The sequence below is a fragment of the Melospiza georgiana genome, chromosome 21 (assembly GCF_028018845.1).
Source record: "Melospiza georgiana isolate bMelGeo1 chromosome 21, bMelGeo1.pri, whole genome shotgun sequence".
In the NCBI taxonomy this organism is placed as follows: domain Eukaryota; kingdom Metazoa; phylum Chordata; class Aves; order Passeriformes; family Passerellidae; genus Melospiza; species Melospiza georgiana.
Window position 1 is genome coordinate 8,773,260 of NC_080450.1, and position 137,604 is coordinate 8,910,863.

Consider the following 137,604-nt stretch of genomic DNA (forward strand, 5'->3'; position numbering starts at 1 on the left):
GCTCTCTCTCCAGTATATTTTAAAATGGTCACAAACATTCAAAGAACTCACCAGCACAAGATTTCTTGTTTCTCATAACTGTACCACAGAAGGGTTTCTGCTAAGATAGGGACCTTGGTCAAGGATTTTTGGGGGTTCTGGTTGTTTGGGATTTTTTTATACCCCTTAAGAGTTTGGCAGTATCTGCACAAAATTATAGATTTGAATTATTTTTTTAAAATTATTTTATAAATGGTTCTCTTATTTATCTCAACTTGCTAACATGGATTGTACCTAATTAAATCAACACAAAAGTAATTAAATTACACAAGAGTAAAACCACATCATTAATTAGGAAGGAAGTCCACAGTTCTGGAGATTCTCAGTCCATGCAGCCATGTATCAAAATGAAAACCAACTGGCAAGACAAAATACAGGTATGTTTATATGAGATTCATTGAAGGCTAATTTGTAGCAGTTTATTTGGCACTCAGTTGTCAAGAAGAGCAGTTTTCATTTCCTGTTTAGCATTTGTTTGAAAAACATGAGGATGTGATATTAAATCAAGATCTTAAACCTTAGTAACACCCTAAAAGAATGAGGGGAAAAAAATGAAAGAGGACTTTTTAATAAACCAAAGCAACTTCATGTATAATTTTGCTTATAAAGATGAAATCTATAATATAAACCAAACCCACAGACAAAGCAAAATCCTTCTTTATTTAACAGTGAGCTCCCAATTCAGATTAACATGAAATTGTGCAAAGGCCACTGAGGTGAAATGAAGGGGCTGCAGCCTCATGGTTGGTAAATGCTGATTAACAGATTAAGAGATGGAATCATAAATGGATGTCAGTGTTACTGCTCTTTATATTGCTATACCAAAAATTTCAACCAAATGAACAGCTGTGTACATTAGAGAGGATCTTTCAGCTCTTGGCATGTTAAAGAAATATGAATAAATGAAAAGCAATCATATGTCATCAGCAGCCTGAATAACCGAGGCCTCTCTCTTCAGATCAAATGTCAAAAGCAATACTTATATAGTTAATTGTAAAAAAGAATAGCTATCCATGATGCAGCTTGGAGAGTGCCATGATTTCTTGTAAATCTTGTCACAGAGCAATAATACTTCCCTTTAATGACCCTATAAATAGTTCTGAGCAGCTTTCTAAGATTATCTGATACTGAGTCAGACCAGAAGAGAGCAAAATAAAAAAGTAAAGCATCAGATTCACAGAGGTACTGAAAACCCACAAGTCCTTGTTCATTAGTGTCCCTCTGAATTGGTTTCAAAATGCTTTTTGAAAGTACATAAACTTAGCACTTTAAATTTGTAATAAAATAGTTCATATAATTCTTATATGGCAAATGAACATCACAGAAGTTCATAATTAAAAGAGGTAAATTTAAAAAGCAACCTCATGAGAGCCATAACCTACTTACAATAAAATGACATTGTTTAAAAAGCACTTTTAAGTTACTCATCACCACAAGATCCAAAAATCATTTTTCCCCCAAACTGCTCCTTGTGAACTTTCAAGTCTTTCTGCTCTCATTAAGGTGATGGGGAGAACAGGGTTTGGAGGAAAAAAAATCAGTAATTTGCTATTTGAGAAAAAAAAAAAAAAAGCTCTTTATCCCTTTTGGTACTCTGGAGAAAATGCAAATGTGTAGCAACAAGAGAATTTTAATCAGTGGCAGCACCCTTTAATCCACACATTTGTAGTGCTCAGTATATAAAAATCATATGCTGCAAATTGCAGGATAACAGGAGTGGGAGAGAGAGGGGCTTTGCAGTGCTGCTGGTCCCATTAATCACATATTGATTGAGCACTGAATGCTTTTTCAGGCTGCCTGACAGATTGGAATGGCTCTGGTAACCCCTCACTCAAATCCATGTTCTGCCTCATTCTCTTTTACATCATTCATTAAATCTCCTGGGAATACACAGAAACCTCTCTCTGCTGCTTGTCCTCGCAGATTTCTCAGCTTGCTGGATGTTCAGGTGCCCTCCAATCCCCCCCATTAACACCTTGCTGATCTCACAGCAAGAACCTGCTGTGAATTTAAAAATCCCTTTCTCTATCCCTGGGAATTTAAAAATCCCTTTCTCCATCCCTGTAAAAAGATGCCCCTGGGCTGTTTGGCTGTGCTGCACTTGTGACACTGCTCCTGGAGAGCAGAAGTGACAGCAAATGTCACAGGAGATGCCACCCTCCCTCCCCAGGGTTAACCTTGGCAGCTCCCACAGGGTTACAACACGTGGGAGCTACTGACATGTGAAACAGTCTTTTTAAAATTGTCTTTAAAGACAAGGCATTAATATTCTGACTGGGCATAAAAGAAGGTTGGTGAATTGTACTTTTCAAAAAATAGCTCCATGGAGTGTCTAAAAACACCTCCTGAGTGTTCCATGCCTGCTCTCTGCCCACCAAACACAACTGCAGAGTTTTATGTAGGCAGATGAAGTCAGGGTGAGCTGCAGTCACTGCCTGTTACATCACCTACAACAGTTCTGGATTAAAATTCAGTTACTGTGCCTGTAACCTTGCTTTCCTATTTGGTGGAGTAATATTACACTTCAATTACACTTCAATTTTCCCAAAACAGACTGAGTAAAACAACTTAGGACAAGTGTTTCAGGTAATGCAGTAGAATAAACACTGCAATATTGTTCTGACAGTTCACATTCTGGGACTATTTCTATTTTTAAAAATTGTCTTAGTGCTCCCATCACAGATTTCCATCATTGATGAAAATGCTACTGAACTCAAAAGAATTATCTGAGATTCTGAGAGGGAAGCTCTGGATTATGATCCTTCATAAAGCAATACCCTGAGGAAGGCTCAGCACCTTTCCCAACACAGCTCAATTCTGAGATGCTGAGCCAGAAGCTGTTTTCCACCATCAATATCCCAGCCTTAAGATGGCCAAGGGTGATTTCTTCAAATTCTTGTAAAAATCTATCATGTCACACTATAACCTGATTGACTTCTTTACAGAAAAAAAAAATTAAAAACAGCAAACCCAAAAAAGCCCACAACAGAAAAAAAACCAACCAAACAAAAAAACCCCATGGACCTGACAACTTAAGCACATGAAATAGATTAACAAACAAATGGTTGGGAAACAAGGAGCTGAGGGATACAGAATAAGGCAACATTTCCCACAGAAATACTTCCTCACATCTAATTGTTGAAAAATTCAATGCCAAATTGATTTCTCAGCTGTGCAGACACGATCTGCAATATAATCTACCTTATAAAAATATCACTCATTCAATACAGGAATTCAAATGTCTGCAGAACTAGAATATAGGAAAAATAATTTAAGGGACAAAACCCCAAACGAATTCTGTAGTGCATGGTAGAGTGAAATTAGGCAATTACATTCTGAAAGGGACATCTCAGAAGAGAATTGTTCAATACATGGTTCCCTACCTTTCCTTCCATTCCCAACAGCAGATTTTTAACAACACAATACCACGCTCAGATGGCCAAAGCAAGGAATAAAAGCCTTTCAAATGTGGCATGATTTTCCCCTCCTATTTCACATTCAGCTGCACTGAAGCAGCAGCTTCCTCCAGCTCAACCTCTGCAGCAACTTTTCACCTTTTTGACACTTCCCCAGCCCCATGTGCTGTTCCTCCTGGCACAGGGATCAGATGCTGCTGTAGTCAGAGCCACGGGCAGCCAGGGCTGCTGCTGCTCCCCACTCCACGGTGAAGAAGGTGATTGTTCCAAAGAAACCCACCAGCACCATGATCAGGAGCTGCCACTGCAGCAGGAAATAGTTGCTGTAGAAATAGGCAACTGCAGCACAGATGGACTGAGAGGAAAAACAAAGGGAAAAGATTATCAGTGGGGATTTCCAGGCTGGTGCTGCTACAGAAGGATTATCAAAGTGACACAGAGACAGTTTAATATGAAGCTCTCAGAATGCTTTTGTAGTAGATAGAGAATCTTAAGGCTTCATTATACCTCAACATATGTCTCAGCATGTCCCACAACAGATTTAGTTTTTACTTGTTATTTAAACAGCATCCAACTGTAGAAAATGATCACCAAACTCCAAAGTGTTTGTGGCATTGCAAGCTGGTATATCAAATGGTAAAACCACTACCAAAATCTCTGGTATTTCAAACCACTTTGTCTAGAAACAACACAGACAAAGCTTTAAGAAACTGTTTCCAGCTTCACAAAACTATTTTCACCAAAATTTAGCATGAAATAATGTGCAGAGACATTTTTCTCAGCTGATTAAAAAGCCCAACCCAGTAATTCAGTAGCATCCCAACAATCCTGCTTCCAAAAAGCTGTGTTAGGCAATACCTGGACAAACTTAAAGATGGCAAAGGCAGGAGCACTGTCCTCTGAATACAGGAATCCCAAAATGCTGAGGAGCTGGGTGTTGAAGCAGCTGTCCCCCAGCCCCAGCAGGAAGCTGCAGAGCATGGCCACCTCTTTGCTGAAGGAGAAAGTAATTCCAATTTAAAAGCCATTCCTTCAAACAGCTCACACATCTATAAAGTGTTTCTGGCAGGCTTATTTGGAAAGTGGGAATGGAAGAAAGTTATCACACTTTTAATTTCCCCAGAAAAGAGCTGGGAATGCCTGACTTGGCAAAAGGAGTGATTTCAGCAGCTTTAATTTCTTGAATGCCAAGACTTCTGTTACTGTTACCTGCAGTCAATTCTGCACTGAATTAGAATCACTAAAATAAGGTTTCAGTGCTTGGAGCCACAAAACCCACACAGCAGTGATTAAAAGCTGAGGCACATGGTGAGTTCAAAAATCTGCAGGAATGTTAGAGAAATACCAATTCATTTGGCAGAAAAATATTCCAGCTAAGAGCAGTCACCTGCACAGGCACAAATGCTTAGAATGCAAGTTAGCAGCTGGGTCTGCAAAACAGACAGCACAGGATTTTCACACAAACTGGTCAAAATACAGCCCAAAAGAAAGTTGTAATGATGAGATAAGAAAGCTTTCTATATTCTTCCCCCAAACACTGAGTGCTGTAAGGGACAGGCTGCAGTCACATCAAGTGGAATTTGACAAAAAGCACTGGAAGATTTTAAAAACCAGAGCAACAGGGCAAGGCTGGTGCTCCCTGATGTAAAACTGAGCCCAAGACTGTTTTAAAATAAACTGAATTCTTAACACTCACTACAATAGATGCTGGTCTTGCTATTGTGCTACATGTCAGAAACATCAGTTGCCAAGTGACACAACTGCTATTATTCATCCCCAGGCTTTTTATTCTTATGCCATTCAAGTTCCTAAATTGGGTGCACACTGGTGGAATATCTACCTTGAACAAAAACAGAATTCCTGAAAGCTTCTTCCAGGGAGTTAGTCACTACACAGAAAAAAAAAAAAAAAAAAAAACTTCAAGAAATTTTCTGCACAGAAACAATCTGTTTTATGCACCTCCTGAGTTAGCAAAGGCAAAAAAAAAAAAAAAATCCCACATACCTTGGAATCATATAAGCAACTTGATCTGTTCCTTCCATAGGAGCAATGGGGGCATCATTTGGCATGTTGAAAAAAATCAAATAAAAGGCAATGAAGTGGACAAGGATGCCCAGCATCACCACTGGGTTCCTGCCAGAGCGACTCCTCTTGCTCAGCAAGCCAAAGATTCCTCCCCCTGCAGGGGCAGAAAAAAGGAGAGAATTCCATCAGAAGTGGAGATTTAAATACTGACAATTTAAATTATAAACGTTCCCACATCGGATAACAAAGATTGACTGACGTGCAAACAGCCCCAAGGAGTTTGCCAGGGAAATGGGGCAGGAGATTGATCAGATGGGGGCTGATGAACATATTTCAGCTTTTGGCAAGTATTTAACCAGCAGCTCAGTATTGCAACATCACTAAGTGGAAATAGACAGCCTGTGCTCAGCTCTTAATTGAAAAACATGCAACTCAATGGATCTGAGCTGCTAATGAACAGTGGTTTTTTGCTAAACACCTCAGTGCTTGAGTCTACAGAAAAAAAGAAATATTTACTTAATGAATATTACCTGTAGCCAGATTTATTCAAATATCACATCTCATTTAACACAAGCAAACTTTTTAAAGGAAGAAATCCTTAGTGTAAGCATTTATTCAAAAATTTTAAAATTATGTCATTCAAGAAGTAATAAAAATGCAAACATAATACTATTTAAAATAGCAAAATGGTTTCAATTCCCTAATAACACTGCAGCCCAGTGTTTCTCACGTTTGAAGTCTCTCTATTCCTCCACAGAGGAATGCAGAATATTAGAATTGGTTTACATCCACTTCACACAGTGTAAGGTATAATTCACAGCGCAGTGAGGAACCACAGTGCCAATTCTATTGCTGCTATTGCATTTTATGTTCACATAATTATTGCTGGAAGCTCCAAACACACCAAAAACAAAACACAAAACACAAAAAAATTAAAATAAATGTAATAACTGCATCAGCCTAATCCTTTTTGTTGTCAAAAGGCAGCAAGTTTAGACTCACCCAAGATTTCTCCAACACCAATAAAAATACCAGAGAGACCAATCAGGCTTTTCTCTTCACTGCCAAACCTGTTCACAGCACCAATGCAGGTTCCATACACTCCAGAAAAGAATGTTAACACCAAACCTTGGAAGAAAACCAGACAGAACTGATAGATGCACTCTCATAAAAGTCATGAAATAATCTTTATGTTTAAAGGCTGTTTTGCCCTCAGGTATCTTTCAAATCAAATATTTAAATTAGATGTGGGTAATAAAAGCAAAGAGGGAATTTTAAATGATGTAATTATTATATTCTTCTATACCAGTTCCTAAAAGCCACATTAGCAAAGTGACACTAATTGGTGTCACAGGCACCCAGGTTCAGAGCTGCTACTCTTGACCCAACACCTAAAATATTTATATTCAACAATATATAAAATATAGGTTTATAATAAATATATATGTTTATATTTTGTTATGTTAAACAAATATAAATCTACAGTTTGTATTTCTACTTCTACAAAACCTCTGGAATTTTATCAAATAAAAAATGCCATGTGAAATAACACAAATTAACTGAAATTATTATTAACATTTATTTACATTATATATTACATTTATTAACATTATTATTAACATTTAACAAACTATTATTATTAACAAAATTAACTGAAAAAATAAGGCACAATTTCATTTAAGGATTTCCCCCCCTTCAAGTTATGGCATTCCCAAAAGTCCCTGCAGGCTCAAATACCAATAAGGAGCTAAGAATCCTAAAATTAACTTTTTTATACATACATAATGAATTTAAGCTGAGAAAGAACAACTGCCCTAAATTCTCTGTTTTAAACTGTTTTAAAACAGTTTTAAATTCTGAACAACTGTTTTAAATTCTCTTTCCTCCTTTCTATTGCCATTAGTGTGAGGAAAGGTGACACCACTGCCTCAGGTAACATTACCATGAGCAACCATTAATTTAAAAATCTAAACTCAATAAAAAAGTGTATTTAAAACAACACAAAATGTTACTCCTAAACAAAGAAAAACAGCTTCAAATGAAACTTTCTAATTTGTATCCTCTGCTTTTTGGCTACAGCCAAATGCTGGTATAGCTCACCCTGCCCTGCCTGGATGAACTGCATGGCTTCAATAACAAGGGTGCACTTGGAGCATCTTAATTCCAGTAATTTTGGAATAAAAACCCTCGTTGGCCTCAGGGAATTTTCTGTTTTCCTACAGAAAGTAGCAACACCAACCCAGATCCAGAAGATGGCAGCAGATATTTTTTTCCCCAGTCTGGACTGAGTTATTTTTATGCCACCTGTAAAGCCAAATTTCAGGATATTCAGGCAAAACCTGACTCCCTTCCCTTGTTATCTTGCTCCACATTCCCATCCCCAGAGGAATTCATGTGAATTAATCTGGGTTAACACAACACTGGAGATGCTGTGAAGTCATTTGTAACTCAGATTAGTGGCTGGAGCAACCCAACTCCAGAGTTACTCCTGCTATTTCTCTACCAGGAGCTGCTGCAAACTGCAATGTTGATATTTTGATCGCATTTACATTTTTCTTTTCACATAACAATAATTTTTCCTAACAGTGACTCAGAGCTTGGGTTCTGAAAGTACATCTATTTTATAAAAAAACCTAATTTGAGCATGAAAAAAACTATATCTGAAGCCAAATAAGGAGCAAGAAATGCCCCAAAAAAAAACCTTAAGGATTTTATAGGGGTTTTTAGGTGGAAGAATCACTTATATTGCAAAAATACATTTTTATTTTACAACTCATACATTGGTCCAAGGATGGCAGACCAAGTTTAACTGAAAGTTGCTAAAAAGGGTGAGAACTCTTGCCACAGCAAATCCTATTGATAAAAACAGCTGGAAATTACTAAACTGATTCCAAATTGAACCAAGACTAAAATGAAGAGCATTGGGAATCTCTTAATGAAGGGATGATGTACAAACATTCTTTTAATTCAAATGCAATACAGCTGCATTAAACAAACAATCTCCAATCTATTGATAGTGCAATATCAAATCCCATAAAAGCCAGCTCTGTAAATTTTGCCTCTCACTCTGGGACCCAGAACTTTACTGAACCAGCACCTGCAGGTTTGGATGCACCCCTGCTCCTTCCCAGGACACAAAAATGTCATGAGTAACCCAAAAATAATTAAAATATCCAAATAATGTGTTCAGAGATATGGATTAAAATTCCAGTCTGTTGTTAAAATTCCAAACAATGCCCTGCCAGTGCTCCATGGTGAAATTCTGCTGGCTTCATACCTGTGTAGGCTGTGGTAACACTGAGAAGCAGCATCTCTTTGGTGAAGCTCAGTGTAATAGATTTCTCTGGAAGGAAACAATAAAGAAAATTAATAAAACTTCTGAGGATACTACTAAAATAATCTTCAGTTACTTTTGCTCTTTGCTTAAAGCAAGAATTGGTTATTATACAAACTGTGTATTAAAGTTTAATTTACTGTTTATTACAGCAGAGTGTCAAATAAACCAACTCAAATCTGCCATCTAGAAGAAATGTGCCATCCAAAAATTGTATTTTGTAAGAAATGCAGTGGGGGAAATATTAAAGAGGAGATACACAGTTTTCAATTATCAGACAATTTTCTGCTCTCTGTGTTTTTGTACTCTCAGTTCATGGCAACTGTCTCCTAAAAGGATAAATAGATTTTCAGTGAAGATCTCCACATCCTCACAACAAACTTAACAGTCTCAGGCAGAACACATCAAGCTTCAAAGGGAACTGCAGATGCTTCAGTTCTAAACTGTTAACTGGTGACAAAATCAAACAACCTATTTGACTTCTTTTTATCTTCATATGTTTGCTGGTTTTTATTTTTCAGTCTCACTGCCTCTCCCAAGGAGTAACCTGCTCCTTTTGTGCTCACTGTTGTAAAGCAGTTTGGATCTGAGTCACATCAAAGGAGGAACACTCCAAATCTCTCCTGGACCACTCAGGTATGTGATTGAAGTGGTTTGTACATGATCACATCATCAGCACAAACACAGAGAGCTGGCAAGGAGATGCCAGGTTCTGCTGAAGCAACTCTGATGTGAAATTGTACTTACTGAAGGCAGCCACTGCTCTCATCATTTTGTTTCGTGCAGACCTGGGTAAACAAATTATTTGGTCAAAATGGAAGAGAATAATCACTTTAGTGCTGTGCTGGAAGGCACCTTCATTTTTCAAACTTTCTGTACATTTTCTACTGGAATATGCCAACGTATTTTTTAAAGTTTCTGAGATCTAAAGTAACCACAAAATCTATTTGCTGCCTGCACTGGTGAATGCTTGCTTAATAGAATCTTTCTTTTGAACATTTTTAGCTTTCAACATTTTTTCCACAGGCATGCTCACTGATGTTTTTCTAACATCTTCATTGTTCTTTAAATAAAGCAAAAATATTTAAGCTGACGCCTTAGGCAAAATTGCGCTGAATCTGTGTAACTGTGCATTTCTAATGTATTTATCAGGGTGGAATATATACTTAGAGAAGACAGGAAAAAAACATGTTCCAGTTTGTAAAACACCCTATAAAAAAGGAGTATTTTCTGTTTATTCCAGCTTTTCAAATGGGCTGATGAGGGCAAGATAAATAATAATCAGTGGAGAAGAGGTGAAGTTTATCTTTTGCAAGGCACTTGCTTATCAAAGGAAAAAACTTCATGTGCAGTACTGAACTTCACCCTTGAGAATATGCCTTACCAATAACATTATTTCTCATATATTCTCATTGTTAAAACACAGACACTTTTGTGTTAAATCTGTGAATCCACCAGATTGCTGATAAGATTCCTGTTCCCAGCACAGAGGGGAAGTGAATGCACAGTGTTCCTCTGGAGCTGTGACAACATTTATTGCCATCAACACTTACGAGCTCTCCCCCAGGATTTCATTAGTGGAATCATCATCCCCTGGAGCTTTTGTGTCCTCTTGTTTCCTAATCAGAAAGAACAGAACTGTGCCCACAAGACTGATAACAGTCAGAGCAATGAAGACAGTTCTGCGATCGCTCTCTGTGGAAAAACAAACAAGAGCCATAACCAGATGTGCAGAAGAGATCCAAACCAATCCAGCTACCTTCCAACAACTAACACACACATGCTACAGTGTTGAACACACACTAATTTTCTAGCTTACCTTCCACATGGAGCTGCTGGCAAACTCCTGTCTCAGTTTTATGGTGCTAATAAAATATCAGCAAATTAAAGAGGTCCCTCGCATTCTCTGCCATGCAAAGGCAATGACCAAGGAGCAGCCAATTAAAGGAAGTGCATAAATTATTAGCAGAAGAAAGTACATTTTTGAATATTTCTGTAATTCAGACTGGACACAAACTGCCCCAAACCCCTTCAGATACCTAAGAGAATCTCTTGACCAGCATCAGAACCATGACATGATAAACTGTAGGCACTAAAACCACCAAAACCTCAGTAACTGTCACAGCAGCTGGAGGGGACAATTCTGCTAAAAAGTTGGTTACTGCAGCACAGTCAAAGTCACATTTAATGCAAAAGCCACCCCAGTTACCAGCATTAAGCAGGGAAAAAAGCCAATAACAGCCAAGAGTTGTGACTGAACTAATGCATGATCCTGAAGATATTATCTATGCTTGTATTTACTTCCCCCTTGCAAACTTGTCCTAAAAATAACTTTTGGGTATGATCACAGATCCAAAAAGAGAAGGTGTGCTACACAGCTTGAAATGACTCTGCTATTTTTATATAGGTAGTAAAATAAGATTTGATTTTTAAATGTGATTTGATTTTTAAACGCTGTTAGGATTTCATATAAAATTTTCCAATAAAGAGGAATCTCAAGACATTTAAGATGGAGGGATGTGTAAGAGCAGAACTGCCTCATAGTTAATTGCTCTATTCTGTGGTTAGCAGAGCAGTGAAGTTTGGAATGCACAGAATTTGAGACCCTTCCCCAGGTTCAAAGTGTCTCCAGTATTTCCAGCAACACTTAAACCTTTGATTTACAGGTGAGAGAATGCAGAAAATGACCTTTAAATTTAGCCAGTGTGTCATTACCAAACCTGTATCTGTGGAGAACCTGAAAAGATGGAGCTAACAGAAACAAGAAGTGAATTGTTCTCTCTGTTCTGTTATTTCTGAAACCTGATAATTATCATTTAAAAGTCAACATCTTATTCCTGATTGACTTAAGCAGAATTCAATCATCTGTTAAAAGAACTGACCATTCAAATAGATATTCAACATTAGGACTAAATAAGGAAAATTATCAGCAATTATAGAACAGGAGAATCAAACTTACCTGTTTACAGAGCACTGCCTTCCAAGCAGCACTCATTTTTGATTATTAAAATTTATTTTCACCACTTTTCTTAGTGAATTTCCACCCCTCTACTTTCCTTGGCCTGAACAGTTGACAGAAATCTTTGGTTTAAAACCCGATTATTGACATTGTGTGGCTCAAGAACATGAATAAAGTCTACTGTTACTCAGTTCCTGCTCTTTGCCAGTCAAGCACAACATCAAATGGAAAAAAATACAGCATTAATTACAATCCCATCAGGAAGTTCATCTCATAAACTCTGCCAAGAAAGAAAGAGAGTTCTTTCTCCACTCTCCCAGCAGTGCTGCCTCATCTCTGCCCCCAACAGTGCTTTGTGCCAGCACATTTAATGCAGACATGAAGTAAAAACTGAGATGGTTTTCCTTTATTTTCCTTTATTTCATAGCTTTATCAATCTCCAGTATGATTATTGAACCCTCCACACCAGGAGCTTACTTTGGAATAGCACAGTGTGTACATTATTACACATACAGCCAGAACACTTTCCCCAGGTGAATTTTGGCACAAATGTGTCTGCACAGGGAAAATCCCACAGTAGCTGCTGTGGGAAATCTCCAAGAAGAGACTACCTACAATAAACTGGGAGGAAAAACAAAAAAAGTCTGCTTTTGTATAAGCTTCCTGCCACTTTGGAGTTCATTATTTCATCTGTTAATCCATGCTACTGTGTTTAAAGGTTGGCCACATAAACAAGCAGTACCCACCTGATATGTGAGTTTTTCCTTGCCAAGCCAAGTATATGTACAGATTTCCAAAAATCAAGCTGAAAACAAAAAGAATAAAGGTCAACAATACATTCCATGAAAATATTAGGGTACTAACACCACATTAGTACTATTTTATACAACAACAACATCTCAAAGCTGTGCAATCGTGAAAGAAATAAAGACATGAGTCACTCTCCATGTCAACTGCTTCTATATAAAACTCTAACAAATTTGAGGATTCTGCCCCAAAATGCTGGCTATTCGTTTTTATCAATCAAGACACAAGGTGGTGGCAAAAATGAAGAAATCTGCATCTAAGCTGCTTCTAATTTTGGAAGCATGTAGGTTAGAAAGCTGACATATTTCTGGAGGTGATTTTGTAATACTTCCTCTGCAGGGTCATGTGTTTTGTCTGAAGGATTGTTCAGCTCAAGGAAATTCTGTGTCCCTAACTACCATTTCCCAAAACACAGTCATTCTAAAAAAATGATTTTGAACAGTTTTAAAGCTAATTTTCCTCTTTTTAACTCATGTATTTTACTCACTGTAAAACCCACAATCAGGTGGGTTTGTGAATTTGGTACTCTGATAACATACTGAGGGGTTAATTCTGGAACTGAAAACTTTAGAAACACAAAGTTTGACAAATGCATGCTGCTTCAGGCTGATGTTCTCCCAACCCTGGATCCCATCCCCACAGCAGCATGAGCAATGCAGGCTCAGCACCCTCAGCATTTCTGCAGTTCATTCCCCTGGTTATCCCCCAGATATATATTCTGGGAGAATATTCAGAACTGCTGCATTAGAGGTGGTAAAAGAATCTCTCTTCAGGAACTATGTGTGCACCTGTCTCCCATGAATTTTGATTCCTTTTCAATCCTGCTCACACCATCCAACTCTACACACTCCCAGGGCTGCAAGCTCCAAAAATGTAATCACCCACTGTAAAAAGCACTTTATCTGTCTCAAACCAGCCCCTCCCTACTCTCACCCAGTGACCCCAGCTCAGCACAGCAGCATTTGGTGAGCAATAGTTCCACACTCAGCTCCCCTGCTGCCCACATTCTGGGGATAATCATCCTCAGCTGCTCTTCCTCCACAGGAAAGAGTCCCAACCTTTTCAGTTTCTCCTCAAGCCATCAGCTCTATCTTCTTGTATAATTTCAATTTTTTTTTTTATGTCCTAATTGTATTACACTCCCACGAGAGGCATTAACTATCTCTGCACAAAACACTTAATGGCCACAACACAGCATTCCCTGCCTTGTTCTCACTGCCCTTCTTGATGCTGAGCTTTTTGCTGATTTTTTTAGTTGAGCAGCACTCAAAGTTTAATATCAGAAAGCCACCAAAAACAAGATTTCTCTTCTGGCTTCTGACTGCCAGGTCCAACTTTAGTATCTTCACCTTGGCAGTGAGAACCAGCTTTTCCCTCATTAAAGGACACAAATTGGAACAGCCCTCCACAACCAAAATTGCTGTTACATCCCTCAAATGCTCCCCTAACAGAAATATATATTTTTAGCAGCTGAGATTGCAATACTCAGCTTTCTTTCATTCCCTGTTCTGTAATGCACAGCACCAATAAAAACATTGCTTCCATCTCTCCTTCCCACTGACTGCAAGGTCCCAGGGGAGTCATTTTCAATGCAAAATGTGTAAAAAGGCAGAATGTGTGCACAACCAAAATAAATTAATTAACAAATAAAGTTTACCTGAACTGTAGGAGTGCCCAAAATATTCCACTGTTCCTTCCAATTGTGTTTTCATCAGAATTTTCAGTCAAGCAATTTCCCTGGGCTGTCCAGAGGACTGAAACAGACAGAATATATTGTTCAGGAAATAAAAATATTTTAAAGGCATATTCAAATCTCATTAAAAAAAACAGTCAGCAGAGTAAGAACAATGCTTACCAGCAGCTGCAATGCCAATAAGCACAGAGGCAGTGTAGAAAGCCCATGTGGCTGGCTGGATGAAGACTGCAATGTACAGGCTGGAACAGAAGAGATCAGGGCATTGAACACTGACCCAAAGGGGACAATGCTCTTTAACAATCAGATTAAAGCACTTAGGTGCTTCTAAATCAGCTACTCTCTCCTAAGGAACGTTGAAAAACAGGTTGTACGTGAAAAATCTTTTCACCCTTCTAAGCACATAGAATTTTTAAAATATTGTTATTAATCTGAGAGCATAACCTCAATTCCACAGTCAGCAAAGTCTGGAAATGCTGTGGAAAAAAAATGTGCTGTTTCCAGTACTCTGCAGTTAAACACCTGGAGTATCTCTGTGAGAGGCTTTGCTTAGCCAGTACAATTTCATATATGGCACAGGAGCCTTAGATGTGAAATTTAAAAATATTTCTAAGGAAGCAGGAAAAAACTCAAAATCAATACTTACCTATAAAACACACCACTAATAACCATAGAGAATTGAGGTCCCACTATTGCAACCAGGGAAGGTGATATAAGATTTGATGCAGACAATACTCCATAAATAATGGACATGCTACAAAAATTAAAAAAAAAAAAGAGTGTTAAATACTTAAAATAAAATATAGGCTAAAATATGACTTAAGAGTGATCAGTGGATTTCAAAATATCAAGTTAAGTACATACATAACTTAACAGCAAAACTTCAATGGTTCATTTCCCTACTTTCTTCTGTTCCCTTCACCCATGTGGGAATTCAGGAGTGAACAATATTCCCTGGATTGCTGAGTAGAGTCCCAAACTACTGCAGGCAATGACATCTTGGAACTTACAGCAGGCATTTGTCAAACTGCCTGAACAGCAGTTATTGTATTTTGTACCTGTAAGTCTAGAGGAGAATGTTCTAGAACCTCATTTATCTGCCAGTGAGGTTTTCATCTTCTGCCAGATACACCACAGAAATTTTACAAACATATTTTGTGCCAGCGGCATTTTTAGTTTAAATTAAGACAGTAAACCCTTCAAAGGAGCACTGAGGTTTTCCTACAGGACAGATTAATTTGGAATGCAAAAGGTCCCTGATCATGCCTGACAAGTTTGACTCAATGAGAATGGTTTTTTGTGGCTTTGCTTGTCTTTCTGACTGCTCCTTTCACATTTGAGCTGTATTTCCTGAGAGCTGATCCACACCACCTGTCCTACACAAACACCACGTACAAAAGCAAACAACCAAGGCCTGAGTTGGCAGTTTTATTTATTTTTAAACTTCCACCTTCTTCACCTCCTAAGGCAAATGCTGAGAATGTGATGACAGTGGTTTTTCACCCTACAAAGAAAACATGCAAACCAGATATGTAGTTCAACTGGAAATAATTCAGAGCAGAGCTGTGAGAAGCCTGTTTTAAACTGCTTTAAGTGTGTCAATAAATTATGAAGTCAGCAGAACTCTGCAATCTCTTGAGAGTGTCTCTCTGCTGTAACTAAGTTCACCCTGCAAGGAGCAAAGTAAGAAGAAAATCTGTGTAATTACCTCGTGTAGCCACTGCCATGGAAGTCTGTGTTGTTTAAATTTGTGATAACAGTTTGCTGTGAGGAGAAGATCATACATTGCAATATGTCAGAATCTATCTTGTATTTTGAAAAACACCTGCATTGGTTTGAAGTCAGTATCAAACATTAGAATTATTCATTAATAGACACTACAAAGAATTTAAAATGTTAATTACAACTCACACCATCTCCACAACAAAGATGCAGGAGATACTTGGCAAGGAAACATCTGTGTTTGAAGAAGAAATTAGTACTTTATTACTAAATCATAATTTTATAAGTTAGTTAAAATACTTCACAAAACTTCTGTTTCATTTAAGACCTTTCTTATGTAGATAGGTATGACTATCTTAATTATAAAAGTGGGGAAAAAAGGAGAAGCTTCAGAATAATCTTGACTTAACTATGAATCTCTGCTAAGAGTTTCCACTCTTTTCAGCTTCCCATTATTTCCCTATTCCTTTTTTTCCCCTTGAATCAGCTTTAGTGATCATGAGACCATGCAGTTAGTTGGCCTGCCAGGCATTTCTGATTGAAAGTCACTTGTACAGACTTTTATGACGATGAATTACATGATTGCATGATCACAAAGTCCAATTCAGTGAGGTCCTGAATTCATTGCAGAATTTCTGAGATCATTGGGCTGCCCTTGAGAGCTCACAGAAAGTATCACACTGCACTGGAACTTACAAAAACTACCCCAAGTAGTTATTTATGTAATATTTCTGTCTTATTCTGTAATACACTGTCTAAATATTTCTGTAATTTTCTGTAATGCAGTGAAGGACATTTATCTATCTGAACCCAGCAAGGATCCTTCTTGCATGCAAGAAAAGAGCTGTAAGCCCTGTGGGCTCAAAGGGGATGTTGAAATCTAACTGCCCTGCAGGAGCAGAACTAACAGTAGAGCTCAGGAAGTTAAAGGGCTAAACCTGGCAGTAACACACGTCTACAAATTTAAATAGTAACAGCAAATTTGGATTATGCTGTGCTCCATTTTTGCTCTGCAAAGAGATACTAAAGAGCAGCAAGTACCTCCTTCAGCTGGAAGGTGACTTGGCAGTTTAGTAATTGTAGAAATCTGTTTGTCAGGTGTTATCCTCATACTCCCCCTCAATATCTAGTTTGTTAGATTATGAAAATCCCGTTAATAATAGCATGGTTAATAATAACTTAGGCAAATATTTTGAAAGGGACAATACAGAGTATGCAAGGCTCGGTGTAATTCAATTGTCTAACATCACAAGTGTTAAAGCAGACATTATTTTAAACCTCAAACATTTTATAAGAGTATTTTTCTACTTTCCAAGCAATCAGGCTGAGTTTTATATGTAGCTATGCTATCATAAAAAGATAACCTGCTGAATTATTTGGTTAAACACATTAATCTACTTCAAACTAAACCAAAAGAAGATAAATGTCAAAGTATTGTGCACATTAGGAAATCCCAAATAAAGCAACATTAGAGCACACAAAAGACAAGCCAGGATAAATAACTGAGACAGAAACGTGGCACGAATTGAAAGTGACACCTACCGCGATATTTCCACAGGATTGGAAAGCAGTGAATATAAACATAAACGAGACTCCCAAAATAATGATGTTGAAAAGCTTTTTTCCTTCCGGAGACATTTTGTGTATTTTTCCCAAGTCCTCAGCTTCAGTCTGGAAAAACTCTTTTTTCTTTTAAAAGTTTCCTCTTAACCTCTGTTAAAAAAAAAAAAAAAGGCATAAAAGAAAGCAAGCTTCAAAAATAATGATTACTTAGGGTTACTTATTAGCTACCAGAAAATATCAATTAATCAAGAATCCTGGACACCTTTTAAACAATATGCAACAGAACTTGAAAAATAAGAAGGTGTGGTAGAAAAGGTGAAGCCCAGGATTCTCTCTACCTGTTCCCATGAGGTTTTAGGGCTGATAATGATTACTTAGGGCTACTTATTAGCTACCAGAAAATATCAATTAATCAAGAATCCTGGAAACCTGTTAAATAATATGCAACAAAACTTGAAAAATAAGAAGGTGTGGTACAAAAGGTGAAGTCCAGGATTCTCTCTACCTGTTCCCATGAGGTTTTGGGGCTGACTGCAGGCTGTTACTCCATGGCATCCCTTTCCCAATATCGAGCAGGTGAATGGGCTCAGCTTCTCGGCATTGCTGAAATCAGAATTGCGCTCCCCGGCCTCTCAATCACCTGACGAAGGGAGGATGAGCCGCTCGTACATTTCCATGTCCTGCACAGGAAATAAAGAACATTTCAGTGCCTGGATCAGCTGACCCAGCCCGATGTGAGAGCCCTTGTGCACTATGGGAAATGCAGTTTTGGCAAAGCAACCTTTTCCTGTTTAAAGCGGTGGAAATCTCCCAGCCCTTAAAATAAAGTAATTTGTACCAGTTTTTCAGATTTGTAATTTCTCGGCACTAGATAACACCTGGCAAAAAATAATAATAATAATTTTTAAAAAATTAAAAACACACACAAAAAACCCCCAAAACCTTACAAACCAAACCAAAAAATAAAAACCCCACTCAACGACAGAATCATGGAATCACAGACTGGTGAAATTTTTGATGGAAAGGGACCTTAAAGTCCATCTCATCCCACCCCTGCCATGGGCAGGGACACCTTCTCCAGGACCAGGATGCTCCAAGCCCACTCCAACCTGGCCTTGAACACCTCCAGGGATGGAAGTGATACTATTAATCTTTTACTTCACAGTATTTCTAAATAATCAATTTAAGATTAATTGATCTTCGAGTCATGAAGATCTCTGTTAAAACATCAGCAAAACTGAGAGAGGATCAAATGGCCACTTTTTCCTGTTACCATCCTTTGTCTGTTCTGTTGAGCATCTGGGATTTGAGAATTCAACTAAATCAGTTCTACTTTAATGCTGGCCAAAAGGACAGAAAAGGAAATGCAGAACTGATTGATGTAAATGACAAATCACATTTTACCTCTGCTGTCTACAGTAAAGGGTTTAAAGAAACAGAGGTCTCAAAGGGAGAAAAGGATATTGGCCCAGGAGTTAGAAGGGCTTGTTGAGAGAGTTCAAACTAGATCTGAAGTGGGATAAGGTTTGCTTGACAAACCTGATCACCTTCTGTAATGAAACAACTGCATGGACGCATGAGGGAGGGCAGTGGATACAATCCATCTTGACTCCAGCAAAGTTTTCAACACTGTGTTTCACAACACCCTCCTGGAGAAGCTCAGCATGGGATGAGTGGGCAGTGAGATGATTGAGCACTGGCCGAATGGAAAATCCCACTCATAATCAGTGGCACTGGGTGCGTTTGCAAATCTCCCACAGCACGAACCTGCACAGCCGGCCGGTGTGAGGATGATTTTAGCATTTCCCTGCTCGGCTCACACAGGCACCGAGGAGCCGGCGGGGAGCGGATCCACCGCGGCACATCCAGAGCGGCCGGGGCCTCGGAGGCTTCCCCGGGCACCGCAGCGATGAAGGAGAGCCCGCGGAGAGCCCGCTCCGGGCTGCCCGGCCCCTCACAGCCGCCACAGGCACGCAGCGGAGTGTGGGCAGGAAAGGCACGGAGCTCGCACAGCAGCCGCACCGGGAGAACCGCTGTGGCAGACCCCAGCCCTATTCCCCTCACGGCTCTCCCCTCCACGTCCGCCATTTTAAACCGTCCCCGCCCGCCCGCGCCACAAGTGATTCACTTCACCATCGTTTTTTTTCCCTCGGCGGGGTTTTGTCGCCTCTCTCCCTCTCCCACACACACTGCTGTGCCCTAATTTTTTATTGTTGCTGCTATTTTGGGGTGTTTTTTTTACGGTTTTCAACACACATTGTTCAAAAATTTCCCCGCCTCCACCGAGCTCTTCCGGGTCACGGCGGCGGCGTTTTAACAACCACTTTCCAACTGCCGGACGAATTATTAATTTACAGGGGGATTCTCCACGCTCCCTCTGGGACCACCTCGGGGAAAAGGAGGAAAAAGGGATCGGGGGTCGCTCCCGCGGCGCTGCGGGCGGGGCGGTGCCGCGTTTCCTTCCGGGGCGCCGCCGGCCATTTTGTGGCGTTAAGCCGCGCGCGCGGGCGGTTCCCTCTCATTTCCTCGTCGCGGCGGGACGGGGCGGCCGCTCCTGGCGCTTCGCTCCGGCCTCGGGCCGCCCCTCGGACCCTGAGGTGGGTGCTGCTCCCTGCGGACCCCGCGGCTTTCCCCTATGCGCTGTAGCTCTCTTCCTTTTTGGACTCGCCCCGTGGCGTGAGGCGCGTCGCCCTCAGGGCCGCGCCGGCTGCTGACCCCCTTGAAACCCCTCAGGTTTATTCTCTTCGTCCGCCGCCGCCCCTCAGGGGCTCCTGCCCACCATGAGCTACGGCCGCCCGCCGCCCGATGTGGAGGGCATGACGTCCCTCAAGGTGGACAACCTGACCTACCGCACCTCCCCGGACACCCTCCGGAGGGTCTTTGAGAAATACGGCCGCGTGGGCGACGTCTACATCCCACGGGACCGCTACACCAAGGAGAGCCGCGGCTTCGCCTTCGTGCGCTTCCACGACAAGCGGGACGCGGAGGACGCGATGGACGCGATGGACGGGGCGGTGCTGGACGGCCGGGAGCTCCGCGTGCAAATGGCCCGCTACGGCCGCCCGCCCGACTCGCACCACAGCCGCCGCGGGCCGCCGCCCCGCCGGTACAGCAGCAGCGGCTACGGCCGCCGCAGCCGCAGGTGAGCGCCGCGGAACGGGCAGCAGAGTTTGGGCACTAAAGGAGATGAGCCTTAGCTGTGCGCCTGTGCAGTGGGAGCCGTTTGTTTTCATGTTGGTTGCCTAGAGAGGTAGCGAGGTCTCCGTCACTGAATGGTAGGGACGCAGAGTTGAGCCATGCGCTCTAGGCCGATCCTGCTTAAGCAGGAAGGTTGGACCGGGTGACCCGCTGTTGCCCCTTCTAAGCGGACCGATCCTGGGATCCTGTGTCCTTTTCCCAGTGAGTTTCGCGGTGGGGCTGGGAAGAGGAAGTGGGGGGTTACTAGAGGTTTGCTAGCACAGGCACGTGGGGTTCCCTCGCAGTGGAAGAGTTTCGCCCTGTAGTAAGTTTAGCCCCCGGCCACTCACTCTGAACAATGGCGCCCTCGTAACACTCATTTTCTTGCCCACGTGCGTCCTGTTCCGCCTTCCCTGTCCCGCAGCACTCCCTCCAGTCCGTGCGTCACCTCTGAGCAACTTCTAACGCGCCCTTTTTTTTTTCTTTTCTCCTGGTGTGTTTTAGCCCTAGAAGACGCCGTCGCAGCCGATCTAGAAGCAGGAGCCGCTCTAGGTCCCGCAGTCGGTCCCGCTACAGTCGATCCAAATCCCGGTCTCGCACACGCTCTCGGTCTCGCTCCACCTCCAAGTCCAGATCTGCCAGGAGATCCAAGTCAAAGTCCTCATCTGTCTCCAGATCCCGATCCAGGTCAAGATCCCGGTCTAGATCTAGAAGCCCTCCCCCTGCCTCAAAGAGGGAATCCAACTCTAGATCCAGGTCTAAGAGCCCTCCTAAGTCTCCGGAAGAAGAAGGAGCTGTATCCTCCTAGGAACATGGTAATGTACCTCGGGGTCAGCACAGGATGCATGTTACTTTATTAGATCGCTTAGATGGGGTGTTGGGTAGTTCTTGGAGCATTAATAGCCTGAACCAAGTGAATCCTAGTGGGGCACATTGTTGTTGGTTTTGGTTTTTTTTTTCTTGAGCAGTGATTTTTTTGGTTATTGATTTAGGGAAATAATTACTGAAGGGTTTTCTACGGAGAAATTTTTTTTTTTAACAGAGAAAATGTTTTATTGCAAGATTAATGCCTTGGTTTTAATAAAATATTGTATGAGACGCAACCTATGATGAAAATGACTATTTCTTACTGTATTTATCCAACATCTGCATTTTCCCCTTTAAAGCTGCGGTCTCCTGTTTGCTAAAAGAATATTGGCCAGTATTGCAGATTTTAACTGATTTGGCTGATCCTCCAGGGACCAGTTTCTGTGGGCGTGTGTTGGAGCAGGTTTGTCTTACACTGTTAAAGATACACTATCCTTTTAGAACGGAAGATCGGTTCAGTGGCCGTTGTACTGACTGGAGGTAATAACTGTCCTAGAAAAGTGGTAAAATTCCTTGCAAAGAGAAAACCACGGAAACTAGTTTTTCCTCAAGTCGACATCTTGAAGAGGCATCTAAGGATACACTGGGTGGGGAAAGGATAGTGTGTCTTTAACCCTTCAAACTGTTTGGTCCTATTTTTTAAAAGGAAAGGGCCTGAGCTAGCTCTGGAGTTAGATAATTGTAGCAAAATTAGTCACATTTTCGGTTTTGACTGCTAATTAGAGCTTAGTTAAGTCTTTATGAAGAAGTATTAGTTTTATAACTTTTATAGAACTCTGAATAATTGAGTGGTGAACAGGCTGAATTGAAGTTAATGGTGGCTTGATCCACAGCCTGGTGCTTATTCTCCTTTGTAACTAAATATTTTAACCAAACCTTACATTTGGCCTCTGAAGTAAAGCAACACACGGGGGGGAGGTGGAACACTGTGGAAATTCCTAAAACTTAATTAAATTAGTCAAAGCCAGTTGAAACACAACTAGAAGTATCCCTGAAGTCATCCACACCCAAAATGGACAAGGTAGAAACCTGGCTGAATTTTTCTCTCTTCAAACCTAGATGCTTCAGCTAAATGAGAGCCCAGATAAAGGACGCCTTTGGGGGGAAAAGATCGCTTGAGTCTTCAGCCCATTGGAGAGACCCTGGCCGAGCAACCAGCTGTTGAAAAGGTTATTTTGTAACATTTTGTCTAACTTTTTACTTGTTTAAGTTGCGCCTCAAGTGGCAGATTTTACATTTTATGTGCCATTTTGTTGCTGTTATTCAAATTTCTTGTAATTTAGTGAAGTGAACGACTACCGATTTCAATATTGGCTTGGATATTTGAGGTAAAACTTCATTTTTGTTTATATAGTGCTGACTTCTATTGGAAATTAAAATCGATGGTAACTTGCTGCCTCCAGTTTCATACTGAGGAATCATGCAGCCATTATATGCTGATAGCTAACTGTCAAAAAGTACTCTCAATTTTATTTTGAATCCTTAAATAAGTCCACAAAACTTCAACTTGAAACTTACTGTAAATGCTTTTTTTTTTTTTTATAAGAAAGAAAAACTTTGACTTAAAATAGCATCTTCAAATTCAAATTGATAGAAATCTTTTCAGGTGACAGTTGATATTTGCAAGGATTGTTTTACCAGACTCAATTCTAATCTCTTCTCTTATGTATTTTTGTGCACTAGGCGCAGTTGTGTAGCAGTTGAGTAATGCTGGTTAGCTGTTAAGGTGGCGTGTTGCAGTGCAGAGTGCTTGGCTGTTTCCTGTTGTCTCCTGATTGCTCCTGTGTATGATGCCTTGTCGTGCAGAAACAAATGGCTGTCCAGTTAATTAAAATGCCTGACAACTGCACTTCCAGTCACCCGGGCCTTGCGTAAAATAATGGAGCATACAGTGAGCACATCTAGCTGATGATATACACACCTTATTTTTTCCAGAATGGTAAAACTTACCAACCTACATATATGAACTTACATATGAGAATTGTAATGTTAAGCAAAAAAATGGTTCATTCCTCTGTAAGTACTGATTGGTGTATCTTTTGCTTAAGACATTCTGTACTATACCCACTGTCTCTGTAGTTAATATTAAACATTTTTTTTCTGTGTTAACTTTTCTCAACTTAATGTCTTGGGTCAGCTTATTTTTAGCTTGAAAAGATTTCTGCAATTATACTGTCAATGTTTAACTTCTATATAGTAACTAAATGCATTCTACTGCTTATAAATTTTATCCACTGGGGTTGCTTTGAAATTACCATGGGCAAACTTTAATTAGTATTGTTACTAACCCAATGCTGTGTGGCAGGTGGCAACACACCAGGCCACAAACACAGACCCAGCCTGGGATGGTGTTTGGGAGGTCCACACTGAGCAGTACTAATAATTGCATTGCTGTGTGCTTGCCCTGGCTCACCAGGCTGCTGCTTGACAGGGGCTGATCTTTACAGTGATGATTTCTCTTGATTTGGTACCAAATGACTTGTAACTTCAAACATCCTGTGTCAAGGGTTATTGTAATGCCTTGTTTTATCTTATGCATGTATGTTCAATGGGAATGGAAACATCTGAACACTGGCAGTATGGCTTTGTTGAGGATTAAAAGTACTTTTCTACAAACTGAGGAGTTTGTATGTTCTAGGTTAGCGCAGTCTCCACACACTCATTTACCAACAGAGGGGCTGGATTTTGGATGTGGGACTTTGGGAAGGATTCTCAGTCCTGGGAAAAGGATCTTATGGGAATGGGTTTTTTATTTTAAGAGTGCAGTTACCTTTTCATAGCTGAAGCTGTGGATTTAGGCTGGATCTTGTGGATTTCCAGGTTAAACTCTGTTTTGTAGTGACTCACATGATGGAATTGAGGCTCTGAACTATTTCATGGACTTGGGGGAGGAACACAAATTTCTCAAAAGCCATAGCTTGAAAACCAAACAACTTTATTTTTACAATGCATGTTTTAAGAATTGCTGCTTCCCCAAAATATCCATGAGGTTTGCTGTAAAATCAGGACTGTTCTCTGCAGCTCTGTGCTGCAGTGAACAGCTGAGTATCACCTTGTACTGCAATCTGAAGTGGAATAAAGAGAAGTGCCCTCTGACTGTGCTAGTGAGATGATCATCATTTCAATTGTGTGTCTTCCTGGCATGGAGGAGCTGGCCAAGTGCTCTTTGTCTGCACCAAAGGAGTGCAGGGGAACGTGGCTGCTCCTCAGGTTCCATTTGTGGAGCAGAGCCTCGATAGACCAGTCAGCACTGAGGGGAGGAAAAGGGGTGAAAACTTCACCCAGGGTTATCACTGCTGCAGTCACTCCAGCAGGCTCTCACCAAACTAGTGCAGCACAGAGGGGTTTGTAGCAGTTTTCTACTTAACACCAAATTGGGGGTTCTTGGATTATTTTCAGATTTTGTTACCTCCAGGGTTTACTGGGCAAATAGCAGCCTGACTCACGGTAAAGAGCTTTTCTGAGTCAGAGTGGTGCTGCCACACTCAATGTTCATCCACAGCTGAGACAGGGGTTAAAATTTGAGTTTTAAATATGTAAAAATTTACCTTCGGACTTGGTATGTTGTCCAGAATTGAGCATGTGGGTTCTTCTCCAACAAGAAGTAAATTGTAGTTAAAATATCTTCAAAGTCTGTAGTTTGGGGAGATAAAGCAGTCTGGGTTAGTCTCAATTCCAGGTGTGGATAAATCTGCTATGAAATGGTAATCATAAATCAATGCAAGTACGGTGTTTCTGTGTATGAGAGACACAAGCAGGGCATGAAGGGACTCAGTTATTTACCTAATCTTCTACTCCCACACCCTCAGCTGGATTTATGACATCTCTGAACTAGAATTAGCCCAGAGGAACAGGGTCAGTAGCACAGCGTCACCTGATCCACTGACACCGTTCCCAGCAGTACTTGGGACATGAACTCCTCGCAGTCACAAACCAAAGATACCGAAGAGCATTAACCGTACCTTTGGGGTCAAAAAAGACATCCGAGCCCAAAATAACGTCTATGGGTGCAAGAGAGAGCAGCTCAGGCGACACGCGGCCCCAGGTGAGGCCGAGGACGGGCACGTGTGGCAGGCGGTTCATGAGGCAGCTGCTGCGGCAGCTCTGCAGGCACTGCGGCAGCTCCTCGCTGTCCGACAGGATCACCTGGGCACCGCACCTGGCGGCCACCACGCCGGGGAGGCTCACACCGGCACCGATCTGAAACCACAGCGCGTTCGTGGGGACCGCGGGCGGAGCCTGACCCGCGGGTCACGGCAGGGGGAACCGGGCGGGGAGCGGGCTGTACCTCCAGCACTCGCTTGCCGGGCAGGCTCCGCCTGTGCGCCCACAGGTATTGGGCCAGGACCACGGCGCAGGGCCACACGTACGTGCCGTACTGCGAGTCCAGCACCTGCAAGACACGGGCCGAGGCGCTGTGCCGGGATCCGGGAGCTGCCGCGTTCCCGCGGTGTCCCGGCTGCCCCCGGTACCTCGGGCACGCGCACGGCCAGCGCCGCCGGACCCTCCTGGAAGCGGTACCGCCGCGCGCGCTGCCGCCGCGCCGCCGCCATGGGCCAATCGCGGGCAGACACGTATGAGCGCCAGGCCGCGCCAACCAATCCGCGCCTCCTCCCGGCGCGACGTCACGCGGAGCGCCGCCGCGGGCGCTGATGGCGATGAGGCGCTCGCCCAGCCGCGGCCTCCCCCCGGGACCGCGGTTATGCCGGACCGCTCCTGCCCGCACCGCTACCCCGGCGGGGCGGGGCTGGCGCCTCCGCGGGCCGCTTCCCGGAGAAGGGAGGAAACCGGGTGACACGCGGTCGGCCCGCCACTGTCCGGGGAGCAGCAAGCGCGGAGCGCCGGCCCACCGCGGGAAGGGCAGCGGCGGCGGGGGGTGCCCGGTGTGGCCGCGGGACTCCGCCGCTAAGGGCGCCCGGCGCCCGCGCTGCCTCCGTGCCGCCCGCGCTGCCCTTCCTCAATATGGCGGCGCGGGGGCGCCGCTTCCCCAGCCTGGGCCAATCAGCGCCGAGGCGTGGCGGAAGCCGGGGCGCAGCCGGCCAATGGGAGTGCGGCGGGGGCGGGGCCGCGGCGACAGCGGCGGCACGGGGTGAAATTTCTGGAAGGTGCGGCCAGAGCGGGGCCGGGATCGGGATCAGGGTCGGGATCGGCAGCAGGGTCGGGCCGGGGGCCGCGGGCGGTGACGGCCCCCAGCGCCGCCGCCATGAACCACAAGAGCAAGAAGCGGATCCGTGAGGCGAAGCGCAGCGCCCGGCCCGAGCTGAAGGACTCGCTGGACTGGACCCGTCACAACTACTGCGAGACCTTCCCCCTCAGCCCCACCGCCTGCAAGGTGCGCCGGGCGGAGGGGAGAGAGCGGGATCAGGAATGAAAGGCTGGGAATGGGGAATGGAGAATGGAGGGGGGAAATTGGGAATGGAGGGGGCCGCGACTGAGCGAGTCTTGCGGGTAAGGGGAGAGACCTGAGGGGAACGGAGGGGGCTGGGGAAGCGGCGTGGGGGCACGGCTGGGGACGGGGATGGAGAGGGCGACTGAGGGGATCGGGAGCGCCTGAGGTGAAGGAGGAGCTGCGGGACGGCTGATGGGAGGCGGGAAGGGCCCTTGCCCGAGGCTGGGCTTGCCTCAGAGCTGGCGGCACCGAGAGGTTGGGTGAGGGACGGGACTTTCTTCCCTCCACGTGGCGAGGCTGTGGGAAGGTCAGGCCCGCCGGGGTGGAACGGGCACCCGCACAACTCCCAGGAGCGCTTCTCGGTGTCCCTGTCCCGAGGGAGCGACACGCAGCAGGGATGTGTCGCCAAAGGGCAGGGTGGCCTCTCCGCCCCGGAGCTGCCTCGATGCGGAGCTGTGCCAAAGGCTCCAGGCGGCGGCTGTCACTGATGTGTGCAGGGAGCGGGCCAGCACAAACGGGGCTGCAGCCTCGGGGAGCTTAAAATAACCCAGAGGCAGCTCCACAGCCGCGTGGTGCGTGGAGCAAAGGATACGTGTGAAGCACCCCCACAAGCCAGCACAGCCCTAGGACGTCGGTCTGTCCTAATATCTGTCCTGCTTTCCTCCCTTGGTCTCACAGGATAACGTGGAGAGGGCCGATGCACTCCAGTTAACAGTGGAGGAGTTTGTTGAGCGCTATGAGAAGCCTTACAAGCCCGTGGTGCTGCTGAACGCTCAGGTGGGCTGGTCTGCCCAGGAGAAGTGGACGCTGGAGCGGCTCAAACGCAAGTACAGGAACCAGAAGTTCAAATGTGGGGAGGACAATGATGGTTACTCCGTGAAGATGAAGATGAAATATTACATCGAGTACATGGAAACCACACGTGATGACAGCCCCCTGTACATCTTTGACAGCAGCTATGGAGAGCATCCCAAGCGAAGGAAACTCCTGGAGGACTACAAGGTCCCCAAATTCTTCACTGATGATTTGTTTCAGTATGCAGGGGAGAAACGAAGGCCACCCTACAGGTAGAGTGACAGCAAGACAAAGCTGGGTATTTTCCAGCTCGTTGGTTGTTCCTAAATAGCTGGGATTGTCTCATGTAAAAAAGGGATATTTTTACATCATCTCTGAAATTAATATACCTCTGTAATCCTGCAGGAGAAAAGGGTAGATTTTTAATTTTAATAATTTTTTTAATTTAAATTATTTATATCATAATTTCTCCTTTTGCCACCAGTGTTGCTACAGCTTTATGGTTTAGGGTTTTTTTTTTCATTCTATTAAGTCAGCTTACATCACTTCTTAGATTTTTTCAAAAATTACATAGTTACTGAGAGCTGTAAAGATCAGTTTCTTGCTATGTATGCATTCTAGTGTTCTAATTTTAAATACCTCAGGAACAGCTCCTGGGTTTTGCACCAGTGGCTTATGTACAGTGTGGAATTTTGTTTAATTATGAGTCACTCCTTTTAAGGTAAAGGTCTTAAGTTAGATTAGGATCTAATATGGGCACCAGTTCTTAGCTCCCCTTCAGATGGTTTTGAGAGAGAATATTTCACATCTATGGGGTCTTTTCAGCTCTTTATTTTTGCTTCAGCTTGAAAGAGAGTGAAATGACATTTCATTCATAAATTCAAATGCAGCAACCTTGTGTTTGGGCTGCTAGGTAAAAAGCCATTTTTATCTATGTTACTGTGACACTTCATAGCACTGTGAGCTTAAGTTGAACCCTCCCAAGTAATTAAAGTCTTTCCAGTGCCTTTATAATTGTCAGACAATGCCTGTTGCTCTTTGAGTGCCATGAGGCTGTGATGTGGTTTATTTAAATAAAATTGAGCAAGAGCTCATCAGTAATGGCACTTTGCACTCTCTCACGTGTCTGTAGTTCAGCTGTGCTTTTGCAGGAGTGAAGCAAGAACCTGATTCCATTTGAGATCACTGAAGGAGCTGTTTTTACAGTGCTTTTCATAATTCTCTTCTGAGAACATACAACGCTGTGGTCAAACACAAAACCACACTGGGTGTGGTAGAACTGGATACACTTAATGACCTGGAGATCATTTACCCAAGTTAGAGGTGAATGAGAGAATCTGGTTGTGACTCTTTTATTTTGTTGTGTCCCCCCACACCCTCCTCACCTCAGAGCATTCTGAGCTCCTTGCTCTTTATCTTGGTATCAAACTTCTTGTATTTTCTGAAAAACGTGGGTGTTTTTCAGGCTTTTTTGAGAGCTGAGTGATACACAAGAGCACAGTGATGTCTCCTGGAGTTAGAGGGTTCATCTAGGTACAGAAATGAGTGTGCAATACTTCTAGAGCATAATTGAAAATCTGACAAGAAGTGCTGCTCATCATATGAGGAGGATACGACCTCTACAGGTTGATCTCTGGGTTGAGAGGTGTGTGATAGTGTGGAGACCTTAAAAGAACAATTGGTGCTGTTTGGACATTTTTATTGGCATTGTTCCTCTTTAAAATTCAGACAGTAATTTCTGGAAGCCATTTGCTGAAGGAGCTATTTTAATTTGAGGAAGGCAGCTGGGGTTTGCTTTCAGATTGAGTTTAGGAGTTGTGAAGTTTTTAATGGTAAGTTTGATGTCTTGGGGCAAACTGTGTTTTGTTCATTGTCAATTAAGTGCTGGTAAATGACAGTGTTGCTAAATAAGGAGTTTAAAACCTGTGTGTAGATTCAGGTTATTGTCAGAAAAAGGATGGTGAACAGTGCTTCTGTCTGTGCCCTCAGACAGACCTTCATGTGTATAATTTCTTCTGATTTCTTAACAAAAGCCTTGACTGTTCTATCTGTAGTTTAATCAGCTTTCTAAGCATATGATGAATCTAAAGAGTGAATTGGCAATAGAAATGACCAACACCTGCTTATTTACAGCTCCTTTGTGAAACAGGAAGAAATCATCTTGATAATCAAACTTTACAGTCCTACAATTCATGCTGACAAACGATCCTTCAAAACCAGTTTGATTTACACCTGCACTGGAAAGGGGACATGGAGAACTTGCTGGTTTTGCATTCCTCTTGCTGGGCATCACCCTCCTGTCACTACACCATGGAGGATTGTGTTGGTTTCTGCACTCTCTGCTGCCAGTTAAACAATTATTGCTTTTTTTTCTCTCTTGGTGCCTGGTATGAAGTCACCTCACATTGCTTTTTCTGGTCTTACTGCTCTGTTGCAGGGAAAATGAGCAGTTGAAGGTGCTGCTGCAGTTAAACATGTACAGTAGATAAAGTTCTCCACTGGGAGAAATAAACCTTGTTAATGGGCAGTGGGAATATAAACCTCAAATCCTGAGTGGGCACTGGAGAATAAGCTCCATGTAGTTAAGTGTTGGAATGAAAAGCCTCTTGTGAGTGAACAGAAGGGGAAGAAGGAGGCCAGGGTTGTGTAACTTGCTCTGTTCCTTGTTGTTGCTTTTTGTTCCTCATTGTTCTGCAGTTCTGGTCTGTTTGAGCAGCAAATTCTAGAAAACCATTGGAGAATCCCCCTGCCTAGGAAGAATCCCAGCACAGGCAGTTGGGGCTTAATCATGCTCATAAACTTTGAAATCACGATTTTATTGAATGATTTTATTAATGATTTTATTTATTAGGAAGAATCCCAATGCAGGTAGTTGGGACTTAATCATGCTCATCAACTTTGAAATCACGATTTTATTGAATGATTTTATTAATGATTTTATTTATTAGGAAAAATCCCAATGCAGGTAGTTGGGACTTAATCATGCTCATCAACTTTGAAATAGTGATTTTATTGAATGATTTTATTAATGATTTTATTTATTAGGAAGAATCCCAATGCAGGTAGTTGGGACTTAATCATGCTCATCAACTTTGAAATAATGATTTTATTGAAGAACTGTTTAAAACAAAATACAGCTATGACACATAAAAAGTCATTTTCACTTACTTATCCCACAGTCATACCTGTCCCAATTCATATTGGTTTTTAGGCTAAACTCATGTTGTGTCCTTTTGCTGCAGTGTGAACTTCACAAAATCAAGAATGTAAATTCATACTGGTTTTTAGGTTAAACTCCTGTTATATCCTTTTGCTGCAGTGTGAACTTCACAAAATCAAGAATATAAATGTAACTGTAGTTACTTTAATTCCTAACTGAATGTGCAGTGAGCTGCTGTAATTGTCTGTCCAACATGAAGAAAGGGACCTGCCTGCTCTATGACTAAAGCATTTTTCTCACTATGCAGATGGTTTGTGATGGGCCCACCTCGTTCTGGAACAGGAATTCACATTGATCCCTTGGGCACCAGTGCCTGGAATGCCTTAGTGCAGGGCCACAAGCGTTGGTGCCTGTTCCCAACCAGCACCCCCAGAGAGCTGATCAAGGTGACACGGGAGGAGGGGGGCAACCAGCAGGACGAGGCCATCACCTGGTTCAATGTCATCTATCCTCGGACACAGCTTCCCACCTGGCCCCCCGAGTTCAAACCCCTGGAAGTCTTACAGAAACCAGGAGAGACAGTCTTTGTGCCAGGTATGTGCAAATCTCTCCAGGAAGGAAATCTAGGAGAAAAAAAAACCCATGTTTGTAACATTCCTGTGTCATGGAGATGAACGTTTCAGCTTTCCATTTCAGCTTTTTCCATTTCTTACAAAACAAACTGAGCTCATTTTGGGACTGTTCAGTTACTCCTGAATGTCACAAAACCTGTATGACCTGTGGCATAGGATTGCATGTGATACAGATGGCAAAACAAATGGGATTTAAATTGCAGCATCACAGGACTGTAGTCTGAACTAAATCGCAGTAATAGAAAGCTGTCAGGGCATAAAATAATAAAAGTGTGTGAGCCTCACTAAGTCTTAGACAAAAATGTTTGAGTTTATACATGCTGGAGCAAATTCATGATTGAGTTTTGCATGTGAATTTTTCTTAGCTGTGGGAAATGAACTACTTAAATGCACTGACACCTTCCACCCACCTCTCTGTGGTTATGCTTCATCTTGCATTTGAAATCAAAAGCTAAATAAAGCTTTGCTGAAGATGCCCTTCCCTCTGAGTGGCTGCACACTGTGTGCCCATTGTAAGTGGGGGTGAGGTGAGTTCAGTAGCAGATTCTAACCTCTGAATCTTGCATCATTTATGTGCAGCACAGCCCATAGTTTGTGTCCACATTGCTTGTGTCTAACATCCAGCTGACTTGGTGTGTGAAGGGTGCCTTGTGATTGTCTTGGCACTTATTAGTGACTCCTGAGTGTACCTTCTGTTAAGAGTTTGTAGCTGTCAGGTTCCATTAAACTGTTCCCTCAGTCTTTTCTGGGCCTCTTAAGTGGGTTGTAAGAACTCCACTATTTTTATCCCACGTGGAAAAACAATTTTGCATCTATGTTTAAATGAAAGGTTAGTCTGTAGTCATAAGAACCTTGCAAAATCAGCGTGGAAAGTGCTCCCAGCTGAACAGAAAGGGCTCTGTGCAGTCTGGGTTACAATGGCTGCTGCTGTTAAATAAACTGTCAGCAGCCAGTGTGGTGCTGTCAGGTCACATCTTAGTCCTGGCTGTGAGCTGGGTAATTTGGTCAGGGCATGGAGAACCTGTCAGGCACTGTGGTGAAAGCTGAAATAAGACAGGAAATATAACGGGTTGGAAAACTCACCTGGGTTTGGGAGATAAGCTCCAGTTCCAGCTGCACTGTGGGAAAGGTGTTCTTGGCTGTTCTTGAACTTGCTCTCTGCCAGGCAGCCACCAATGGTCACTGGTGTTGTGTTTTAGGTGGCTGGTGGCATGTAGTCCTCAACCTTGACACAACTATTGCCATCACACAAAACTTTGCCAGCTGTACCAACTTCCCAGTGGTGTGGCACAAGACAGTGAGAGGGAGACCCAAACTGTCACGGAAATGGTACAGGTAAGAGATTCAGTGCCTTTCTTTGTATGTTCTCCATTGAAAACAAAACCTAAAATATTCATTCATGTGCAGTGTTACAATTCAAAGGCTAACCCTGAAATTTGAACTGTATTTAGGATCCTAAAGCAGGAGCATCCTGAATTGGCAGCCTTGGCTGATTCAGTTGACCTGCAGGAATCTACTGGTATTGCTTCTGACAGTTCTAGTGATTCTTCCAGTTCATCAAGTTCCAGCTCCTCAGACTCTGATTCAGAGGTAATGCTTTTTGCTGCAATAGATGATCCATATTTTGCATTTACATTGTTTTAACATGCCTTCATTCTTATATTCATGCCATATGGAATAAATTAATAGAAAGCAGCTAAATCCATCTACATGGTGGAGGAGCCTGTGATTTTAGCAGCTTCTGTTTGGTGTAGCCTCTGTTCACATTGCTAAATGGATTCAATCTGTTTGATCTATGTCTGTATTATATGTGAATCTATCACTCATTTAGCTTGTGGAAAATAGCTGCAAAGTGAATGTACTGAAAATTGGGAGAGGGGAAAAAATGCAAAACAGGTCAGTTATGACATGGGACTCTTGTCAACACCTAAATCCTTCAGAAGCCAAAGTCTTCTCTTGGAAGATGAGGTCTGTGACAGTGTTCACAGGGGTCTTAGGATGAGGGAAGAGACGAGGATCTGACTCCATGTTTCAGAAGGCTTGATTTATTATTTTATGATATATATTACATTAAAACTATACTGAAAGAATAGAAGAAAGGATTTCATCAGAAGGCTAGCTAAGAATAGAAAAGGAAAGAATTAATAACAAAAGTTTGTGTCTTGGACAGAGAGTCTGAGCCAGCTGACTGATTGGCCATTTATTAGAAACAACCACATGAGACCAATCACAGATGCACCTGTTGCATTCCACAGCAGCAGATAATCATTGTTTACATTTTGTTCCTGAGGTCTCTCAGCTTCTCAGGAGAAAAAATCCTAAGGAAAGGATTTTTCAGAGAATGTGCCTGTGACAGAGGTCCTTCTAGGGACCAAAAGGAGCACATTAATTGTCTTGCCTCAAGCCAGCTTCAACCAGTGACGAAATCTAAAAACATTTCTGTTCCTGACTTTTAAACGCGTAATTTAAAATTTCCTTGATGTGTCCGGCCTAAAACAGCACGTTACGGGTTGCTGAGCTCAAAGAACTTGTGGTGAATTGCACAGCACAGACAGTTGCTGAGGTTCCTCTGAGTTGTGGTTTCATTTTTCCATGCTGCAGTGTGACTCTGGCTCTGAGACCGAGGGGATGATGCACCGCAGGAAGAAGCGGAGGACGTGTGGGATGATGGGGAACGGGGACACCACTTCCCAGGACGACTGCGTGAGCAAAGAGCGCAGCTCCTCCAGGTGACCCAGGGCAGCTGTTGGGTTTAAACAAGCACAGGACATACAAGGGAAAGCTGGCACACTTCACATAGGGGATTCCTTTTTCCTTACAGTGTATTCCCACTGCCCATTTACAAGGTGGTATTGTCCCTCCATGAATTATTTTAATTGTTCCAAACAGAAAACTAAGATTATTGATGTTTTCTTTTTAAAAATCAGGGGTTTTATTTAATAAACAGTCTTATTGCTTTTCCTAGTTGTCTCTTTTAATAGATGAGAGGATTTGATTTTATCTTTGTTTAATGAGAGAGGTGGGATGTTACAAACTGCTCTTCAGAGAGCACAAATGAGTAGTGAACAGTTAAAGATGAAGAATGATCAGGCAGCACTCAGGTTTCAATGTCTTGTTCAAACAGAAAACCTTCAAGTAGTTGTATGATTTCTCTTACTGCTGCTTGAACTATTTCAATTTATTCCACTGCTTTAATCTGTTAAAGACAACATTCATCCTAAATTCCAAATGTCTGCGTTTACATTTTAAATAAATAAATAAATAAATACATAAATATTGAGCAAGTTTCAGTCAGTGTGGAAGGAGACAACATTAATATTGCAAAATCAAGGATAGTTATGCTTATGGTAAAGTTGCTGAGGAAAGCAGTTCTCTGGACAGGCGAGGTTAAAAAGAGTGGAACACTGGGAATCTGGGAGTATACTGCAGGGAAGAACTTAAACATTCTTTGCTAAATGAAGCATTTTTCTCATATAGCAGAGGCTTGCCAAAATTCTTAAACAAATTCCTTGCAGCTTGGTTAACCAGTGCTGCTGGGTTGGCTGCCTGCCTGCATTAGAGTGCTGGCCAGCTCTTGAGCTCTTGGGTGCTCCAGATTTGGCATGGAGGCAAGTGCTGTGGTGGCTTAGTGTGTGGCTTGCTAAAGAAGGTGTGCAGCAGTAATTTACCTGAGGAAGTCCAAATTCCAGCATGATTCCAGCCTGACTTCCCAGTGTGGGACTGCCTGGAGGCCTGTGTGCTCCTGTAGATTGCTCTCTTGTTCCCTGCAGTTGCTCATAACTGAATACAATTGGATTACAAGTACAGAGCATCATTAAAAGTTGGGGAGAACTGTACTGACTGCTTATTTTGCCCTGGAGGTTTCTACACTTTGCTTGTTATGACATTGTCAAATGCCATTTTGGCAGCCAGTGTGACTTCAGGGAATGAGCAGCAGGAGAGAACAAACCTTTAATGCAGACCCTGGTTTAAAATGAAAGCTGTAAAAATGCAGATCACAATGCAGATCTGTTCTTCTGAAAAACTCATGCACTTTTAAATTATTTGCCATTCAAATTTTGAAATGAATACCCTAAATATTGAAAATTAGCACCTTGCTTAGAACATTTGCTTTCTGTGTTTCACTGTTCTGCCTCCCATATGTTGATTGTGTCACTCTGTGAGGGTGGGTGGGCGTTCTGTTCCAGCTGTGTGATGGCTTAGTTGCTAGAAATGCTTCCAAACATGAAATCTTAACCTTGCTCATGCAATGCTGGAGGCAGAATAAGCCTGAGATGAATCTGCATGCTGGGATCTTGTGCCCTGATCCAAGGGGAATGCTTAAAGGCAGTTGTACCTTTTTTTGACAGGATTAGGGAATCTTGTGGAGGCCGCAGCTACCCCTGAGGGATAACACCACCTACCCAGAGGCAGCTGCTGATGGAAGCTCTGTTAGCAGCCAGCCAGCTCTGTCCTACTCCCTCCTGCTTCTGTTTCTCACACTCCTTAAGTTTTTATTACTCTTCCTCGATCCAGACATCTTCGTTTCGTGCTGTCCAAGGTTGGCTCCTGAATAACCTGTAGGGGAGCACCCCAACTGTGTCCTTTGTGCAATGCTTTGTCCCCTCTGACCCCTGCACTACAACCCAGCTGTGGGTAAGGACATGCCAAGTATTTCATGGGTCACAGAACTGGCAAGGAAGGCAACGGTCAGTTTTTAAAGAACTCTTTTTAAAACCAGCAGGTAAATGGAAAAAAACCTGCCTTGCTTTGACACTGTCATATGTTTACATGTTGTCCTGTACACTTGAGGAAAGGAACACCAGCCCTTTTGGCCTATTGGAATGATTGGTGGATCTCACACCAGAATTTTGGGAAGAACAAGGAGGAAATGAGCTTCTGCAAGAACTGAGCTGTGGAAAATGAGTCCTTGGCTCTTACTCTGCTGCAGGAGAACGTTGCTGTCAGGGCTGTGTGTGTCTCCTAAAATCCTGGAATTTGGGAACCTGGAAAGAACCCATCAGGATCCTTGAGTTCAACTCCTGGCCCTGCACAGAAACCAAGAACCCCACCCTGTGCCCAAGAGCATTGTCCAGACACTTCATGAGCTCACACAGGCTCAGTGCTGTGACCATTGCCCTGGGGAGCCTGTTCCAGTGCCCAACCACCCTCGGGGTGAAAACCATTTTTGTGATATCCAACCTAAACCTGCCCTCACTCAGCTCCAGCCGTTTCCTTGAGCTCTGCCACTGGTCACAAGAGTGAAGAGATTGGTACCTGCCCCTCTGCTGTCCCTCATGAGGATGCTGAAGACCCAAATGAGGTCTGACCTCAGTCTCCTCCAGGCTGAACAGACCAAGTGACCTCAGCCACTCCTCATACAGTTCCCCTCCAGACCCTTCACCATCCTCATGGCCTCCTTTGGGTGCTCTCCAATGGCTTAATGTCTGTTAGATGTTGTGGTTCCCAAAACTCCAGGACAATCCCCTTGCTTTCCTGTCTGGTGATGCTGGGCCTGGTGCCCCCAGGACATGGTTTGCCCTCTGGGTGTCAGGGCACTGCTAACTCAGATCCAGCTTGCCACCAAGCAGGAGTTCCTAGACCCCAGTGCAGAATGTTTTAACTCCTCGTGGTTGGTGATTGCCCATCTCTAATTTGTTGAGGCCTCTCTACCCTTGAGGGATATGACAGCTCCTCCCAATTTAGTGTTTTTTGCAAACTTAAAATTCTTCCAGTCCTGTGTCCAAGTCATTCATGAGGATGTTGAAGAGCACAGGGGTGAGGGTGGAGCCCTGCAGAACCCACCAGTGAGCAGTGCCAACCTGGTGTCACCCCAGTCACTGTCACCCTTTGTGTCCAGCCTGTGAGCCAGTAGCTCACCCATCATGGAACACCATTAACCAGCTGTGGACTGGACAGTTTGTCCAGAAGGTCACTGGGAGAGACAATACCCAAAGTTTTGCTGAAATCCATGAGATGACATCCACTGCCTTTCTTAGATCAGTGAGGTGGGTCACCCTGTCACTGAAGGAGATCAGATTCAACAAGCAGGACTTTCCTTCCTGAAGCTGTGCTGGCTGTGAGTGATGCCTGCACTGTCCTCCAGGTGTTTCTCAGTACTTCCCAGAGTCATCTCTTCCATGATTTGGCCAGGCACTGAAGTGGGAGTGACAGGCCTGTGGTTTCCAGGGTCCTCCTCTTTGATATTGAAAACTGGGACATTTGCCAGCTTCCAATCAGCTGGAACCCCCTCTGGATTCCCAAAACTGCTCAAAAATCACGGAGAGATTTTGCAATGACATCAGCAGCATCTTGAGGATTCTCAGATGAGTGCCATGAGCTCCCATGGATTTGCAGGCACCCATGTGGAGCAGCAGATCCTGCTGCTTTGGGGTCAGCTGGAAGTTGGACATTTTCACAGTCACAGTCCTCCAGCTCAGGGCACTGAGACCCCTTTGGTCCATCATCTGTGCTGAAGACAGGCAAAGAAACATTAAACACTCTGCCATGTCCATGTCCCTGTTTGTGAGGAGACCATCCTCATCCTGGAATGGGCCAGTGTTATTTCTAATTTGCTTTTTGCCATTAATATATTGGAAAAAACTCTTTTTTTATTTCCCTCACGATTCTGGCCAGTTTTGTCTCCAGTTGAGCTTTGGCCATGTGAATTTTCTCCCTACAGTGGCAGCAGCATTTCTGTATTCTTCCCATGCCACCTGACCTTGCTTCCACTGGGCAAACACCTTCCTTTTTCATCTTATTTCCAAGAGAAGATCCCTGTTCAGCCAAGGAAGGGAAGGTGAATGCCCCAAGCACTGAAGCAATCTCAGCAGAGGTGACCACCAGCCTGAAGCATCTTTTGTGGTCTGGATCTGTGTGCTCCATGCACACACCTGAGGTGCAACACCTGAACCAGCAGCAGTCCTTCTGCTTCCACCCTGTCAGGGTGACAAAGCTGCTCTAGCACCTTGTGATGGGAAGCTCAGTGGAGCAGGAGGATCCTGGAGTTTCTTGCACAGCAAAAACTGTGGCAGGAAAAAGCATTTGCCAGTGCTTGCAATCCTGCAGGTGTGATGTTTAGCACAAGGCAACTGCTGACAAAGTCTGGCTCTGGCAGGATCACATGTGTGGGCTTGGAGCACCAAACACTTCTGGGGCTGTGGGCTCACTCAGGCCAGTGCAGTCCACATCCCCCAATGGCTTCTCTTTGGGGTTGTACATCCAGACCTTTCTGAAAGATGCAGTGCCAATTTTAAAGGACTGAGGAGGGGGACATGTTGTTGTTTTATGCTTTTTAAAAATGCAATGTGTTGTTTAAGTCTGTGTGGATGCATTTGTATTATGCCAGGTAAAGCTCTTGTCCCCAAGGGATCTTTTGGAGCTGCTGGTTTGTTCTGTTAACAGGGGCTTGTGCTGGTGGTGTCTCTGTGTGGCTGAAGGTGCTGCCAGGAAATCTGAATTTTCCATGGGCTGCTTCAGGGGGTACTCTTTGAGCCCTTTGAGGTGGGTACAGAACTCACTTCAGCTGTTCTTTGAGAGAGAAAACTTGTCAGCAGAAGTGCTGTGCATGTAGGAAACACACAGCAATGCCCAGGCACTGATGAAAGAGCAAATTAAAGAGAGATTAAAGCCTCAACTGTGACTTTCTTAAACGTGTTGGGTTTGGTGGAACCTGGAGTGTTGCTTTTCTGGGCTCTCTGATCCATTTTTAACCTTGTCTGTTCCTATTTAAACACTCCTGGACCATATCCTTTTGTATAAAGGAATCCTAAATATGTTGTTTTGGGATCTCTGTTTTTGAGTCTTTTGTGCCAGTAAGAGCAGTGTGGTGGTGGGGAAAGGGAAGTTTTATTGATATATTTTTGAGCTGTCCAGACTCCCAAATTTCCTGTGCTAGATAGCCAGGCATTAGCAAGCACACTTGCTCTGTAGCCACTGCAGATTCTTCCACAAGATCACTTTAAAAAAATCCTCCAACTTCTCCAACTCCTGGCATTTCTGGCCAAGGCTGAACAGCCTGGGAGCCTGCACAGACTGTGTGTGTCCTCTCAGAGCTGCTGCTGCCTTTTGGGATCATGTGGGGCCTGCAGAGGTGAAGGCTCACAATGCTCAGCTCTGTCACAGTCCTTGCAGAGCTGTCCCTTCCTCTCTCTGGTGGCTGGGCAGCCCTCAGTGAGCTGCAGCTGCATTTGACACAGTTTGCACAGTCTGAAATCCAATGTGAAAGCTTGATGGCTGTGCTGGGAGAGCCACACCTCTGCCTCTAGAAGCACAGGGGGAGGATGCAGTGTGCAGAGCATTCTGCCATGCCTGTCAGCTCTTCCATAGTGTGAAATAAAGCAATCCCAGGGGAAGCCTGTGGTGGTGTGACACCCCTCACAGAAAAGCAGCATGTTTGCAGCAGACATCAGGATACCAGCAGCCCTCTGCTGACTGCTCCACAGGGCACTCCCTGCTGTGAAACAGTGTCTGTGCAGGCTTACCTGGCAGTCAGGACTCTGGGATCTCCAGTTCTTCCACTTCTGGCTTTTACCTGAGCCACTTTGGTGAATCTTTGAGCAGTGAGGAAAATCCCTACCTCACAGGGCTGTTGTGAGGCTGAACTGCAGTTGCTGTGTAAGATGCTTTGAAGCCATCCACCCACAAAAATGTTCCATTCATCCTGAGCAACCTGAGCCTTCTGAGCCTGGTGGGAGCTTTTTGTAGCAGAAAACATTGGGGATGTTGTTCAACACTCTTGGCCACGTGGTGTTCTGTGGTGGCCCTTCCAGAATTGCTGTGTGGTCCATAAATTGTAGCAGAACAAGACTTGCTGTTTTCACCAGGGTTGAGCTGTTGCTGTTCCATGGCCTGCTCTAAACAGGGGGTGCTGCTAGAGCAGGATCTGGTTGTAAATGGGAGGAGATGCAATTTTCTCATCAGGGAGTCAGCTTCTCTGGCCTTACAGGAGTGGGGAGAGCTGGTGCTTCCCAGGCTGGCTGAGGGAGGAACAGTTAAAAACTGTGCTCCCTTTGTGCCTCACTCTGTGGGAAGCTGGCTGGGGACAGTGGGCTCTGTGCTCTCATTTCTCCAGGCTTGTGCTTCCTGGGACATCCTTGTCTCTTGTTCCAACCCTGCTGCTTTTGTACTCTGGAGGCTCTGGATGCAGCTGGTGCAGCACCCTGTGCACCCCTCATTTCCTTGAGGAGATTTCCTCTTTTCCTGGAGCCCCAGAGCAGCAGCACAGCTCTGCCTCACTGCTCTGTTCCCCAGGGCTGGCAGAGAGCCTCGGGCTGGGTGTCATTGTCACAGTGCCTGCTCCAGGAAAGGTGATGGGATTTGGGAGCTCTGCCTGTGCTTCAGAGCCTGGTGACAGCCCCAGGCTGGGAGAGTTCAGGAGGAAATGATCCCACACTCCATCAGAGCCACAAATGTGGGCAAGAGGCAGCAGTGCCAGCAGCTGTTCCTGCACAAGTGCTGTGGGAGCAGGTGACACCCAGGAGCCTCTGGCAGAGCTTCCTCCCCTCTCAAGCTGTGTGCTGGCTCCAGTTTGTCTTCTCAGTTACATCAAACCTCTCCAAATGCTTCAAGGAAGGACAGCAGCCTCTTTCATAGTTAACCTCTGCTCTCCTTGAGTCCCCAGCCACTGTGGGCTGGGAAATGAGACTGTTGGCTGAATCCAGTCTGGAATGGCTCTGTGGGCACATTGTAACTGGGAGGTTTTTGGCATCCCCCTTGCTGAGGGGGAAGGAAAGTGTTACCCATCGGTGTGACAGTCCCACTGTCAGCTCCAAACCCTGCCACTGCCCTTAGCTGCTTTTATCACCCATCCAGCAGAGCTGGGATACTTGTCTTGTTCGGATGATTGTGGTTTTGCTTTTTATTTTAAATAAAATCAATTATTTTGCATTATCCTGTCACTTTCTTTCATACTGTGATGATGTGAAAAAACCTTACAGGTGTGCACCTCTGTTAATTGTGCTGGGAACAGCTCTGGGGATGCTTGAGGGTTTGCCCATCTGTGCTGGGCTGGGGTTTGGAAGCTTTGGGGTTGTCCTGGCTCTGGGAGGTGAATTTAGGTTTGTTACCAGACTGTCCCACTGCCCTTTGGCCCTGCCCTGGCCTCCCCAGTCTGTGTCACAAGAGGTTTCTGTGTTGTGTTTCTGGTGCCAGGAAGGGGTTTCACCTTCCAGGTGTCTGCTTTGGGATGCCCACCGTGGTAATCAGAGGGCTGGAGCACTTCTGCCATGAGGAAAGGCTGAGAGAAATGGGATTGTCCAGCCTGAAGAAGTCTCCAGGGGAAGGAACCTACCACAAAGATGGAGAGAGACATTTTACAAGGGCCTGCAGTGCCAGGACAAGGGCAGTGGCTTCAAACTGACAGGGAGTAGGTTTAGCTTGATATTAGGATGAAATTCTTCCCTGTGAGGGTGGTGAGGCCCTGGCACAGGTTGGCCAGAGAAGCTGTGGCTGCCTCATTCCTGGAGATGTCCCAGGCCAGGGTGGAAGGGGCTTGGAGCAGCCTGGGATCATGGAAAGTGTCCCTGCCCATGGCAGGGGTAGAACTGGAGGAGCTTTAAGGTCTCTTCCAACCCAACCCATTCTGTGATTCCATGATTCTAAATAAGCCCCACAGTGCTGAGGGGCTCTGTGCAAGGGCTGCACTCCCAGCAGAGGGGTTTGGGGCAGAGCTGCCTCAGGAGCCTGGCTGTGAGGTGGAACAAGGGCTGGGGAGATGGGAGAACTTGTATATTTTGTCAGTGAGAGTTGTTGAAAGCAGTAACTGTAGGTAAATAAGCTGGAACAGAGTGTGGGACAAACAGCCCTGAGGCTTTTGAAATATTTATAGCAATATATTGTAGAATGAAACACATTGAAGAGTAAATGCAGACAGGCAATTCACCCATTTCCACATAAACCTCTGTCCTCCCCTTCCCAGAACTGCTGGAAACATTCTTCTTCTTTAGTGTCACATATAAAGCATTTTTTTTTCTCCTTTCCAGTTGCCCTTCAGCAGCTCTCCCCATGCCCAGCTCAATGCACAATTAGCAGATGAGCCCCTCCTCTCCTTGTGGATGCTCTGGGTATGTCCATGCCTGGCATTTAACAAGCCCCAATTCCAGAAAATGCTGCAAGTTAATGGTGGCTAAAAACTGTACAGCCACTGTAGAAATGCTTTTATAATTGATCTCTCTTGATTTTCAGTCTGGAGAGGCAATTTAGAGACAACTTCACCATTCTTCCTCATTTGTAGGTATTGTTGGTGCCTCCTGCAGTCCCTCTGTGGCCTTGCACTCAGGACTTGATTTATTTTTATTCCTCTTGATTTATCTACACATCTTTCTCTTTGTGACAGCTGCAATTTCATTTCACCAAGGAGGATGACACACTGATACTTTCATTCCTGCTGGGGAGCCTGTGCTGCACCTTTGCCAATATTCCTGCTCCTTCCCTCCAGCCTGATGCAGAAGCAAATAACTCCAGCCTTTTATTTTGTGGCAGCTGGAGAGAGCAAGTCATGGAGCAGGGCTGTGTCCTCCTGCAGTGCCAGGCGTGGCACTGAGCTGCTGCATGTTTCAAGACTGGTTTGGAGTTGAATGAACAGGCTTGCAGCACATTTTTTTACTTCAAGGCACACAAAGACTCCTGTGTGGGGCTTCACCTCCTGTGGTTCTGGAGAAGTGTGGATCAAGGCAGGTAGAGCTGGTTGGGAATGTGTTCAGAGGGAAATAATCATTCCATGTCCCTTCTGTGTGTGATGCCTGTGACTGTGTCCTGTCCTGGAACAAATCCTGGTCCAGATCCTGCAGCCTGCCCAGGGCAGGAGGAGCTGGAGCAGCAGCAGCAGCAGTGTCCTGCCTGTCCCAGCTGTGCTGACAGGGAGAGCTGCACTGGGCTTTTCTCTGCAGCACTGCCGTGTTCAGACCCAAGGCTGTGTCACTGCTCAGCTGCTGCACTGCAGCTGGGGCTGGAATGGCTGCCAGGATCCAGGAGCTTTTGGAATATCAGCTTGTGTCACTGTGCTGTCAAGGGCAAGGCCAGTTGTACTGCTTGAAGACTTTGAAGACCCTCAAAACCAACTCAGAGCCTGCCTTGGGTCAGGGATTAGATTGTAAAATGAATGGAGTTGTTGGAAAAGCTGCATGGGTGAGAGCAGAGGGGGAAGTGACAGGAGCTTAGGGAGAAGGTCTAAAACAAATACTTCCAGGAGAGCTCTTGGGTTGGATCATTGAAGCAAGATACAGCCATCCCCACCCCTGGGCTGAGCTCTGCTATTTGTGAATTGAACCCAAATATCCCTGAGCTAGAACACAGCCAGATGTACAAAAAGCAAATGAGAAGCCAGCCAGGTAGGGGAGTGACCTGCAAGCCAGAAGAACAGCAAGTACAGCGGCATTTCTTGGGATAGCTTCTCATTTCTGGCATGAGAATGGAGAGGGATGTGTTCTTGGCAAGGAAAAAGTGGTATCTATGACTGGGAGCCTGACTGAGGCTTTCAGAAATAATCCAAGTTTGGAGCAGTTATAACACTGGTCTGTGTTCAAACTTTATGTGAGGGGAAATGGGTTCTGGGAGGATCTGGGAACATAAAATGCTGAATTTTCCTCTCGGAAACCAGCATGTATCTGCACACCTCACTGCACGGGGGCTTGTGGAGCCAACTCGGGTTGTGGCTGGGATGCAGAGGCGGGTATGGGAACTCAGTGACCTCCTGGCTTTGGTGGGAGGGACACAGAGGAGCTCAGAACAGCACCTGCCTGTGCAGCTCCCGGTGTACAGGACACTGAGAACGTGTGCTGTGTTAGATCTTTTTTTGTGCCTGTAGAGGCTCTCCCGATGTCCCACAGCCCATTCCTGCATCCTGGGGGGGTGGCTGTGGTCCCGCAATGCCCGGGCAGCAGGAGCCAGCCCGGCTCAGCCCGGCTCAGCCCGTCCCCAGGCGGATTCGCAGCATTCCCGTGCCGGGGCTGTTCCCGGAGCAGTTGTCACCGCGGTTCTCCTGAATCCCCCTTTGTTGGCAAAGCTCCTCAGCTGCTGCTGCTGCCCTTGGCTCCCCTGCTCGGCCCGGAGCTGGCAGCCGTGTGAAAGCGGCTTCTGTGCGGGGCTGGGGCTCTGGGGACCGGACCCAGCCAGCCCGGGCCTCTGGGACTGTCCCCTGTCCCTGCCCGGGGCTCTGGGGACTGTCCCCTGTCCCTGCCCGGGGCTCTCGGGGACTGTCCCCTGTCCCTGCCCGGGGCTCTGGGTACTGTCCCCTGTCCCTGCCCGGGGCTCTGGGGACTGTCCCCTGTCCCTGCCCGGGGCTCTCGGGGTCTGTCCCCTGCCCGCCCGGGGCTCTGGGTACTGTCCCCTGTCCCTGCCCTCGGCTCTCGGGGTCTGTCCCCTGTCCCTGCCCGGGGCTCTGGGTACTGTCCCCTGTCCCTGCCCTCGGCTCTCGGGGATCAGTTTCCAGCCACCCCCTGTCCCCTGCCCAGACTGGGCTCAGGGGAAGCCCTTTCCCAGCCATCCCTGCCCTGCCCTGCCCGAACTCCTGGGGACCATTCCCTGCCCGCCCGGAGCTCTCGGGGACCGTTCCCGGCCATCCCCTCCTGCCCGTGCTGCGCTCTTGGGGTCTAAACCCTGCTCTGCCGGAGCTCTCGGGGACTGTCCCCGTCCCAGGCTCTCGGGGACTGTGCCCAGCCGTCCCCGGCTGTCCCCGGCGCTGCAGGGCGGTTCTCCTCCCGAGAGAGGGCAGCGCGCTCCAGGGCTCAGCCCGAGCCTGGCCGGGGGTGCCGTGCCCAGGGACCCCTCCCCGAGCCCCCCTGCCAGCAGAGCCCGAGCTCGTCTGTCCTGGGGGTCCCTGCCTGGCAGGGAGTGTGAATCCATCCCCTCCCGTACAAGATGAAGCTGGAGGCGCCAGTCTGTGACCGTGTTCACAGGGGTCCTAAGATGAAGGAAGAGACGACGATCTGACTCCATGTTTCAGGAGGCTTGGTTTATTCTTTTATGATATATATTATATTAAAACTATACTAAAGGAATAAAAGACAAGATTTCATCAGAAGGCTGGCTAAGAATAAAAAAAGAACGATAACAAAAGCTTGTGGCTTGGACTCTTCCGAGCCAGCTGACTGTGATTGGCCATTAATTAGAAACAACCACATGAGACCAATCACAGATGCACCTGTTGCATTCCACAGCAGCAGATAATAATTGTTTACATTTTGTTCCTGAGGCCTCTGAGCTTCTCAGGAGGAAAAATCCTAAAGAAAGGATTTTTCATAAAAGATGTCTGTGACACCAGTCGTGCCTTGTAAATTGATAGGGGGGCCCCAGAGATACCTCTGTGCCTCCCAGCAAGAGCTCTGGCCAGGGACCAGGCCGAGTTTACTCCATCAGTTCCCTCTGGAGAGCCATGGAGGGGCCAGGTTGGTGTCACACAGGACCTGCTGAGCCCGAATTCTGCTCGGGGCATCATCCCCATCAGGTCACATTCTGCAGGAGCTCTCACCCCTAGTGTGAGCACGGGGAGCTGAGCTCTGTTGCTGATCCTGTCACCTCGTTACTGCATGAGTTTGGCTGAGTTAGAGCAGCTCTTCTGGCAGACACGTCCTTGCTGCTCCTGCCTGTTGCTCTCGACACCAGGAGTGTTGTTTTTCACAGACATCCAAACCCAGCATCTCTCACAATTCCTGTGAGTGCTACAGGTTCCAGCAACCTGAGAGGGAATTGCTGCAAGTCCAGAGCCAGGAGCTGCTGCTGTTGAGCACCTCTGAAGCTCCTGTTGATTCCCTTGTCAGGCATTCCAACCCCTGGAGAAGCTGTCAGGACCAGCTTCTCTTATTTTAAGGCAGTGATAAATCCTGCTCCAGAGGGTGCTGGCTGAAGTGCTCTGTCTCCGTGCTGGGTTAATGCAAGCCACATGCTGCTGCATTCCTGAGCGGGCAAACACCCTCCAACACACTTCCAACCAAGAGCTGTGGAAAATTTACACTGCCAGGAGAAAGAGCAGGAGGTGTCCTGGGTGTTGGCAGCAATTAAGGGCACTGTGACAGCTGGAAATGTCACACCTAAGCACCCCGTGTCACCCTATTAGCAGCTCCCAGCGCCCAGTTTCCCTCATCTCACCCAGAATTCCTCTTTGTGCCCCAAACTGACAGTCCACATGAGCACAGGAGCAAGGACCCAGACCCTGGAACTTCCCCACCCTGCTTCTGTCTCTGGCCATGAGCCATTTCCAGGGCTCAGAGGGAGCCTCTGAAAGCAAGAGATGCCCTGGACTGGGGATGGTGCCTTCAGGGCTACTGGGATTAGGGCAAGCAGGGGGCAGAGGGGACCAAACACGCATGGAAAAGCTGCTGAACCAAAGCTGCCAATCTCCGGGTGATTTGGCTGAGCTCTAGAGCAGCTCTGACGATGGAGAGCCAGGAAATGCAAAGCTCTGCGGGAGAAGGGGAGCTAAGTACCGTGCTTGGTTGTTGCTAAGAATACAATTATCCATACTAACGATTGCCTGCCTGATAGGATTACCAATAAAGACAAACGCAGGGAGGATCATGGCTTCACTTCCTTCCTCCCACCCGGGGATTTAATCCTGTCTTTGTTTGAGTTTTGTCTTTGGTCAGTCAATACAAAAACTCTGCTCCGGGTGGTATCTCCGGAGCCTTTTCCCATAGGAGAAACTTTCCGGGGTGAATTCCATGTCTGCTCCCCACTTGTGCATCCTGCTCCGTGCTGGTTTCACCCTGGCAGGAATAGTTTAGGCCTTCTAATTTCAGCCTGCTTTGTGAAAGGTTGGCTAATCCTCCCAGCAGTCTCGAGAGGCAGGAAATCCTCAGAGGCAGAGTCTGGGGGAACATGACAACTCCTTGGCCACTCTGCTTGCCGGTTTGTGATGGCTTTTGGACACATCCTGGTTTTTCAGTCTCCTGTTTTTCAGCAAAATGCTCAAGGGGAGGCTCTGGCAGCCCAGCTGCTCTCAGCACCAGCTTTACCTGGTGGGTATCACAGCAGTTGATGGCACTGATGTCCCTGCAGCTCCTGGGGAAGGTGGAGTGATGCTCTGGAGCTTGGCATGGATGTGCTGCCAGATGCTGCTCACCCAGGGGAGTCAGGACAGCCTTCCCGGCCCTGCCAGCCCCTCCGCTACCCAGCCAAGGGCTAACAAGGTGCAAACGCTCATTAAACATTTCCCGGAGGCCAGCCAACACCCCAGCGTGTCCGAGCTCACCGAGCCCTGGGTGAGGGAACATCCCGGGAGACCGAGACCTTCCCATTGTTCGAACGGGATTTGTTAACGAGTGACAGGACAAGAGGAAATGTCCTCAAGTTGCGCCAGGGGAGGTTTAGATTGGGTATTAGGAACAATATATCCACTGACAGGGGTTATCATCTTAGAATGTAAACGATTCTAGGATTCGACGATGCAAGGCACTGCCGAGCAGTTTGGGAATGACTCTGTGGATGTAAAGCAGTGTCTAATGAAAGCTCCCCTTGTCCCAGGCCGGGCTCCCATCAAGCAAAGCATCCCGAGCCTTCCCCTCCGGCCGCCCCTTCCCAAATCCCACCCGGGCCGGGGAGCGGGGCCGGGCCGGGCTGCGGGCTCGGAGGGGGCGGTGGGTGCCGGGCCCGGTGCTGGGGGGGCCGGGGGTGGGCAGGGCCGGTGATGACGCCGGTAAAGCCCGGCCGAGAGCCGGCCCAGCCCCGCCGCCGGCCGAGCGCTGCCCGCGCCCCCCCCGCGGCCGCGCACTCGGCTCGGGCGGGCTCCGGCGGCGGCGCAGGATGGAGCTGCCCGTGGACTCGTACCTGGCCGTGCCGCTGCTCTTCACCGTGCTGGCCCTCGTCCTCGCCTCCGTCTTCCTGAGGCTGCGGGGAGGCGGCGGCGAGCGGGCGGCGGAGCGGCCCCGGGGGCCCGCGGCGGAGCCGGCTCGGGAGGGCGGCCCCGGCGGCGAAGCGGCGGCAGCGGGGCCGGAGGACGAGGGGAGCCGGGTGCCGGTGGAGGAGGTCGGAGCGCGCGGCGAGGGGAAGGAAGCGGTCACCGAGCAGCGGGAGGCGGCGGAGGAGCCGGGCCCCGCGGCCGAGCCCAGCCCCGCGGCGGCCGAGAGCATCCCCAGGCAAACCCCGGAGGAGCCCCGGCAAAGCCCCGAGGAGCCCCGGCAAAGCCCCGAGGAGCGCCGGCCGCATCCCAAGGAGCCGCCCGAGGAGCCCCGGCAGCCCCCGGAGGAGCCCCGGCAGCCCGGCCACCGGGAGGATGCGGAGAGCAAGGTAAGGCCGGTCCCCCCGTGCCCCCGTGGTGTCCCTTCCCCATCCCTCTGTCCCCCCGGCTGGCGGGGAGGGAGCAGCGCTCCGGGTTTTCCCCTAAAATAAGAGAAGTCCCGGCAAAGCCCGTGTTTTGTCTTGGGGTGGGAACAAGCTCATTGTCCCCGGGGAGGCAGCGGTCTGGGGGGTGTTTCTGGCTCCTTCCCTCCCCGGCCCGCCAAGGAGTGTTCCTAAAAATAATCAGGAAAGTGAAGATTTAGGGGAAAGGAAGCGTGTGCCAGTGTGAGCCTCTCCTGTGTGCACATCTAACCCCCGGGAGTCTTTTCCTTTCTCCAAGAGCTTGTCCGGGTGCTGGGAGATGTGCTTGTGTTTATTCTTCCCGTCCGCATCCCTTTTCTGTGGCTTACACAAACTGTCCCCGGGTTCCGTGCGCTGTCCCTGCCCGCCCCAGGGAAGGGACCGCCCCGCTCCTCAGCCCCCCAGGATGCTGGCCCCAGTCTCTGACCCCTGGCTGAACTGGCGGGGCTGGGGGCGGCACTGATGCCAATAAACGCTCGGTAAATCCTCCTCCTCCTCCTCCTCCATCGGATCTTGTTTAAAAATAAAAGAGCGACCCAGTGTCCACGGGAAGATCTTGTTCTGCTCTTGCCCAGCCTGGATGGGACTCGGTGACAACCTGAGGCACCCGAACTCCCTGTCCTGGTGGCTTTCTGCCGTGCGGCTCCTTGTGCAAGGGGCGGGAAGGGAGCGCTGGGAATGCGGGAGCGTCGCCGTGGGCCGGCAGCGTGCTTGGGCCGGGGCACGGGGCTGGGGCCCAGTCGGCTCCTGGCTATTATTAGCAGCATTTGCAATCCTCAGCAACTGTTTCCAGGCTGCTGGGCAGCGCACACTCAGCCCTCGCCTTGGAAAGCATCTCCAGTGACTCACCGGATAGCCTTGGGCAGGTCCCGGGGCTCGCACACCCTGCTCTGTGCTGCGATGCTCTGTGACACCCGCGGGGCACCTGCTGCGGCTGGGATGTGCCTCGGCCTCCCTGTGCTCCTCGCACCTCCCTTGGTGGTTTTTGAGCCTCAGAGCTCTCCCTGTCCCCTTCCTGGTGCCCCTTGCCCTTGGATACAGCTCTAGAGCAGCCCCGTGCCTTGTACAGCATCCTGGAAACCACATCTCGTGTGATTTATCAGTGCCTGTGAGTACCAGGATCTCTGGAGAGCTCCTGGGCCACCCTTGGCCAGCTGGGTCCTGGCTGGGCCAGCTCAGCACCAAAGTTGGCCACTTGTCTGGAGCTGCTCTCTGGTGAGGTGCATTGGGACAGACGGACAGATCCAGGGCTGCCAGAGCCCACGGGTTCCTCTGCTGCTAGCTCACATCTTGGGAATGTTTTCCTCCCCTCTGGCTGCTCTTCAGCCCTGATTTCTTTGAGCAGGCACTGCTGCAATGCTTGTTGCCTTCAGAGAAGGGCTCAGCTCCTTTGTCCCCACTCAGCACAGGTGCAGTACCAGGGTTTTGTGTGCCTGGAATGAGTTCTTACTCAAGAAACGGGGAGTTCTGTGTCCTCCAGAAGCCTGGCTGGGCTCCTCGCTGGCTTCACCCAGGGAGCTGAAGGACCAGCACAGGGTCCTGCCCAGCTTTCCCTCCTGGGAATTGTTCCTCACTGTGTGGGCAGGGCAGGACAAGGATGCTGCTCACCCTGGGCCTGAGGAGCATCCCTTTGGGAGGGTCAGGGAGCAGGCCTGTGTGTGTGCTGGGGGTGCTGTGGGGAGCAGTGGAGGGGGAGCAGTGCTGAGTGTGTGCTTGGGAGCCGTGGCCAGCACATGATCCCACAGCTGCCGGCTCTGCTGGCCCTGGGGCCGGCTGGCACAGCTGGCCGAGGGACTGTGAGGGACTACGTGCCCTTCCAGCAGGCACCACACACGTGTGGCAGTGCCCAGCCTGCTGATCCAAGGGGTGCTGCTGTGGGCAGAGCGGGACAGACCATCCACAGCTCTGCAGGGTCTCCCTGATTCCCTGGTTCGGCTCCCTGTGAACATCCTCAAAGCTGCCTCATCCTTCCCCTCCTCCAGCACCACCCAGACCCAAGCCCAGGAGATGTTATAGGCAGGGATGGGACGGGCCCTGGGCAGAGCAGGGAGTGCTTTGCTGATGGAATCGTTCCCTCTCCAGCCTGTCTTGGCTCGGTGAGGGCTGCAGTCCCCTGATGTGACTCAGCAGAGGCTCCCAGACCCTGTCCGGCTGCTGGCTCCTGCAGGCTCAGGGCTTCTCAGTACATCAGCAGGCGCTCAGAGAGCTTTCTTTCCTTATTTATTTTCTTTCCTTATTTATTTTCTTTCCCTATTTATTTTCTTTCCCTATTTTCCTTCCCCCCTGTTTGCTCAGCACGCACTGTGCCAGCCTGGCTCGCCTTGCCCGCAGCCATTAACCACTCGAGCAAAGTGCTGATGGATGAAGCCGCGCAGGGAGAGCAGCCTCGGTGTGTTAATGACGGGCTGGATCCCGCTGCCTCCTCCTTCCCTTGCTCCCTGCCTGTGCAAACTGGGATCTGCTGGGGCAGCTGTGTGTCTCAGCCTCCCTCCTGCTTCCATCTCCTGGTAAATCGCTAAAATTGAAGGTTCCCTGCCCCTCTCTGCAGTGACCAGTTCATTGCAGCATCATGCTCAGGGCTACTGAATGACCCAGTGGCTGAGCAGGGAAAGGAGCCCAGGAGTCCTTGTTTCCCTGAGCTGCTGGTAGTGCTTCCCCTTGTCTCTGCTGGCTCCCATCACTGAAAAAAACCCCTTAATTAGTCTGTCATTGTCTGTTCTCATCCCCATCCCCAGCTCGTTAATGGATGAGGCAGTGCTGTCAAAGCAATCCCGTAATGAAAAGCTGCTGGGTGGGAACTGGGTGGGAACAGCAGCGAATCTGGGGCTGTGGAGCGTGGTTCTTGTGAGAAACGGTCAGAAACTTCAGCTCCCTAATGAGCAATTCTGTCCTGAAGTGACAGGTGGCAGGGACCGGGCAGGGTTGTCAGTGTTGGAGCAGAGCCACCTCCAAGATGCCATCCTGGCCAAAATGTTCAGGAGATGCGGAGGGTGAGTGGGCAGCGCCAGCCTGGCTGGTTTGCCAAGGGTTAATTGCAGCTGAGCTGGCAGCTTCAAACAGAGCAGGGGCGAGTGTGACAGAGGGGAGAGGGGACACACAAACCCTGCCTGGGGCTGTCACCTGCACAGCAGAGCCACAAAGGCTTCATCTGCCTCCTCTGCCAAGCTCCTGGTGCATTTTCCCCTGGGTGCCTCCCACCCCAGGCTGGGCCTTCCTGGGGGCTCCCGGTGCCTCTGCACACAGCAGGCAGCCCAAACCCCCCAGCTCCCACCGGGAGCCCCGATTACATTTACAAAGTCATCATTTCCCCCTCTGATGCCTCCTGCCTGCCCTCCCTCCCTGTGCTGCAGGGGAGAGGGTGTCTAATTAAGTCTGGCTGTAATTGGCAGCTGTTCAGGCCGTGTCTGCGCTGCCAGAGGGCTGGGACAGGAGCTCCAGTGTCCCACAGGGCACTGGGGAGGGATGTGGGGATGTGCCACTCCCGTCACAGCCCTGGCAGCAGCACTGCCAGGGAATGCAGGGCTGCCCACCCCGATCCCTGCCTGCTCAGATGTGCCCAGCTCTCACAGAGCCGCCTGTGCCAGGCACAGATGCCTCATCTCCTGCAGAGAATGGGAACTGGGAGGTGACACAGCACATGTGTCACCCCCAGGGACCTGAGCACGTGTCCTGCCCACCCTGAATCCCACCACGGGGCTCTGCTGGGTCGTGGTGAGCGACAGGGGGACATTGGGGTGTGTGGTGTGTCCCCTACATGGGTCGAGAAGTTTGGGGTCCCACAGGTCCTTGTGGGCTGGGTGAAGCCCTGCAGCTGTGCCAGGGTTGCTGGAGGACTCTTTGCCTCCTCAAGTGGCCACTTTTTGTGAAGCTGCCAGGTGAGGGCCAGCCTTGCCTGCTGCCAGGGATGCCATGCAGCTCAGCAGGGACATCCTGGTGTGGGTGTTTGCTGTAGCAAAAAGGGAACAAGCTGGATGTGGTGGTGCCTGCAGGGATGGGTGTGCTCAGCTGGGCTCCTCACCCTGCTGTGGGTCACACCAGAGCTCTCCTGGCACGGCCTGCTCCTCATTACAGGCTGGGTGGTCCCAGAGCTTCAGAAATGCTCTGCCCACTCTGTGCCTTGTCCTTGCCTGTAGCAGTGGCAGGAGCAGATGCTCCCACGCTCTGGGGGGGGCTCAGACCTGCAAAACTCCATCTCCACGTGAGGGACATCCTCTCCAGGCCCCCCAGAGCTGGCAGGACCATCACCAGGGCTGGGGAGCTGCTCTTGGTCTGCAGCTGCTCCTCTGGGCAGAGAGAGGATGGAGAGCCCCAGTGGTGGGTGAAGGGGAGCTGCTGACACAGCAGCTGCTTTGCTCTGCTAAACTCTGACCAACATTATTATTATTATTATTTAGTCTTTTTTTAAAGGTTTCTTCCTTCCCTTTTTCTCCTGGCTTTTCTCTTTCTGGCTGGCTCTCTCCTGTCTGCTTTCTTTCCCTCTTGCAATGTCTTGCATCAGGCTTGGAGCAGAAAGTGCAGCCATAAATGGCAACACACAGGACCCAGGAGTTTAATCCAAGATAATTTTCTCCTCTTGCTTTGCAGCCTGGGATCTTCCCTTTTCCTGAAGCTGGAGCAGGGCACTTATTTGTCCCCAGCTTGCCCATAAGGCTGTCCCTGAAGAAAGGGTGAGGGACACACCACCCCTCAAGTGTCCTCTTGTCCTTTCTGAGAAAGAAGCCCAGGTTTGCAGCAGGGATGCAGCAAGTGGGGAGGAAATGGGCAGAAATGAGCTGAAAACCAGATGATGCTGCAGTGGGAAGCCTGGCTCCCACCTCCCACAGGCTGGGAGAGGGTTCAGTGTGGGCAGAGCCTTGAGGGGGTCAGGATGCCAAGCTCCTCTGTCTGAGCCACCCTCCCCAGGGAGACCCAGGCTGTCCGTGCTCAGTGCTGGCTGTGCCCGGGATGTCCCTGAAGCTTTGTCCTCGCCCTGCTTTGCTCCAGAGCCAGCTCCACGCGCGGGTGCCGTGGCCATGGAGCTGAAGGGCAGCAGCACGTTTGTGATCATCCAACAAATGAAATGCTTGGCTCTGCAGCCAGGAGCCGCCGGGGCAGATGGATCAGATGGATCGCTGCCTTGTTATTGAAGGTGGATGACTTGCTTCATTTTAACCCTGGCCTTTCCTGAGCCCACTGAGCAGTGCCCAGGTGTGATTCAGATGTGCCAGGGCATGGACTGTGCTGTGCCCGGGCTGGCTTGATGCCCGTGGGCAGGAGCGGGCACGGAGCATCCCTGGAGCGATCCCGGGAGGGTTCCTGGGGCATCCCAGGAGTGATCCCGGAGCGATCCCGGAGCTTTCCGGGTGCGTTCCCGGAGCATTCATGGAGCGTTCCCGGAGCATCCCCAGATTTTTCCCGGAGCATCTCCGGAGCGTTCCCGGAGCATCCCCAGATTGTTCCCGGATCATCCCCGGCACGTTCCCGGATCGTTCCGTTGCGTTCCCGGCCCCGGGCCCTGCAGCTGCCGCCCAGCGCGTCCCTGGCCCGGCAATGCGAGCTTTGTTTGCCGCAGCAGCTGCTGGGGCGGCCCGTGTCAAGTCTCCTCCAGATGCTCCCGGATAATGACGTGCACGGCTCCCTGCAGTGCTGCTTCTCGCCGGTTTTTTTGGTTTTGTTTTAATTTTTTTTGGGTTTTTTTTGTCCCTGAGGGGAGGTTTTCATGGCACCGGAGAGATGCTGATGTGTGGGCTCTTGGACAGAACACTCCGCTCCTTTCTTCTCCAGTTGTTCCTTCCTCACTCCCAGCTGCTCCAGACTCTCCCTGCATTCTCCCTGAGCTGTGCTTCCCACCAGAGCAGCACCTGGGGTGCCCTGGTGTGTGACCGTGTTCACAGGGGTCTTATGTTGAGGGAGGAGATGAGGATCTGACTCCACGTTTCAGAAGGCTTGGTTTATTATTTTATGACATATATAACATCAAAACTATACTAAAAGAATAGAAGAAAAGGTTCTCATGAGAAGGCTGGCCAAGAATAGAAAAGAATGAATAACAAAGGTCTGTGGCTTGGACAGAGAGTCTGAGCCAGCTGACTGTGATTGGCCATTAATTACAAACATCCAACATGGGCCAATCACAGATGCACCTGTTGCATTCCACAGCAGCAGATAATCATTGTTTACATTTTGTTCCTGAGGTCTCTCAGCTTCTCAGGAGGAAAAAATCCTAAGAAAAGGATTTCCATGAAAAGACGTCTGCAACAATGGTGTTCTCCAAGTTTCCCAGCATTGTCCCAACATCTTCCCCCTCCCTGCCTTGCAGGTGCTGGTTTTCACCTTGTCATTCACAAAGGAGCAGGTGTGCATGTGGAGCAGGTTAAGGTTCCTAAATGGGACCTGTTTTCCCTCTGAAGTGGTTCCCCCTTGGAGAAGTGTTCAGCATGGAAAGGCTTTGGTGCAGGGTTGTTTCTGGGACAGAGTCACTTCATTTGTGGATTGACTGGAGTGAGAAGAGATTCTAAAGGCTCCCTTTAGACTTCTAGGACGGTTTGGGAAGTTGAGATTTAATTTTTAAGAACTGTTTGTGACGTACAGTAGTGCTACATCAGGTCTTGGTTGGAAGAAATAATATTGGCCTGTGAATTCAGGTCTTTTGCCAGCAAAGTTACAGAAAACTTTTTGATACTTATAAAAACTGTAATCAAAGCCACTTCATAGTGTTCTGCTATTCTACTGTATTTTATGTAAAGATCAGGATTTACTCTGACTGGGTTTTCAGTATTTCAGGACAGCAGCACCCAATGGCCATGGCAAGGCTGAGATTCAGGGGTGAAATTCTGAATTTCGGGCTTCTCCAGGCAGAGAGGGCTCTCCCCTCTCCCTGGCTCCCAGGGGCTGTGGCACTGCCAGGCTCCAGGTGGGGCTTTGTCCCTGCTGGCATTTCCAGCCCCGTGCTGGCATTTCAGTGCAAGGCCAAGGGACACGGTGTCCCTGCTCCCTGCCCACGCAGATCCTCCTCCACAGCCCTCCAGGCTCCAGCTGAAGGTTTTGGGCAGGGAAAGCTGGCTGAGCACGGGGTCCAGGCCAACCACAGCTGCTGTGGGGCTGGGAAAGCCCAGCCCAGCCCCAGGAGGGCAGGGTGGGATGGGGAGGTCTCCAGGGGCTGATGGAGAAGGCAGCTGGCCGAGCATTAACAAACCAAACATGTCCCCTCCTCCCTTCTGCTGCATCAGCATCCCAGGCAGCTGCCTGAGCCCTGCCAGGACACACGGACAGCCCTGCCAGGACACACGGAGAGCCCAGCCTGGAGCTGGCACAGCCAGCCCAGCCCTCACTGGGGCCTCCTTGCCCTGGTCCCACCCCATGGCTGGGGCTGCCACAGGGAGAGATCCTGAGCTCCACAGGGAGCAGATCCTGAGCTCCACAGGGAGCAGCTCTAGAGCTCCACAGGGAGAGATCCTGAGCTCCACAGGGAGCAGATCCTGAGCTCCACAGGGAGAGATCCTGAGCTCCTCATGGAGAGATCCTGAGCTCCACAGGGAGAGATCCTGAGCTCCACAGGGAGAGATCCTGAGCTCCTCATGGAGAGATCCTGAGCTCCACAGGGAGAGATCCTGAGCTCCTCATGGAGAGATCCTGAGCTCCACAGGGAGAGCTCCTGAGCTCCACAGGGAGAGATCCTGAGCTCCTCATGGAGAGATCCTGAGCTCCACAGGGAGAGCTCCTGAGCTCCACAGGGAACAGCTTCTGAGCTCCACAGGGAGAGATCCTGAGCTCCTCATGGAGAGATCCTGAGCTCCACAGGGAGAGATCCTGAGCTCCTCATGGAGAGATCCTGAGCTCCACAGGGAACAGCTTCTGAGCTCCTCATGGAGAGATCCTGAGCTCCACAGGGAACAGCTTCTGAGCTCCTCATGGAGAGATCCTGAGCTCCTCAGGGAGAGATCCAGAGCTCCTCATGGAGAGCTCCTGAGCTCCACATGGAGAGATCCTGAGCTCCTCATGGAGAGATCCTGAGCTCCACAGGGAGCAGCTCCTGAGCTCCAGCCCTGGCTGCAGGACCGGGCACTCGAGGTCTCTGGGGTTCCCCACTCCAGCAGCCATTCCTGGCTTGGCACACAGCACAGGCATGGGGCAAAGTGGGCTATGGGCCACCTTCAGCATTTGTCCATGTGTGCAGGAGCTGCCAGGGCTGGTTGGTTGAGCACTTGGGGATGTTTGTGCTCAAAGCTTTTGTCCTTTTCCAGATCCCACCGCTGGGTGCCTCGCCTGGATCCGGCCTCGGGCACACAGGACAAGCAGAGGACACACGGGGCCACGAAGCACTTTCCAGCCATGCAGAGGTGTGTGAGGCAGCCTGGGGAGGGTGGCACAGCCCACAGGGTCCCTGCAGGGTGGGGCATTGGCCTGGGGAGGGGGGCAGAGCTTCCCTGCTGTTCTCCCTGGTGAGGCTGGGTGGCCTCTTAATGGCTCAGCCCATTTAGAACAGAAGGAAATGGTGCTCCAGGGGCAGGTTTGTGCTGCCCTGGGGACGGGGGTCAGCGAGGTGGGTCCCTCTGAGGCAGCTGGAGAGGGAGCAGCCCCAGGAGGACAGAGGGACAGAGGGACAGGGATGTGGAGGAAGGGGAAAGGGAGGTGCTGGCATCTGCCTCCAAGCCATCCAAGCAGAGAGGAGCTGTGCTGCAGGGAGCTCCTGGCTGGCACAAGCAGGGGTGCCCAGCCAGCCCTGGCACGCTGCTGTCGCCTGCCAGCCTGGCACCCCTGCCTGTCCCTCTCTGCTCCTGTCAAGTGTGTTGGAGCAGATCTATTTCCCTTCCTTGGAGGTTTGCCACCCAAATTTCCTGCTTGCTCTCATTGCTAAATGTTCAGTTCCCAATGCCCAGGCGAGGAAGAGGCTGAAATCTCCCTCCTGGAGGGTTGGGTGTCCCAGGGCATGTCCCAGCTCACAGGGGGAGATGCTTGTGATGGGGAACTGCTGCCCTGGGCTTGTGCCCTCCCTGTGCCCTCCCTCTGGGTGCCTCCCCAGCCACCCTCAGCCTGGGTGTCCAGTGGGAAGTGCCCATGTTTGGAAGTGTGGCCCAAAATAGCCGTGGCTGCAGCGGGTGGGGGTCCTGGTGCATCTCCTTGTGGGGAACAGGGTGGCCAGAGGAGGCCAAGGGGCTGTGAATAATGCACATTCCTGCCCCATGACAAACTCACCCAGCTCTGGGCCGGGGCTGTGCTCCAGCAGCTCCTCCCCAGCTCTGCCCTGCACAGCCAGCACTCAGCTCTGCCTGCTCCTTCCCCACAGCTTTTCCCTTGACAGTGAGGGGCTGGCAGCCTCCCCTCTCCCAGGTGCTCTGTCCTTTTGCCAGGAGGCTGCAGGAGACACCCCTGGGTGCTGGTTGTGACAGTGTTCACAGGGGTCTGAGGATGAGGGGAGAGATGAGGATCTGACTCCATGTTTCAGAAGGCTTGGTTTATTATTTTATGATATATATTATATTAAAACGATACTAAAAGAATAGAAGAAAGGATTTCATCAGAAGGCTGGCTAAGAATAGAAAAGGAAAGAATGATAACAAAGGCTTGTGGCTCAGACAGAGAGTCCAAGCCAGCTGACTGATTGGCCATTAATTAGAAACAACCACATGAGACCAATCCCAGATGCACTATTACAGCATCCTGAGTGGGTCACTAAGGGTGAGAGAGAGACGGTGAATCTTGTTTCTTGATCAGAAGGCTGGATTTATTGATATATAATGTATAATACATTATGACTATACTAAATAGAATAAAGAGAGAAGTTGCAGAGCTGCTAGCTAAGCTAAGAATAGAAAGAAGGAAATCTATAACAAAGTTGTGTCCAGGAACTCTGTCCCTAGCTTGCACCCATGATTGGCCTCCAATTATAAACATGGGAACATGAGCCAATCAAGGTGCCCCTGTTGCATTCCACAGCAGCTGATAATAATTGTTTACATTCTCTTCTGAGGCCTCTGCCTTCCAGAAGACGCAGAAATCTGAAAGAAAGGATTTCTGTGAAAAAATGTCTGCGACAATGCACCTGTTGCATTCCACAGCAGCAGATAATCATTGTTTACATTTTGTTCTTGAGGCCTCTCAGCTTCTCAGGAGAAAAAACCCCAAGGAAAGGATTTTTTCATAAAAGATATCTGCGACAGCAGTGCCCCCTGGGCTCAGCTCACAGGGGTTTGCAGCTGGAGCACAGGGCTGGGCAGGAGGAAATGCCTCATGCAGGGGCTCTGCCATGTGTCCTTGTCTTATCTCCAGAGCTGGGGTGCTCCCCTCTCTCCCTGCTTGGAGATTCTGCACAGGACAAGGTTCTGGGCTTGATGAAGTTCGTTTTATCTTATAGAAGAGACCCCCAAAACTTCCAAAATTGCTTTGCCTTTAAAAAAAACCCCAAAATGTGCTGTTGCTGCTCCAGACACCAGCTGTGGATGGCTCTGGAGGGGTCCCAGCCCAACCCCCCAGTGCTGCCTTTGAGCCCCATGACTGCTGAATGTCCCTGTGCTCCAGAGCAGCTCCTTGGCCCTTGGCTCTGGCTGGGGATCCACCTTTTCCTCCTGCCAGCACAGCCTGTCCAAGCCTGGCCTGGGGCACACACAAGTCCCTGTGGCTCTTGGCTCAGTCCCTTTGGGCTGAGGGGTGGCAGGGGTGCAGCTGGGAGGGAGGTGCTCAGGCACAAGGCTCTTCCTAAAAACCTTAATATCTCTTTGATTATAAACCTTAATATCTCTTTGATTATAAACAATATCTTTTTGATTATAAACCTTAATTTCTCTTTGATGATAAACCTTAATATCTCTTTGATGATAAACCTTAACATCTCCTTGATTACTTGCATTTCACAGCCAGATGACTGGCACTGACTAGTGAGAGGGAAGCAGACTAATGAACCTCACTCATTAGTGAGCATCCCTTTGTCCTGTGCCTGGGAGGAGGCAGGGAGGGGGTGCCCAGGGTGTCCCTGGAGCTCCAGGCTCTGCCCCCCAGCCCTGCCCCAACCAAACGTGGGTTATTCAGCACAGCACCTTCTCCTCATGGCTGTTCTGTTTCTCGCTCCTCCAGGAGGAAGAGGTGGACTCAGAAAACGAGAAGCTGGTGGTGAGAGAGCCAGAGGATGAGGATGGTGAGTGCCAAGCAAGCCAGAGCTCTGCAGGGAGATTATGGACAGCTCTGGAGCCCTGAGTGCCTGGGGATGCTCTCCTTCCTCCAGCAAACTCCTGCCCCTTGCCCAGATGCCCTTGGGCTGTTTGCCATGGGGCAGCTTTGTGATGCAGCTGCTCCAAAAGCTCCTTGCTCATCCAGGACAATCTCCAGAGGCTTTAGCCAGGGCCACGTTTAACTGATTAGCCAATTAGTTGATTGGAAAATGATTAATTGACTAATTGGGGTGACAACTGCTGCAGTCCTAAGCAAATTGAACAGATGGTGCCTGAATGTGTGTCTGGAGGGGTCTCTGCTCTGCTGGGGTGTCCCCACGAGTCCTGGCTGGGGACAGCTGGGGCAGCAGGAGGCCTTGGGGAGTTCCCCCTTCCCTGCCCCACTTTCTGCCTGGCTCTCTGAAGGTGCTGTGTGGCAATCCCCAGCTCGGGAGGATTATGCCTAATGCCACAGAGAATCAAATTTTAATCCTGCTGCCATTCCTGCGAGGCAGGGGAAGCTCCTTTGGAGACAGGGCTCCCAAAATGCACTCATTGCACCCTGCAGGGCTTCCTCACAGCACTGGTGGCTGGGGATGCCACTGTGGGGGCTGTGAGGGGTCTGCTTTGGGGGTTGGTGGGTGTATTCTGCCAAATGGATGCTCAGCAATGCTGCTGTGCCTCTGTGTCTGCTTCTGCAGGTCCAGCTCTGTTTCAGGGCTGCCCTGGCACTGCTGGGCATCCTTACAATGGGCTGGGGAAGGTGATGTGCCCTGGCTGTGAGACCTGGCCAGGACTCTGTCCTCCCTGGCTCCTCTCCTGAATTATTCCCACTGTTTCTGAAGCATTTCCTGGTGGAGCTGGGCAAATCCATGGCCTGAGCTGGGAGCACCAGCAGTGCCCTGGGACCAGCCCTGCTCCTCCTCCACTGCCTCCTGTGTGTGCTGGCCCCACTCAGCCCAGAGATTCCCCTGGGGCAGGTGGAGATGCCCCAGCCCTGTGACCAAAGGCACCAGAGCAGCTTTCCCTCCCTGTGGGCAGGGATCACACCAGAGCCTGCTCAGGGCAGAGCTGCCCTCACCCTGCCAGCTCAGGGTCACAGCACTGGCTATGCAGGGCACAGAGATGAAAGACAAATGTTTTCTTTAACATGAACTCACGGAGGCTCTCAGTAAGTAGGTCACCTCCTGTTCCTCTGGTGTTTTCCCTGTCCACATGAAAACCCAGCCTCCCCTTTTCTGGGTGTTTCCTGAAGTTTCTTTTCAATCTGTAGAGAAAGTTCCTGAGCTCCAAAACCAGCCAGAGGGTTCCAAACCCACACACTGTCTCCTTTTTGTAATCTCACCCTGTGGGCAGGGAGATGGGGACCTTCCTTGCCTCCCTCCTCCCTTATTATTTGCTGAGGAGGTGGCAACTAAACTGCTCCTTTAGGGCCACTCTAAATCCCAAATCTCACTTGATTTGGCAGAAAACCATGTGAGGGAAACAATCTTGATTGTCCTTGAAATCATTGCAGCTTTACAAAGGTAATGAGCAGCTCCTGCTCTGCACCAGCATAAGGAACAGGATGTTACACCCTCTTTTTGTTTTTCTTTTTTTTTTTTCCTTTCTCCTAATATCTCCCAAAGCAGCAGCCAGCTGAATTTTCTTTCCATGCACTTTTATGGTCACCCAAGGTGCTGATAAGCTGCAGCATTACTGCTTCTTTCCAGCTAGCCAGGTTTTCTTTGTTTGTTTGCCCATGGGGAGGGTTTCCCACCCAGGGAAGTGGAATATGGCCAAGCTGAATGTTTGGGGCTGCTTGTGTTGTTCAGCCATTTGTCACCAAGCTGGATAAAGGATTTGCATCCCCTGGGAGCCCAAATTTAGGGATCAGAGAAACACCCTAGATTAGTAATTGAGTTGTAATCCACCAGGGAAGCTCCCCAAGATCAGGAGATGTAAAGAAGTGAGGAAATGTGGGCATTAGCAGGGGGGAGGCTCTGGGAAATTCCCATCCCACTCCTGGTGCTCCAGGGCAAATTTGGGAGAGAATATCTGAAGGGGTTCTTCTAGAAAGTAGATTTAAGTGAGGGGTTTTTTTGTTTGTTTTGGAAGCTTATTTTTACAATAACTCATCAAATGTTATTCGTAAATTACACTTTTGGCATGGAAATTGGTAAAAGTTTTTTTTTATTATTATTGTATTTATAGTTATTTTATTATATTGTGTTGTATTTTATTCTATTGTATTTATAGTTATATTATTATATTGTGCTGTATTTTATTATATTGTATTTATAGTTATTATATTATATATATAGTTATTGTATTTATCATTATTGAAACAAGCCTTGCACTGCTTGTTTCTGAGATCTCTGGTTTCCCCACCTACAAAATCAGGCTCTGACTTTTTACATGGAGGTCCCCAAGGTCTGGCAGCAGCTGAGTGTGGGCATGAGCTTGGGGTTGGAGAAATCCCAAAATCAAGGTACTGGACGCAAGGAGAGAAATCCTTAAGGGCAGAATTGGTCAGAAAATAGAGGGAAGCTGATGCTGAATCCTGAGTGTGAGGGGTTTTCATTTGGGCAGGTGGAGGAGGAGACACAGTCATGGACATGGCCACAATTGCAGTGGAGAGTTTGGGAAGGGGCTCCCTGTGTTCATCCATGAGCTGTGCACAAGTTGGGGTTTCTCTCCTGCCAGGGGAATTTCACCCCCTGAGGGTGCAGGAGCCCTTTAGGGTCCTGCTGGTGTCATCCTGGATACTGGTTTGTGGATAATGCGCAATTTTCTCAGGGCCATGCAGATAATGAAGGAACATCTTCCTTGGAAGCATCCCCAGGGCTCTGGGGAAGCAGCAAATATTTCTGGGAATGTGCAAACCCCAGTGCAGGATGGTTGGGCTGAAGCAGCCCATTCCTGCAGTCCTTGGGAGATAAAGGCTCCGAGATAAGCAGCCCACAGATAACACACACCCACAGCAGCAGCTCCTCCTGGGCTGAGCTCCCCTCCTGTTGTTTTCCCCTCTCTGCAGGGAGATAAAGCACGGGAGAGGTTTTTAAGAGCAAATAGTGCTCGAACAAAATCCGATTGGAAAAGGATCGGCTTTGGCTCAGAGTCTGAGCTTTGCTGCTCTAATTAGCACAGGCTGAGGCTGGAGAGAGCACCCAGAGAAGGAACCTTGGCTTCTCCTCAGGGCTGCTGACAGAGGGGCTGTGTTGGTGCTCCTGGGGCTGTTTGCAGCCCTGGCATTTGCCATGTGGCATCTTCTTTTTGGCAAGGGCTGCAGGAGAGCTCTGCTTGTGGCACCATCCATGAGCCCCAAGCTGGGGAAAGGGCCCCTGGATGAGCAGAGAGAGGGAGGAGGAGGAGGAATGCAAGCCTGGAGAGGAGAAGTGGAAAATGCTTCGAGTTAATCAGGGCAGGATTAGCATGTCTTGATAAGCCAAGATGGGCCTGCAAGGCTTTGAATCCAGGGAGAACAATGGCATATGGTTCCTGGGCTGTAGGATTTCCTTGGATCTGCTTCCAGCAGGCTGCTCACTCACAGCAGTCCTCACTGTTGGCAGTGCTGGCTGTGCCCAGGCTCCTGCCATCCTCTGGGATCCATCCTGCCTCCCTGGCAGTGCCCAGGCTCCTGCAGCACCTTGGCTGTGCTCTGGGATCCTCCCTGGCAGTGCCCAGGCTCCTGCAGATTGGAGCTGACTCAGGAAATGTGCTGGAGTGGCCAGAGCATTTGGGGTGCAGGAGCAGAGCAGAGAGCACCCAAAGGAGCTGGGGTGCTGTGGGTTGTGGCTCTCAGGAGGTCTCTGGTTCACAGATTTCTTGGTGTTTTTTTTGTCTCCCCTCTCCAGCTGCAGAAGAGACATTTTCTTTTAAATACAGTCCTGGGAAGCTAAGGGGAAACCAGTACAAGTCAATGATGTCCAAAGAAGAACTAGAGGAAGAACAAAGGTAAGTTGAGGTTCCTTTTTCTTCTTGCCCAAGCCCACCTGGCTGATGTGCCTTGGAGCAAGCTGGGTGTGCTCAGCCTCTCTCCCCACACTGCCCTCAGTGTCTCATTGCTCTGCAGCTCCAGACCTCTCCCACACAGGAAGATATGAGAACAAATAAAGCCACACTGATTTAGGAGATGCAGGCACTATGGCCCTAAATACCTTTGGAGCTCCTCTGGATGCTTAGACCAAATTTTCCTGGTGGATTTGCCCTGACCCCATTAGTTCTGTGCTGACAGGTGTCTCCTGAGGAGCTGACCTTTGGTTACTTCCCCTCCCTTGGGGCTGGGGATGGCATCCCAACCAAGGGCGTGGGCACAGCTCAGAAACACTGGGGCCAAGTGAGGGAGCACAGGGTTCTAGAGCTCACTGAGATGGGGCTGGCACTGCAAGTGTCCATCCCCAGGGCTGTCTCCTCAGCTGGATATGGTGGGGATTTACCAAGTGGTGGGCCTCGTGGAGATGGAGAATTGTCCATCTTGCACTTTTTGCTGAAGTATCCCCTGAGCCTTGCATGAAGAAAGGTCAGACCTGTCCTGTCACTTCAAACAAGCGTTCTGGCTCAAGATTCCCCAGCCTGTAGAAGGAATAATCCTGAGCTGAGGGCTCTGTGGCAGGCTGCTCCCTCACAGGTGTCTGCAGCTCACACCCCTTCCCTGAGGGTGAGCTCCAAGGAGCTGATTCCCAGGGGTGGCTCAACAAGCCTGGGAGGTGGTGCTGTCCCCACTGCTGTCCCAAGGGCTGTGGGACCCAATTCTCCACCCAGAGGTTTGCAGAAAGTGATTTAGGGGCATTTGTCACCCCTTGCCTGTCAAATCATGGTCTAAATACCACCACAGCTGGCCTGGTGTAAAGAACCAAGCAGAAACTTGAGCACAGCAAGGAAGGCAGGGATGGGGGATCACAGCTCACCCCCAGCTCAGGCATCTCCTGCTGGCAAACCCTGCCTTGAGGCTCTTGGGCAGCATCCCTGTGATGCTGGCTGAGGTTTATCTGTGTGAGGTGAGCAGGGCACTGTGGTAAGCAGAGTAAATCCAGAGACCTGCCCTGCTCTGGGGTCAGCAACAGGAATGAGCTCTGGTTTCCTCTGGCATGGGGTTGATTCTGCATTGGCAAAAATGTTTGCTTTCTTCTTTTCCATGTGTGTGTTGTGCCTGAAGCCCCCACCCTGTAACTGCTGAGCAGGGCTGTGAGTGTCACTGCGTTTTTCACTTGGGGAGGGTGCTGGGGGAATGAGCCAAGTGAATGCCAGGGACACCCATGGGGCTAAATGGGATTTGCTTTTCAGGATCCTGGGGACACCCATGGGGCTAAATGGGATTTGCTTTTCAGGATCCTGCTAAGCACCAATGCAAAAATCGACGTGCAGCTGGCAAATTCCAGCCCTTTGCACCAGCAGCTCCATCCAAGCTGAGCAGTCACTGCTCAGGTTTGCAGGGCCAGGACTCCTGCAGGGCCTTGGGCTGGTTCCTGTGTGGCAAAAAATGCCCTTGTTGTCACCTGGAGACACTGAGGTGACCTTGTCTAAGGACAGCAGTGGGATGGGGGTTTTGTTGGGCTTGGAGAAATCCCAAAATCAAGGCACTGGACACAAGGAGAAAAATGCTTAAGGGCAGTATGGATCAGAAAATAGAGGGAAGCAGACGCTGAATCCTGCATGTGAGGAAGGGAGGGGAAGGACTCAGAACTCAGGACTCAGAACAGGCTCCAGGGGTGATGGACCTGTCCTGGGCACATGGCACAGCCCAGGCACCTCAGGCTGCTCTCGTCTGTGTGGAGCAGTCCCAGGGCATCACAGTGCGCCTGAACTGATGGGTTTCACGTCCCATGGAGGCTCTGACCAACCTTCCCCACTGAGGGCCACCGCCAGATGTGTTTTTCCTACTGCTCCTTTTCTTCTCTTCCATATTTGTGTTGTTCATTTCTTTAAGGCAGCTTGGTGAACTTTTTTTTTTTTTTTTTGTCTTGCTTTGTTGCTGGCTTACTTTCCCCCCCCTCAAATCTTCACTGCGGCATCAGCAGCTTTTCATTGCAGGCCTCGCAGGCGGTGCAAGGGGGCAGGGCTGCTGCCAGGTAAGCTGGGAGAGCTGAGCACAGCAGCTCAGCCTTGTCCTGCATCCTCCTCCTTGCCCTTCCACCCCTCTCCATGAGCCCTGCCAGTGCTGCTGGCCTGCTGTGACCCGGGTTTGCCACCTTTATGTTGCAGGATTGAGCTGACCTCTGATCTCACATCTCTGTAGCGAGTACCTTAGGTCCTCGGCCACAAACATTCTTGCAAATCTTTTTGGTAAGGACACGCTGGCTGCTGCTGCTTTAGAGGTAGTGGTACCACTGGTAACACCTGCTCGTGTCTTGGGTGATTTTGCTTTTATTTTCCAGGGGAGGGCTTGTTTGGAGCTGCAGTTGGTTGCCTGTCCCACCTCCTTCCCCACCTCCTTCCTCTTCCCTCCTCATAACAGATTAATGAGTCCACTCCTCTCTGCCTCCATCTCACCTTCCACGAGCACTCCAGGGCAAATGGGGGCTCTCACATGTGGATGCTCACCTCTTCCAGCTTGGATGCCTGAAACTGTGGACATCCCACAGCCACTTTGTAGTGATTTGAGAAAATGGGGCTGCTGCAGAGTATTAGGGTGTGTTACCAAAACTCAGACAGGTTTAGTGTGCACTTTTAGCCCTATCAGTCCTCCAGCTTTCCTGTGAACCAACAGGTTCCCATGTGAAGCAGCAGAAAGAAGAAACATCCCAAAAATGCTTTTTTGGGAGGACCAGAAGTGGGTTCTCGGAGGCTGCTTGCTGTGTAGTTCACAACTTTGAATTTTGAGACTCCTTGATTTTGGATATGCCATTGAAAATATTCCTTGCCTGTTCCAGAAGGAGCTGTAGGACTTCAGACAGGAGAGTACAGGCATGCAATAGATTTGGTTATTTAAGCAAAAAACCAACTTCTGTTCTAACCTGCATCCCTGCAGAAGCTGTGGTTGTCCTGCCTACAATTCACTTGAGCCTTGTGGCTTCCAGCTGGTGCTAAATCTGGACTAAAAGGGGAAGGAATGTGACCTTCACTGCGTGAGGCAACTTCCTGCTTTTGGTGACTTCAGCCTTAAAAATTAGAGTGCTCACTGAGGGAGGAGGACAGTAAATCCTTTTGGCAAATACTTGTGCTGGGGTGGTGGCTGTGCTTGATCACACCAGGTGGGTCACCAGTCCTTCTGGAACAGAAGCACGTAGCCTTTACCCCCCTGGGGGAGTAAAACAGTCTGGGCAGGAAGGGGAAGAGTGCAGGGGAAGGATGCAGCCCCTGGTCCAGCCAGCACAGCTTATTCCCAAATCCTTGTCCTGTGCACCTGAGGCTTTTGGCCATCTGTTGCCAGCTGGGGCTCAGGAAATGTGAGTGCTGGTGGTGCAGCTGCCCCTGCTCAGGCAGGGCTGAGCTGTGTGGGTGTGAGACACAGCCAGGCTGCCTGAGAGGTGCTGCTGTCCCTCTCCTGTGCAGAGGGAGGAGGAACCCCCCAGTGCCTGCAGGGCCTGGCTGGCATGGGTGGCTTGGAGTGCTCTCTGCCAGATGTTCTTCAAACTTCCCTTGGGGTTGAAAGAGGTTAGTGGGGATTTTTCTTGTTAGAAATTAATATGGTCAGGGCTCTGCTGAGTGTTGGCAGCTGCAGCAAAGCTCCACTCCTTATAAAAGAGAAAACAATGGGAGAAATGGCCCCCTTGGGTGTCTGCTTTCAGTTCTCTCTTTCCATGAGGCAAAGCAGCTCCCAGCCAAGCCTTGGTTGGCCTCAGTGCTGTCAGGGGGTTGAGCTCTCTGTGCTCTCTCCTTGTCACTCCTGGCTAGGAGTGTTGGTGGGACAAAGGAGAGCAGATCCCATCTGACAGGCTCTAGAAAGGTCTCTCCTCTGTGTGGGATTGAGGAGAAGGTGGGGGTGAAGAGGCAGAAGCTGCCCCATGGCAGAGCCATTGAACAGGGGCTGATGAATGGCACCAAACTGCTCCTGGCAGGGGCACTCCTGGATGGAGCAGGACATCCCCCAGACCAGATGGGGATATCCCAGATGGAGATGGCTGCCCAGTTTCCCTGGCTAATGGGCTCACTTCCCACATCCAGGTGACCCATCCAAGGAACAAACTCTCCTCCTGCCTCTCAATGCTCTCCTCTCACCTCCTGGCCAGCCACAGATGGGTTGAGGTGACACTGTTTGAATACAGACTGGGTTTAAGCCTGGAGTTCAACTGGAAATTAGAATTCATGCCAGGGGAATTGGGTGGCTGTAAATATCAAGCTCAACCCTTTTCTTAGTGGTGATTGAGCACTGGGAACCTGCCTCCTCCCCAGCTGGGTTCAGAGTGCCTCTTGGTTATGGGGCACTGAAAAAAAATGGGCTTGGACCCTTGAATTTCAGCAAGGCAGGGCAGACCCTGCTTCTAGGGAATGTCAGAGAGGAGAGACCTTTCTGTGCTCTACAAGGCATCCTGAATGAACGTGGGATGCAGCTGTGGCTTGAGGGCCAACTGTGCAGAAGTTTGAAATTTGAATGAGACAATGCTGCTGATGACAGCCCTGGAGCACACGAGGGCAGGAAGCAGCTGCAGAGGTTTGATGGCTGCGTTGACAGACCTTGGCCTATTTCAAACATCTCCATTAGTAGCCCTCCAAAAATAGGTGGGTGGGCAGGGCTGGGGGAGGTTGCATTTTGGGAGAGCTGTCCATTGGCATCTGTCCCTGCCCACCCCTGCATTGCCATCACACAACCCTGGCCTGCCTGCTCGCTGCCCTCTGTACAGCATGGGGACTGGGCTTTCCTCCCCCCTCTCTTTGCTAACCTTCCCCCCACCCAGTGGCTTTGCTGTCTGTCCTGTCCTGTCCTGTCCAGCATGGTGCTTCTTTTGGATGAGGGGAGCTGGTAAGTTTGGGCTTTTTGGAGGGTTCAGGGTTATTATTTGTTTGCTTCTCATCTTCTGCAGCACGATAGTCGTCCTGGGCTGAGGGAGGAGGAGGAGCAGCAAGGGGGGCAGAGCCCAGGGCCATGGGTGGGCACTGCTTTACTGCAGCCACCACAGGGATGGCTCCAGCCATGGGCAAGGTTCCTTTCAGTTTCCCAACACCCAGGGCATGAGGTGTTTTTGCTTCCCAGCTGCCTCTTGTAGTAAAGGGCAAGAGTTTGGGTTTCCCTGCTGAGCTCCCCCTCATGCTCGCTCTGTAGGTGCCCAAGTCCACTTGGATGAGGAGGGAGTCTGCTGGTGGCCTGGTGCTGCTCCCTGCCTCCATATCCCCAGGGAAAACCTCCTCTGACCTATGAGATGTCAGTGGAATGGAGCCCTGGCCCTATTTATAGTCATGATTGAGTCATGAATCCCCAAAAGCTTTAAAAACAGAGTAACTCAGGATGCCTCCCTCAGAAAGCCAGGGAAGGGGAGGCCAGGAAGCCCCTTCCCATCTCCTCCTCTCCCATCCCAGAGAGGAAACCCTTGCAAACTCCCCCATAGCCTTTGCAGGGTGTGAGTCTCTGACCCTGCCTTGGCATGAGATTTTAGTTCAGACAGCAACTCTGCTTGAGTTCCTGGTTTGTTTTTTTTTTTTTTTGGCTCAGGTCATGAATTGTCCTGGCTTGTGGCTGCTTCTCCATGTCTCCCTCACCCAGCTCTCATGACTTGTCTTCATCTGCTTCTGCTTAACCTTGTGCAGCATGGGCAGCTGGCTGTTGTCTGCCTGCTAACTCCCTGGGAGCCCTGCTCTGCCTGTGCTGGGCTCCCCTGCAGCTGGGACAGACCCAGGGATGCAGGAATTGGGGCATCTTGCCAGGCTGGGAGCAAACTGGTGTTCAGTGAGCTGAAAAAGCACTGAGTGATGGAGAAAAGCACGGCCCAGCCTGCCCCTGGCTTTTCCCACTGCTGTGGTGTTGGCTGGGGAGGTCAGGAGTGTGGCAAGGGAATGGGCACACAGGTGATGGATGAGCTGGTCAGGTGCCCAAGCCACCTCCCTGGCTGTGCTCTGGCCTTTTCAGCTGTTGCTGCTCTGGCTGGGCAATGTGAGAAACTTCTGCCTCAAACCAGCTGTGGGCAAGGTGTGCTGGAGCTGATACAGCCCTGATCCTGCTGGCTCCTCACCAGCCCCTGTCCCAAAGCCACCGAGACCTGTGCTCCCTGCTCACACTGGTCCTGGCAGCCTCGAGGCACAGCAGGTATTTCCCAAAGCCCAGAGCACCTTTAACTTCTCTGTCCCAGAGGAGGAATTTCAGATCTGTGTTGATGAAGCTCCTCTTGGTGCCTCTCACTCAATCCCTTCTCTCTTTTCTAAGCACTGTCTCTCCCTGTTCTGCATTTAAGTCCTCTCTGTGTTTTGCTGATTGGCTGAAGCAACTGGCTCACATTTTTGGGAGCACCAGGAAAATTTAATTCAGTGTGTCATTCCTCATATTCTTCCTGCAATACCTCAAGACTGGGTTAAAGAGATGGTGTCTGCCCCCATGGTAAATAACTGGGGACAGTGGTGATGGGACCATCCCCAGCAGTGAGATGGGAGGGAATCTCTCTCCTTGGGGAGATCTCAACCACCCATTGCAGGTCTGCCCAGCACTAAGGGCTTTTATTCCCTGCTCTTCATCCTCAAGGGTCAGTCCTGGTCTGGAGTGAGAAGAGTCTGGAGCCAGGTTGCTGTTCACCTTCCTTGCCAGGATTTCAGAGCAGAGCACTGATGGTTCTGACAAGGTCCTGAGCCAGGGAAAGGAGCTGGGAATGCTCTGTGCTTCTGAAAATAATCTTTTTGAGTGAAACTATTCCTTAAAAGGGCACAAGCAATTACCAGACATGGTTACAGAGGCCTCTCCTTAGAGTGAGTCAGGACTCCTTTGGAAAGCTGAAGTCTGTGAATGGGCTACAGATCTCCTGACCTGCTGTGGATTTTTGCACACAGGAGAGACAGATGCACATGGCAATGCCACCAGTAACCCCTGTTTTTCAGAGCTGAGGTGTTGTCTTCTCTGAACAGCAGGAAGCCTTGTGTCAGTGCTGTGGGTGAGCTGGAGTGAAGGGAATGCTCCTGAGGCCACCAGCACATGCAGTTTCCATGCTTCTTTGAGACCTGCAGTCCCTGAGCTGGCCTCCTATTCCAGGACCTGCTTTTGTCTGGGTTCCTTGTCTCCAGCTTTTCCATGCACACAACCACGTCCAGCTAACAAATCATGTGATTCAGAGACTTGGCTGTTGGCTTGGGCAAGAGCAGAGATATCTGGATATTCTTTATCTGAAGAAAGGATGCAGCTTCTGGCAAAAGATGACCCTAACCTGGTTTGATTGATGAGCTGCTGGGGGCGAGCATGCTGATCCAAGCAGAATGGAAAGGAGGGAAGAGCCAAGGATAAGCAGTGGCTCAAATCTCTGGGCCTCCATCCCAAGCTAATCAACATTTCCAGTTTCCATGGCTGAGATGGCAGAGCTTCTCAGCCTGGGGGTTTTATGGCCCCAGTGTCCCAGAGAGGGACTACCTCATGCTCTTTATTCTAATTCTCCTCACAGCTTGCTCCAGGACCAGGAAGGGGTATCCCTGTTGTGCAGATGGGAATTTCTGGCTCTGATGTTCATCCTCCATTAGGGCCATGCTGGTTTTGAGATCTTCTCACCCCAGCTGTCAGCCTGGCCCTGTGGAGATGAGTATCCCTGTGAGGGGCTCATCCACCCTCTCTGATGTCCCCCATCCCTCCCTGCTCCACCTGTGGCACTCTGGAGGGGACCTCCCCTCCTGGGCCCCCGTGGCAACAAGCTTATGTCCTGCCACGTGAAATCTGATTATGCTTGCGTGACTTGAGCGGGATGATCCGTCCTCAGCGCCGCGGATCCCGCAGAGCGATTATCCACCCTGGAAAATTTCCTTTCTTTGTCCTGGTGGGATGGCCACTGAGCCTTGGCAACGGTGCTCCAGTACCCCAAGTGCCATGGAATGATCTCCCATTGGGGCTCCAGTACCCCCAGTGCCATGGCATGATCTCCCTACCAGGATCCAGTTATCCCAGTGCCAGGGTATGATCTCCTATTGGGGCTCCAGTACCCCCAGTGCCACGGGATGATCTCCCATTGGGGCTCCAGTACCCCCAGTGCCACGGGATGATCTCCCTACCAGGATCCAGTTATCCCAGTGCCAGGGGATGATCTCCCACCCAGGCTCCAGTATCCCCAGTGCCAGGGGATGATCTCCCATTGGAGCTCCAGTACCATGGGATGATCTCCCATTGGGGCTCCAGTACCCCCAGTGCCAGGGGATGATCTCCCATTTGGAATTCAGTACCCCCAGTGCCATGAGATGATCTCCCATCCGGGCTCCAGTAACCCCAATGCCATGGGATGATCTCCCATCTGGAATTCAGTACCCCCATTGGGGTTCCAGCTAACCCCAGTGCCACAGGATAATCTCCTGTCCAGGCTCCCGTACCCCCAGTGCCATGGGATCATCTCCCAACCAGGCTCCAGTACCCCCAGTGCCACAGGATGATCTATCCAGGCTCCAGTACCCCCAGTGCCATGGGATGATCTCCCATTGGGGCTCCAGTACCCCCAGTGTCACAGGATGATCTCCCACCCAGGATCCAGGTCACTGGCCATGTCACAAGGCTGCTGGACAAAGCAAGGTTTTGCAGAAGAGCGAGGAAGAAATGAGGTTTTTCCTCACCCTCACCCCGGGGCTGGCAGGAGTAGGGGACTTCCAAACATGGCTCAGGTGTTATGGACCATGAACCTGATTGAATCGAGGAGGAATGAGGCTGGGGTGTGTCTGAATGTGCTTGTAGGGTAGGTGATGTGTGTTGTAGCTTCCCTCTACCCCAGTGCAGGTCTCTGTGTCCATGGGCAGCTGTCCAGACTTGGGCCAGCTGTTTCCTGATGTGGGTGGTTCACCCATGAGAGTAAGGCCAGAGTGTCTGGAAGATTCCAGCTGAGAACAAAGGATCACATTTTCTTAGACCCTGGCTCTGCTTCGTGGAGGGAGTGCCTGGATGTCCCCACACATTAAACCCATCTCACCCTCCTTCCCTGGCACACTGGGGGAGTTTCCCATCAAAAGGAAATTACCTGCAGGGAGTCTGGGGATTTTACCTCCTTCCCTTGAACAGACTCATCTGTAGAAAGATTGAGAAAGGTTGAGCAGTTCAGGCACACCACCCTGTGAAATCAGCACTTGTTCCTGGCTCACCTGGCTACAGATGGGAGAGGAATGTGGGCTGGTCAAGGGTGCCAGCAGCCCAGGAGGCTCTGCACGGGCCAGTGAGGCAATAACCCCTGGAGTTAATTAGTTTGGCTTCTCCAGTTGTTATTAGTAGCTCAGAAGGGTTGTAACTTAGCTCGGTGCCAGACAAGAGGATTTGCACTTCCGATTGGGTTTCGACTATCCTGCTGCAGTTGATGAAGCAAAGTCCTTCTTAGAGGCATGAGGTTTGCAAACAGCAGCTTGTCCTGCCCTGAGGGGGAAGCTGCCTTGCCTTCCCCCCAGCACACACACCGAGGGCTCTCCTTGCTCGTTTGTGTGAATAATAATGAACCAGCCTGAGGAGTGAAATGACTGAAATGATTTCTCTCCCTGTTTCTCTTTGCAGACCTGAAGACTATATGAAGTTGTCCCTAGCCTCCTCCTAAAGGCATCCCTTGGCATCATTAAAGGCTTGAGAGAAATACCAAAACCAACCAAACACACCCATAAGAGAAACCCATAAACCCTCAAAACTTGGGATCCCCTCTTGGTCTGAAGTTGAGTTCTTCAAAAACTCCTGTCAAGTTTGAGGATATCCTATTGTGTGGCTCCACGGGCTGGGGCTGGGCCCAAGCAGTGACCTGAGTTGTGTTTGGGGGACTGGGAAGAACCTTCCTCCCTCTCCCCCAAGCAAAACTCACAGTGAACACTAAATATGTAACAAGTCTATTAGCTGTGTTGGCTTCATATATTGGGCCATGAAATTCATGTTGTTCCTTTCCTGGGGTGGGCAAACCATAGCTCTGCTATCAGACCAGCTGGGACCTTGCACCAGGATCTCAAATTGTTTTGTCCTGGGGTCAAACTCCTCTTTGTTGCTGGGGGCTGGTAACTGCCTGTGATTTCCAGTGTTGTACAAAGCTGCTTTACTCTTTGAGGGCTGGAGAAACAAATGGGGTCCGTGTGAGGGATGGCAGACGATGGCTGGGCTGGCTCAAGTCTTGCTTCTGTAGTTATTTTAGCAGAGAGCTGATTCTGTAGGTACACAGGATACTCAAGAAGTGATGAAGTTTGATCGTTTAGCTGTTCTGCTTGTGGTGGAGAGGCCGCACTTTGGCTGCTGTTATTATCTGCATCCTCATTTTCCCTGCTCCAGCTCCCAAGAGGAGAGACCCAAGGAGGAGGCAGCCATGGCATCAGGGGGCTCCCTCTGGCTCAGGAGGGGACAGTGGAGGTCCTGGGAGAGGCCCACTCCCCTTCCTCTGCCTGCTGGCTGTTCCAGTGCCCTCTTCTCTTGCTGGTCCATGGGAGCCAGAGCTCAGCCCTGCCCCTCAGCTCTGTCACACAGAGCAGATGAATTTGGCTGGGCACATACTTGGTTTTAAATCAAACCCAGCTGGTTTTTGAGAGAGAGAAGAGGGTCCAAAGTCCTTTAGTGATGTTGTAGAAACACCAGGCCTGGGTGGGGATGTGTCCTCCAAAGCTTCTCTGTCACTGCCTCTTGGCTAACACTGCAAACATATCAGGAACCCAACAGGCTGCTTTTTCTTTTTTTTTCTTTTTTTTTCCTTTTTAATTCCTATGCAGACAATACTTGAAACCTTGTACACAGTTGTCCTTTCCAGCGCCTGGGGTTGGCAAACTCTTCCCAAACGGGCTCGTTTAAAGAACTGCAGGAGGCTTCAGCTTTAGAAGAGGCTGGGCTGCCCCTCCCAGCCGACAACTGCAAGCGTGTTCAGTGGTTTGCATATGAATTAAGGCACATCTGGACCCTCTGCTTCAACATCCCGCTGGTGCAGCCGCTGTCTCTCCTGGGTACTGGCTGGCTGACTGTGTCCCAAGCACCCAACTATGCAAAGAATGCCTTATATCCGTTGTGTTTAAGTTACATGGCAATATGTACGTCCAGCAAAGTCGGTAGTTAAGTCCAGATTTTTGCTAGTGGCAGCAAGTCAAACTCTTTCTTCAACTCAAATGGCTGTCTGGGTATTTTTTACTTTTGTTTGATTTTGTTTGTTTTGTATCTGATGGTGGCTCTTATACAAAGGACTGTAATTCTAGTGGCTTGAATCTGTAAAAATTGCCTTTGTTTGGTCCAATAAACCTTTGAATAGTTTATTTGGTTTGTGCTTGTTCTCCCTACCTCCAGCAGCTTGTAACTTCTTCCTCAAGAGATTTGTGTTAGAAATCTGGATTTTAGGTTAGAAGTACATTCTGCCCTACTATGACTTTTATCCCATAAATGACTACATTCCCATAAATGATCAGAGGGAAAACCAGGGATATTCCCCTTTTTCTGCTGAAGCAATGCAGTGTTGCATTCCTGCTCTTGTTTGGCTGCAGAGCCATGAACAACATTCCCAATGCAGAGCTCTGCCCAGGATTTCAGCTGCTGTGGACACGGGTGCTTTGCAGTTCCTAAACCCCAGATCTCTGACATACCTATGGCTCACTGCCCCAAACCTCCAGCTAACTGTAAAAGCCTTGGACTGAAATGTCTAAAAAGAGCCTAAGGGAACTAAGTATGCAAATGTAATTGCCTATGAAGAAGAATTAGGCTGCTTCAAAAATCCTTAATTAATCTATTTTGTTAGCAATAAGTAAAATCCTGTTTGACCTCCTGAATCCAAGTGGTTTTGAGGACAGCATTTATGAGAAGAGAGAATGATTTTATTTGTGAATGGGGTATTATGTTTGATCTGAACTCATCCAAAAAAATACCCAAAAGCAAACCAAGCTGGATCACTACAAGGTCACCTCTGATAGGAGAAGCTCCTCTTCAAAGACAGTTTCATGTTTGTGGTGCCTTACTCCTCCTTCCCAGGCTCTTTTCTCTCTTTATCTTTGTTTTGCTGTCCCTTTGTAGTAGATTGTGTAGTGCAGAAAAGTAACAGTAGTAACAGCTCTTTTCTATTTTCCAAATGCACAGTCATGATATTTAAAGTTGAGGGGAGAGCCAAAATGCATTGATGTTGTGCTTCAAAAAAAGAGAGTGAATATTGTCTGTGATCCTGATTTTGGAGACAAGGAAACGGGGCTTTGGAGAGGTTTCAGCAGTGCTGATGTCTGTGAAACAAGGAGTGAGGGATGCAGCCCTGTGTGAGCACTCCCAGCTGGGATGCACTGCAGACACAGGAGGCCAAGCTGTGTATTGAATTTCTCCACACCAGACTGGCAACGTGCCCTGTGGTGCCCAGTGGTGATCTAAAATAAAATATTGATTACTCATGACCCTGCTTCCCTTCCTCTCATCTGGAAAGGGCAGCTGGATGCTCTTCCTGTGAGCACAAAACATTACAGAAGAGGCAAACAAATCCAGGCTTCCATAAACAAAAGATCCCACATCATTATCAGGATTTGTTTGGCCATGGGATCATTGCATTTTAATTTTAATGGAAAAGAACTGGCAAACGAGCTTGCTTCAGCCAGGATCTGCTTTTTTCCTGCCCTGTTTGCTTCAGGAGTGCTGAGAGGACAGGCTGCTGTCCCTGCTGCTGCTGGGGCTTAGCCCAGGAGAAGGGAAATGCAGAGCAGGAGCTCAGGAGCACAGGAAGAAGGTTCCTCTGCTTATTCCTGTCTTCCTCTGATCTTATTCCTGCTGGTGTGTTGATGCTGTCCTTTCAAGCAAAGATTGTGCCCTGGTTTTGCCTGTCAATAGATATTACTGCCCCTCCTGTTACTGGAACAGATGATGGCTTGTCCACTCAGGCTTTGCAGGAAGACTACCCCAGGTTATGCAGTGGCGTGCATTTAAATGGATTAATTAAATGGTTTAAAGTCCTGTGTGGGAAGCTGGCTGTGGCAGCAAAGAGGACTCTTGACAGGAGGGTGACTACGTGGGAGTAAAAGGCAGATTCTGTGTTTTCAGCCCATGGGAGGTGCTGAGCAAGCAGGAGGAGCTGGGACTGTGGCAGGTCTGTGCTCTGAGCTCTCAGTGAGTTCTGGCCTCACGCTCATGCAGGGACAAAATGAGCCTTGAAGTAACAGAACTTCATCTGCCTTGTCACAGCCATAAAGCACCACATCCCCAGTAGTTCTTTCTATCAGCCACAGGAGATCAGGAATGAGATGTGCTGGGCAATGGAGCAGCCTGAACCCCAGCAGGTAGGGGTCTGGCAGTGGGAACATTCCATCCCTCAGCCAGCCCTGCCTGGGGCCATGTGCACGTTCATCTTGCCCCAAAAGGGAATTTTGTGCAGTTACATCAGTTCATGAGCTACCTGCCAAGAGTGCTGCCCACCCCCTGTACCCCCCAGGGATGAGCAGTATAAATCCTACAAATAAAGCCCTGTCACAGATACCAGTACAATGTACAATGGTTAACTGGTTCAGGGTGGGGAAAAATCAAGAGATCTTCTGTCAGGGGAGAAGGGGGTTAATCATCTACTATGGGACTGCCTGGGGATTAAAAATCTGAGCTAGGTGTTCCACTGGTCAGCCTCTGCCTACACAGGGACCACCTCACTGCTGGAATGGCAACCTGGGTCCATCTCACCATTGGACGTTGGCCAACAAACTCGAATCAAAGCAAATTCCTATCCCTGATCTTATCTTCCAGTGGCTGATTAAAATCATGTCCACACTGGCACGCAGTTTCTGCTGTCTAGTTTTAAGTTAGGCTATGCATCTAAAATTTAATGGCTATTCCTGAATTATTCTGTATCTACATCCTCTCATTACAGAAGGAAAGCACACTGGGCTGTTGAATCTTAAACCAGGTTTTTTTATGGAGTCTGCTAAACTGGGACATGTTGGTCTTATAAAATTCCACATGTCAAGTTATCCTGAAAGTTTGAGCATAGATAAGCCCTAAGGAGCTCCAAAGCCAGTGTTAAAGCAGGCTGGTTTATCTCCACGTTTAGGGAGCTGCAGAGAGACATGCAGGGTGATGAGATGGATGGGAAGGGGGAGGAAGGAGAACCAGAGGCTGTCTCTGCCTTATCTCACACAGATTTCCTGCAGCCAGTGAGGGTTGCACAGTGACCTGCCTTTGGCTCCGTGTTTCATTTCACAGTGATGTCCTTGCTCCTGGACTGGCTATTCCTACTTCTCCTTTCTTCTCAACAGGGTTCAGAGAGAGCAGCTGGCTGCCATCTTCAGACTGATGAAGGAAAAAAGTGACACCTTTGGAGAGATGTCAGAAGGGGACATGAAGGAGCAACTCAGACTGTACGATATCTAACCCTGCAGCCAGGGGAGGTTGTGCCCAAAAGCCATCTTGGCCCTTGTTCTGCAGGACACTGGAGGCTGTAGTGCTTTAAAAATGTCTCAGTAGTTATTTTGCAGTTCCAGATTGTTTTGCAAACACATATAGGCCTGTGATATGTATTTCAAAAGACTTGTAATTCCTCAGTCTTTTAATAATTTTTCTTTGCAGAGCTATCATCTCATACAGCGATTTTTTACCTCTTTCTGGCTGGGTCATATGTCTCAGTCCTACAAAGCAGTTAAACTCACAACTTTTTTTCTGGCCATGCTTTATGCAAATGAACTTTCAAGCCTAATCTTTCTCAGTTTGATATCTGAAGAAAACCAAAGATGATAGGTGTAAAATGGATTAAAATAATAGAATAACTCAGGTTGAAGGGTCCTGTAGTCCAACCTCCTGCTAAAAGTCATGAGACCAAGGTGAGTTACTCAGGGCTTTATCCTGTTGGGTCTTGAAAAGCTCCAAAGATGGAGACTGCCTCCCTGTCTTGGCAGGGAGGCTTCCAGCCCTACAGTTAGAAAACAAACATCAAAAGCAAGGCATCAGTGCTCTGATCAGGGCGTGCTGCCCCTCGTCTCCCTGGAAGGAACACTTCATCCTCCCTCAGGCTGGCTTTGAAACCAACCCAAGCTGGTTCTGGCTGACCTCACTGAGATCATCCTCACGCCTGAGGAAGCAGCTCCAACCTGGAAACACAAACATCTCCTGACACTGTGCAAGGAGCACAGAAAGGCTGCTGGGTTTATCACAAGGATGGTTGTGTCCACCTCAGATCCTGCTCTTCTCATACATAATTATGTGGGAAACTACAATCTTAGGAAATCTCTGTGATTTTATCAAGATTTTGAATAGTCTTGAGAAGCCCTTGGTGGTTTGAATAGAGTAAATCAATGAGCATTCCTAATTATAGCTAAATGTCTTCTGCTGTGCTTATCTCTCCTATGAAATCCTGTTAAATACTTCCTTATCAGGAAGGATTTTCTTGGTTTTAGTAACTGCTCACAAAGGGAGGCAACATTTTTCTGCCCCAGTTTTCAGGAATGATCACTTAAAAATTAGTTTTGCTTTATTTTGTGTAATCCTCTTCAGCCCAAGAAACCTAATATCTCATTATCTGGTCGCTGTCTCCTAGTACAGTGTGTTCTAGAGCATCAGACACTTAGACTTTTAAGAATCATTTTATCTTCTAATTGTTTTCACTTAGGCCAAGGCATATTTATAATGAGATCAAGCTGGTTTTACTACCAATCATGACTTAATTTAAATGTGATGTCTGAAAATTACCTCTTCTTATTCAACATGAACGAATTAAGTGGGAAAAGTAGTTCCATGTTGTGAAATATCACTCTAGCTTGCTGTGTCCCTGTGACACAGTTTCCTTTGTCAAGCAGGGAGAAATGTAGAAAAATTATATGGGGCTTGTCCCTAGTTCAAAAAAATCAGGATCTTCCAAAACTCTTCATGAAAGCAAGCCAAAGAGAGATAAAAGTAGTTGATTTTTAGTCTTTGTCTTGCAGACTTCACAGTTTATTTCCAAAATATTTTTTATATTTCCTATGTTATGGTTGGTTCTTCTCTGAATAGGAACAGTTCTGGGGAAAAAAAAAAAAAATCCTCAAACCCTTCAGCTTCAGAGAATGGCAGCAATGATAACACTGTGCAAGGGACAGCAGCTGGGATTAACCCTGTCCTGTCCACACCAGCTCCCACCACCATCACCAAAATGTTCAGATGCTGCTGCTAACAGGACAGTGATGAAAAAACTGTTATTTACCAGGCTCAGATTTAAGAAAGAAATGAAGATAAATAGAAAAAGATAAATAAAAAGCCTCTCTTTGCCCAAGACATGAAAGGAAGGGATGTCAAGATGTGAAACCCACGGGTTTTGAGCAGTGCATTCCTCCATGTGCATTGGCAAGGCTGAAATGAGGAGCATCCTGGTGGACACATCCATGGAGGTGGTGGGGAGGGACCATGGGGTATGTCCTGATTTGGTTGGGCAGCTTCTGAAGTGCTTCTCCCACTGGACTCATCAATATTTATGCAGGAAATGTCATTAGTGGCTATGGTGGGGTTTTCCTTCATACAGGAAATGTCACCCTCTGCAGCAGCATCTCCCCTTCTGGGATCATCCTCTAAATAACTGCAGAATCACAGAACCCATTGTACACTCGTTTCTGTTGAAGTGACCTTAGAGGGCACCTAATTCCACCCCAAAAGGGGATGGTGGCACTGGGGGATCCTTGTCAGGGGCAAAGGCACTGGGGGTCCCCAGGACAGGATCATGGCAGCACTGGGGGTTCCTCATGAGGGGATGGTGGTACTGGGGGTCCCCAGGACAGGATCATGGCAGCACTGGGGGTTCCTCATGAGGGGATGGTGGTACTGGGGGTCCCCATGACACGATGATGGCAGCACTGGGGGTCCCCATGAGGGGACAGTGACACTGGAGGTCCCTCATGAGGGGATGGTGGTACTGGGGGTCGCCATGATACGATAATGGCAGCACTGGAAGTCCCTCATGAGGGAATGGCAGTACTGGGGGGGTCCCTATGACAGGATAATGGCAGTGAGGGGTCCCCCTGAGGGGACAGGGACACTGGGGGTCCCCATGGTGCAGTGGCTGCAGTCAGTGTCCCCATGAGGGCATGGCGGCACTGGGGGTCCCCATGACAGGATAATGGCAGTGAGGGGTCCCTCATGAGGGGACAGCAACACTGGGAGTCCCTCATGAGGGGATGGCAGTACTGGGGGCGGTCCCTATGACAGGATAATGGCAGTGAGGGGTCCTCATGAGGGGACAGGGACACTGGGGGTCTCCATGACAGGATAATGGTAGTGAGGGGTCCTCATGGGGAAATGGCGGTACTGGGGGTTCCCCGTGACAGGATAATGGTGGTGAGGGGTTCCCCTGAGAAGTCCCCATGAGAGGGCAGTGACACTGAGGGTCCCCATGACAGGATAATGGCGGTGAGGGGTCCCTCATGAGGGGGCAGTGACACTGGGGGTCCCCATGACAGGATGATGGCGGTGAGGGGTCCCTCATGAGGGGACAGTGACACTGGGGGTCCCCATGACAGGATGATGGCGGTGAGGGGTCCCTCATGAGGGGACAGTGACACTGGGGGTCCCCATGACAGGATGATGGCGGTGAGGGGTCCCTCATGAGGGTACAGTGACACTGGGGGTCCCCATGATGCAGTGGCTGCGCTCAGTGTTTCCATGAGGGGATGGCAGCACTGTCACCAAAACCGTGGGGAAAAAAAACCCCTCCAACAGCATTTTTAAAGTTAGACAGTCAAGGCATTGCTTTATTTTCTGGCCAGGATGTTCTGGCCAGGGTGTACCACAGAAATCATCTCACCCACACATAGCCCAGGTGTACAGAGAATTATTTCATGGCACATGGCTTTAAGTAGATTTTTTTCAGATCTATTACACAGTCAAAACTCATAGAAACGAATTGGGTCAGTGTTCATTGGTCCCGAGTAGTTCTTAGTATTTGGTCTCCTATTGGATCTGGATTTCTTTGCTTCTGATGTTAATTAGATCTTCATTTCTTGATTTTCTTACCAGTCTTTCTGGAGATGTCTCCAACCCTGCCAGGTCTGGGGCAGATGTTGTAGATGGCGCTGATGTCCCTTTATCTTTTGGGTGCTCCCAGTCTGTCGGTGTGCTGAGCTCATCACACCCCACCTGGTGGAACAATGCCCTGGAAAGAAACTTAAAATTCTTTTTCCTGGGGCAAACTCAAGCAAAACCTCTTGAAAAAAGTTACACATAAATTTTCAAACTGGTGTGATTTCCAATAGTACTGCGGGGTCCCCTTGAGGGGGGCGAGGGGGTGTCCGTGAGGGGACAGCGACACTGTGGGCCGCGCTGCCATGGCAACAAGTGACGGTCGCCATTAGACCGACATGTCCCCATTGGGCTCCCGTAGGGCAACGCGAAACAGGCTCGAATTGTCCCTGCGCGCTCTCCATACCGCGCCGCAGCGGGGGCGGGGCTGGCTGGAGACGCGCCGGGACGGCCCTTAGCGGCAGCGCGCGTGCGCGGTGAGTGACGTCAGGCGCTGCGGGTGACGTCGGGCGTGCATGTGACGTCAGGAGCTGCCGGTGACGTCAGGTGCTGCGGGTGACGTCACGCAGGTGCTGCCTGAGGCGAGGCCGGTCCGCCCTCACGACGATGTCAACTTCTTCCTCTGAATCCTGACGGCACCTTCAGAGCTGAGCAAGGCGGGAAGAAGTTCATTCCTTCTGAAAACGGAGCAATAAATTCTCTTTCTCTGAAAGATTCAGGTGTCCTGTGGCTGCTATCTCGCTGTTGAGTCCTCTCTTGTAAAAAGTATCTTACATAGCATAGTTTCGATTTTAACATTTTGTTATAACCTAAAACTATATTTACCACACTGCTTAAGAGAATTAATACAGCATTACTTTGTAACATAACACATATCATATTCATTTTAATATTTGTGAAAAGCCAATCATAAAATAGGCATTTTTCACACAAACAAACTGTAGGTTTGCTGGTAAATGGAATTGGATATTGAAAAATGAAAGAAACAATGGGGGAAAACCCTGAATTCTATAAGAATTAAAAATGGAAAGGGAGGGTTGTACATTAGAGGGAGTTTCAGGAATTTCAGGAAGTCTGAACCTTTCAAGTATCTCAGAAATGGGGAAAGAGAGAGGGAAATTGGGATAAAAAGGAGGCTGCATCCTCCAAAAACTTGAGACACCCCAGGGGAATTCCCCATGGCCACTCCATTTATTTAAATAAAGCCAAAGGACTCCTCTGTCTCCTTTTTGGCCACAAACCTCTGATGTTTGTGGATTAATCTTCCAGGCAGGATTCGATTTGAGAGCTTGGAAAAGGCTTCCAAACTTAGGTGCTAGAATGTGGATTTGCAGTTTCAAGCAGAGACACATTACGTGGAAGAAAGTTTAAGAGTTTTAGAATTTCAGACATAAAAATAAAAGTAGTTACAGAGGTAAACAAGGAGTTTAGACTGCAGCATGGTACGTTTGTGTGCCATAACATGATTGGCTAAGAAAGCTCACACTGTAGCATGAGTCCATAACACAAAATATTAAAGGATTGGGTCAAAACCACAAATATCCTGGTTGGCAGTGTTTTATTGGATAATAAATCCTTAAAAGGTCTTGTAACTGTGGGTCTTGTGACGTTCTGAGTCATGCTGTGAAGGTGTGAGCCAAACTCACCACTCCTGCCTATGTAGAGATGAGAGAAATAAACCACATCATCAAAACCATCTCAGAATATCTTGAGCTCTTTCAAAGCTCCTTCAAAAATCCCCAGAACTGTGGGTTCCCAGTCTGAGGGCTTCCATCTTTGGAGCTCTCTGGATGCCTCAGTTTTGGCTTTTCTATTTTTCACATTCTGTGCTGCTTTAGTGTGTGGGTCTGAGCTTCAGACCAGGGGATGGTGAGCTCTGTGCACAGAGCAGGGAGACAAAACAATTCCTGCTCCAGCTGGGCACCAAGGACAAATGATCCAAATCTCAGCCCAGGAGCACAAACAACGTGGGCTGGAGAGAGAAAAACAAGGATGGGACTGGATGGGCTAAAGCTGGAATGGGACAATGAACTGCAAGATGCAAATGGAGCAGAACTGATCCCAGTGACAGACCCTGTGCCCGGTCGTGCATTTTGTGACCATTTTGGTTCATCCTGGGTGCAGCCCTGGCTGGGCTCTTGTGCTGCCCAAGGTGGATCCATGGAGGAGATCCTTTTCATAAATCCCTGCTTTATTCTTTAGCTCTGTCCAGCCTCTGTTCTAGGTCAGCCTGCACAAGGCATCACTCTGGTCACAGACACTGAGTCCGCCTGAGCAGGGACACATTGTTTACTCTGCATTGTTTATTCTGTGCACAGGGGAGGTTTTCACAAATCAAACAGGTGAAAAGTCACCTCTTTTATACAGTAAAATTCACATGAATTTGCCTAATACATATTTAACAGCAAGCTGGACAAGGCCAACCCCCTAAACTGACACCAGCTCCAGAGGGGGAAACACCTGCAGACACATCATGGAGCACAGGGGTCACCAATCCCAGCAGCAACCCCTGCAAAAACCTCCTTTTAACAATCTGGAAAGAAATCTCAAATCTCCATCAAAGCTACTTGCACAGCCAGAAGGGAATTCTGCTCATTTTTATCTTCCCCTGCCTCCACCTCCCTCACTATTAAAAGTTCTTTTATCAACTCATTCCAGATTTTTTTTGAAAAACCTGGATCTCTGATAGATGTGGATGATGTCTTCAAGCTGAATTATCAGTCCCCAGGCTGAATTTTCCATTTGGATGGTTGACTGTGGAACACAAAAGTTCTTTAGTTCATTAAGAAACTTCCGTTGTAGAATTTGTCTGATGGCATCAGTTAGATTCACAAAAAGTGAGAAAATCCTGCCCAGGCACAGATAATCCAACTTGAATATCAAGGAGACACTGTTTATTGTGCACAGGGTGTGAGGTGGGGGTCTCCACAAATTGAGGGGCAAAAAGTTCCCTCTTTGCAGTAAAATTCATGTGAACCCACCCACCTAAATCATATTTGCTGCCTACCTAATGCATGTTTGTTTGGGTGAAGTAATTTTACTCAATGTCTGCTTTCTTTGGGTGAATCTTTGAGGACAAGAAGCCAAAGTTTGCCTTTTCTTCACTGAGCATCTTCTTTTGTAGAAATTATCAGAGGTTACCTAATGCCATCAGTTATGTTTACAAAAGGTGAGAAAATTCAAAACAGTTGGGTTTGCTCTGTCCTTTTCTTGGAAAAAAATGAGAATAGTTATAGATGGCAAAGAGTCTGCTCTCCCCCACACCATGAACCCTGTGCTTTTTCCATCTGTAAAGTTATTTTCCACCTTATATTGCCTCCTGTGCTGTTCAGGGGAATTCTGGGATTTTTTGCAAACTATGTCAAATATTTCAAATATATTCCTCAGGGGTATTTCTCAGAATGAGCCAGAGGCAAAATTCTTCACTAATACCTGCCAGAGGAGAGTAAGCAGGAGTTTCCAGAGCAGCTTTGAAGTTAGAACGCTAACAAACTCCCCACTTCTTCCTTCCTGCCTCACCCTTCCAGTCCCCCATGTCTCTTAAGCACTCTTGCCAGGCAGGGAATTAATTTAAAATAGCCAGGATTTATCCCCATAAGAACAAAGGAGTAAACTTCAAAAATCATGTGGGTAACAATCTCTTTTAGATGATATAATTTCCCCTGGAAGGTGAAATAACTTGTTCTGAAAGTTTTTTTACCTGGTGCCTATGGGGAATTTGGGCAGTAATTCAGTGAGTGTGGGGCACAAGCAGCTTCTATTTTAATAAAGCAGCTTCACCTTTACTGCCTTTGCTTTTGTTGGTGAATCACATTTTGATATAAAGATTGTATAAAAAGTAACCCCCTCAGCACTGAAGCCTTTTCTGCCTGAATTTCTCTGAAAGTTTTCTGACCAACACAACCTCAGAGGTGCTGAAAAATGTACAGTGGTGTCTTCTACCTTCTGCTTGTGGCAACTGAGGGGTATTTTGTTTTTTTAATTCTTTCTCCATAATATGACTAAAGTTTTTCTCTCAAAAGTGAGTGTTCATAGGAACAATTTTTCTTCTCAGTCCTCTCTAAATATCAAATGAAGCAGCAGAGGTTACAAGCTCTGGGAGCAGCAGGAGATGATAAGAATTCCTAAAGATAGGCTCAGGAGATAGAGATGAGTCAGTGCCATGGATTTGAATCTGTGCTAGGACAGGGACAGAGCAAAACATGGAAGACCCTCTGGTTTGTTTTGTTGTTTCTTTTTTTTTTAATTTTGAATAAATCTTATTCAGCTCATCCAGTCACTGGATCGCAGCCAACACTTCTGGAATAGCTGTAAGACACTTTTATTTTTTTATTTTTATTTTTTTAAACCTATAGGGGAAATTCTCCTGTCTGAAATTCTTTCTTAATTCCCAAAGTAGGTCAGGAATGCAGCCATTGAGGTTTGCGCTGTCCTGAGTCACGGTGTGCTCAGCTGTTGGGAATGCTGAATTGCACTGGGAACAATAAACACAAAGTGGAAGTATTTTATAGTTTGTTTCATCTTAATTTGTCTCAGAGGAAGGGGATAATTGATTTTGTTTTCCACGAAAAGCTGCTGGCAGACCTGCTGTGGGGATTGTGACTTGTCAGGCGTTGAAGCAGGTCGTGTGGGATGCTGCTGCAGGAGAGATGAGCCAGGCAGCTGACATCACCCTGGGGAAGCACAAACAGCCTGAGCACATGTCCAAAATCGGCAGTGGGACCGGGCCAGCGGGGCAGGGAGGCTGTGAGCCTCCCCCATGCACCCTGGGGACACACAAATGTGCACCCTGCACACATTTATGGGATCTTCCCCAATGGATGGATGAGAACATTGGGCTCCTCACCTTCCCAAGGCATTTTCTGAACCCCAGGAATCAGAGATCCTTGGCTCTATGTACATTATTATGCATTTTTATTATATTTTATATATATATATATAATATATATACAATATTATGCGTATGTTATTATAAATTATGCAGTGAAATTCCTGGGGACTCACTGCAGCACCACGGGCTGTGCCTGTGAGAAATCAAAGTGAGGGATGATGAGTCCTCACAGGGCAGGCAGCTTTTCCTCCTCTACACTGGTGAAGAGGTTGCAGCCCTGCAGGAAGGAGCTCTTGGAGAGAGGTGGTGCTGCCTGGCATTTATTTCTGGAGATCCCTGTGAAAAATGCACGTATTATATGATTGGCTTTTCGCAAATATTGAAATAAATGTTATATGTGTTGTGTTAGAAAGAAATGTTGTATTAATTCTGTTAAGTACTGTGTTAAATATAGCTTTAGGTTATAAAATTTGTTAAAATAAGAACTATGTTAGTGGGGCTTTTTTAAAGAAAGGAATGAGGCACTCGCACCAGATAGCAGCCACAGGACACCTAAATCTTTCAGGGAAACGAATTTATTGCCTTTTTATCAGAAGAAACGAACTTCTTCCCGCCTTGAAGATGCTGTTAGGATTAGAGGGAAGAAGTTGACAATGACCAGACAGAATCCTGTGTTTGAATGGAATTTGTGCATCATGTATGAGGTGTATGAATATGCAATTAAGGGTTAATCCTCTGTTAATGTGTGCCCTTTTTCGGGCTCGTGATGCCCAGAAAAAGGTACCCGGATATCCGTAACTCTTTGTTTTTATTGTCTCATATTATCCTAACCATTTTATTACTATTAAACTTTTAAAATTTTAAAAACAAGTGATTGGCGTTTTTCACATCCCCATTCCTGCCCTGCTGCAATGGCTCACGTTTGTTAACCCAAGGGTAACTTGAAGGCAGCCCTGCAGTGCTCCCAGTCGGAACAAAGCTCCTATCCTGCAAATGTGGGCAAAGGGAAGGTGCAGCCAGCAGAGTTTATCCTCTGGATGGTGCTGTTGTGTTGTACAAACAGCAGAGAGGGCGTGCAGAGCTCCGGGTGAGCATTTCAGGCGCTCTTAAAGATGTGCTCAGTCCTTTTCACGAATCCCTTATGTTGTGATCCACCTGTTCTCCAGCATTCCTGAGACTGGCTAAATTTAGCTATTGACTACTGATGAGAAAACTCATCTTTTCTGGGCAATCCCTCCTGGTCAGGGCAAGGAGGGCTTTTTAGCATCTTATTTAAAACTTCCCTCGTTCCCCCAGCCACCAAGATTTAAGCTCTGTTTCAGCTGTGGGATGAGTATTTGTTGGCTTGAGGGAGTGAAGAGAGCTGGTCTGGAGTTACAGGGGGAAAAAAGGGCTTTCAGTCTTGATTAAACTTCACTGTGGGGGTAGGGAAGGCACATGCCTGTGAGGAAGCGAAAGTTCCAGAGGCCAAAACTCTGATGTTTGAATGTTGTTTGTCTTCATAGCTTCATAGATCTGAAATAGGTATTTCCTACTGTAATGTGTGTGACCTTTTTCTAATGGCCTAGGAACTTTATTGTTTTGTTTTATAACTGTGTCATAAAGATATAACTGCAATCCTTTTGGAGGAGAGGACGTTGTGGATCATTTCCTCTGTAATTTGTCTTCCTTGTCAACGCTGCTATAACCCTTTTATCAGAGAGAAAACCAGCAGCCTGTGTGGTGTAAGATACTGTTTTGTGACTGCCTGTAACTCACTTCTACTCCTGATAACTGATGGAGGTAGAAATGAACTCAAAATGCTTTTTTTTATGAAAATGGGAGGGTGGTAAAGGAGTGGTGGAAGTGTCTGGTTTGTAGTGTGTAAGGAAGGTCTCACTGACTCAGTAACTCCCCTGAAAGGAGGTTCTTTGACTTTATAGTGCCTTCCAGCATCAGAGAACTGCCTGTACGCTTCCTCCCTTGCAGATACCCCAAACTGTGGTAGCAGAGCACTGCAAAGCTGCAGTCTGCTGGCTGGAGCTGTTTCTGACAACCACTGCAAGTCCACAGGGTACAGGGAGAACCCCCAGTGTGACAGCTCAGAGCTGTGTCTGTGTCCCTGGCCAGGTTTGTGTCCTTGCCAGGTCCCTGCAGCAGCTGTGGTGAGCTGGGCAAGAGCTGTTCAGCTGTTCAGGATGTGTGCAGGGTGTGCCCAGCCAGAGACTGGCAAAGCAGAGGTCAGCAGAGGAAGTGCCCGACTCTGAGATGCCAGTGCTTCATACCTGAAGAAAGTCCTGACCTCAGATGAAAAACAGCATCAGACTCATGCTTTAAATTCCCATCTTACTGTAACCTGTTTGAACACAGTAGTGGCTCCCCACTGAAGCACAGGATCCTTTAAATCCCTCCTGTCACCCTGAATTCCCTTTAGCTGCCACTCTGTTTATGTGGAGCATGTCCTTTCATGCCAGCTGTGGGATCTCAGCACCTCAGTCCTGATGTGCAGAGCCACCGAGATAACCCTTGGGGGGCTCGGAGGTCCTGGGATGTTGCCAGCAGTGTCTGGTGGCTGGACTTTGATCCTGCACGGGAGACGACACCTGTATGAGGATGGGAGGATTTCACTGGGGTGAATGGTGGAGGGATAAGTTAATTAGAGAGTGAGACACAGGGTTTAGGATTTCTGTACAGGGGGGTCTAGAGAAGTAAGATGGAGGAATTGGGGCGTGTCCTGTCCTTCTTCTTCTTCTTCTTGGCCTCCATCTTCTGTGGTGGTGGTGGCACTTTGGGATTGGTTCTTACTGAAAGTGCACTGGTCAATAAGGGTGAAAGGTATTGGGGAAAATAGGTAAATATCTTATAAGTAGTTTTGGATATAAAGATAGGTGACCGCCCCGGGGGCTCTCAGTGTGCTCATGGCTGGCTGCTGTGCAGACCTCTGTCGGGCCGAGAGAAAATCTTGTAGATAAAAAACTAATAAACACTGAGACCGAGAAAAAACCTGAAGCCTCTTTTTGTCCTTTGGAGCGCGGGCTGCCCGGGGCCATCCCGAGCCTTTCCAGGCCATAAAAACAGCCGAGACAGCGACACCAGCAAGGACCACTGCAAAATCCAGCAGTTTAACTTTGGAGGAGAACCAGCCCAGCAGCTCATGGAGATGGCTGTGACCTTTGGTGGGAAGAGGCAGGCAGTGAAGATGGGACTGGAGGGATAAACCAGAATCTGCCTGGAAAAACAGATTTGCAAGGAGATGGAATCACTGACTGCTCAGGCTTGTCCCAGCATCTGACTCTTCACCAAAAGTTAGAGCTAAAATGGAAGACTTAGAGTTTCAGGATATTTCCAGGATGTGGTCAGAATGGCTGAGAGGAGACTCACACCTGCTGATTTCCAAACTTTCTGTTTGTTTTGGGATTTTGTCAGAAGTTCTCCTCTCTGTGTGCTTACGTACTTCAGTTTTGAAGGGTCTGACCAGATATTGTCCATTCCTCTTCCATGCTCTTTGTCCTGTTTGTTTTTCCACTGTGATGTGAAGCCTGTGGATGAGTTAGTGCATGGCAGCAGCAGAAACACCAGAAGAAACCAAATGGAGAAAATAGAAACCCCAGCTTTCCTCTGTACAGACTACGCTGAAATTTTGACACCCACACACTTTAAATCAACTTTGTAGTGGTAAAGTTTGACTTCTGGCATGAGCAAGAAAACTTCTATTTCAGGCAGCACAACATGAAAATTTTAGGTTGGGTTTAGCAGTTCTTCCTCCCCTGTGGGCTGTGTTGTTGTCCTGTAGTAAAGGATTCCTGTGCCTCATCTGCTGTGCTTGTGCTGTATGACCTTAGTGAAGAAGGAGAGTGTCACTGTGTCTGAACCCAGTGACCTTGAGATAGGAGCAGAGGCCTTTTGAAAACTTGTTTTTAGGGGGAAGGTTATCTTCTCCCTATTTTCAAGCTGCCCATGAACAGCCTGGAGTGTTGGGCCTCATTTTGTGTAGACCATGAGAGTTTCAATAGCCCCACAGTGGCACTTTTAAATTGGCAGTGCTCTGAGTGGGTTGATGGGACGGCTCTCTACATTTCCTGAGGAAATGGCACTCTATCCTACACACCTCCTCTGCTTTTTAGAAACTGCTGGCAGCACAGCTGAGGTGGGAAGTGGCTCCTCAGGGAAGTGGTCACAGCCCCAAGGCTGCCAGAACTCAAGCAGTGTTTGGACAATGGTTTCAGGCACAGGATGGGATTTCTGGAGCTGTCCTGTCCAGTTGCACTTGATGATCCTTTTGGGTTTGCATGGCCAGGTTTTGGTAGCAGGGTGGCCACAGGGATGGCTTCTGTGAGGAGGCTGCCAGAAGTTTCTTCCATGTCCAGCAGAGCCAACACCAGCTGGCTCCAGGGTGGGACCTGTCCCTTTGCAGTGCCAGCCAGTCAGTGATGGCAGTAACATCTCTGTGATGACATATTTAAGAAGGAATAAAAAGTTATTGCACAGAGATAATTGCACTCAGAGAAGAGAGGAGTCAGAACATGTGAGATAAGCAAGCCTGCAGACAGCAGGGTCAGCGGGGAAGGAGGGGGAGGATGCACTCCAGGCATCAGGCTGAGGTTCCCCTGCAGCCTGTGGTGCAGAGCAGGGTGAAGCAGCTGTGTCCCTGCAGCCCATGGAGGTTCCTGTGGGTGCACATCCACCTGCAGGAGGTTCACGTGAGTGCAGATCCACCTGCAGGAGGCTCCTGTGGGTGCAGATCCACCTGCAGGAGGTTCACGTGGGTGCAGATCCACCTGCAGGAGGCTCCTGTGGGTGCACATCCATGTGCAGGAAGTTCATGTGGGTGCAGATCCATCAGCCCATGGAGGTTCCTGTGGGTGCAGATCCACCAGCCCATGGAGGTTCCTGTGGGTGCAGATCCACCTGCAGGAGGTTCATGTGGGTGCACATCCATGTGCAGGAAGTTCATGTGGGTGCAGATCCACCAGCCCATGGAGGTTCCTGTGGGTGCAGATCCACCTGCAGGAGGTTCATGTGGGTGCAGATCCACCTGCAGCTCCTGCAGGAGCCCACGTTGGAGCAGGGGATGCCTGAGAGAGGCTGTGAACTTGTGGGAAGGCTGAGCTGGAGCAGGCTCCTGGCAGGAGAGGAGCCCATGGGGTGACCTTGCGGGGGATCCACTCTAGAGCAGCCTGTTTGTAAAATGTTTGAGTGCCCAGACAGAGGTGTCGGACCTGCATCCAGTGCCTGTATTCTTTCTGTATGAAACACTCCCAGGCTGTTTCATAACAAAAGTCTGTCCTTGCCAGCCAGCCAGCTCCTCCTGTGGCCTTTTGTGGCAAATGGTTTCTTCCAGAGGGTGGATTATCCTTGTTTGTACATGGATATACTGCACCCAGGAGTGATCTCCATCGTGCACGACAGTTTGGTGATATTTGTACTGACAAGCCTGTGATGATGTCCCTGCTCACCTTTCTGCAAGAAGAAATGAGGCAGAGAGCCTCAGAATGGTGTGGGCTTTATCCTGCTCTCTGCACTCACAGGGGCTCACTCAGCTGAGGAAAAGTGATTGTTGCAATGTCTTTGGGGGCACAGACATGCAGGGCCTTGGGGTTGGGATCTGGGGGTCCAGAACTCAACCACCATGTTGAGTTTGAGGTGAGGTAGTGTGAGAAATGGATTTGTAAAGAATTCTCAAAATCTGACGGAAAGCTCACACAGTCTTGTACATCTGTATGCAGACACTGAGATAAGGTGTTGTGACTTAGGAAGGCCATGGAATAGAGATTGTTGAGGGAGAGATTGAACTAGAAATAAGTTTTAATAAGTTTCAAAATATGGCTTTGCAAAAAGACCGGATATTTTAGAGGATTAGAACTGTGAAAGATGCACTGTAGCAGGACCATGTTGGGGGAAAAATAGAGGTGATTGGTGTTAGAAGTAACAGCAGCATTGTGGGGCAAAGCTAATGGGATGAAAAGCATTTCTGAGGTATTGTAAGCAGGAAATAGGTTGGCTTCTGAGGGAATGACACTGAGTTTTACATCTCTTATGTCTCAGCCTTCATCAAGACTGATAATGGAATAAAATCATTTGAAACACCTCTCAGTTGCCCCATCTCTGTAAAAGCTGGGAAAACCAACAAGGAAGGAGAGCATGTGGTGATGGGAATGGCAGGGCTCTGTCCCAGCAACCTTGGGGTCATCAGCAGGTGGAGTTATCCAAGAGCCCTTGTACAAACCCTCTACCAGAAGAAAGGAGATCTTTTTCTTTCTTTGTGAGCACAAAACAGGACAAAATCATCCATATGTACCTGCTTCTGGAGAAAAATTTGGCTGGGGTGCTGAGTGTCCACAGGCACTTGCCATGGTTACTTACAGTCGTGTTTAGGTGCAGGTAGGAAGGGATGGTGTAAGGGTGATCTCTTTTCTCTTCTCTTCTCTTCTCTTCTCTTCTCTTCTCTTCTCTTCTCTTCTCTTCTCTTCTCTTCTCTTCTCTTCTCTTCTCTTCTCTTCTCTTCTCTTCTCTTCTCTTCTCTTCTCTTCTCTTCTCTTCTCTTCTCTTCTCTTCTCTTCTCTTCTCTTCTCTTCTCTTCTCTTCTCTTCTCTTCTCTTCTCTTCTCTTCTCTTCTCTCTTCTCTTCTTCTCTTCTCTTCTCTTCTCTCCTCTCCTCTCCTCTCCTCTCCTCTCCTCTCCTCTCCTCTCCTCTCCTCTCCTCTCCTCTCCTCTCCTCTCCTCTCCTCTCCAGGTATAAATTCCACCTGCCAGCTGCAGTGTTGAAACAAAATTTGATCACCTTGGCTCTGTTCTGAGTCAAACCAGGTTAATAAAACTGGTGACCAAGTGTCTGCAGGCATGGATGTGTCTCAGTTTGGCCTGCAGGCAGCCCTGGCAGTGTTGGTGCATGGATAAATGGATCCATGGATCCATTTATAATGAATGGATAAATGGGACTGCAGGCTTCTGGTTTACTATAATCTGTAAGGCCTAATAAAATTCTGGTATTAACAGAAGCACAAGGCTGGCTTGAATACAGTATTGTACAGGGAACAGTAAACAACTCAAGAAATTGGCCTTCTAGGAAAACTGACCTTCAATTCAGCTGCAACCCCCAGACAAGGAATTGTTTCACAGGATAACACAAAACCCAAAGACTCACCACGTGACAGGACAGGAAGTTTTTATTCCTGGTTAGATGAGATAGCAAACCACATGAAATTTCACAAATAAGATGCCACCTATTTATCCTCAAAGAGGAAGAGGCAAATGTGCATTTTGTAGATGTCAGGTAAAACCAATTCTCAAATCAAATTGTATATGAATTTCTATCCATCAAACAGTGCAGTTATTTTAATGTGTTTGTGGGGTACTTGACATGTCAACATGTTATTAATAGATTGGTCTCCTGAACAGTGATAAAATGTTTTGACTGTGGCAAAATAAATAACCAAACTTTGACTTGTGGGCTGCTGGAGCCTGGGGGCTTCAGCCATCAGGGCTCCAAGGATGTTGTGGTGGAGCCATGGAAGATAAAAGCTGACAGATAAAGCTGAAAGCAAAAAGATACCCACGTAGTTTTGGGCAAAACAGAACTGTTGGCACCATCCTGGTTAAATTCTGATGTGATTATACCTTTACTGCTCTGTATCCTTTCTATTTATTTCAGAGATCACCTGTCTGGGGTGCTGTAGGATGGCTCCTCATCCTCCTGCTAGCCAGGATTGCCTTTCAACATCAGCTGAAGGACCCACAGTAAGGTAATTTGCAAATGCTTTAGGGTAGATTACACAAAGTTTGTCAACCCAAGGGCTTGTTATTTCTCAGTGATTCTCAGAGCACTTTACCATATGGTTTCACAGACAGCACACACAGTTAAACAACCAGCAAAATAACTTTTCATAGTTCTCATTTTAATACAGAGCAATGTGTCTTCTTGCTCTCGGTTGTTTTATGCATTTAAGATGTTATTTTAGTCAACTGATCTTGTTTTTAACTTATGGTTACAATACCAGGGGGTGAATATGAACTTAGATACTGAGCAAGCTTCCATGTGGGGTGGAGCAAAGGGGATCAGCAGAGTCTGATGCAGTGGTGGAGATTGCTTAGGGAGAGGGAGAGGGAACTGAAGGATAGACAGGACCCAGCTGACCTCTGCTTGGAAGCATGGGGTTGGTAATTTTGGAGATTAACACAAGGGCTGGACAGCACCCACATTTGCCACGGTGTGTAAACAACACAGTTTCTGTTGTAGGCCTGATCATTCTCAGTTGGTAACTGCAAATGGAGACCCAAGGCTTGAGGTGCAAGCTGCAGAGCTGGAAAAACCCCACTCAGTGTGTCCTGCCTGACTTCTCTGTGGCAGGTTTTGGAAGCACAGCTCATGAGGAGATGATGAATGTCACTGCACATCGTCAGTGAAACAGGCTGGCTCATCCTCTTGGCTGGGACTGCCACAGAAGTGTCCTTCCTGGAATCTCTGTGACAAACCTGGATTGAACAGATACTAAAGAGCTCCAAGGAATCAGGAGAGAATGTGTGGCCCTTCCACAGCGCTGCTCTCCTGCCCAGCAATTCCTTTGCCTGGGCATTTCCAAGGAGGACGTTGGTAGGTGCTGCGTACCTGCCATGGCAAAGGTTTCCCTTTTCTCCATGGCTAACAAAAGGCTCTGTCAAGTTAACAAGGGAAGGATAGAGAGAAGTAACACCAGGTATGTATCTAAATAAAGCAGGAGAAGAACTGTTACAGAGGCGACAATACACAAAAAGGAGAGAAGGGAAGAGAAGCATCTGATTTTCAGCAGCTCCTCACAGGACCCTGTGGTTGTCCCACCCCTGCAGCTAAAAATGGGACTGCACTTCTCTGATCTTCTCTGATTTCACTCTCCAGTCAGTCAGGAGCAGAGAGGAAAGCACTATGAGGCCACATTTTCCCAAGTGTAAGACAGGAACAGGATGATTTATACCACTCAAGAAGCAGGCTTATGTCTTGCATTCCCTGCAGCACTTTTCACCCCAAAGGATGCCAAATGGCACATTTGTCCTGCCAGAGATGTCAAGAGCAATGGTTTCTGATGTTAAGGCAGTGGGAAGAGTATGGGAAAGACCTTTATTAAGAAATATTTCACTTCTGGCCCTAAAATTAGTGGATCCCCTCAGAGATGTGATTCTGTAATTCATTTCTATGCAGGGCCTGAGTTTTGCTGCCAGATGTGACGTGCTGAGATAATATGCCTGCAATTTTTTTTTTGCCAGGGGTATGGAGAGGAATTTGGGCTTTGTGATTCTTGTGCTTCTTTCTCTGGAGCAGTGGAGAGTCCTTGAATGCTCCTATTCCTGGCAGCTGTCAGGGACCCGGGCTGGAGAAGCTGCTTCTCTGATGGGAGGCCAACTAGCCACGAGTTTCATAAATTACCTCTTCACCTGTCTGCAGTGCTGCCCTGCTCCTTGGAGGACCAGTTCTGTGAGAGATTCCCAGTCAAGGAACAGAATTTTTTTCTTCATTTCCATCAAACAAATTTTAAAAGGGGGGGGGGGAAATTCCACATCTTAGCCCAGAAGTGGTGTCAGTCTGTCTCTCTGTCTGTCAGCTCTGGGGTGATGTTCTAGGCTTCCTGCTGGGGTGGCACAGACAAAAGGCTGCTGAGGGAGGCATTTGGATAAAGGATCCCTGCTTCTTTCCAGCCTCTGTAACTCCAGATGATGTTTCCAGCCATTGTTGCTGGGAGTGTATTTTTCTGTGGTTTTTTAAAATTCTCACAAATGAAGAGGCTCATGAGTGTTCTCAGCATTGTGTGAGGAAGGAAAGCTGGGAGCAGAGCATTTCAGTGGGATGGGGTGAATGTGAAGAGCTTGAGGAGCAGAAAAGGCTGTGTGATGGCAGACTTGGTCTGCTCCTCTCTGTTCAGGGAGGTTAATTATCACCCAGAGCTGTGGCCAGAGGGAACAACTCAAAGCCAAGTCCTCACTATGCTTACAGGAGGAACTAAACCAGGTTCCAGCATCCAGAGCCTGTAACAGGGCCAAATTCAGAGCACTTTGCCCTCACCTCCCAGTGATTGCTCCAGTCAAGGACATTCTGTGGGTGTGGGCACTGCTGGAGGAACCTGCCCTGGTCCCATTACCAAGTGGGAGAGGAGGAAATAATCTGGTTTGGACCCATGTCATCTACAGGCCCTGCACAGATCCAAGGCAGTTTCTTTATAGGGGCCTGAGCTGGCTGGGCTGGGCACCAAGCACACAAATCAGCACTAATGAAAAGCTGACAGGGTTTGCAATCTCTGTGGGCACTGAGCAGCCACTTGCTCATTCCACCATCAAAACCACGGTGTCTTTCCCTCCTGGAGCATTTCACCCCATGGAGAGAACAGGCTCACAAAGCTGCTCCCTCACTCCTGGCACACTTCACTGGGGCTTTGCTCTGTGACAGAACTCTGGGCATTCTTGAAAGTGCCACTGTATCAGATGTGGGGGCTTTGCTTCAACAAACGCTGTTGTCTCTGGCTGCTTGTTTAGTTTTTGAGAGAAGGTTTGGTGCAGAAGGGAAGGAACTGGCTGGAAAATGGCCAGTGAGTGTGGAATTATGGCAAGCTTGGGAGTTTCTGGGCTATCAGTTTCATTTGGTAAAAACAAGACAAACAGCTGTTCAAAGTTTTCTCGTGTAATTTCTTCCCCTCCAGATTCCCAGCCTGAAAGCATTTGTTTCTGAAGATGACTGCTGAACAGGGAGGGAAAAACCAAGAACCTAAGGTTGCCAAGCCTTTGCTAGCCCCAAGGCATGACCACTGAGCAGCTGCATGCTGCAGACAATGTCATTCTTTTTCTCCCCCACTTATAACTCAGTTCTTACATCATCAAATAATACTGTGAACATATCCAAACACCCCCAGCTTCTTTAGCAGCTTTATTCCATTTATTTCCAGTCAAACATTGGGTTTGGTAGGTTGTAGGCATCACTGAAAGACAAGTTTATCCTGCAGCTAAGATTCATTGATCTGTAGAACAGTTCTGTTCCTGAGCACATCTCGTGATGTTCTGTTCTGTGGAGCAGAGACATGGGAGAGTGGAAAGCACACAAGGCACAGGCAAGCAAACAAGATTTGGTGCACAGCCCGGTGAAGAACGTGCACACAGAAAAGTTTATGGCACAGTTCAAATGCCAGCTTGCCAGCTGACACCCTCAACACACACAGTATAGGATTTAATGACAATCAAGTTTGTTTATGAATTAAAAAAAAAAACAGCAAAAAACTCCAAACACCACTCTAGACAAATCTGCCTTTTATATGTCCAGGATGTAATTAAGGATGAGTGAAGTGCACGTGGAATTAAATGGATGTTGGAGATTAAAGGGCTGACAGAAAACCATCTTCACTCAATGATCCCAGGTGGAGTTTGTTTAAATAAAAAAGTCATCTTGTTTTTACAGTACTGAAGGATGGAAGAACTTCTGCTGTGGGCATTGATGCTGAGACTGGACCAGCAGTGCTGGGCTTGGAGTCTCCACACCAAAATGAAGCAGCATCTCCTGAGATTGCAGGGGGACTGCAGAGAAACATGCATTTGGAAAAGGATGCTGTGGCCCTTGAGAGGCCAGGCCCTGTGCATTTGCACTCTTTGCTTGGCACCTTCCCTGTGTATCCCAAGAATCTCATTTCTTACAGAGCTGTTTAAGAGACCAGCTCTGCTCTTGACCTCAGTTTTCACCAGGTCATCCCTGAAGAGTTCCAATACATCCCCATTTCCCACTCTGACCTCATGTTTGAGCAAACCAGCCTGGTGCCTCAGTTCTGACACTGATGTCAGCAGTGGGGTGAGGAAATGATGCTCCAAGGAAGTGAAAGTCTGTACTCTGACAAGGGGGGGTTAGGTTTTCTTTTCTTACACCAAGAAGGTGAAAAGCCCTGTTTGCAAATAGCAAGGCTGCTTTTGGCTAATGTGCTTGTCAGAGATTTGGATATTCCCCCAAGTACAATCACAATCCCTCCTGAACAGACAGTGCTACAGACAAATTCTCCACAATCACCAGTGCAGATCCTTAAAAGCAAAGAAATCTGTATTTTTCTGCTTGTAGGAATTTTTCTACCCTTGTGGCTCTTGCTTTTGCAGCAATGTTACATGGAGGAGATTGAAGGAAAATGATTCCTGCCTCCAGAATTTCCCTTTGGGACCCCTGTTAACAAAAAAAGTCTTGTAGTTGTGAAACCTGTTGACTGGCTTTGCTGTGATATAAAACAGGCACCTTCAGTTCTCTGGGTATTCAGTAACACTGTGAGTGCTTCTGAGATTTGAGATACTGTCAGCAAAAGCTTTTTTTATATCTGAGCTTCATTTTTTATAAGAGCTTGCAAAAGAAGCCTATGCATAAGAAGCAATATGGCTATCGCCCCTTGAAATTTCAGGGTTAATGTTTAACAGCTTAAAAAGTTAAAATAGTTGTAAACCTACATCCCTGGTAGAAGTAAACATTTATCTGGGTGTGGTGTTCATCTTTGCAAATCTTTCCCTCTGCTGGTGGGGTGATGTACCCTGGAATGCCTAAGATTGATTTCACACTGACTGGAGATTTTCATAACATAAACTCCTCTTTTCTGTGGTGGATTTGCACCAAATCTTACTTGGATTTCTTGGGTTGTCTCCCTACCACAAGGTAAAATGGATGTGTATCTAGCCATCAGCATTTGTGGGCAAGGATTGCTCCTGGATTGGGGCTGCAAGCAATTATTGCATGAAGAATATTTGTTTGTGGCCATGTGTAAAACCTTGGGCAGGTGGTGCTCTGAAAGCTTCCAGGATTGTAACTATGGTCACTTCCACACTTTGCATGCATTCCCAGTGATGCCTTTTCCAGGTTAGGGATAAAAGGTTTCTATTTTAGGGCAGAACAATGTCATTAAGAAAAACACAATAAACTTCCACTGTTTGCAGTAAAAGGCTTTCCTTTTCCCGCTCTTTATAAATAAGCTTCTGGTGATAAATAGGAACAGCACAAAACTGATGCCTGCCTGAGAAACTGGATCTGTGTGCTGTGACTGGGAATGCTGGGAGACAGGGTGTGCACTTTATTGTGGGAAATCCAGATGGAAAACCAGCCCAGTCCTTCCACACCCCTTGGTGAGGCAGTGCCTGGCGAGCCCTCTGCCACTCACGGGTTCCTCACCATGCGCTGCTCCAGGCTAAGGCTCCCAAAAATTGCCAAAGCCCTGATTTGCCTCGTTGTTGTATTACAGTTCTGCCTCTTCCTTGGCAATTCCAGCTCCTTGTTTGACTTGGCAAAGACAAAGATTTACAGGTAAGGGACCTGTTCCTTTGTGGCGTGCACTGCCTGGTGTGGGTGCTTGTGCTCACTTTCTGTCTCTTTGTCTTTTTTACCCTGAAATTTGCACTTCTGATCTGAGTTAGGCGACCATATTACTTTAGCAGAGCATGCTGTTGGAAGATCCACAGTCAAAAATCTGCCTCTGTTGGCTCAGTATTTTCCAGGGCTTCCTTTTGTAGCTGTATAAAGCAGCTTTTGCCTCACTAATGCTACGTGTTTTCATACTTTGGCACTACATGGTATTTGCTTTTCCTGTTGGCTCCCAGAAGGGCCTTATTCAGCCCTAATCCAGATTGCATTGGTGGACAGTGAATTTGGTGGGATGGCTTTGAATGTATGGCAAATTCAGCAGCTGATTCCTAACACAAAATATGCTGCATACTGGCACACCAATGTCATGTGGACATGATATCTTAATATCTATTTTATATAATAATATATATAATTTTATCTCTTTTATACAAATGGTCAAGTAAATCCTACAGGGATGGGTGTGGAGGGAGGGAATTGCAGTGACATGTCTCCAGCATCACTGGCAGGGAGCACTGCTCCTTGCATGAGCCCTTGCAGGCACCTGAGCCTTTCCCAGGAGAGGTATGGCTTGTGGATGTGTTGAGCCTCCTCAGCCTCCCCACCACCCTCAGCTGGTCCCAGCTTGCCCAGGAAGCTCAAATGGCTGGGCTGGGCTGGGCTGGTTCTCAGCTGAATGTCTGGGCTGCTGCTATGGGGGCAGGCAGGAGGAGTGAAGCTGGGAACATCTGCAGCTCTTCTGGAGGTGACTTGAGTTCAGCTCAGCTCTAGCAGCTCGAGACCCCGCTTTGAGGACAGCTGTCAGATTTGGAGAGGTTGGAACCTGCACAAAGGAGGTGGGAGGGAAAGGAGAGAAGGAGGAGGCGTAGAGAAGTGACTTCTCCTTGATCCCAGAGCCCATCAGTGGCAGAGCTGGAATAAGAAGTGGCTCTCCATATTTAGCTGCTTGAAGCCATTTCCTTCTGCTGTAGTTTCAGAGAATGGAAATGCCTTTATTTATACAACTTAAGTAAAACACAACAAGATACGAGCTGTGTGTGGCTGTCTGTGTGGCAGTTCTATTTCTGTACCTTGCATGTCACGCAGAATACACAAAGCAGCATTTTCATGGCTTTATCCTCTATTTGTCCTTGGGCTTTGTAAAAGGGGAGGAAAATGACAGCAAATGTCATTGAGCTTCTGCAGTTGTTTGCCAGCTGGACTCTAGAGCCTGACATCCACCGTGCTGCTTTGACAATTTGTCTGGGTTTAAAATGCTGGTCAGGAGAGCAGGGTCCTGTGTGAGCACCGGTGCCTGGCCATGTGGGCCTGACTGCAGGGAGCAAGCTTTGGGATGTGAAGAGTCCTTGGTTTTACATTTTGGTCTCTGGCACAGGATTTGAAGTGTAACAGACTGAGGTGGAATCTACCCTGCAAGACAGCAACAGGGAAAGCCTGGAGTGGGGGATGGTTTCTCATATTGAAACTCCTTTTCATTTGTTTTCTGCGCTTTATTTCAAAGTTTTAAACATCATCTTAAAAATACACCAGAAATTCACCAAGGGATTTAAGATCTGCCTGAGCTATTTTACCAAATTTCTCTTTATTTAGAGTGTCCATATAAAATCTTTCCTCCTATTGGGCAGTAAGCAGTGACAGCAAGTTTATACATGAAAGCCTGTGACAGAAAGCACATGCTGCACACTGGGTTGAAGCTGGCTAATGATTATGGGAGAGGTAGAGCTGATAGGCCATGTGCTACAAGCTCTCTTTTCTAGCCTTGTAAAGGTTCTCATATTTATCTGATGAAAAACGATTTTAAACGCCTCCTTAGCTGATCATTTCCTGAGCACTTTCAGAGTGGTACAACACCCATCAAATTTCAGCAGTGACTGAGCTGCTATCTGCAGCCTGTTATCTGCAGGAGTGCTTTTTGTCCCATTTTTCACTTCGGAAGCAATCCACAGCGTTCCCAAACGAGTGTGTCATGCAAAGGCTGAACAGGAGGGTGGGATCAGGCTGCCACAGCCATGGTTTATCCTCAACAGCTTTGCTGCACACAAAAGCTCAGCTGTGGATATTGTTCACCTTCCTTTTTCCTGTTCTACCCTCCAGCCATGCACAGAGAAGGGGGAATGTTTAGGACACAACTCCACCACTTCTGCCTTGATTTTTTTCCCCTGGGTTTCAGCACAGGTGGCTCTTCTGCTGTCAGCAGATATGTCCTCCTGTGACAACCTTGTACCTGCCTGTGCCTCTGAATCAGGCAACAGGGCAGCTGCAATATTAGAGGCAAGTGCTAAAAATGTAGAAATTTTGCATTTTAACAGCTTCACAGTGTCTGCCTTCAGACACATGTGCCTGGTGAGTGCTGTGTGATGCCCTTGCAATACCTGACCAAGGCAGAGGAGAGAAAGAAGTGTCCTGTGGCCTCAAAATCTCAAGAGGTGATGAAGGGTAAAGAAGTGAGTTTCACTGTGGCATTCACATTCTATAAACATGATTCCTGCGCCCAGGTTTTCTCTCCTGGGAAGCTGAAAGGCAGAGAGAGGCCTCAGAGAAAAGGAAAGCAATTCTGATCTCATTTGCTTCTCCTGTGTTGTGCTCATGTGGAATGTGTTTGGAGATTGTTTACCCACAGGTGATTGTTTCATTGGATTCTGGTGTGGGTTGATTGACTCTTTGGCCAATCAGGACCAAGCTGTGTCAGGACTCTGGAAAGAGTCACCAGTTTTCATTATTATCTTTTTTACTATATCTTATACTAAAGGTCTTTTTAATATATCTTATCTTTTAGTATATGTTTTTAGTATATCTTATACTAAAAAGATATAGCAAATCTTTATACTTATAAAAGTATCTTTTCTGTATTCTTTAGTATAGTATATAGTGTTTACTTTGAATGTGTTTGGAGATTTTTTACCCACAGGTAATTGTTTCATTGGATTCTGCTGTGAGTTGTTTTCACTCTTTGGCCAATTGGGGCCAAGCTGTGTCAGGACTCTGGAAAGAGTCACAAGTTTTCATTATTGTCTTTTTAGCACTCAGTAAGTATATTTTCTGTATTCTTTAGTATAGTTTAGTATTCTTTAATATAATATAGTATAATAAAGTAATAAATTATCCTTCTGATATCAATGGAGTCAGATGCATCATCTCTCCCCTAATCAGGGTTGCCTGAATTTCCAATATTTCACTTCTCAGACTTCTCTTCCTGAATTCTGGAAGCTCTTCGTGCTCTGCTGCTGAAGCACAGGGCTCTGCTGGCAGAGGGGAGAGGCAGATGGCTGCCTCCATGGTGGGGCCATGTCCTGAGCCCAGGATCTCCAAACCAACCCTGCAGTGCTCTGGGGACAGTGCCAGGGGACCTGCCCAGTGCCCAGTGCCCTGTACTGGTTGGCTGCTACTGCCAGAGTGAATGTTTCATGTGCCAAGAGCTGAGGAGAGAATGTGTGCCTCTGGGATTTGCCTAGTGGGGAGATAAGCAATATTCAGGCTGGAATGGTGCAGGAAGTTAAATAATATTTTGGCAAAGCTTAAAATGAAACTGATGTAAAGCACAGAGAGAGGCTCAGAGTCAAGAGCACTAGAAACGAGCTGAAGGGTGTTCAGTGCTAAGTGTGTGTGATGTATCTGCTTTTCCTTTGATTGCATTCAGGAAATTGAACATTTTCCAGCATGCCCCAGAGACACAACAAGTGGACCCCCAAGAGCAACAGGGTTTGAACTCTTCTGATAATGGGAACTCCAGGAGCATTTTAAAGGTGACTTTGGGAGGACACATCACAAGGCTCAATGATGTGGTGGAGAGCACACCAAGAAAAGGAAAGGAGGAGCAGAAGGAAACAATGAAACCAGTTATGAGTGTTAAGGAAGAAAAGGGGAACATGGCTGTGAAACCACCATCCCAGTCGGAGGGAATCAAGGAGACAACAGTGAAAACAACCCCTGTGGTGCAGGAAAACGAGGGGAAAACAACAGTGAGGCCAGCTCCATGGGTGGAAAAAAACAAGGAAAAGACAACAGTGGAACCACTTCCCTTGGAGAAGGGTGGCAAGGAGAAAGCAACAGTGAAACCATCCTCTGGGGTGAAGGGAGCACATGAGAACAGCACATCCCCAGACCAAGCAAAACCCAAAGCTCCTCCTGCATCAATGAAAACTGTACCGCCTACTCCTCAGGCTGCTGCTGTGACACAGAAGAGGAAACTGAGCTCTGTTAACTTCACATCTGAGCCACAGTGGGATTTTGAGGACGAGTACCTGCTGGATAGCTCATCCCCAGCCTCGGTAGGTGGGATGGTGCAGGTGGTCACCAAGAATGGCCTCCCCACTGACCTCCTTGCCTGCTGGCCCTGGGGGTGTGGGCCCTTTGTAGCTGCGTGTGACAGTGTTCACAGGGGTCTGAGGATGAGGGGAGAGATGAGGATCTGACTCCATGTTTCAGAAGGCTTGATTGATTATTTTATGATATATATTACATTAAAACTATACTAAAAGAATAGAAGAAAGGATTTCATCAGAAGGCTGGCTAAGAATAGAAACAGAAGGGATAATAACAAAGGCTTGTGGCTTGGACAGAGAGTCCGAGCCAGCTGACTGTGATTGGCCATTAATTAGAAACAACCAACATGGGCCAATTCCAGATCCACCTGTTGCATTCCACAGCAGCAGATAATCATTGTTTACATTTTGTTCTTGAGGCTTCTCAGCTTCTCAGGAGGAAAAATCCTTAAGAAATGATTTTTCATAAAAGATGTCTGTGACAGGGGATCACAAGGGAAATGGTACCACTGGAGTTTCTGTGTTTCCCTTTGGCCCTACCACAGACAGGCACACGAGCACTGGCACTCACTCAGGTTTATCACCTCAATCATTACTCTTTCCTTTTTGTTTTTCAAGACCTGCTCTGAATCAGTGAGGGCCAGGGCTGCCAAGTCTGCCTGGCTGAGGGATCTTTTCCTGCCCAACATCACACTCTTCATGGACAGGAGACACTTCAGTGACAGTGAATGGAACCGCCTGGAGCATTTTATACCCCCCTATGGCTTCATGGACCTCAATTATTCACGTGAGTCCCTCAGGGCTTGTCAGGATGGGACTTTCAGACTCCTAACAGGAACCTGTAGGTTTGCAGCATCTCCCCATCCAAGGCATCAGTCTAGGAGGATCTCATGGTGGAAACTGTGGTGGTTTCACTGTGTCCATCCCAAAGGCTCTTGATAACTCACCGCTGTGTTTGCTTCACAGTGGTGAAGGAGGTCATATCCCTGCTGCCCCCAAAGCCCCACCAGCAGCTGCTCCTGGCCAACCATGACAGCAGCATGCCCACGTGCATCAGCTGTGCTGTCGTGGGGAACGGAGGAATTCTGAATAACTCTGGGATGGGCCAGGAGATTGACTCCCATGACTATGTCTTCAGGTAAGGCTGCCTTCCTTCTCAGAAGATGCACAGATAGCTCACTGTGGGTAGCCCCTGACTGTGGCTGGATCACTTCATCTCTTCTAGTATTCCACTCATTCCCAAGTGCCAAAATGATGGATGGCAGGAGATAAAAAGTCCAAAAATAATTGGAGAGTTACTCAATATCCAAAGCCTGTGGTCACAAATGAGCCACAAAGAGCCATCTCCACAGCAGGGGCTGTCCTGCAGATCAGGGTGCTAATCAGAATAGGGCTAGTCTGCCCTTCCTCCAGGCTAACACTGTCTTTTCCTGTCAGGAATGTGCATGGGAGGGGTTTCAGTGGTCACCTAACCCTGCTCTTCTGTTTCATTTCCTTTGCCAGGCTGAGCGGGGCTCTAATCAAGGGTTATGAAAAAGATGTGGGAACAAAAACTTCCTTTTATGGATTCACAGCCTACTCCCTGGTTTCCTCTCTTCAGATCTTGGGACACAGAGGGTTCAGGAACATCCCACGGGACAAAGTGAGTGCACACTGCTGTGTGCATGCACAGCTTTAACGGGATGCTGTTTGTCTGTGTGCTTCAGCTCTGCTCCTGCCACAGGGAGCAGAGGGGCTGAGGCAGCCCTTTAGCTTTACCCTCAGGGAGGGAACCTGCTCTGCCCTGGCTCAGAGTGAGTGTTTGCAGTGACAAGTTGTGTCAATGCCACCCCAGCCTTGTGCCACCTTTGAGTCAGGAACAGGAGTGAAGGCAACACATTCATTCTCTTCATGAGGCTAATTTGAGTTTATTAGAAACCCATTCTTTTTATACACCATTCCAATTCATGTGGACTTGATTGGTTGCCTAATTAACACCCCTTCACACCATTGGCTATTTAAGCAGACACCCTTTGGTAAATATCTTATGAGAAAACAACTGTTCAAAACACCAGCTGCAAGATTGAGAAGGCTGAGAGAAAAAATTAAAACAAAACTCCCCAGAACAATTCCTGGGAAAGTTTATCTGGCTGTCTCTGTCCCATCCACAGCATTATGGCATGTAGAAGGAGCTGCACATCACATGTTTTCTCCATTCTGCTGCTGTGGGCTGGTTGAGAGTGCAGACTGGAGATGTGTGCCCAAGAAACTCAGCCAAGATGTTTGCTTGTATTGATTTGGAGATTCTGTTCACTAATGCTCATTTATTTTCTTCTTAGCATGTCAGATACATTCACTTCCTGGAGGGAGCAAGAGACTATGAGTGGCTGGAGGCTCTGCTGTTCAACAAGGACATCAGGAAAGGATTCCTGAACCTCAGTGGGTAAAGCCAACTCCAGCCCCCTCTGCCCCTCAGTGATGAGCTCTCTGTGGGGCTCCTTGCCTCTCCCAGGGCTCAGCCCTGTGAGGACCAGGCCAGGGTAAAGCCTCCCTCCCCTGGCAGACTTGCAGAAAGAAATCTCTCATTTCCTGCACAGCTCTGAGCACTGCTGTAGCCAATACACCTCCTTCAGAGGTAGCTGGTAGGAGCATTGGGGGCTGGGAAGGACGGAGACGAGAGATTTTTGAAGCTAGGTTGTGGAACTTGGGGTTTATTGCAAAGGGCCTGGGTGCAGGGCCCTGCTGGGAGCTGCCAGCCACAGCTCAGAGCAGGCCCAAAGAGGAAGAGAGGGGGAGAGAGGATGAGAGGGTAAGAGAGTAGAAGGGGTAAGAGAGCAAAGTTCCCGTTACAATACAATAAATCTTCCTCTGTGTTGAATATTCTGATTCTCACTAACCAATCTAGCACAACATACAAATCCTATAGCATTTACATACAGCCTGTAAGAATCACTACATTACCATACTGGGTTACATTTTAAACCCTAAAAACTCCTCTTTGGGCCCCTTCTGCCAAGCTGTAGGGTCTGCTCTGACCCTTGGGCCTGTCTGCAAGCAGAGGGTGTTGTTCCATCAAAAGGGGATTACCTTCAGCTGGCCACACCGTTGTTTTCCAGTTGTTCAGTAACTAAGGGATCCCAAAGCTTGCTTTCATTTTAATCTCGCTTGTAGTTTCTATATTCTCAAAATCTTTTGCCAGGAAATCATATTTATAAGGCTTTCCTGTTTCATCTTCCCCAACATAGCTGATTTCAATGATGTGTGGCCAGAGCTTAGGGAAGGTTTTGTGACTTTTGGGGATGAACACTTGCTGCTGGCTGGTCTGGTGTGGCCTGCTCATGGATGAAGGCCTGGTTTCACTAATTTTTGCCTATACAAACACATGCTTTTGATATTCCTATCTCCTTTTGTTGCCTGTCCTCCCTGATCTCCTCCTCTGCAACGCACACAGGCTATGGAGGCTTTGTCATAATGTGAGAAATGTTACAGAATATCTTCACAGTGTTTGTGGTTTTTCTCTGACCACCAAGTGCATCAGGGCTGATCCTTTCCAGCTGTGATGAGGTGTGGGAGCTTGCTTGTCTTGAGTCTCCCCATTCCTGTCCTTAGGCAGAAGCCCCGGCAGAAATTCGATGAAGATTTCACAATGGACAAATACCTGGTGACTCACCCTGATTTCCTCAGATACATGAAAAACAGGTGAGCTGCAGGTTGTGTGCTCTAACAGGCTCCTTTTTCCTGGCCAGCACCATCTCTCTCTGTCTCTGGCCTCCCCTCCCAGCTCCCTCCCTGTAACCCCAGCTCAGCCACACCAGCAGCCTGAGCTCTGCTGATGTTGTTGTGTGCTTTTTAGTTGTATTAATATGCTTACTGTTTAATTTGTAATTTTGTAATTTCCTCATGCTGTCCTTTTCCCTGCCTTTAGAGTAGCACAGGTTGTCCATTTTGTATTTTATGTTTTTAAAACTAGACTTGTTCCTTTATTGTTATTTAGTTTATTTAAGTGTTGGTTTTTTGTTACCTAGCTTTCCCTGCCAAGTTCTACCCCCCTCCTATCCATACCCCTTCCCCAGAACTTTCTTTACTCCTCCTTTCACGAAATGCCAACCTCTCAAGCTGAAACTCTCTGTGGTGCTGCAGTGGATGCTTGTGGTGGGTGAACATCCAGAACCTGTGAGCTGGAGAAGCAACAGCCATCAAACTGTTTGGTTTTCTGCATCCAGAAGAGACCCAGGGCCAATTGCAACTTTAGGTGTAAGAAGAAAGTTGCTGAAGTGCCAGAACAGTTGATCTCTAGTTCAGGACCAGCCTTGCATGTTCCCCAGTGCTTGGCACCTTGGAGGAAGGCTCTGTGACAGATTTTCTCTCCAGAGATTCCTTCTAGACTCAGGAGGTTGGTTGTGCCCTCAAGCATGACAGACTCTTCTTCAGCATCTCCTTTGCCTGGCCTGGCTGCTGCTCTTCTGTGCCTCTCCAACCCTTTCCACAGCCTGCTGGCCACTGCCACCATGAGATCTGTTCTGGCCACTGCCACCATGAGATCTGCCCATCCTGGGCCACGCATGGCTGAGAGAAGGAGGCACAGAGGCTCCTGTAGGGCCCTGCTTTGGCTGCCTGTATCCTTCAGTGTCCTTGAGAGCTCCTGCCTTCCCTGGAGCAGATGGCCACCCCCTTGGGGCCCCCTCTGACTTGGGGCATTTCCAGCACCAAGAGGACTCCATGCTATTTTTTTCCCAGTGTTTACTCCTGCTTTCCTAACTCCTGGCATGACACAGTGCAGCTCCTGGCAGGTTTTGTGACTCCTCTGCACCTTCCCTATGTCTCCTTTCACTCCTAGATGTGGGTGGGGAGCAGGATATACCAGGGAGCCCCAAAGCCACCTCTGCACTGCAAAGCAAAGGGCAGATTTAAGAGTAGTGGGCTTTAACTATGAGATCCTTTACCCTCACTGCTTTAAGACCCACCACTTCAACAAAGCTGGGGCAGAGCTGGGCTGAGGTTGCAATGAAGGTGGTGGAGAGGTCTGAGCACATTTGTGGCTTCTCTGAAATGCCTCATGTGGCCCCAAGCTGCTGCAGGAGGGGAGATGCCACATCAGCCACAAGGTGTGTCCTGCTTGAAACACCACAGCCAGCAACTCCTCAGTGCTTTCCTCTCTCCTGCTGCAGGTTTTTAAAGTCTAAAAATTTGCAAAAGCACTACTGGAGGCTGTACAGACCCACAACAGGGGCCTTCCTGCTGCTGACTGCCCTCCACCTCTGTGACCAGGTAAGGGCACAGTGATTCTTGCACCCAGAGCTGTCTGGAAGTGGGAACAGGGGACAGGGGAGAGCAGGGCTGGCTGCTCTCCTGGAGCACATCATCTCCTGGGGAGGCAGTGAGGGCACAGCAGGATCTCTGGAGCCAGTGCTCACACTCTGGTCCTTCTGGACCCCCAGAGAAGTCCCATCTGGCATCTCTGTCCTGTATTTCCCCCTGCTCCCTCCATCCCATGCCCAGTGAGCCCTGCATCTTCCCCAGGTCAGTGCCTATGGCTACATCACAGAGGGGTATGAGAAGTACTCAGATCACTACTATGACAAGGAGTGGAAAAAGCTGATTTTCTACATTAACCATGACTTCAACCTGGAGAAGCAGCTGTGGAAAAGGCTTCATGATGAGAATATAATGAAACTTTACCTGAGAACCTGACTGCAGCAAGGGCCATTGCCTGGGAAATCTCAACAACACCTCACAGAGAACAGAAGAGGATCCCCAGAGCCAAGGTCAGCTCTGCACTGCCAGGCACATTTCATCCCCACAAAGACATTTCCCTCCTTCAGCAGCTCTGTAATTTCACAACATTTCAACAAATGTGTGAATGCTGCAGACCCAAAGACCAACAGGAAATGCAGCCTGCAAATAAATCCCACCTGGCTGTGCTGCAGGGGTCTTGCTGGTTGTTGTAGGCATGGGCATTATGAGAACAGAATCCAGGATGGATATGGTCCTGTGTGTAATTTCTCTCTCTGCAAGAAGATGCTCCTCAGGCTGGGGCCACTTCTCTTCTGCGTGGATCCTCTCCTTTAGCAATGCCCATTTTGGAGCTGGGTGTTGTCTAAACAAACTCCCTGAGGAGCTGGAATGGATGGAGGTGGAAATACAGATTCTGTTTCAGGTTGACTTTATTTCTTGGGAGGAGGGGGCTGCACTCACTCTGCTCCCTGGAGATAAAAAGGATGGAGTGGACACTTCCAGGTGACCAATTTGGGAGAGAATGAGTTTCACTTCTGCTACCTAGAATGGCCTTGCTCTGACACTTCCAGAGCAGCACTGCCATCAACTTCAGGGCAGGCAGCTGCTCTCCATGGTGCAGCACACCTCCTGTACCTGCTGCCTCTTGCCCCAGGGCTCCCCTGGCTGCACAAAATGTGAATTTTGTGGCATGGACCTGATGTGCCAAGTCCTTGCACAGCTGGACTCGGTCATGCTTGGCTCCCAGCTGTGTTTGTCCTGTTGGAGGTGGAAGCTCTCCAAGCCCAGGGATGGATGCCATGTGTCATTGCTGCTGGCTGAAGGGCCTGTCTCCCACGGTGCTGAGAGGGGCCCAGCTGCAGCCAGCACACCTGGGGTGTGTTGGCCTCCTGGAAGGGGTTTTGTAAGCAAAATAAATGGCACTGCTTTGGCCAAGCTGATCTTTCAGCAGCCCTGTGGCTTGTGGTTATTTAGTGCACCCAGAATTGATGCTTTAAAGGCTGAGATACAGCAGATGGCAAAGCCAGGGAAGTACAGCACTGAGGGATAATGAGATTACCTCCACCTGGAGAAGCTCTGCAGCTTGTGTGGACACACCCGAGCATCCCTGTGAAAAATGCCAATCACTTGTTTTTAAAATTTTAAAAGTTTAATAGTAACAAAATGGTTATAAAAATAGTAATACAATTAGAGTAATAATAATTTGGACAAATTGAATTAGGACAATATGAGACAATAAAGACAAAGATGTCTGGGTACCTTTTTCTGGGCAGCACGAGCCCGATAAAGGGCCCACGTTCACAAAGGATTAACCCTTAAAAGCAACAGCCTGTTGCATATTCATACATCTCATACATGATGCATAAATTCCATTTACAGACAGGATTCTGTCTGGTCAGTGGAAACTTCTTCCTCTGAATCTTAACAGCGCTTTTGAGGTGGGAAGAAGTTTGTTTCTTCTGATAAGAGGGCAAGAAATTCTTCTTCTCTGAAAGATTCAGGTGTCCTGTGGCTGCTATCTCACTGCAAGTCCTTTCCTTAAAAAAAATACCCTACATAGCAGCGTTTCTATTTTAACATTTTTTATAACCTAAAACTATATTTAACACACTACTTAAGAGAATTAATACAGCATTCCTTTCTAACACAACACATATAATATTCATTTTAATATTTGTGAAAAGCCTATCATAAAATACATGCATTTTTCACACTCCCCCACCTGTTCACCTTGCAGGGCAGGGATCACCACCAGCCCAACACCTCCCTGAGGAAGTGGGTGAACACCTGGTGAGTCTGCCCTTGTCCCAGCAGCTGCTCTCCAGGTGTATCAGATATTCAAGAAAAATGCAGGAAGGGCTGGGTGTTTCCCCCATGACACTGTACAGGCAAAAAAGCCACATGCAGTGTTCCACACGTCCCTGGGTTAACCAGCTGCACACTCACCAGACCTACTGTGGTTGGGAGTGTTTTTCCATTTCTGCAGCACTTTTGTTGGGGGCAGCAATGTCTCCAGGGACTCCCTGGGTCCAAGGAAGGAATTTCAGCTGGAATTATCAGCGGGGTTGGTCAGGCTTGATTTCCTTTTCCCCTTTTTCCTTGTGCAGCAGAGAGGCCGGGCAGTTTCTCATGTCTCACTGAGCTTGTTTGTGAAGGACAGCCTCCCACACTGAGGATCCAAATGCAGGATTCAGCTTCCCTGGAGAGGGTGTAGCTGTGCCTGGCTGCTGTGGCCATAGGAGCCCACGGTGTCTGTGGGAGCAAGACCTGTCCCCAAATGTCTGTGGGAGCAGGAGCTGTCCCCAAATGCCTGTGGGAGCAGGAGCTGTTGCCAGATGCCTGTGGGAGCAAGACCTGTCCCCAATGCCTGTGGCAGCAGGGAGCTGTCCCCAATGTCTGTGGGAGCAAGACCTGTCCCCAAATGCCTGTGGGAGCAAGACCTGTCCCCAAATGCCTGTGGCAGCAGGAGCTGTCCCCAAATGTCTGTGGCAGCAGGGAGCTGTCCCCAAATGTCTGTGGGAGCAGGAGCTGTCCCCAAATGCCTGTGGGAGCAATTCCTGTCCCCAATGCCTGTGGCAGCAGGGAGCTGTCCCCAATATGGGGAGCAGGAGCTGTCCCCAAATGTCTGTGGGAGCAGGAGCTGTCCCCAAATGCCTGTGGAAGCAAGACCTGTCCCCAAATGCCTCTCTTGGGAATGGTGCAGCCCTGTGGGAATGACAGGCCCAGAGGGAGCCACGGGCTTTGCAGCCGGCCAGAAATCCTTCCTGAGCAGCAAACAGGGAAACCTGAGTGAGGCTGGGCCCCCATCCAGAGCTGCACCCAGGAGCTCTGGGCCTGCTGGGTGCCTCAGCCCCTCATGGTGGCTGTGCACTGTGGCCCTGGTGGTGTCCCCTGTCCCCAGGCCCTGCAGGCTGTCCCCGATGGGCGGGCAGTGAGGCAGTTCTGTCCCTTGCCTGTCCCTCAGGCCATACCACATTGCTGAGGGTTGCTTAGTGACCAGCTCCACCGGGCATTCTTCCTGCCTGAATAGGGCTTTTCTCTCCCCAACAACTAGGAAGAAGTTTCTCTCAGACCTTTCCCTTCCCCCTCCTCCTCTTTTGTTCCTCTGTCCTTTGGGAAGCAGGAAGGGGCTGAGTCCCTCTGAGCAAGGGTTCCCCAGTGGCTGAGGGGGTTTTGGGGTGGGCTCACAGCCCCCAGCCCACGCTTTTCCCTGGTGTTGAGGCTTCCCAGAGGCAAAGGAAGCAAACTTCCCAGGAGGCTTTCCCTGTTCCCTCCAGGCTTTTCTCTCAGCACAGCTGAGTTTGATGTTATCAGGGACAATCTTGGTGTGGCCTGAAGTTTCCCGAGGAGCTCAAAGCCACATCCTTCCTGATCCCAGAAAAGTGATTCTGACGTGATGGTCCCCCCCACCTCCTCACTCTGCTCCTGTCCCCCTGCACAAAGGCATCCTGTCCTGTCACAGACATCTTTTATGAAAAATCCTTTCCTTAGGATTTTTTCTCCTGAGAGGCCTCAGGAACAAAATATAAACAATGATTACCTGCTGCTGTGGAATGCAACAGGTGGATCTGTGATTGGTCTCATGTGGTTGTTTCTAATTAATGGCCAATCACAGTCAGCTGGCTCAGACAGACAGTCCGGGCCACAAACCTTTATCATTCTTTTTTATTCTATTCTTATCTAGCCTTCTAAGAAAACCTTTTCTTCTATTATTTTAGTATAGTTTTAATGTAATATATATAATAAAATAATAAACCAAGCCTCCTGAAACATGGAGTCAAATCCTCATCTCTTCCCTCAACCTGAGACCCCTGTGAACACTGTCCTACTGTCCCACTGTGTGTGTGGCACACACTGGAACACATCCCCTGGGGTACAAGTCCAGCTGTGCCACACAGAGCCACCTGATCTTGTGCTCCAGCATGGCCACAGGAAGCTGAGCAGCGTTGGAGGTGGCATTTCCCTGGCACAAACACATGGAACAAAGCCTGTGGAGAGCAGCTACAGCTGGAGCACCCTTGGCAAGAGCCAGGATTGAGGGCTGGGCAAGCTCCCAGCAGGGTGAGTGTCCCAGGGTGAAAGCAGCACTGCTGGAGCAGCCCCAGCCAGTGCCACGGTGCAGGGACACCCCAAAACCCAGGTCTCCATGGCTGGCACGACACCAAGATTGTCCCTGTGCCAGCAGGTGGCAGCTGCTGTTCAGGGATCTGTCCTTGTGCCGGGGCTGGCACATCCTGGAGTGCCACCGTGTCGGGGCTGGGCACAGCCCTGCAGCTCCCTGGGCTCTCAGGGGACACACAGAGCACAGCTTTGGTACCTCTTCTGCTCCTGCAGCACGGCAGGGAGCTGGTGTGGGAGCAGCTCTGACATCCCCAGGGATGCTCAGGTACAGCCACTCCTATAACACACAGGAGTTACACATTGAAATATGGACTGGGGCTTGGGGTTTCTTAGCTCTGTATTATAGTGCAGATTGCTGCATCACTTTTGATTTCTAGTATATCTTCTGATGGAGCATGTCTGAGTTAATGTATTCATTATTTAAGATGGATATTTAGAGTATTTCATCAGCCATGGTTGAAAATGACCCATGTAGAACATCAAAGAAGTGTTATTCAAGGAGTACAACAGAAGTGAGCTGTAAATTCAGTCTTTGAATTTGTGGTTGATTTTCAACTTAGATGCACAACAGAATAGTTTCTTGAACCAAGGTTTAAACATTTTAATTTTTAATAGAGCTGAAATTTTTAAACTTTTGATTAGGGGACAAAGATGTCTTTTGTAATGATCAGCATTTACAATGTCATTATTTGGACACAATACCCAGTGCCAGCAGCCAGTGGATTCCCCACTGCCAGCCAGGAGCTCTGAGGGCTGCAGGATTTAAACAGAGACATTTCATTTGGGGGATAAATAAACCATGTGCCTCAGCATGTCCAGAAGTTGCTGTTTTGTCAGCCCTGCTTTTTTCAAAAGCTCTTGGTGAGTACCATGAACTTTATTACAGCCGTGCTTGACTCCTCCTGGGGTTCCTCAAGAGTTAACAGCGTTTAAATATTCCCCACCAGATTGTAGAAACCAAAACCAGTTGTCACCCAGAAGCTCTCATGGTGTCACCTTCCTGGCAGGGCTTCAAATTTACTGCTTCATTTCCACCTCTTCCAGTGCAGAGCAGGAGCAGAGCTCACTCACCCTGTCCTGCTGAGTGTTCACAGCTCTTTGACTGTGGATTGTTGTATTCATATTGTTGTTATCATATTTCTAAAGTCCTGTACCTTCTGGGTGGTTTTCTCACACACAGCTCTTCACAGCAGTGTTGTTCCTGCTTCTTCATCAGGGCTCCTCCAAGGCTCTCCCTAACCAGCCAACCCACCCCCTTTTTATCCCAGTTATCTTCATTAGCTACAGCTGCCACCCAATTAAGGACATCACAGCTGCAGCCCATTTAGAACAACTAGGACTGGGGCAAAGCCACTTATACAATATATATATTTTACTAGGACTCCTACTATAGTGGATGAAGCAGGAGGAAGCAGACATGGGCTTGCTGGGGGCAGGGATGCATTTTGGGGACAAGTGAGTGATGCAAAGCCCATCAGGTCCCTGCTCCTGTCAGTGCAGCCCTGCTCTCTAGGTCCTCTCTGGGTTTGGCCTTGCCAGGAGCAGGGACAAGGTGGGCTCTGGGGTTTGAGGTACCTTCTGAAGGTGGCAGCCAACCCCAAACCCAACCAGGTGCTGGAGGGAGCCACACACAGCTCCAAGGCAGCCTCATGCCATGGTGGCACATCCACATTGTCACTCCTGTCTCAGGGAGGGAGCAGAGCAGCCAGAGCTGGATAACAGCACCCAGCACTCCAGCATTGCTCCCTCTGGATGTGTCACTGCAGCCTCTGTGGCTGCTGGATGCTGTGGGAGTGTGGCAGAGCTGTGTGCCTGCTCCAGGCCAGCACAAAAAACTCTGTGCAGGTGCTGTTAGTGCTCCTCAGTTTGGGGCAGGCCTGGGGGCAGAGGGTGGGAAGTTTCCCCTCCTCTCCTCCTCTGTGTGGACCTTCTCCCTTTATTGGGGATGTGGTAGCAGGTAAATCCAGTTGGACCAGAAAAAACTATTGATAATAGGGGAGGGAGAACAAGATAAAGGAGCAGCCCGTGGCTTTGTTGTGCAAAAAGCACTGGCTGACCTGCCAGGAGCCCTCACCTCCAGGTGCTGGAGCAGGGCCCTGCAGGTAAACAGCCCCAGGGGGTGCAGCAGGGCTCCTCTGCCAGGCTGAGCAGCAGCACCTTGGGTGCTGCAGGGCTCTCCCAGCTTGGCCTGGCCAGCCCTTGGGGTGGTAAATTCTAGAAAGACACTTCCTGAGTGCTGGGGACATCCCAAGGCTCCCTCCATCCCTCAGTGTCAGATAGGACCACACAGGTGGGTGGACAAGGGGCTGGGTCACCCACCCACACTCACACATGGTGTCCCCTCTCCCCAGCTTTGGGGACAGAGCATGGCCTGACCCCAGGGATGTGTGGCTTTGAGCAGACCTCAAACCTTTGGCTGCTCTGCTAAGAGCAGGGCAGGATCAGCTGATATCTGCTCTGCTTGGTCCACAGATGACATCTTGGTCCAAGATGTGTTCTTGGTCCCCCAGGAAGGGGGAAGGCAGTGGTTTGTATCATCACCCTAATTTCTCAGAGGTGTTTCCCAGCTTTGCACCCCTCTTGGCACAGCTCAGAGCCTCCCAGGTTGCCCCATACCACTGGAGAGGTGTCACAGACATCTTTTATGAAAAATCCTTTCTTTAGGATTCTTCCTCCTGAGAAGCTCAGAGGCCTCAGGAACCAAATGTAAACATTGGTTATCTGCTGCTGTGGAATGCAACAGGGGCATCTGGGATTGGCCCATGTTAGTTGTTTCTAATTAATGGCCAATCACAGTCAGCTGGCTTGGACAGAGAATCCAAGGCACAAGCTTTTGTTACCATTCTTTCTTTTTTTATTCTCAGCCAGCCTTCTGATGAAATCTTGTCTTCTATTCTTTTAGTATAGTTTTAATGTAATATATATCATAAAATAATAAATCAAGCCTTCTGAAACATGGAGTCAGATCCCTGTCTCTTCCCTCATCCTTGGACCCCTGTGAACACCATCACAGACCTACACCCTCCTGTCAGGGCCTTGTAGAGAGGGATGGAGCCTCCTTTTCTCCAGGCTAAACACCTCCAGCTCCCTCAGCTTCTCCTCACAGCATTTATGTTCCTTTACCAGCTTTGTTGCCCTTCTCTGAGCAGTTTTGCTGCACCCCCGAGCCCCTTTCATCCCCCTGCAGTCTGGGGGTGTGGGCAGGAGGGCAGAGCCCAGCCCTGAGCATCTCTGGTCCTGCAGACCAGCAAGGAATAAAGAAAGAGGGTTTCCCCCGCTCCTTAATGATAGGCCTCAACCCCAGCCCCTGATTTTTTATCATGCTCACTTCATGATTCACTTTCTCTTTAATTATCCAACCCAAACTTCTGTCATTCGTATCAATAAATCCTCCCTCTAGCAAACCACCCATTGCTCCAAGCACTACCCCCTGAGCCTGCCCATGAACTTAAACTTCTTTGACCAATTTTCAAGCCCATCCCTCCTAGGAATCCCACTAATCCTCATCTCAATAACATTCCCAGCTCTCCTACTGCCATCCCTAGAGACAATCGATGAATTACTAAACAACTCTCAACCCTCCAACTATGGTTTATCAATCTAGTTACAAAACAACTAAAAATGCCCCTAGACAAAAAAGGACACAAATGAGCCCTAATTTTAACATCCCTCATACCATCACTCTGCCAAGCACAGACAGTGCCCTGCTGTCACCCTGCTGCCACCCTGCTGTCACCCTGCTGTCATTCCATCTCCAGGCACCCTCTGTGTAGTCACTTCTCCTGCCTTTGGTTGTAGTAACACCTACAAATCCACCCCAAAGCTGAGCAGGGAGTATCAGGGAGCTGTGCCTGACCCATTTTCCCCCCAGGGCAGGGGGAGCTGTGGCCGAGCAGCTCCCGTTGCCCTCCCTGCCCCGCAAGCAGGGGCCGGGTGTCACCTCCAGGGACATCTGTTGGTCACCTCCAGGGACATCTGCTGATGAATTTTTCATGCTGCCACTCCACAGCAGCCATATGGCCCCTGTTCTTGGGGGGACACAGCTCTGCCTTTCAGGGAGCTGCTCTGTGAGCAGGTTTTTGGCACTTTCTTCAATGTACCTCTGACCCGTGCTGAATGAATTTGGATGTATAAATCCTCCTGGAGATTTTTGGAGATCTCATTCTCCCACCTGCACAGTTCATCATGGCAAAGACCATGAGATTTTCCTCCACCAGCCTGTGGCTGGCAGCCAGCTGGTGCAAAATATGTTTATTCTCCTCTTGTGCTCTCTAGCCACGGGGAGGGATTGGGTTCTGTTTCCAAGAAGTAATCACTGGAATAAAAAGCCCAAGCTAAAAATGATACTTGCTGGTTTCCATTGTAATTTCTTTTATGTTCTTTTCCTAATCTTTATTTGGCAACTACCACCCTAAAAGGTTTTTCACACTTATTTAACTTCTAAATTAAGCACCACTTAATTTTGGGGCATAGTCCAAAATGCATTGTAGCACAAAACAAGTAGAGCAGATGAAGAACTGTGCATCTCATTTTCACCCCGCTGAAAATAAAACCAACAGTAGAAAACCATCTATCATGGAAACAGTGAGATGTGAAGAAAGCAGCTCCTCCAGCCCTTGAAGCTGCCACTCCACCAGCATTTGCATGATTGGGCCATAAATGTTTCCAAATGGTAAATTCCTGACTTTCCCCAGGTCATTTCCCCTGGACCACTGGTCATCCATCTGGAGCCAAGCCTTGCTGTGTCCCTTGTGACCGACTCGAGCAGTTGGTAATAATTAGCTGTGGTTAACGAAGGGCCAGAGTCAAGAGCACGTGAGCCAAAGCACCGGATAGCAGGGAGCACATCCAGTGATGTGCAAGGCAGAGCAAGGCAGACCTGGGCCACACAGGACGGGGACAGCTCTGGGGAACCCTGAGCAGGACCCCAGACTCAACCATGCTCTGCTGGCTCTGAATTTTCAACAAAATGCCTGTACCCTGAAGGCTGGGAGCAGCTTTTAGTGATAGAGGGAAAAAGCACCAAACCCCTCCATCAATGCACCCCCATTTCCCTGACCTGCCTTTTGCTGCTGGGGTATATGTGACCCCCTCTTTCTGCCTGTTCTTCCTCAGCTCTAGCTCCAGCTGAGCTTTCAGCTCTATCTCATCCCTGTGTGTGCAAGTGGTCATGGTCTGTCCTGTCCTTCCAGCTGTTCTCTCCTTTCCTGAGATAACCCATGCCCAGCCAGCCTTCCTGCCACAGCTCCTCTGCAAGTTTGCTTTAAAATCAAGGGGTTCCCTCCAAGTTTGCTTTAAAATCAGCCTGGCCACCATCCATTTGTGGTGTCCGTGGTCCAGGGTCCTCTCTCCCAGTGGGACAAGGCCAGCAGTGACAGCACTGAGCTGCTCCTGTGTTCACACCACAGCCTTGGCATTTCATGGATGCCACCACGGTGCCATCCCCACACAGCCAAAATTCCCAGAGGAACAGGGCTGGCAATGGAGGGATCTGTAGTAATGGAAGCAAGTGGAGATTGAAGCCAACTCCTGTTAAAATGTGCTTTGCTTTTATCTTCCTTTGAACCTGTCTGGGCAGGCTGGAAAGGAAGTGGGGAGTGGTTGGATCTGAGGGGATAAAGGAGTGTTGGGGAAAATGCAGGCACAGTGGGACTCAGGGACAGGGGTTGGGCCCAGGTTTTGGGGCTGAATAATGCAAGAGGGTATTTGTGGAGGGGCTGGAGTGTGTGAGAGCCTGGAACAACACACAAGTGCTCAGGGAGCCATAGGAAAAGGGTTTGGATGGAGCAGGGCTCACCAAGTGCTGCTCCCCAAGTCTGGTGATTTCCTAAAAATCCAACCCCCCAAAATCCCTACAGCTCAACTGAAAAGGCTTGTTTGCCTGCTGAGTCCCTTCCCCCACTGCCACAAACATTTTGGTATGCATATCCTTCAGTTCACAGGCTGGTTCTTTCAGAGTTGAACTAAAATAACACCAAGATATTCTTTCAAAAAAGAAACTGGAGCACATCCTCTCCGAAAATACCAAAATAATTCATGCAAAATTTCCCCCAAACCCGTTCCTCCTTTTCTCCAGCCCAAACTCTTAGTCGAGCTTCCCACAAAGCCCTGAAAGGTTTTGTTTGCTGCAAATGCAGGCGATCCATTCAGCCAGAAAGTGGCCGGGGACCGGGGGGCACCACCCCGACTGTGTCCCCCCTCCTCTTTAGTGCCAAAAAAACCCATCAGTTTTGGGAGGGTTTTTTTCCCACCCCCCCCTCTTTTCTCTCACATTTGTGGGGTTCCCCCACATCCTGGAAGGTTTAGGGGGTGGCTGCGACTGGATGTTGGTATCAGGGTGCCAACTTCAGAGCCTGCAGTTTCAGAGCACAAAAAAACAAACAAACAAACAAACAAAAAATATAATAAAATATAATAAAAATATAATAAAATATAATAAAAATTTAATAAAAATATAATAAAAATAAAAATAAAAATAAAAATAAAAATAAAAATAAAAATTATTGAGGATGATGATGATTGATGATGTTGTTCGGGGGTAGCACCGCGGGGCCGCCCGGTGTCCGTGCGGTGCAGCCCAAACACGCACGTGTTTGATCGAAAAAGAAAGTTACAAAAAGGGGAAACTCGGCTTACGAGCCATGGGTAAGTGACGTTAAGAGGTGAAAAAAAAAAAAAAAAAAAAAGGGAAAAAATTTTTCTCAGTTCCCTTCTGGTCTGGGTAAATGTTTAATCCCCAGCTCGCAGAAAATGCAGCTCAAAAGTGCTTTTTTTCTCAGCAAGTCTGAACCAGTCAGCCTGGTGCCTCCTCCCTCCGGCTTTCACCCTCCCTCCCACCGCTTCGGAGGAATATCCCAGCCTGCTCCCGAGTGCGGCCGGGCTCCCGGGGCAGGGCGAGCAGAGGGGCCGGCAACTTTCTGTGCCCGGGGCTGGCTGCCACTCCCGCTGCCCTGCACGGCTCCGGGGGCTGAACTGCCCACCATGGGGTCCCCGCACTGGAAAAGGCTCTGCCTTCTGCTCCTGGCGGGTTTAACATCCTCCCTGCTCCTCTACAGTCACTACCGCGCTACGGTGGAGGCGCCCGGCAGCCCGAGGATCATGGCAAGGTAAGGGGCACGGGGGTGGGAGAGGGCAGGGAGCTGTGAATCTGTTCTGAATCGGGGTGCCGGTGTGGGTTCCTTAGGGCTGGTGATCCCAGCTCTGCCCCCGGCCGGTTTGGAGAATGGGCTGGCAGCGTGCTCGAAGGGGTCCTGGGTGCTGCCCGCGGCACCCCAAGCCATGGAGGCTCCCCAAGGGTCCCCACACTGGGCTGAGCCCCTGCAAGGGTTCGGCACATCGCGGTGCAGAGCAGTCCCCGCTGAGAGCAGGCACGGCCGAGCGTGGGCATCCCGCCGCTCCCGGAGCCACCGCGCGTTCCCGCCGGGCTGGGCGGGACCGGAGCCCGCCGATTGTCCCGGGCGAGCAGCACAATCCCAAGGAAGAACATTGCCATGGCCCCCAGGGAGCTGCACCCACCCGCCTGCAGAGGCAGGGCACGGCTGCCCCGCTCTGGGATCCCCCGCACCGCTTGCGAACTCGGGGCTGCAGCGTTCCCCAAACTCCAGCGATTCGCGGCTCCCCCTTTGTCTGCCTCCCCTGCATCCTCCAAACCTCCCGGAGCCGTTCAGAGCCTCCCCTGCCCCGCCATGGGGGTGCCGGGGAGCCCCGGTGGGTGCGGGGGAAGGAGCCCGCACAGCTCTCGGGATGTGGGACCCGCTGCCCTGTCCCCTCCAGCACCAGGTGCTGGGCCAGGAGGGCTCTGCGGGTGTCCCACGCCTCCCCCTGGGTGCTTTGGGTGCCATCGGCGTGACAGAGCCCAGCCGGAACGGGGATGCTGTGGGACCGGAGCCGGTCCTGCACAAGGTGAGATTTGCTGAGGGTGCAGCAGGATGAGCTGCCCTGGGCTTCAGACCTTCTCTCTTCCCCAGCTGGGAGCTCTCCATGCCCGATGCCACCGTGCCAAAGGCAGAGGTCCCCTCTCCTGCCGGGCTGGTGGGTCAGGAGTACCTGCAGCAGCCCGGGCTGGCTCTTGGCTCTTTGCAGCCTCACCATGGCAGCAGTGCCAGGGTTATCAAAACCTGCCCGGGGCAGTCACAGCTGGAGTGGGAGCAGCTCCCCACAAACAGCTTGATGTCCACAAAAGGGGATACTGAGGCCCATGAGGGCAGCAGAACATGACCATGGCCCACGCTGGAGCTGGGAATGGAAACCAGCCGCGCCCTGACACAGGGTCTGTGGGTTTGGAGAAAACCTATGGGATGAAGCAGGGAGCAGGATCCCCCCACCACATGCCAGGTTAACCTGCCTGGACCTGCCACAGCCCCAGGGCACCTTCCTTGGAAAGCCAGCCCAGCTCCAGCCCTGACTGATGGGACCAAGGGTCAGCTTGTCCAGGGGGGAGGTAACACAGAGCTGACCTGTGCTCCAGAGCCCTCCTGGACTCTCCTCTTGCCTTTAATTCAACCCCTAAAGCTAAACCCAAGCCAGAGTGCTGCCTGTTTGCTTCAGCTCCCTGTCTTTGGGGAACATGGCACTGTATGAGTGCTGCTCATCCCACAGAGCTGTGTCCCTGCAGGAGCTGGTGCTGCCCTGCTGGCCGAGTCCAGAGCTGGGACTGGGCTGGCCATTTCACAAGGCTGAGGTGCCCTCACAGAGCACTCATTCCTGCTCTGCCAGCAGGGACAGGAGGCTCAGAGTCCTCACCTGGGGGTGCAGGTTATTTGGTTTCAACAGGAGGTTTGTGTGAGCAGTGTCTCCATGCAGAGGTACAGGGGGATGAAGGGCATCAGGAGGGAGATGATCTCTGATGGATGGTGGCTGCTGCCAGCACCAGCTCACCCCAGGGCCCCCACAGCAATGCCAAGTCCCCCTGCAGTTCTGCACAAAGCTGGTGGCCCCATGGAAGTGGGCAAATGCCCTGTTCCCTGCAGAGCTGGGATGGAGAGAACCAAATCCCCCGGGGTTTGTCCCACTCCCTGCCCATCCATCTCTCCCAAACCCGCTGGGGAGCTGCTGGCTGCCCTCGTGGCTTTATTCTTAGGGCAGATGGGACGAGCACAGAGCTCTGCCCAGCCTGGCTGTGCCACTCCTGCTCTGCACCAGGCAGAGATGCTGCTGGAGCTCAGCCCTTCGTGGGGAGATGGAGCAAGAGCAGGTTCTTGTTGCTGTTTTGGCTCCCTCCAATGTTTCTGTGGGGCCCTGGGAGTATTTGCTGAAGGTAAGGCTGGAGTGTGTGCTCACAACACTCACACACAGCGTTATCTTCCGGAAATGAGGGATGGCCCTGGACCAGAAACGTCACATTTGTGAATGTCACAGTGGTGAGGGAGCACCCAGCCCTGGCTGGCTCTGCTGCCACCACCGGTGCCTGGGCAGCCACAGCCACTCCTTCCCACAGCCCCATTGTCCATCTGTCGGTCCTGGGCAGGATTGTCATCTTCTGAGTCAACCAAGCAGCACGAGGTGCTTCACCACATCCTGCAGGTGACGTCAAAGTGCTGGGCTCCCCGTCACAGCGCCGCGATGCTGTGTGCTGGGGGGCCTCCCCAGCAGGGTTTGGGCAGCAGCAGCAATGCTGGGGAGCTGGCTCCAGCACCCACAGCTGGCAAGCGAGGGCAGGGAGGTGCTGGCACTGAGTTATCAGCTCAGCACAAAGCCTGGAAGAAACGATGAGCAGGTGCCACCCACTGTGTCCGGCCATGGGCGGGGCTGGGGCACAGCTTCCATGGAAGGTCAGCAGGAGCCAAGGTGCCAGGCTGCCTGTGCCCACCTCCCTCCATGCTGGGCACAGCCAGGCTGAGCCCCTTGGGGCTCCCACAGATCCCTGGCAGCTCAGAAAGTAGTGCAGCACCCTCACACAGCCACTGCCCAGGGCTCTGCCTTGGCTGCCAGGGAAGGGAAAGGGAAGAAACAGGAGCAGGAGAGCTGGGGAGGGGCTGGGTGGGCAGAGATGTGCAGCTGGGGCTTGTGAGCCTCGTAGGAAGGGCTGGGAGAGGCTGCTTGGGTGCAGCTTAAACCTGGACATGGTGGGTGAGGGTTACAGCCTCAGTGTTTGATGGGGGCTGCTCTTCTGTGGCCAGAAAATGGGTGAGTGGCAAACCCAGGGGCTTTGCACACAGGGGCTTCAGTGCTTCACAGGAGGCAGCTCGGGGTTGGAGCGGGGAGGTTTCCCCAGTCCTGGTCCATCTGTTGGGTGGTGGAGGTGTTGATAAGCTCTGCTGCTGAGCACATGGGCTGGGGATCACCTGCACTGGGAGATAAAAGGCAGCAAGTGGGGCTGGGCAGCTCCTGCACCCCAGGGGCAGCTCCTGCACCCCAGGGCAGCTCTCAGGGCTGAGCCCACTCAGGGTGCAGAGCTGTGGGACACTTGTGTGGAGAGCTTTGCTCTGGGGGACATGCTGTCAGTGCCAGGGCTGGAAAAGCAGCTCCCAGCGTCACCAGCAGCTCTGGTACAGCCTCTGGTGGCCTTGTCCTTGCTGTGAGCAGACCCTGCACTGCCCCCTGCAAGCCAAGGGAAGGTTTGCTCAGGCTGGGCTGAGTTGGATGATGCAGGATAGCACCACAAAGGCCCTGCAGAAAGCTGCAGCTCTGCATCTCTCTGGGGTGGCTCAGTCCCACCTTGCTGGGCCCTCTTGAGCATTTCCCCTCCCTCCTCTCTCTGCCTGCTCAGGTGGTCTCAGGATGAGCCTCAGGGTGAGCTGGTGGGGTCCCACTGTGCTGTCCCCTGGGCTGTTTGGAGATGTGGGGGCTTTGCAGGGCTCTGCTCCTGCTGGGATCCTGACTTCCCATCAGGCACCAAGGCAAGACACACAGGCTTGATTTCAAAGCTGCCCTGCTCCACTGTTGGGGCTCAGCACCCCCAGCGTGCCCTGCCCAGAGCTGCCAGCGCTGGGATGGTGCAAGGAAGGTGCTGGGAACAAAACCTGCTTGGTGCTGCCCTTCCATCCACGCCTGGGGAGATGCTGCAGCCCGGGTTCCAGCCCCCAGGCAGGGTGCTGGGCTGTCCCCCCATGTCAGGCCATGCCCCCACAGTGGCACAGAGCAGGGTTTGGGTGGCAGACGGGTTTGGATCTGCTCCTGGGCAGGGCTGTGGGTGCTGCTGGTGTTGACAGGGGCCGTGGCAGGGACAGAAACCCAACTCCTGCTGTGCCCCTGTGCCAGGACACGCCGTGCCAGCAGGGCTGGGAGGGTGAGCTCCGCTCCCCACCTGCCTTTACCTGTCCCCAGGCTCCAGCAGAGATCCTGTAACAAGGAGCCCTTGTCTGCTCCACAATAGCCCCCTTCTGGCTGCAGCACCTGCTGCTGGGGGCTCTGAAGGGCCTTTCTGTGTGGGGATCAATGGCAGCCTGTTCCCCTCCGGTGGGCTCCCACCTCCTGCCCCCCTGCCCACCCCACTGCCCCCCCAGGGGCTGGGGCAGCTCAGCCTGGCCCCGTGGGGCTCAGGGCACCCCAAGCTGCTCAAGCCCTGCTGCTAATGAAGGATCAGGGCATGCCCCAGCTGCTCCCATGGCAGAGGGTGTCCCATGCACCCCGAGAACCTCCAGAGCCCAGGTGCTGTGGTAGAACAACTGAATGTGTCCTGCTGACCTGTCCAGTTTATTCCAGCCCGGTCCTCTTGGACTTGAGAATGGTGGGATGGTGGGAAGAGACAGAGAGGTCTCAGCAGGATTCCCCCAAGGCTGCAGGCTGTGCTTGGTGTGGTGTTTGCTTTATGGGAGTCCAGGAGATGGTGGCTGCACAAACCCTGTGTTTTGCAAATCCTCATCTCTCCACCTGCAGAAGGGCATGGGTGGGCACAGCAGTGGTGAAGAGGAGACAAATGGAGAGGTCGTGGTGCTGCCCTGCGGCTCTCACAGGGGAGGATGTCAGGGTGCTCAGTGTCACCTCCTCAGCCGAGCTCTCCCTTGTCTTCTCCCAGCTTGCTGCAGCCGGGGCCGCTGGTCCTGGCTCCCTCAGGGACACCACAGGGAGCTGGCAGCCACAGGTGGGCTCCTGGAGGCAGCTTGGAGAGGTAAGGAGGGGACATGCTCAGCCATCCTGGCAGGAACTGGGAGGCCCTGCCCACTGTGGGCTTCCCCAGTGCCCAAGCAATGGATTTTTTACTCTGCCATATGTTTCCCCCATCCCAGTGAGAATTCCTTCAAGCCCTCTGCCGAGCTGGAGGAGCCGGAGCCCAGCAGGAAGCAGGTAATCATCAGCACAGCACAGTATTGTCCATGGTGCCCCTCCAGCTGGGTTTGGTGCTTGAAGGCTGAGGAGGAGCAGCATCCTCTGGAAGGGATTTACAGAGGAGCAACCTTGTCCATCCACACAATGATTGTCCCTGCTGCCATTGCCCAGTGTGGAGGCTGCAGCAGCATCACCACCCCCTCCAGCCCCGTGACTCCTGGGCCAGCAGCCCAGGCTGGAGACTCGTGGGGATGGACCCAGGCCCTGAGGGGAGCTGTTCCTGTTCTGTTCTCACAGAGCAGAGCCCTTTAATGTGTTGCCCACCCCTGAAGGTGCTGAATCTTTCACACCCTCAGGTGACTGTGTAAGCCCCAGTTCTGCCAGCCCCACTGAGCTGGCTGCCAGAGGCAGTTTTGCAGCACAAAACCAAGGCAGGAGGCAATGCCCTGCCTGGGTGACCCAGCAGAACATGTGATGGACAAGGAGCATTTCTGTCCCTGGGTTTGTTCTCACCTTGCTGAGGGGTGGAGGTGTCACAGGGAAGGCAGACCCAGGCTGGAGACTGAACAGGGATCCTCCTTCCTCCCTCCCAGCCCAGCCCCTGCCTCCACTCTGTGATGGCCAGAGCAAAGGCAGACCCCAAGTTTCGGGAGATCTTCCACTTCAACACCCCGGTGCTGATGTGGGACCAGCACTTCACCCTGGAGACCTGGAACAGGCTGAAGACACGACACGTCCCCTATGGCTGGCAGGGCTTGTCCCTCGCAGGTACAGACCCAGCTGGGGTGTGGGGCAGCTTGAGGGGACTGGGGAGCCCAGAAGAAGGGACTGAAGATGTGGGACAGGCAAGGAGCCCTGCAGAGGAGCCAGGAACGTTGATCTCTTCCCACCCCACCTCCTGAGGCACAGGGTGCGGCTCTTGCTGCATCTTGTGACATTTTCCCTGAATAAAAGCTCCAGTGTTGTCCTTGATTATTAACTGGGGCCGGAGGAGCTCAGACAACCAGCTCCATTGTTGTGCATGGAGATTGTTTCCCTTCCCACCCCAAACCCACTCTCTGTTTTCCCTGGCAGCTGCCACCTTCAATCCCTGGGCTGGGAAGTGCTGGGAACAGCGAGCAGGAGAGAACCAGTGGCATTTGCAGAGACATTGTCAGGAGGGGATGTGGCCAGCACAGGCAGCAGCATCTGTAGGGCTGGGGCAGGAGATACCTGGATGCATCCTTGTGCTTTGCACAGCCTTGGGTGGGTGGCCACTGTTTGTAGCAGGGTGAGGAGCATGGGGAGATAAGAGATACAAGGAGGTGGAGAGAGATTGGGCCTATCTGGTGCCCCCATATGTCATCTGCAGACCTCTCTCCTGCACGGAGTGTGTGCTGCTCCTGGCTGTGCCGTGCCAGCTCTTGCACATGCTCCCGTGGGTTGGCACACACCTTTTCCCTGCTGACTGCTCCCATCCTGCTCCATTCCAGTGGTGGGCAGCACCCTGCAGCTCCTCAACGCCTCGGCCAACCGGCAGCTCTTCGACAGGGCCGCCTTCCCCGCGGGCTGCGTCCGCTGCGCCGTGGTGGGCAACGGGGGCATCCTCAACGGCTCGCGGCAGGGCAAGGCCATCGACAGCCACCACCTGGTCTTCAGGTGAGGGGGAATGCCATGGGTGAAATAAACACGGGCAGGAGACCTTTCTCCTTTTTAATGCCTTTATTGAAAGTGATCTGGGGTGGGGAGAAGTGACAGGTCCACGCTCACACCGCCGCTGCTCCCAGTAGTGGCTTGGAGGAGGAGGAAGAGTTTTTCCTTTGGTCTGTGGGCAGAGCTGGGAATTCCATCCTCACATGAGCACCAGGAGATTCCCTTAATTTTCTGGTTTAACATTTGAGGTCCTCTGTCTAGCTGACATCCTATAACGTTAGGGTGAGGGGTGAAAGGGTCTTAGCAGATACTAGATTCTGTTCCTCACATCTAGGCATCACATCTATTTCATGTTAGCTCATTGTTTTTAGGGGTTTTTGGCTAGGTTTGGTGAGGGGCTTCTCCTGTTGCATGCTGGTTCTGAGGTCTCCTCCTCTTCACCGTCCTGGTGCCATCCTCCAGGAAGCCAGTAGGGTGCCACTTGACAAAAGGGGGAATGCTTAACCATCAAGGAATTCTTAACCATCAAGGACAGGTAGTTAACAAAAATGACAGGTGATTACAATAACAAACAGTTAGAACTCCACCCTGGCAGCAACTAGCCCAACCTGTGAACTCTGCAACCTTTAAAAAAAATGGGCAGCTTTTCTACTCATAACAATGGGTGCTGGGAGATGCTAGCCCTGGACACGTGTTCTCTGCTTTTCCTGCAGGCTCAATGGTGCCGTGATCAAGGGCTTCGAGGAGGATGTGGGCACCAAGGTCTCCTTCTATGGCTTCACAGTGAACACCATGAAGAACTCCCTCATCTCCTACGAGGAGTACGGCTTCACCCAGGTCCCCCAGGGCAAGGTGAGACCCTGAGGGCTCATTGGGGACTTGAATCAAGTTGTCCCTTCAGGCTGGGCTTGCTTCTTGAGACCTTCTGTCTTGGTTTGGAAAGAAAGGTGTCTGCTAAGGAAGGCAGGAGCCTCCCCTGAAATGGAGAAAATGAACCCCCCCCGCCCTCTGAATTGCTATAAATTTGAAATTAAGGGACTCTCAGGCGACAAAAATTATGGGAGCAGGAAATAACAGTTCTTTAATAGGGAAGAAAATAAAAGGATAAAATAAACAATGCAGTGAACTAAACCAACACTGACAGAGTCAGAACACAGCCTGACACCCTGTGGGTCAGGGTGTTGGCAGCAGTCCCATTGGAATTGTGGCTCAGCCCTCCTGCAGTGTCAGGGGTGGTTCTGCTGGAGCAGGGATCCTGGAGAGAAGGATGTATTCTTCCTCTGAAGATCCAGGGGAAGAAGAGGCAGCTGCTGCTCCTCTGGGGAATGCAGTGGAGAAGCTGTGCTGGTGTTCCAGAATCTCCAGATTCTATCCAGGTAGGAATGCTTGGCTCCTCCCTCTGGGCTCCCAATGGGATGCTGTAGTTCTTATCAGCCATGCAGTGACATTCAATAGCTGTTATCAGCAGATGTCCCCTACCGAGGGAGGAGTGATTGTGGTCACTCAGAGAGAGATAAGGAAAACTGCCCACTTGACAAAAAACAACTGCCATACAGACGGTAACAGAATACATCTTGCCTTGCAATCTGGAACACCTTCCCCCCATCTTGGGAGCCCTCAAGCGTGGGTTGTGTCCCTAAACCCCCCTCCAAGTGCCCTGTGTGTGTCCCTGCTGCAGGACCTGAAGTACATCTTCATCCCCTCGGATATCCGGGACTACGTCATGCTGAAATCGGCCATCCAGGGCAGCCCGGTGCCCGAGGGCTCGGACAAGGGGGACGAGTGAGTACCTCCCCAAGATCCCCCCAGCACCCCCAGTGATGCAGGCATGACTTGTCTGTCCTCTCCCCACATCTGTCCCTCCTGGGATAAACCCCAAGGAGCTCCAGGACTCCCATGACAAAGTTCTGCCCTTCTCCTTGCCTTGCTGCAGCCCAAAGAAGTATTTTGGACCGGAGGCATCTGCAGAGAAGTTCAAGCTGCTGCATCCTGATTTCCTGCAGTACCTGACAGCAAGGTGAGTGTGATGAGCACTGTGGCTGCTGTCTGGCTCTGCTCTGGGCTAGGCTCAGACCATCTGCTTCCCTCTCTGCTCATTCCAGTACAGACCAGTAGCTGCCCAGCACCAGAGTGCAGTCCCAGTCTCTCCCAGACACTGGAACCACCCTGCCCTGCTGTTTGCACACAGGGCAGAGGAGTCTCCTGCCATTCCTGTTCACTGCAGCACAGCTCACACCCCCTCCTACACCTCCCCATGCACACCTTGGTCTGTTTCCCCAAAACAAATTACATTCTGTTTCCCCAAAACAAATTACATTTTGTCCCAGTCTAACAGGAGCAAAGGTAGGGCCCAACGGGATGGTCTCTTCCTGCCTTTTATGAAAGCAGGTGCCCATGCTGGGGTGGCTCCAAACAGCAGAGAGGTGCCTTTTACCAACCTCTGAGCAAATGAGAGCCCTCGTTTCACTCAGTGCTCCTGCCTCACTGGGCACTGGTGTCACTGGAGAGGGCTGGCTGGCTCTGGGGACTGCAGGGCTGTGCCATCCCCACAGCCACCGTGTCCCCCTGTGCCAGGTTCCTGCGCTCAGAGCTGCTCAACACCCAGTACAGCTCCCTGTACATGCCCAGCACCGGCGCCCTCATGCTCCTCACCGCGCTCCACACCTGCGACCAGGTAAGGGGTCACAGGGCCACTGTTCCCCTGGGGAGAGGGGAATCCCCCCCCTTGGCTGCTGTGGTGGCTGTCCTACAAGTCCCCTGTGCCTGAAGGGAGTGCTGGTGGTGATGGACCACCTGAGGTGAAGCCTTGACCCTTCCTGTGTCTGCCCCACCTCCTTCCCCACAGGTCAGTGCCTACGGGTTCATCACAGCCAACTACGAGCAGTTCTCAGACCACTACTACGAGGTGGAGAAGAAACCTCTGGTGTTTTATGCCAACCACGACATGATGCTGGAGGCAGCGCTCTGGAGGAGCCTGCACCGTGCAGGGATCATCACCCTCTACCAGCGCTGAGGCTGGGAGTTGCCCACAGGGCCAAGTCCAAGGACTCTTGTGGCTCTTCTCCTTTCTCCTGAGGGTCACCTTCTCCCTCCTGAGGGCTCTCCCCAGCTGGCCAGCCAGCCCACGGAGCAGGCTTGCTGCACCACAGCCAGCAGTGATGTGAGGATAACGGGGAAGCTGGTGCTGGTGGAGGAATGTTGCATCTCCTCGGGGATCAGTGTGATGGAACGTGGCCTTTGGGGCAGCCAGAAGCACCACAGCACGTGGCTGTGCCCTGCCAGCCCCATGAGTGTGGCTTTGGGGCAGCAGCGGCCCCTGTGGAGCACAGGAGGGGCAGGGTGATGCTGAAGAGGATGCTGGAAAATGCCCTTCACTTTAAATGCTCATCACCATGGTGGGACTGCAGCAGGCAGGATAAATCCTTGCACTGGAGCTCAGGTGACAAGAGGTGACATGTCTGGGGAACACCTCTCTCCAGAAAGACTGCAAAGTCCCAGCTGTGTGTGGATGTGTGCCACGTTCCAGAAGGATCTGTCTGCCTCCCTGGTCAGTGGCACAGAGAGCAGGACAGACACAGAGGGCCCTGTCACTGTTCCCTTCTTGAGGTTTGGTGTTTTCTGACAAGGAAGGGGCTCAAAAGCCATCAGCTCCAAGGAGGGTCACAGCAGCTCAGCCAGGACACCAGGATCACGTCCAGGCTCCGAGCAGCCCAGAGGTGACACTGGCCTGGGCCATGTGTGTGTGGCACTGGCTGTGTCAGCCTTTCCTTGCACAGGGACTGCGTGGTGCCTCTGAGAGGCAGCCCCACACCAGGTGGGTCAAAGTGATGGTCACTCCTAATTTCCTTCCCCAAACCCCAAGGGAAGGGAGGGTCCTGAACCCTTCAGCTGTCCCTCAAACACCAGCACTGCTCAGGGAGACCCACCTGGGGAGGCTTCTCCAGCTGGTGGGGGCTGGAGACAGAGCAGTGTAATCCAAGACAATTTCCCACTTTGTGTAATTACATAAATGTTGAATGATTGTTTTCCCTAACACCTGTTTTTGTTGTTTTGATGAACTGGGTGGGGTGAGACCCCCCCCTTTACCTCCCACAGCAGAGGAGCAGTAACAGGGAGCAGAGACTTCAACTGCTTCAGAGGCAGACAGGGATGGAAACCAGTTTAAATCATGGAGACTCAAGACTTTTAGCTCTTAGCACAGCCCTTTTCCACTTGGAATGCTATTTACTGTACAAGGTTGGTGCAGAGATGGCAAAAGATAGCCTGGCCCTGAGCCAGGGAACCTCCAAACCCCCTGAAGCTCCAGCAGGCTGCTTCCAGCTGGTTCACAGACTCAGATTAGGCTCCAAGCCTGTTCCAGATGTAAGCTCTAGCCTGGGGCCCATCTTGTGTTCCCACGTCTCAAATTAACCTTTGTTCCCATCAGAGCCACCCTACACTGGTACCACAGCAGCCTGTCAGGCCTGTTCTGTGTTCCCAAACACTCAGCAAAACCTTTCGTGACACGAATGAGCCTGATCCTCACATCTCCTGGCCAAGACACCCTGAAACCTCCTCAAACCAGCCCTGGGCAGGCCTCAGGCGACATCAGCAGCACGGTGACACTCAGGGCAGGAGCAGGATGGTGCTGTCGTGGTGCTGCAGTCCTGCCTGGAATCATCCAGCTCACAGGCACACCAGGAACCAAACACTGGGACCCACAATGAGCACCTTCCTTTCCTCTCTCAAAAAGGCACTTTCCTTTCCTCTCCCAGGCAAGGGTGGAGCTGGTGTTAACTCCATTTTAAGGACTTGTTCATGGCTGTATTCCCAAGCACACCACAAGAACCATTTGGCACCAGACCTTAGCCATAAGTTAGTTTTGTCACACTGTTCCCATGAACACTTCTGGGACAGAATCTGCTGACACTGAAGTCTTTGTGTTATCAGGTTTGCAATGAAGCATAAGCTCACAACTGCCATTTCAGGAAGGGTTTTCATCCAAAATCCTTCATACCTGCACAAAACCATTTCAGTCCAAGAAGAATCAGAATCATTACAGTTAGAAAACACCTTTAAGAGCATGGACTCCAACCTTTACAGAAATAACCAAATAAAACCCAACTTCGACTCGTAAGATTTTCCACAACTTATTTTATTCTGGAACAGAAGAAAGCAGGGAACCACTTTTTCCTCCAGCCAACTGTAGATCAGGTCCTGGTGAAAAAAAAAAACAAAACAACAGTATCAGAACAGCTGAAAAGTTCCTGATTTGCACTATTTAATCTGGAGTACAGGTCTCAGGAGACAAAACTTTGCTCCCACCCAGGCCAATGGCACCAGTACCCAAATCCTTTTTGGTTTTAATGGTCCCTTACCCATGGTGTGGCTGCAGCAACCACTGAGCAGTGAGGAGGAGCCTGTGGCTACACACAAGTGGCCATTTCATGACATATCAGCAGTCATTTGTGACATCCAGTCCAGAAGAGTCTTCCTTCTAGATCTGTAAGAAACCACAAACCAAGGCTGTAACTGTTTTCCTAAAAAAGTCCATTCTGAAACAATCCCTGCCCTTCTGATCTCAAAGCACTGAGTAGCTTTTATGTGTCCCATTTATCCTCAGGCTGCCTCTCCACTTTCTTTTCCTTTGGAAGTCAAAAGCTCCAGGTGCTTGCTTGTCCCAGTGCCTGATGCTGTCTGGGAGACAGGTGTGCTGTCAGAGCACCCCAATGCCTCATTTGTGGTGCCATTCCCTCCCCTTTCACAGTCCCAATGACATCCCTGTCACCAGCCCTGCCGGCCTGTCAGAAGCCATTATTGACCTTCTGCAAACAAAACCAAATTCTGCTCAATAAAGCATAAAATCATTTAGCAGAAGGCAGCTGTCAGCTGCCCAAGACAAAGTGCTGTTCCAGCCTGTGTGTTCAGTGACTGTACAGCAGGGGAGATAAAAAATGCCTTTCTTATCTGCCCTTCAACTTGTCAATGTTTGCACAAGGAACTTGAAAGCTTTTTGCAGCTCTAAACTGTGCTATGACAACAGCAGCTCTGCAGCTGGGCCTGGGACTGCACCTGGGCATGCCACATGGCACAGGGTGGCAGGACAGGGGACAAACTGTGTCACTCTGGTGCCACTCACACCTACAGGGGACAGCCTGTGTCACTCTGGTGCCACTCGCACCTACAGGGGACAGACTGTGTCACTCTGGTGCCACTCACACCTACAGGGGACACACTGTGCCACTCACACCTAAAGGGGACAGCCTGTGTCACTCTGGTGCCACTCACACCTACAGGGGACAAACTGTGTCACTCTGGTGCCACTCACTGCTACAGGGGACAGGTTGTGTCACACTGGTGCCACTCACATCTACAGGGGACAGACTGTGTCAGAATGGTGCCACTCACACCTACAGGGGACAGATTGTGTCACTCTGGTGCCACTCACACCTACAGGGGACAGGTTGTGTCACTCTGGTGCCACTCACACCTACAGGGGACAAACTGTGTCACTCTGGTGCCACTCACTGCTACAGGGGACAGGTTGTGTCACACTGGTGCCACTCACACCTACAGGGGACAGATTGTGTCACACTGGTGCCACTCACACCTACAGCGGACAGACTGTGTCACTCTGGTGCCACTCACACCTACAGGGGACAAACTGTGTCACTCACACCTACAGGGGACAAACTGTGTCACTCTGGTGCCACTCACACCTACAGGGGACAAACTGTGTCACACTGGTGCCACTCACACCTGTGGACTCTTTGCAAGGGACAGGGGACCCACTAAGGGAAGCATGTGAGCCTCAGTGGACACTTTCCTCCTCAAGCTGAGTGTCAGACAGGGATAACAGCACATCACAGGCTCAGTGTCTGTCCCAGCCCTGGCTGCACAAACCCCTCATGTTCCCCAAAACCACACACACAGTACAGGAACACAGCTGTTCTCCCTGGGATTTTTCCTGGGAAACCTTCAGAGATTAGGCTCTGCAGGCCTGGCATGTAATTAATGAATTAAAAATAAACAACACACAACACTGAAGAATTCAATTCTCTTACCAGCCTGAAGCCAAACACAGCAGCTGCCCTCTGGCCAAAGCTGTCCTTGGGCAACAGCAGCCCCAGCATTCTGCAGGACCATTTCCTCCTAAATACACGTTGCAATGAACACTGTTAGCAAAAGTACTTTATTTAAAGTCAATTTTATTTTCCTCACCTTTCCTGAGTAAAAAAACCCCAGCACTGGATCACAGAGCAAGAATTAGACAGAAATTCTCCATTCAAAGACAGGAAACTTTTGTGTCACAATCTTAGCAGAGCAGAAACCTGTCCCTCAAGACACAGAGGAGCATGTTTGCCAGGGGGCTGTCTCATTCACAGACAAGAAGCTTTGGGAGGTGGATGCTGTTTAAATCCCTGCTTAGGGAAGCTCTGAGATGTTGGTGGTTTGGACCCTTTTAAGCTGTTTCACCCTGACATTCTCCTCATCTTCCAGAAACTTCCCAGCCCAACTTGTTCCCTGCACACAAGAATAACCCATCCATCCATGGTGTCTATGGGTTTATCTCCAGAAATGCATTTATCAGGACAGGCACTTTTCCCCAGGTGAAAGCTTCCTCAGGGTGTGTCCTTCACAGGGTGACCCTTTGGGGCAGGTGAGCTGCACCTCCCCAGCCCCAGCAACCTGATGCAAGTTTGAAACTGTCCCAGAGCACCTCCAGGCAGGCAAACAGAGCAATTATTCTGTCACTAGGTCTATTTTTGTGACAGATACAGTTATGAGATGAGCTGTGTCAAGTGTCTCCATAATGGGCTGTCATCCAATCCCTCCTACCTCTCATCCTTCTACTCTGGCTCATCTCTGACCATGCTGACAAGCAAGTGCTCTGCTGGGCACCAACACCAGTAAAATTCCCATTCAATCCATGCTGCTTTTCAGCTTGTGCTCTGTGCCAGCAAAGGGCAGCACACTCAGGTGGCAGCTGTGACAAAGCTACAGCCTTTATTGGCTTAATTACATTCATCAAGCTGTTGGGCTTTTATATCCCCTCCCAGGAATTCAGGAGGGTATAATTTGAGACAGCAGAGCGAGTCTTTCTTTCATAACCCCCCTAGAGGAGAAAAAGAAAACCAGACTATGCCAAGGCAGATGCTGCTGTTTCTCACCATTGTGAAGGTGCACTGTGGGTAAATCAGCTCCCCAGCCAGGGGAGTGTTTCTACCTCTTCTTGACACGGTGTCATGCTCTGAAACTGAGAAAGGGGACAGAGTTAGTTCAGGTACCAAATCACTCCTTTACCTTCGTGTCTCTAACACTGAGTCTCAGAGTTTACACTTCCACAGAGGAAAGATCAAATTCAGACAGGGATAACTTTTATCATCATCACTAGCTCAGCTTCCAGAACAGCTAAAGAGTAAAGGGCCACCCCAAATCGCAAATCTGCTCTTGCCCTCGTGGCTGTCACGCTCCCCAGCCGGGTAGCACCGATGCCCGCGGGTACACGCGGCTGCCCGGCCCGCTGAACCCGCCTCGGGGTGCCGGGAGACAGCCCCGGCTGAGGCGCACCCGCTGCCCATAAAACGCTGAGCACGGCTCGGCCAGCCCGCGGTTCCTGGCGCAGCCCCGTCACGGCAGGGCCGGAGCCCCCTGGCCTTGCTCTCTCCGTCCACCATGGCGGGGAGAGGGGCCACTATCCCGCCTCCCCATGCAGCCCTCGAGCCCTCGCCGCAACCGTACGGGCGGTTCCGACAGCGTGCGGGAGTTCCCCGCACACCATCCGGCCGTCCCCGCGCCCCTCGAGGCTACCGTGCCCGCGGATGGCGGCCGATGGCGGCCGGGCCCACTCACCACACGCAGCTTCGCTGCCATGCCGGCTCAGAGATCGCAGGGAGAGGGGCGGCCGCGGGGACTCATGGGAGATGTAGTCCTGGGCCGTGAGGGCGCATGGGAATTGTAGTCCGGCCCCCTGAGGAGCGCGGGGGCTGACGGGAAGTGTAGTCCCGTCCCTCCGGAGTAAAGCGCGCTTCTGCCCCCCCCATCCCACTCCTTAATGGGATTTACTAATTATTTATTAATTCTTCACGTCTCCTGTTCATTAGGGACACACGTATAATTGTTCTTAGTCGGCCAAATGCTTCAAAAGGCTGAACATGCATCAGCTCATGGAGGAAGGGGCTAATTAGCTGGAAATCAGGGATTAGTCAGAGATTATTTTGTAAATGTAGGTGCCACGCTTTGAACTAGCAATGATTCCAGGATGTGCTTTAATTGTCCTTTGCTGTTAAAACCTGATGTGAAATCCACAGGATCCTATTTAGCTTATATACGAAACTATAAATGAAATTATAACTTATACATGAAACTATGGGTGGTTGTATTTAGCTCGTATATGAAGTCAGTGTGAACATCAACAAAGTGCAAACAGAACCAAGGAGAAGAAACATAAGAACTGCTAATATCTACATTCTGCCCCAAATGTTTATCCATCCTTGTGATAAAGGGCTCATGTGAATGGGAATGGAGAAACAACAAACCAGAATCTGAAAACAGCAAAGTCTGAGCACAGATGCCAACCCCAGTGCCACCCCTGAAACGTCTGGGAAATGCAGGATTCCTGGTCCCTGGGGGGTTTGG

At 49.1% G+C, this 137,604-nt stretch overlaps 7 protein-coding genes, 1 long non-coding RNA gene and 1 other non-coding gene across 15 annotated transcripts; 5 read left to right on the plus strand and 4 right to left on the minus strand.

Annotated features, from left to right (window-relative positions):
• Nucleotides 1-681: 681 nt before the first annotated feature.
• On the minus strand, nt 682-18,229 carry MFSD11 (major facilitator superfamily domain containing 11). Of its 2 annotated transcripts, none has more exons than XM_058038899.1 (14): nt 18,064-18,229; nt 17,538-17,708; nt 15,982-16,037; nt 14,920-15,027; nt 14,436-14,515; nt 14,238-14,334; nt 12,520-12,578; nt 10,368-10,509; nt 9,562-9,602; nt 8,758-8,823; nt 6,483-6,608; nt 5,460-5,634; nt 4,314-4,449; nt 682-3,810 (listed from the first exon to the last, which is right to left on the minus strand). In XM_058038899.1, exons 2-14 carry the CDS (start codon nt 17,631-17,633, stop codon nt 3,643-3,645), a joined length of 1,350 nt encoding a protein of 449 aa, XP_057894882.1. In that variant the 5' UTR covers nt 17,634-17,708; nt 18,064-18,229; the 3' UTR covers nt 682-3,642. The 2 variants fall into 2 exon arrangements, with proteins under 2 accessions (XP_057894882.1, XP_057894883.1); XM_058038900.1 differs by lacking the exon at nt 18,064-18,229 and adding an exon at nt 17,897-17,916.
• A 1,802-nt stretch (nt 18,230-20,031) lies between these two features.
• Nucleotides 20,032-23,721, plus strand: SRSF2 (serine and arginine rich splicing factor 2). Of its 3 annotated transcripts, none has more exons than XM_058038940.1 (3): nt 20,032-20,700; nt 21,240-21,550; nt 22,662-23,721. In XM_058038940.1, the coding sequence occupies exons 1-2, from the start codon at nt 20,339-20,341 to the stop codon at nt 21,541-21,543; spliced, it is 666 nt and encodes a 221-aa protein (XP_057894923.1). In that variant the 5' UTR covers nt 20,032-20,338; the 3' UTR covers nt 21,544-21,550; nt 22,662-23,721. The 3 variants fall into 3 exon arrangements, 2 of the variants coding, with proteins under 2 accessions (XP_057894923.1, XP_057894922.1); XR_009115481.1 differs by having other exon boundaries at nt 20,034-20,700; nt 21,240-22,771; nt 23,286-23,721; XM_058038939.1 differs by having other exon boundaries at nt 20,035-20,155; nt 20,292-20,700; nt 21,240-23,721.
• Nucleotides 23,722-24,522: 801 nt separating this feature from the next.
• METTL23 (methyltransferase 23, arginine) lies at nt 24,523-26,242 on the minus strand. Its single transcript, XM_058038938.1, has 5 exons — nt 26,075-26,242; nt 25,891-25,995; nt 25,565-25,802; nt 25,151-25,235; nt 24,523-24,852 (listed from the first exon to the last, which is right to left on the minus strand). The coding sequence occupies exons 1-5, from the start codon at nt 26,153-26,155 to the stop codon at nt 24,651-24,653; spliced, it is 711 nt and encodes a 236-aa protein (XP_057894921.1). The 5' UTR covers nt 26,156-26,242; the 3' UTR covers nt 24,523-24,650.
• A 434-nt stretch (nt 26,243-26,676) lies between these two features.
• On the plus strand, nt 26,677-41,448 carry JMJD6 (jumonji domain containing 6, arginine demethylase and lysine hydroxylase). The gene is made up of 7 exons (XM_058038864.1): nt 26,677-26,934; nt 27,670-28,058; nt 31,254-31,540; nt 32,778-32,913; nt 33,030-33,168; nt 34,180-34,307; nt 35,928-41,448. The coding sequence occupies exons 1-7, from the start codon at nt 26,806-26,808 to the stop codon at nt 35,962-35,964; spliced, it is 1,245 nt and encodes a 414-aa protein (XP_057894847.1). The 5' UTR covers nt 26,677-26,805; the 3' UTR covers nt 35,965-41,448.
• Nucleotides 41,449-48,247: 6,799 nt separating this feature from the next.
• Nucleotides 48,248-80,487, plus strand: MXRA7 (matrix remodeling associated 7). 3 transcript variants are annotated; one of them, XM_058038905.1, is made up of 7 exons: nt 48,248-48,777; nt 57,072-57,167; nt 59,899-59,959; nt 63,809-63,908; nt 65,972-66,022; nt 66,156-66,236; nt 73,531-75,242. In XM_058038905.1, the coding sequence occupies exons 1-6, from the start codon at nt 48,295-48,297 to the stop codon at nt 66,187-66,189; spliced, it is 825 nt and encodes a 274-aa protein (XP_057894888.1). In that variant the 5' UTR covers nt 48,248-48,294; the 3' UTR covers nt 66,190-66,236; nt 73,531-75,242. The 3 variants fall into 3 exon arrangements, with proteins under 3 accessions (XP_057894888.1, XP_057894887.1, XP_057894889.1); XM_058038904.1 differs by lacking the exons at nt 65,972-66,022; nt 66,156-66,236; nt 73,531-75,242 and adding an exon at nt 78,192-80,487; XM_058038906.1 differs by lacking the exons at nt 65,972-66,022; nt 66,156-66,236.
• Nucleotides 80,488-99,286: 18,799 nt separating this feature from the next.
• Nucleotides 99,287-110,973, plus strand: ST6GALNAC1 (ST6 N-acetylgalactosaminide alpha-2,6-sialyltransferase 1). 2 transcript variants are annotated; one of them, XR_009115479.1, is made up of 9 exons: nt 99,287-99,994; nt 103,689-104,319; nt 104,932-105,100; nt 105,280-105,451; nt 105,817-105,955; nt 106,632-106,735; nt 107,902-107,991; nt 108,433-108,685; nt 109,461-109,510. XR_009115479.1 is itself a non-coding variant. In XM_058038863.1 (9 exons), exons 1-9 carry the CDS (start codon nt 99,741-99,743, stop codon nt 109,981-109,983), a joined length of 1,830 nt encoding a protein of 609 aa, XP_057894846.1. In that variant the 5' UTR covers nt 99,287-99,740; the 3' UTR covers nt 109,984-110,973. The 2 variants fall into 2 exon arrangements, 1 of the variants encoding a protein (XP_057894846.1); XM_058038863.1 differs by lacking the exon at nt 108,433-108,685 and adding an exon at nt 109,813-110,973 and having other exon boundaries at nt 109,461-109,560.
• A 10,064-nt stretch (nt 110,974-121,037) lies between these two features.
• ST6GALNAC2 (ST6 N-acetylgalactosaminide alpha-2,6-sialyltransferase 2) lies at nt 121,038-132,335 on the plus strand. The gene is made up of 10 exons (XM_058038897.1): nt 121,038-121,253; nt 126,104-126,196; nt 126,315-126,372; nt 126,948-127,122; nt 127,827-127,992; nt 128,700-128,838; nt 129,665-129,768; nt 129,920-130,003; nt 130,561-130,660; nt 130,832-132,335. Exons 1-10 carry the CDS (start codon nt 121,129-121,131, stop codon nt 130,997-130,999), a joined length of 1,212 nt encoding a protein of 403 aa, XP_057894880.1. The 5' UTR covers nt 121,038-121,128; the 3' UTR covers nt 131,000-132,335.
• Nucleotides 132,336-133,103: 768 nt separating this feature from the next.
• Nucleotides 133,104-136,866, minus strand: LOC131092189 (uncharacterized). Its single transcript, XR_009115477.1, has 5 exons — nt 136,819-136,866; nt 136,137-136,222; nt 135,030-135,117; nt 133,344-133,468; nt 133,104-133,182 (listed from the first exon to the last, which is right to left on the minus strand). It is a non-coding gene; the product is annotated as an uncharacterized LOC131092189 (long non-coding RNA).
• LOC131092431 (small nucleolar RNA R38) lies at nt 136,286-136,361 on the minus strand. The gene has a single exon (XR_009115496.1). It is a non-coding gene; the product is annotated as a small nucleolar RNA R38 (small nucleolar RNA).
• Nucleotides 136,867-137,604: the final 738 nt, after the last annotated feature.

Bases quoted from the DNA above. Each gene is read 5' to 3' on its own strand.
- ST6GALNAC1 (XM_058038863.1), top strand. From the start codon at position 99,741: ATGCTGGGAGACAGGGTGTGCACTTTATTGTGGGAAATCCAGATGGAA. The intron at 106,736-107,901 runs GTAAAGCCAACT...TCCTGTCCTTAG, and splicing joins GGATTCCTGAACCTCAGTGG to GCAGAAGCCCCGGCAGAAAT. The intron at 107,992-109,460 runs GTGAGCTGCAGG...CTCCTGCTGCAG, and splicing joins CTCAGATACATGAAAAACAG to GTTTTTAAAGTCTAAAAATT.
- MFSD11 (XM_058038899.1), bottom strand. From the start codon at position 17,633: ATGTCTCCGGAAGGAAAAAAGCTTTTCAACATCATTATTTTGGGAGTC. The intron at 14,335-14,435 runs GTAAGCATTGTT...TGTCTGTTTCAG, and splicing joins TATTGGCATTGCAGCTGCTG to TCCTCTGGACAGCCCAGGGA. The intron at 8,824-9,561 runs GTAAGTACAATT...GTTTCCTTCCAG, and splicing joins GAGAGCAGTGGCTGCCTTCA to AGAAATCTATTACACTGAGC.
- SRSF2 (XM_058038940.1), top strand. From the start codon at position 20,339: ATGAGCTACGGCCGCCCGCCGCCCGATGTGGAGGGCATGACGTCCCTC. The intron at 20,701-21,239 runs GTGAGCGCCGCG...GGTGTGTTTTAG, and splicing joins TACGGCCGCCGCAGCCGCAG to CCCTAGAAGACGCCGTCGCA.
- JMJD6 (XM_058038864.1), top strand. From the start codon at position 26,806: ATGAACCACAAGAGCAAGAAGCGGATCCGTGAGGCGAAGCGCAGCGCC. The intron at 26,935-27,669 runs GTGCGCCGGGCG...TTGGTCTCACAG, and splicing joins TCAGCCCCACCGCCTGCAAG to GATAACGTGGAGAGGGCCGA. The intron at 32,914-33,029 runs GTAAGAGATTCA...AACTGTATTTAG, and splicing joins CTGTCACGGAAATGGTACAG to GATCCTAAAGCAGGAGCATC.
- METTL23 (XM_058038938.1), bottom strand. From the start codon at position 26,155: ATGGCGGCGGCGCGGCGGCAGCGCGCGCGGCGGTACCGCTTCCAGGAG. The intron at 25,236-25,564 runs GTACGGTTAATG...CCCAAACTACAG, and splicing joins TGTCTTTTTTGACCCCAAAG to ACTTTGAAGATATTTTAACT. The intron at 24,853-25,150 runs GTAAATTTTTAC...TCCTCCCCTCAG, and splicing joins ACAACATACCAAGTCCGAAG to TGCTGACTGGTCTATCGAGG.
- MXRA7 (XM_058038904.1), top strand. From the start codon at position 48,295: ATGGAGCTGCCCGTGGACTCGTACCTGGCCGTGCCGCTGCTCTTCACC. The intron at 48,778-57,071 runs GTAAGGCCGGTC...GTCCTTTTCCAG, and splicing joins GGGAGGATGCGGAGAGCAAG to ATCCCACCGCTGGGTGCCTC. The intron at 59,960-63,808 runs GTGAGTGCCAAG...TCCCCTCTCCAG, and splicing joins AGAGCCAGAGGATGAGGATG to CTGCAGAAGAGACATTTTCT.
- ST6GALNAC2 (XM_058038897.1), top strand. From the start codon at position 121,129: ATGGGGTCCCCGCACTGGAAAAGGCTCTGCCTTCTGCTCCTGGCGGGT. The intron at 126,373-126,947 runs GTAATCATCAGC...CCTCCCTCCCAG, and splicing joins CGGAGCCCAGCAGGAAGCAG to CCCAGCCCCTGCCTCCACTC. The intron at 127,123-127,826 runs GTACAGACCCAG...GCTCCATTCCAG, and splicing joins GCAGGGCTTGTCCCTCGCAG to TGGTGGGCAGCACCCTGCAG.